General features: G+C 39.8%; 1 protein-coding gene across 4 annotated transcripts; it reads right to left on the bottom strand.

Moving 5' to 3' along the window:
* Window positions 1-18,997: 18,997 nt before the first annotated feature.
* LOC120308288 (arylsulfatase D-like) lies at window positions 18,998-74,313 on the bottom strand. Of its 4 annotated transcripts, none has more exons than XM_039344154.1 (11): window positions 73,950-74,313; window positions 72,078-72,152; window positions 64,337-64,486; window positions 63,475-63,596; window positions 56,262-56,384; window positions 53,776-54,199; window positions 51,924-52,060; window positions 35,962-36,096; window positions 33,574-33,736; window positions 32,269-32,390; window positions 18,998-19,372 (listed from the first exon to the last, which is right to left on the bottom strand). In XM_039344154.1, the coding sequence occupies exons 2-11, from the start codon at window positions 72,098-72,100 to the stop codon at window positions 19,017-19,019; spliced, it is 1,755 nt and encodes a 584-aa protein (XP_039200088.1). In that variant the 5' UTR covers window positions 72,101-72,152; window positions 73,950-74,313; the 3' UTR covers window positions 18,998-19,016. The 4 variants fall into 4 exon arrangements, with proteins under 4 accessions (XP_039200088.1, XP_039200089.1, XP_039200090.1 ...); XM_039344155.1 differs by lacking the exon at window positions 73,950-74,313 and adding an exon at window positions 72,230-73,052; XM_039344157.1 differs by lacking the exon at window positions 18,998-19,372 and adding an exon at window positions 31,688-31,904.
* Between the last annotated feature and the right edge of the window lie 61,927 nt (window positions 74,314-136,240).

Genomic DNA, 136,240 nt, shown 5'->3' with positions numbered 1-136,240 from the left:
GGGGTCGCCAAATAAGGCTGTCCGCCATTTTTCCCCCCTTTTCTTTGGCCATGCCCCTGGCACCCAGTGATGTATAAGTGGTTGGGGGGTCACCACAACATGGGGAACTGTATTATGGGGTCGCGGCATTAGAAAGGTTGAGAACCACTGTATTAGATGAATGCAAAATTTTTGGTGCAGTATTTGGCATGGATATTTGGAAAAAATATGGATTGAAATATTAAATTTACTCTGTGCATTACATTGAGAGAAAATATTTAATAGAATTTTGACATGTGAAACTGTCAAAAATATATAAAAATATTTTATAAAAGTTCTCTCTTAAATTTTGGGCTTGCGTAAATTTAACGTTCCTCACCCAAATAATTTCCCAGGTATCTAATAGTACCGGTTCACCAAAGTTTTGTGCCCATTTAATCATACATTCTTTGACTAACTCTGCTTCTGAGTTCAATTCTACTAAGACCCCATAAATTCTCTTAATGTGAGTTTGCCTTTGATCTTTTATATGTTTAAACAGATTCTCATCTTCTCTAAGCAAACCCACATTCCGATCTATCTTCCACCTATCCATTATTTGTCTGTAGTGAAACCATGAATATATAATATTTTCCTGTGCTAAATCTTCCATAGATTTTAACTGCCAATTTTTACCATCCCACCTGAGTAATTGTGCATAAGAAACGCTATCCATCCTGACCCCTCTTCTTATCCCTTCAATCGCATGCCATGGAATAGCCCATAGTGGAATTTTAAAATCATTTCTATAATATTTCCTCCAAACCCGAAGTAAGGAGGTCCTCATAATATGAGATTTGAAAGCCCTATCAACCTTTTTATTAAAAATTAGATAGGCATGCCATCCAAAAATTAAATCCCAACCCTCCAAGAGGAGTATTTCCACATTTGTTAAATTAACCCAATCACTTATTAATGTTAAAACCACTGCATCATAATACAACTTCAAATTCGGTACCTTGAGTCCACCTCTCTCACGAATATCTTGCATAATTTTAAGTTTTACTCTAGGTTTTCTCCCTACCCAGATAAATTTATTAATACCTTTCTGCCATTCATCTAAGTTAACCTCATTCTTTAAAATGGGTATCATTTGAAATAAAAAAAGAAACTTTGGCAACACATTCATTTTAATCGCCGCAATTCTTCCCAAAAGAGATAATTGCAGCTTTTCCCAATTTTTCATATCTCTTTGTATATTAACCCACAGCCTTTCATAATTATTTTTATACAGTTTTGCATTGGAAACAGATAAAGTGACCCCCAAGTATTTTACCTTATTGACAGCCTCAAAATCTGTCAAATTAACCAACACCTGCTTATCCAAATTAGTCATATTTTTAGGCAATATTTTAGTCTTATTATTATTAATTTTAAAACCCGAGACTCGTCCATATTGATATATCAATTGTAATAACTCTATTACAGAATGAGTAGGTTGAGATAAGGTAACCACCAGATCATCTGCAAAAGCTCTTAGTTTATATTCTTTCTTATTAACTTCTATTCCTTTTATTTGCTGTGAATCTCGAATTTTAATCAACAATATTTCTAAAGTTAAAACAAACAGCAACGGTGACAATGGGCAACCCTGTCTAGTCCCCTTCTCTATTGTAAACACCTCTGACAAACCCCCATTAACTATAAGTTGTGCCGTTTGTTTTTGGTAAATAAGACCAAGAGCTTGTAAAATTTTTTCTCCAAAATTCATTTTGTCAACTAATCTTAACATAAATTGCCAATTCAATTGATCAAAGGCTTTTTCAGCATCTAAAAATATCAATCCTGCAGGAATTTGATTATTTTTGTCTAAATATTCTAATAAATTAATAATTTGCCTAACATTATTCTTCATATACCTTCCAGTTATAAAACCTGTTTGATCTGTATGTATAACATGATGCAAAACCCTCATAAGCCTATTAGCTAAAATTTTTGCAAAAATCTTATAATCTACATTTAAAAGAGATATAGGTCTGTAATTCTTTGGTAAGGTAAGATCTTGATCTTCTTTTGGAATTAGAGATATAAATGCTCTGCCCCATGACGGGGGAATCTGAGAACCCTGTAATATGTTATTAAAAAGCTCAGTTAAAGGTTGAATCATTTCTTGTACCAGAGTTTTATAAAAAGTAGATGTCAAACTATCCGTACCCAGTGCTTTACCTAATTTTAATTCTTTAATCACCTTCTCAATTTCCGCGCTAGTAATCAAACCATTAATTTCTTGTTTTTGAAATTCTGTTAATTTAGGGAAGTTGGCTCCATTTAAGTAGTTATCTATATCTAAAATCTGCACTTTGGTACTCTTGTATAATTTTTGATAATATTCTAAAAAAGATTTCTTAATCAAATCCTTCTGGTAAACCAATTTACCATTATAGTTTATTTTATCTATAGTTCTCTGTCTCTGTTTCTTTCTCAGTTGATAAGCCAGCCATCTCCCTGGTTTATTAGCATTACAAAATGTATTTTGTTTCATATATAATAAATTAGTTGCAGTTTGATCAGCCATCAACATATTAAATTGTGATTTAAGCAATTTTATAGATTCTTTAAACTTCTCATCTGTGGGATTTGAAATCAAAATTTTTTCTTTTAATTTAATCTCGTCTTCCAGTTCATTACGTTTCTGAGTCTGCTTCTGTCTATTAATATTATTCATTTGTATCAAAATCCCTCGCATGAAAGCTTTACCTGCGTCCCATACCATTGACATTGAAGTTTCCTTATGCATATTTAAAACAAAATAATCCTTTAAGTGCTCTTTTAACTTTTGAACATTCTTTTCTTGTCTAAATAAATTTTCATTCATCCTCCATGATCTCCTCTCCTCTTTTTCATCGACCAGTTCCATCCAAACTGGACTATGATCCGTCAATGTCCTGGGAAAAATCTTAACATTCTTTACCCTGAAGTATAAATCAGTTGTAATTAAAAAAAAATCAATTCTTGAAAAAGATTTGTGTCTATCTGAAAAAAAGGTAAAGTCTCTCTCCTCCTGATTATGTTCACGCCAATAATCTCGTAGCTCCCAGTCTTCCTTCAAATCAAAGAAGGCTTTAGGTAGTTTAGCCTGTTTAAAGGAAATAGAAGATCCTTTTTTATCCCTTTGTGTATCTAAAACACCATTCCAGTCTCCCATTAAAATAACAGATCTATAATCCAACAAAGTCAATTTTTGATGTAACAATCTATAGAATTGTCCCTGTTGTTGGTTTGGTGCATAAAGTCCCACTATAAGTACTTTCTTTCCATACAAACCAACTTCAATCATAACGAATCTCCCTTGGGAATCAGCTTCCACCAAACTGGCTACTAAATTTTGCTTAACATAAATAACTACTCCCCCTTTTTTCCCAGGAGCTGAAGATACAAAATGAGATCCCAAACGAGGATTAACTAAAAATTTTTGATCTTTGGGTATAATGTGTGTTTCCTGCAAACAAATAATATCATTATTATGTTGCTTTAAATAATGGAAAATTTTCTTTCTTTTTTGGGGAGAATTGAGACCATTAGCATTCCATGTCAGGAGCTTTACCATCTCCCTTGACCAAAAGCCTGGAGAAGACTGCTTGAAGGTCTGCCATTGAAGAATGTACTGCAGAACTCTTAGGTCTTGCTCCTCCCACCGGCAACGAAGCAATTTCTTGAAGAGATTCTTTGTCTTCTTTCCATTGTTCCTTTTCCTTGCGTCTATGTGCTGCACGAGTCATTCTTTGATCTTTGATCTCTGTTTGTTGTAACCACTGCGGCTGTAGCTTTCCAACAGCCATCACTCCTGCTCCTTCAGACTGCTGTTCCACCTCTTTGCCATCCAAAACTTTCTGCATCATGAATGATGGTGAGCCTGCTCCCAGGACCGAACTATAAAATTCTTTTGCTTTAGAAACTGTATTAAATCTATAACGAGTCCCCGCATGGCTCACAACAATACCCATCGGAATTTCCCATCTAAATGGAATCAATCTTTTTTTAAGCTCATTAGCTAAAAAGGCAAACTCTTTTCTCTTTCTTAAAATTTTAGATGGGATCTCCTTTAAGATAATGACATCTTGGGCAGCAATCTGGAACCTTTTATTATAAAAGGCTTGTATAATTTCATTACGCAGAGATCTCTTTGCAAAGTATATCACCACATCTCTTGGTAAATTTTTTTGTTTAGCAATCCAGGAGTTAACTCTGTAAATTTTTTCAATTTCTCTAAATATTTCCTCTTTCTCTCTATTCAAAATAACAGCAAAGTCATTTACAAGAATCTCAGTCAGATCTTGCTTATCATCTTTCAGGCCTTTGATTCTTAGTGCATGTTCCATCTCATGGTACTGGGACATAAGAATATCCTCTTGTGACATTTCCATCTTTCTCTCCATACCTTCAAACTTTTCTTCCAACATATCCGCCTTCTCTGCCACTTCTTCAACTCTAGAGTCTAATTTCTCAACCACAGAGGCAAGTCCTGTTAAGGCCGTGACTATATCCTGCCTCAAAATAGTGTTATTCTGTTCTAAAAGATTCTTCATTTCTCCTCTGATTTGAATTTTGTTCTGATCTAAGAGCTCCTTCATTTCCCCTCTGATTTCAGTTTTGTTCTGATCTAAAATCCCCTTCACTTCCTCTCTAATTTGAGATACAGCATTTCCCATTATATCTTTCATATCTTGTACCGTTACTACTGGCAGAGGTGGAGAAGGTGGTGGTGTAGCTTTAGGTTGTTGTACCGGTAAGATTGCTGGAGAAGAAGCCACCTTAGAAACTGTAGCAGCTGCTTGCCTCTTTGAAGCCATTTTCAAAAGGGAAAAAAAAGTCTTATTTCTTCTTTCTTCCTTCTTAAAAATAAAAGTAATCCTCAAAAAAAGAAAAGAGAGTTTAAAAGAAAAGAAAACACCAAGACAAATCCACCTTCAAAAGGAAAAAAAAAATTTTTTTAAAAAGAAAGGTGTTTAATCCATAACGTTACAGTGACTTTCACTTTCTTCTGGAAAAAAAAAAACTTCAAATCGCCATTTTACTTTCACTCTCCAGACAAAGAAAAAAAGCAAAAGAAGAGAAATAAAAGGATCACATTTCAAACTAAAGTCCAAATAAAGTCCAATAAATCAAATCCTTTATCCAGCTCTGTCCGCTTTTAAAATAACTCACCAGTCTCCTTTAAGCACGGAGGTGGCCGCAGCGTTTTGCTTTGATCCCGAGGGATCAAAGGCAGCTGGGAGGCGGAGGCACCCAAACTCCGAGGGAACTCTCTTTTTATCCCCCCCCAAAACCTGGGGGGGGGGTTAAGAGGTTCAACCTCTATTCAGGTGATACTCCTCTCCCTCCCTTCGCCCAGGAGGGAGATTTTAAACTGCGGAGCAGCTGATGTATGCTGTTCTCCGCAGTTTTCACACTTCTCCCAGAAGGACGGCTACAAAGTAGCCGCCATCACCGGCGCGAAGATGGCATCTTGATCCACAAAAAATGTCTCGTATGTATCCTGATCTACAGCCTAAATGTTGGAGATGTGGAAGTTTGGATGCTACATATTATCATATTTGGTGGACGTGTAAAAATATAAAAGCTTTTTGGATTAAGATATGGTGGAATATTCAAAGAATTTTTAGAAGGAGGGTAAAGTTTACCCCACAATTGTTTTTATTAGGTATTGTTACAGATTGTGATACTAAAGATATCATATTGATGTTAAATTTAATCACAGCTGCAAGGTTGTTAGTAGAACAATGTTGGAAGAAGGAATCTCTGCCTACCTTGCAAGAGTGGCTTTTTAAAGTTTCTTATCTGGCGGAAATGGCAAAGATTTCGGCTTTCCTGAAGGATCAATCTCAAGAGAAGTATGTTGTGGTATGGAGGAAATGGATAGATTTTATACAACACAAGATGGATATTAAAAAATATTATTTAGCTTTTTAATAATTTATATTGAAAAGCCAATTTTCTTGAAAAGCCAAACTTTTTTTCCTTTTTTTTCTTTCTTTTTATTATTATTATTTTCTTCTTTCCTCTTTTCTATTTTTCTTTTTTTATATACATATATTACCTTTAATTATTTTACAACTTGTTTAATATATATTTCAAGTAAATGTTAGAAATGTAGAAAAGAGGATTATTACCATATGTGGTAGACTTGTGAAGTGTGCCCAAAAATTTTGATCGGTGATCTACAAGACATTGGTGGAAATGATAGCAAAACCCTTTCAGATGAAACCAGAATTGTACTTTTAAGAACTGAGTAAAAAGTATGGTGTCTTTGTTGTTATTGTTGTACATCAGGGATCTTCAAACTTGGCTCTTTTATGACTTGTGGACTTCAACTCCCAGAATTCCTCAGTCAGCGTCCCTGTGGCAAGATTATATGCCCAGAAATGGAAAAATAAACTGCAAATGTTGAAGATTAGCTATTTATGGCTATAGCCTTGACAAAGATGGAAAAACCAAGATGACTAATGAGAAAGAAATTTACAGGCTTTTCTCAAAGAATAGAGTCTATTTATGGATTAAAGAAGGGAAAATAGTGGGATGATACAGGGTTTTTATAGATTATTGTAGATTAAATAAGGGGAGATAATGGAAAATTCAAATAGTGTTTACAATGGTTAATAGATCTGTGAGGAAAGAGAAAGATGGAAGTACATTATATTTTCTTAAGTTATTGCATTTTGAATTTGCAGGTTTGTTTCTATATATGTTTATGTATTGCATTTTTATGTTTATATGTAGAATTTCAATGAAATTTAAATAAAAACAAGAAAAATATGTTTCAAAATTCAGCTTTATGGTATTATTATCATTTTATGTTTAAAAAAGATTGTGAAGATGAGCACACTAAGAAATGCAACATGTGTGATTTGAGTTAAAAAGGATAGCTATAGACTTTTATCTAAATAAAACAAAGCAGTGCTTATCATACATTGGTTCTATATGAGGTATCCCAGCATAGAGAGATTAGGAGGTAATACCTGGACTTATTTATTTGGTGTCTTATTTGTCCCCAGCCCAAATTAACCAGAGTATATAAAAAAGGATCAGGCAGGGGGTGGCAAAAGCTGAAATGTTGCTGCTAGCAGGAAGTTGAAAGGCTATGGTAAGGAGAAACAGGTTTTGGAGTTGAGTAAGCAGAGGAAGATCTGATAGGAAGATCAGGACTTAACAGGAAGACCAGGAAGTGATGTACGTTCTCATCTGGTGGATGATTACAGCCAACTGAATATAATGGATGTCTAGGCACAGAAAAAGATTGATAGAGATGGTACTAAAATAGTAACTTGAGCGGTTGCTAAATCCTATCTATGCCCATTCCTCTTGAAGAAGTAATGCAAACTTGCCGAGTTCTATCAAGAGCTCTCTATCCATTTTCTCCCTATAGAAAGGTTCTTTTTTTTTTAATTGAAAATTTTTTAAATTTTACAAAACAAATCCCCTCCCCGAAACCCCCCCACCCTCCCATACCCTCCCCCTCCCCCAACCTTCCCAGAGTTGAGTATAGGCTTAGTTAAAATTTTTCAAAAAAAAGAAAAGAAGAACTTAAAACACATATAAATCCTAAACAAATCTAAATACCTTAAATTAAATACTCTAAACATTTTCTAACATCATACTTATAATATTATTCATCATTCTGTATAAACTCCCTCCAAGACACAAATTTAAACATTACTTTCTTTGAACATCTATACATCTATATAAATCTAATCTCTCCCTCTTTCTTTATCATAAAACAAAAAAAATAAACATATAAACCTTCATTATACCATTGAAACAAAACACTCTTTGAATACTTAAGCTAAATACTTAATAACAATAATAATTAAAAAAATCCAATCATTAAACACGTTATAATATACTCTAAACCTTTTCATGTCATACTTATATTCCATCATTCTTTATAAACTCCCTCCAAGACACAAATCTGAACATTACTTAAAACTTAAAATTTAAAACATTAAGATCCCCTTATACACATTTAAATCTTTACCAATAACAAATACTATCTTAAACACAATGTAATATACATCTTTACCAATAACAAATTGCATCTTAAAAATAATAATAATAATAATAATTAAAAAAAACCCAAACATTTAAGACATTATAATATACTCCAAACCTATTACTTAAACTTAAACTTCTTATCTAAAATTTTCATTCAGTCTCCATAATCTTCTGTCCAATAACCGGTTATGTCCACTATAAACACAATCCTTATCAGTCTCTCTTGCCCATAAGCATCGAAAAAAATACGTTAAAATCTGCCCTTGAAGATCGCTCGAAAAATTTTGTAAGTCCTGGTTCTCCCACAAACTCAGGAACCAATACCTGTGAAGCTTCCTCAACCTCCTTCTTCTGTTGGTCTTTCTCTTTACGTTTATATGTTACTTTTTCTTTACATTTATACGTTACACAGGTCTCAGGAACCAATACCTGTGAAGCTTCCTCAACCTCCTTTTCTTTACGTTTATATATTGGACAAATTGTCTTCTGGTCTTTCATCTCTTGTGGAACTTCCTTGATCTTCTTCTGTTGATCCTTTTCTTTACAGTTATATATTACATAGGTTATCTTCTGCTCGTCCATCTCTACTTGTTGAGGCCTCCCATTTTTAATTAATATAGACTCTTCAGACTGCAATTCTGGCATTAAAGGTTGCTCCAAAGAATTTATAAATCCTACTTCTCCCTCAGATTCAGAAACCAATACTTGTGGAACTTCCTTAAACTTCTTCTGTTGATCCTTTTCTTTACAATTATATGTTGCACAGGTTGTCTTCTGCTCCTCCATCTCTACTTGTTGGGGCCCCTCAAACTGCAATTCTGCCTTTTTTTCTTCCAAAGCTTTAAGCGTAGTAGGTGACGATGAGCATACCCCCAGGACCGAAGTATAAAAATCTTTTGCTTTAGAAACAGTATTAAGACTATAACGTATCCCCAGGTAGCTCACCACCATTCCAGTCGGAACATCCCATCTAAACAAAATTTGTCTCTTTTTAAGTTCGTCTGCTAAAAAAGCAAACTCCTTTCTTCTTCTTAAAATTTTTGATGGGATCTCCTTTAAAATTATAGCATCTTGTGAAGCAATTTGAAACCTCTTCTTATAAAAGGCTTGTATAATTTCATTGCGCAGGGATCTTTTCCCAAAGTAAATTACCACATCTCTTGGCAAATTCTTTTGCTCTGCCACCACAGAGTTAACTCTAAATGTCTGATCAATTCCACTAAGTATTTCCTCTTCTTCTCTATTCAGAATCACAGCAAAGTCCTTTGCCACCATCTCTCTCAAATCTCCTTGCACAGACTCATGTAAACCTCTGATTCTTAAGGCATATTCCATTTGTTTATATTGAAGCATAAGAATCTCATCTTGAAAGTTTTTCATCTCTTTTTCCATACTTTCAAATTTTTCCTCCATCAATTCCAATTTTTCCACTACCTCTTCTACACGAGAATTCAACTTTTCAAGAACAGAGGCAACTCCTTTTAAAGTCAAAACTATCTCTTGCTTCAAAGTCTTATTATTTTCCTCTAAAATCTCTTTCATTTCTCCCCTAATTTGAAGTATAACATCTCCCATCATATCTTGCAAGTCCTTCACCATTGCTGACTGTGGCAAGGAAGAAGGTGCAACTATTAATTTAGATTGTTGCCCTGATGATAACACCGAAGAAGAAGTCACCTTGGAAGCTGTAGAGATTACTGGACGCTTTGGAGCCATCTTAAAAAAAAAACTTTACTCCTTCTTAAAAATTGCAAGAATTAAGCAAGAAAAATAAGAAATTAGCTCCATAAATTCAAAAAAAAATCCTTCAAGAGGGAATCGTTATGATAAAATAAAAATAAATAAAAAAGGAGTGTAAAAAAGAAAAAGAAAAAGGAGAAGAAAAAAAATAATAATTAAATAAAAAAAATCCATTCCATTTTTTAAAAGTACCAAAAAGTACAAAATATAAAACACAAAAATTAAACAAAAATAATAATACTAACACTCCATTCCTATCATAAAAAAAACAAAAAAGAAAAAAGGAAAGAGAAAAAAAGAAACACCAAAAATGCTTAAAAAAATAGAAAAAACGCCGGAAAGTCTGCCGATCGCCATTTTACTTTCCCTTTCAGCAAAAAGTAAAAAATAAAAAGAGGGAATATAAACATAAAAATAAATCTTTAAACAAAATCCATATAAAGTCAAAAAAAGCAAAAGTTAAATCCTATAGTCAACTCTGTCCGCTTCTAAAAAAACTCACCAGATCTCTTTAAACGCGGAGGTGGTTGCAACGGCTTGTTTTGTCCCTAGGGACAAAAGCAGCTGGGAAGCGGAGACAGTCTGAACTCCGTGGGAGCACTCCTTTCACACCCCCCAAAAAAATATTGGGGGTGCGTAAGTGGCTCTACCACTATTCAGACAACCCTCTTCCCCCCCCCTTTGCCCGGGAGGGGGATTTTGAACCGCTGAACAGCTGATGTCCGCTGTTCATAGCGATTCATTATACTTACCCAGGAGGACGGCTACAAAGTAGCCGCCATCGCCCGCGCAGATCCACCGGAAGTTCCTATAGAAAGGTTCTTCATCTCCATTGACTATTGGCAATTGAGGCAGACCGACTTGGTGATATGCAAAGCCTATCTCTATTTTTCTTGTATCTAAACCTACAGTACAAATGTTTCTATTGCATATTTTATTAATGTGTTATAATTAATTTAGCAATTCGATTCAATCTTATATGTGCATTTCTATATAGAATGCACTACGTTATTTAAAGAATAAGCTATACTAGATACCTGATACTGTAAGCCCATATACTCTACTAAGACCTTATTCAAGACCTACCCACTCTAAATGCATAGATAATAGTCAATAAAATGATTTCCCCTTTCTCCAAGTAGAATAAGCTTTAGAGTAAACAAATTCTACAGAGTCTAAGAAATCACAAGGCAGAATGACAGACAGAATGTAATGTTTATAAAACTCATTCACATCAATGCCACTCAACCTTATCTTAGTTATGTGCCACCCAGCTTGTACAGAGACCATTGTCCACATATGTTGTCAACCTGTAGCATTCTACTGCAACCCTGGTACTGCCACTACCATTTAACATCTTTTAATCCGTGAAGTACTTTGAAAGTTTTCACCACCACTTAATCTAATGCATTGCTTAGGAACAGGTCCCATCTTTGATATATGAATCTGTTTTATTGCAGTGATTCAGTGGAAGATTCACAGATAATTTATTTAAAACCAAATGTTGATGACCATTTGATTGATGTAGGCCATGAAAATCTACACCAGTAAATTCTGTTGAAATTCTGCACACTCAAGTGATCCGGAGTGTAGAACCATTCCGGAGAATTTCAAAGAAGAAAAGAAAAGAAGGGAAGCCCCAGAGCAAAAGGGGTAAAACTACCTTCCCTGTGAGATAGTGGTGATAAAGAGCCCGGGGGAAAAGAAGCTTTACCTTAAAGCAACAGACTTATAAGCTATAAAGGATTAACGAATAAGGGTGGTTTCTCTTTTTGGCCCTTTCAACAAAACTAAGAAGAAAGTTAAAAACCTGAAAAGCGAAAGTGTTGACTGAGCAGAGAGAGCAGACATTTTGAATAAGAACTGAGGACTGGTAGTATTAAATGAGGGAAGAGAGACATTTACAAGTTAAGAAGAAAACTATGCACAGAAATAAAGTAAAAAAATTTCTCTAAAATCACTGTAAAAAATAAAAAGGACAAGCTGTAGCTGAACTGAGGGTTCAGGCAAATAAGAATTAATTGAATATAACCTATTACATGATTGAACTGGAAGAGACTAACTAGGAACAAAAGGTTGAAAATTTAAATAAGGTGAGAAAAATCATTTACTTGTCTACCTTGCTGAACACTTCAATACCTATAACTGTCAAGAGACTAATTGTAAAACTTGGACTGTATTGCCAATGAATTGAACATTCGTTATAATACTTAGGCAACCCAACTGTTACATTATTATTATATACTGTTACTTAGACAAATTAGAATTGCAGTGGAATATGAACACTCAAAATTGATAAATACATTAGTCTATTAATTGCTGTATATTAGAAGTGCCAGTGTTAGAGGCCTTATATTGTGTTAGTAATAGAACATAATATTGTTAAGATATAAGGTATCAGTGATTATAATATTAGAAGAATAATAAATCTTTCAGGTATGGTGGAGAAAAAGACAAAGACTGTACATAAGTGGGAGGGCTGGTTGACATCACTCCGAAAGATGACAAGCATCCCCAACCTAACAAGAGTTGGGACTGGAAGAAGGCAGATAACTCAAGCAACATTGGCAGAACTAAGCCCAGTAGGGCAAAGATCGATAGAAGAGATGATGCCCCGGGAAAGAAAAGGCTCACTCAAAGACTGTCAGAATCCAATTATATTTCATCTTTAGTTATCAAATATAGAAAACCCCAATTCTGCCTTCTCTGGATTCTGCCATAAGAGGGAGAGAAGGGGGAGAACAAAGGGGCTTTATGGCCCTCACTTCCTTCAGTATGCTTCTAAGGAACTGAATGTGTTTATTGCAACCTCAAAGAGTTTGAATGTTAGCACCAAAAGACCTTATCATAACAAAGGAGGCTATTTACCTTTCATGTAGTTTATCTGAAGTCTCCATCCAGACAGAAGGAAAAAAGGGGTGGGATTGTGATGCCTGAAACTATCACTGGAAGGGGGTGTGTGATTGGGTGGGACTACTGGGGAACCCCTTAAAACCTCGAATGGGAGAGCTTGAACCCCAAGTCCTGTCTAGCACGCCTGCAACCACTTTTTCTTAATAAAGGATTTCTGTTGGAAGAATTATTCCAAGAGTTCTGTCTTCTTAAGATGCAAAGTGGGGTGGGTCCTTACAAAGACCTACAATCGAAGTTACAATCCATGTAAGAGGTTATGTTGAGAAACCATGAAGACTTGAAAAAAGAAACTGGCAAAAAAAGGAACGGAGAACTCAAAGAGAAGATGGGACAATGAATGGGAAATTTGAATGCTTCCAACAACAAATACTGAAAAATGAACAGAAACTATTAGAAATGGAAGATAGAATGAATAAGGAAGAAAGAAGAGTAGATGAAATGAACAAAAAACTCTCACAAGCAAACAAAGAATTGGAAAAAACTGTTATCTTGCTAGAGACAGAGAAAGCAGATCATTACCTACGTTTTCAGAACGTGAAAGAAGGGGGAAGATCTCCCAGAAATGATGGACATGTTAGCGAGAGTTTTAGGAAGGGGGAAAGAAGGGATGGCAAATGAGATGGATGAAATATATAGAATATACACAAATTATGCGAGAAGAAACAACTTACCTAAGGAAGTGCATATTAGTTTTGTCAAGAAGTCAATCAGGGATGAAATCTTGCACAGAACCAGAGATAACCCAGTAGAACACAGAGGAAAACAACTAACAGTTCTTAAACAAGTCTCCAGAAGGGTAAGAGATCATTGAAACTAATAAGACAAAACATCAATTTTAGGTGGCTAATGCCAGAAGGGATCCTGGTGACTTGGCAAGGGAAAAGATACAGGCTGGACACGATAAACAAAGCAAAAGAGTTTTTTCAGCAATATCTAGGTAGCAAAGATGAATTAGAAGAAAGAGAACTAAGATAAGAAGACATTACAGAGGGACACAACAGAAAGGCATGAGAAGCACAAAGCAAAGAACGGGAAATTGAGAGAAGGGAAAAAATGAACTATGGCAATGATGATGATAGCAGACATAAAGAATTTAAAGAAGACAGATCGACAAGAGTGACAAGATCAAAATATAGGCAGTAATGTGGAAGAACTAACAGCACTATCACTAAATGTAAACGGTTTAAACTCCCTGGCCAAGAGAAATAAAATTTTGAATAAGCTTAGTAAGAAAAACTTAGACATAATAATCTTACAAGAAACACATATAAAGAATTAGCACCAAGATCTATTAAACTACCCTAAGTTAGGAACTAAATTTTTATCACTCTCACAGCAGAAAAAAGGAATAGTGATATATGTCAAGGAAAGAATCCCAGCGAAACAAATTTATCAAGACGAAGAAGGTAGAATACGGATAATTGAAATTTCCCTGAATAAAAAAAAAAGTCGCCCTGGTAGGAATCTACGCTCCCAATGAGAAACAATTTTACAAGAAATTACATAAGATTATCGATGATATTGAAAATGAGAATATTTGTTTAGTTGGCGACTTCAATGCAATTGTAGATAGAGAATTAGACTATAAAACTGAGAATGCAAGGAAAGTAATTAGAAGAATACTGCCTGGTACTTTTTTTAAAATGACGGAGGAACTTAACATCCAGGATAGTTGGAGGGAGAGAAATTTGAATGTAAAACAATTCACATATTATTCAGGGCATCACCAATCGTGGTCTAGAATTGATATGATCTGGACAACGAAAGAATTAAATTCAGATGTAGAGGATGTAACAATAGATATTAATACATGGGCAGACCATAATTCTATTATAATCAAATGGAAAAGACAGAAGACAACAAGTAAGTGGACCTTAAAAAAGGCAATCTTAAATCAAAAAGAATTCAAATATAAGATGGAAGAACAAATGTGGATATTCTTCCAGACAAACAAGAAAGAGGAGACTAATACCCAAAATCTATGGGATACAGCCAAGGCAGTCATGAGAGGAACTGCAATTGCATACATGGCCAATGAAAATAAAAAGAAAAGGCATTGCCAAAAAAGTCTAGAGGAAGAACACAAAAAAATGGAAACAGAACTACCAAAAAAAAAAAAAACACAACGTAGGGATTTCAAACGACAACTAGGTCTAAATAAACATACATTGAACATTATAGAAAAAGAAGAATTGGAACAAAAAATAAAAAGTATCAGACCAATTTTTTTTTGAAAAGGCAAATAAACCCAGGAGATGGTTGGCCTATAAACTGAAAAAACAAAAAGATAAAAGATGGATTAGTAAACTATGCAATGAAGCGGGGGAGATGGTACACCAGACTGAAGAAAAAAAAATGTGATGTACGAATTCTACAAAAACCTCTATAAGGTGATGAAAAGATTAGTGAGGGAAGAATACTACAATACCTTATGAATGCTGATCTGCCGAAGGTCCTGGAATAATTCCAAAATATATTAAACAAGGACATAACACTTCAGCAAATTATAGAAGCAATTAAAAAACAAAAAAGTAATAAAACACCCGGCCCTGATGAATTACCGTCTGAAATATACAAAAATCTTCAAGAACTTGTGGGCCCAACTTTAATGAAGTATTAAAAATAGCAAAGATCCCAAATTTATGGAAAGAAGCAATCATTACATTAATTCCTAAAGAAAACTCTGATTTAACTCTCATCAAAAACTATAGACCTATCTCTTTATTAAATACGGACTACAAGATCTTTATGACAATAATGGCAGAAAGATTAAAAAGATACTTAGTTGAATTTATCCATACTGATCAAAACAGTTTCTTGCCTAAAAGGCAAATAACGATATAATATTAGGATCACATTAGATACGCTAGAATATTACGAATCACATAATGAAAAGCAAATGGCATTGATCGGAAAGCATTTGACAACGTCAGATGGGATTTTATGTTGACCCAACTTAAATATATGGAATTTGGGGAAAGATTCATAAACATGTTCAAAGCAATTTATTCTAAACAAGAAGCAAAAGTAATTATGGAGAATTAACAAAAAGTTTCCAAATACAAAAAGGTACGAGACAAGCTTGCCCCCTTTCAGCATATTATTTGTACTCTCTTTAGAAGTTTTAACAAAAATAATTCGAGAAGATAAATTGATTAAAGGCTTAGAAACTAAGAAAGAGAGATTTAAATTACAGGCCTATGCAGATGATGTAGTCTTTATTTTGGAAGAGCCCCTAGAGTCTGGCACAAGACTATCACAGGTTATGGAAAACAGGGGAGGAGGATTATCTAGAGTGCTGTGTGCTACATACATCCTGTTGCTCAAATATGGGAGAGAGAAATATTTTGCCTTGTATCAGCTCAAACTAGAACCATCGACTGCTGCCTGTGGATGGCTCTAGTTTGAGCTGATATAAGGCAAAAGATAGCACACAGCACTCTAGATAATTCTCCTCCCGTTTCTTCCTTCCCTAACACAGCTGGCAAAAGTGGTCTAGAGGTTAACACAGCTGCTTAACTTATAGACAGCCCAGGTTCGAATCTCAGAAGAGTATGTCTGGTTGAAAAGAACTGAAAAGTTTGAAATAGCTATCCCAGTTCTCTCTTAATTCTTTGCTAGCAATCCAAATTTTAGAAATATATATGGTGTCGCAGTTGCCACTGCTGCCTGTGGATGGCTCTAATTTGAGCTGATACAAGGCAAAGATTTCTCTCTCTCATATTTGGGCAACAGGGTGTAGCACACAGCACTCTAGATATATATATATATGAAGATGACGAATGGGACTTCGTGGAAACGTCGCCAAGACACTTCCAATTTTACGCGAGAGAAAACCCAAATAACCAAAGACCTACATACATACATACATACATACATACATACATACATACTTAAGAATGCTAAAAACAAAAAGGTGATTCCTGGGTAGACTTATGTTTAACTAGCAAAAATGCACGAACACCAAAATGCATCAAACTATAAAAAGTTTTAATAAGATAAAATACCAAGCTTTCGCTGGCAGCTACCAGCATCGTCAGGGTAATTTCCAGTCGATGGGGGAAGCTATTTATGGATGTGGTGTTCTTTGCGCACGGCTCCTAGACCTTGTTACAGGTCTCAGACAATCCACCTGCACTTTGATCGTAGTTTCCGTGTTGCTGGCCGTTGTTTCCTTGCTTTCCTTGCTTGTATCTATATCCCCACCCTTTCTCCCCTCCTCATGTGATCATGAGCTGAGGGAGCCTGCATGTTTTCGCTGTTTGTTCTCCTCATCTTCCTTCCTACACTCCTCCTCCCGTTCTCCTCCCACCCTCACTCTTTCCATAGTCCTTCTTCACAGCTACAACCTCATTGTTTTCTCCTACGTCACGGAGTTTTATTGTGGTTGTCTCATCGTGATTCTCATTCTCCAATGCTGCCCCACTAGCTTTTCTTTTCATTTTCTTATCAATGGGAGCGGTTTTAATGGCGTTGCTAAAGTCCGTAACACCTTTAGGTTGACTGCTGCCCTCCCCTCCACATAGAGCCCTCGGTATAGGGGTCGCCCCCTCTCCGCTGCCCATATGCTTCTCTGTTCTTTGGGGATGCGTGATCGTCTTCAAGGGGAGGGAAGGGGGTCCTTTGGTTCCCAGTTTCCACCTCCTTGCATGTTTCCGGGGGGGGTCACTCCTCTTAGGTGTTCCCGGGAGCGTGCAGAGGCTATAGAGTTGTAAACAATCACCTCATCCTCCCATAGTTCACTCGCATCCCCGAGGCGAGAGCACACTGTTGAGGTATTATCGTGGGTGGGGTTAATCACGGAGTCGCTGATGGGGGTGAGGGCGATGTTACGACCCTTCCATTCACGATCACTCCGCATCCGTGTGTTGGAATGGGATTGTGTTATTACCCAATCCCTCACGAGGCATGGAGAGACGTCAGCAGTTGGTTCTCTGCTATCAATACGTTTTTCCACCCGTTGGGGGTGAGCACACGCCTCAGCATTCGGAAGGTTGCTCAGTTGCAGATTACTCCCTATCTGGGCACTTTCGGGGCTCTTCTTCTCCACCGACCCTCTTCCCAGAAGGCACGTTATGGTATTGAGTCGTTTCCCTCTGGGGGATCAATCCCCCTTGGACCATGCTCTTAACGTTATGTGAGCAGGACATAAGTCTACATGCCGGTTGATGGACTCGTTTGAGAGCCAAGCTTCCTTAAGGAGCCGGCCCCCCTTCGTGTTGTTATTAGCCATCACCTGGACGTTGTTAAAGTCAAACCTATGACCAAACTCCACCATATGTGCCCCGATCTGGGAGTATTGTTCACCTCTCCTTACAGCCAACTTATGCTCGTGGATCCTTGTTTTAATGTGTTTGGACGTCTCTCCCACGTAATTAGCGGGGCAATCTTTACAATTAATCTTATAAACGACACCTGACTTCTCTGTAATGGGGAGGGGATCCTTTGGTCTCATCACCCTAGATCGTAATGTCTGATTCGGGTTATGTGCCACCCTCACATTGTAGGGTGCCAATAACCTAGCCATGGCCTCTGAGATGTTACTAATATGAGGGTAACCTGGACCGTCTGTGGTGTTGGCTCCTCCATTTGAGACCTAACAGGGGGTCTAAGTGGTAGACTATGGCGCCTAATAAATTTCATAGGATAGCCATTGTGTCTGCACACCTTAAGAAGGTTCTTTCTCTCATCCATCCTAGCTCTAGCCGTGGTGCAGTGGGAGTCTACCCTCTTGAAGAGGGTTCTAATACAGCTGGCCTTGTGGGACACCAGATGATTACTATCATGATGTAAAATTCTGGCAATGTGTGTGGGTTTGTGGTAGACCTGGGTCTCAGGGTTCCATCTGGTTGGCGATAAACCAGAACATCAAGAAATGCCAACTTACCCTGGTGTTCTTCTTCTGTATGTGTATGTATGTATGTATGTATGTATAATGGAAAACCAAGTTTTGGAAATGACAGTTGTAAATATACCAGGGTGCTGGGTGATGTAATGTCATTATGTTTACTTTATAAAATCCTAATTAAAAATAGAGGGCTCTGAGACTCTCACGAGCTCCAGTGTAGAGTGCTGTACTAAAGCAGAACTCAAGAAGAGTAATCTAGGTCTCCCTTACTGAATGGAAATTAAGAAATTGCAATAAAATCTATTTCTATTATTTCTGTCATTAATCCTGGAAACACAGATACCCACACCAAAACACCCCCCCCAAGCTGAGATGAAATCTTTCTTTGCAACACAACACATTTTAAACTCTCTTTCTTTCATCCAGTGAATGCTATGCTGTTTAGAGGTTTTTTTTTCTAGACTTGATAAAACATGAAAGACAAACAACTTCAAAAATGATGACTATATTACATATTGTTTTCTTTGTCACAATAACAAAATGGAAATGACCTACAGCATGGCTGGAGCCATGGTTTCCAGATGATGTTGTAGAAAGACAGCTGTTGTGGGACAGGAGTGAGAGTTTTGAGATGCTCTTCTCTGGCTTTGTTTATTCTCTCCAGAATTGTGTAAAATTGTGGTTCACTGTCTGCTGACAGAGGCATGGCTTCTTTAGGGTCTCTTGAGAGATGATACAGTAGAGGAGGATCATGATGGGTGACTCCTTCTCCAGAACATGGACAGTACTTAATGGGATAACAGGCTCCAGATCCTTCAGGTTGGAAAATTGGGGTCACATAATGGGCTTTCCACACATTTCCACCTGATGGGAAAGAATCTGATTCATTAAAATGGAAGCAAACTATGAACAAGTTTTAAACAGTCAAGTTTTCTGTGGAGGAAATTGCACGCGCAGCAAACTGCCATGCTTCCCCCCCCCCACAAACCTCATAACCTTTTGATACCCTTTGCCCTAATGAAGCAGCCAGAAGTTCATACCCTTTTGACTTAATGCCTTACCTATCTAAACAGATAATATGCTTAGTTCCTTCTCCTATCTCTGCCTGTCTTTGTTAGTTCCTTCTCCTGTTTGCTCTTTACCTGATCTCTGAACATGTAATGTGTTACTAGAAATAGTTGCTTACATGAAGACATTTTCCAGTGAAGAAACCTTTGTCAGCATTAAATGGTAAAGCCTATGTATGTAACAAGTATATAAGAAGCAATAAATTCAGTTTGTCAAGCTGTGTCCTGCAGCTTCAAACCTCTGTGTCAGAATCCAATTATATTTCATCTTTAATTATCAAATATAGAAACTCCCAATTCTGCCTTCTCTGGATTCTGCCATAAGAGGGAGAGAAGGGGGAGAACAAAGGGGCTTTATGGCCCTCACTTCCTTCAGTAGACTTCTAAGAAACTGAATGTGTTTATTGCACATCAAAGAAAGAATTTGAATGTAACTAGCATCAAAGAACCTTACCCTGACAAAGGGAGCTAATTACCTTTCATGTAGTTTATCTGAAGTCTCTATACAGACGGAAGAAAGAAGCAAAGGGGTGGAATTGTGATGCCTGAAACTATCACTGGAAGGGGGGGTGATTGGATGGGACTGCTGGGGAACCCCTTAAAACCTTGAATGGGAGAGCTTGGACCCCAAGTCCTGTCTAGCATGCCTGCAGCCACTTCTTCTTAATAAAGGATTCCTGTTGGAAGAATTATTCCAAGAGTTCTGTCTTCTTAAGATGCAAAGTGGGGTGGGTCCTTACACTCTGCTCAAGACATGCCTGCGTCTTTTTCTTAGTGTCCTACATCTGGCACCTGAAAACAGGGACAGCCCCCCCATGGAGCAACTGGGACAGCCCCCCCCCTTCCGAGGGAGCAACAGCCAACTTACTTACCAGCATCTGGAATAGACTCTAAGTGCACTTTCGTCCTACGGGACCCCTCAGTGGTAAGTAAGGGTTGCAATCTATCTCAGCACTAGCAAAGGAACTCAGATTCCTGTTACACAAATCAGACGTGAAAACGCCTGATACGGACAAAAGGAAGTTGGTGGGTGAGGTAGGGAAACATTCCCCTTGATATCCTAAGCGCTGGACACTTAGGTTACGAGATTGGGAAAAAATAGGGCATACTTTACATCTTGAATCTTGGGCTCCAGTACAGGTATTACATCAATGGCATCAATGCCATCAAGCAGTGGAAAAATTTGGTTCAGATGCTTCAGCATGGCAACAATTAACTACAAGCCCCACACCTGATTAGGATCAAAGTAAAAACTGTGCCTCCGAAAGCATCTTTAATTGGATTTTCAGCTCCTTCTGAAGAGGCTAATTCTTTTGCCTCCTTACAGCCACCATACACCCCCGTAAGGAAAATATTAGAGGAACAATCTTGAAGTAGAAAATATATATATGGGGAATCATCAGAGGAATTTAAAGAAACAAATTAAAATGTACTCCTCTGCAATGTGTTTTGAACAATTGGGATGTTTTGAAACTTCAAGTAGCTGTTAAGTTTAACCCTGTCAGACAATGTCTGATGGTGCTTTGTGTTGATGTGTAGAAGTATAAATAATCTTTAACAAGACAACATTGAAAAACTTTGTAATCCTCTGGTTGGCTAGTTTACCTGATAACAATTAAAGCCACAGAAGAAAAAGAAAAGAAAATTCAAAGAACTGAAAGCAAGTTTTTTCTTCTCTTTTCCCCCTTTTAATCTGGCTCTAATCAATTCCCTTTTGTCAAGGGGTGAGGAGAGGAGGCTGCTACTTTTCCCTCACCCTTCACACCTTCAATATTCCTTTTAGTCTTTCCCCAATGTCTTTTGAAGTTGCTGGGATAAGTTGGAAGTAACCATAAATGCTCTCCTCCTTTTTAATTAAAAGGGGAGGCCTGTTTTAGCATCAAACCCCAAACTGATGTGTGTTTTGTTTATGTATATGTGTGTATATGTGTGTATGGCCACCCAGAACATTATGCTTGGGCTTGGAATGGTGAGAAAAATAGGAGATGATTAAAAGGGCCCTATAAAAAAAACCACGTTTGGTTAGAATCATCTCATGATTTTTCTTGCTTCTTGCAGGACAAGCCATATGTCTAAATCAATGTTGTTTTATTAGTATTTGTGTATATATGTTTGTCTGTGTTGTTCTGTGTTATTTCCAAGACTTGGAAGAGGGTCAAACCCTCTCTGATAACAACAATACAAAAAGGCCTTATTTAAAAATAACTAGTTTGCCTGGAGAAAGTATGAAATGAAATATTTGTATGTGGAATTGTTTATACAAGCAGCTAGAATGAAAATGAATGAATTAATTTGTTGATACCTAAGTGTGTGTGTTAGCCCTCAAACCCCACCCCCCACCCAGGCTGTAAAAGAAATAAAAAACTGCAGATTTTATTGTTGTAATTGAAAAGTAATAGTAAGTGTTTGCATGAGAAAAGTCCCATGGAGAATGTGTGAGAGAATTTATGGAAAATGCATGCCAAGGAGAGAAAACTAATTTTTAGTGGTGAGAAGTTTGTAACAAAAACTTTTCCTGTCTCTTTTGTTTTTCAACTGGCTGTGTTGCTTTAAGAGCAAGAGAGACAGAAAGTAGAAGGGGGGAACTGTTCATTTAAAACTTTTTTTCCTCTCTGCTTAGAATTCCAGTTTGCGAATGGAGATGAAATTTAATGACCACTCTTGCAGTTTCAGATTACAAAGTTTTACTCGAAAGAAGAGACAGTAATTGTTGGACAATTTTTTGGGAAAAAAATTGTTGAGTTTAAATTGTTTAGTTAGACCTATATATCTATCAACCTAAAGAAATGACTCTGAATTGTTTTACTTAAGTTTTGTAAATGTTTAACCTACTTAATAGAAATTTGTTTCCATCTGAATGGTATTTGATTAACTTGGAATTTGACTTATTGACCAAAGGAAAACAACCTGGAAAGTGTCTTACACTGCAGTGCATTCCTCATCACAATGCTCAGGATTATCTGCTGCTATTTTAGCTTTCCACACCTTTTCTCAATAGACTTTTAACTTAATCTCTGACTCTCATTATGTGTGCCAATTTATTTTTAATTTTCCAGGTGCTTACATCATGCCCAGGATCGACCCCAATCTTATGGCTTTGTTTTTAACTTTACAGCAGCTATCCTTTGTTTCTCACATATGCATCGGTCTTTTAAGGACTGCCTTCACAAACAAATAAAAAAGGAGGGATCAAGGGTACCTAATTTGGCATGGATAACTCATCAAGTCAATAAAGTCCTAATAACTTTAAATCAGCTAAATATTTCCTTTCAAAAAACTATTGCCCACCAGCATCACTTTCAGCAGAAAGCTGTGCTCCCTCATTGGGCAACCAGCCAAAGAAGTCATGGCATCAAGTCCAGAACCCAATACTGGAAATGAAGCAGGTGACTCTTCAGACAGCACAACGTCCCTTTCGCTCTCGCCATCGCAGTTGACCAACAACCTGGGATGATGTGAAAAACCTAACATCCAAAGCACAGATGGTTCTGTAGCAACAGGGAAAAGAACTTACACCAGAGAATTTATGCGCTGCCATATTTGTGGTTTTGACTGCAAATTCCTTAGTCATTCTTTGCCTCTCTTTCCTTCTTAATTGCTGTGTGGGGGCTCAAGCTCTCCCACTCATCCTTTAGAATCACGGATGAAATATAATATTTGGGTGCAATTAGCTAATATCACACAAATGACAGACCTTTGTATTTCTGAATCATATGATATGGAAAATCTATTATCTACCTGTCTTATACCTTTGTGTGTTCCCGCTTCAGTTTTAAAAAAATTATATTGGTTAAGCAATTTTCTATCAGACAATGAATATTATTATGCAACTATGTCAAACTGGGGTCCTATCTCTTATATCTTACCCCTTGATGCTATTGTTTTACATACACCAATTGTAGCTGTTCCTACAAATCTTACTTGTGCAAAAATTGTCAATTGTACTACTTCATCTAAAAAACTTCATTGTATACATGTCAGTCAAGGAATTTTAAATTGTACCTCCTTTCAAGAGGTATCCTTTAATTATTCACATATATGGTTATTCAATGTCTTTTTTTCTCTACTTTCAATTTTCCACACTAAACTACCATTAACTTACCTCAGGAACAAGTTATGTTTTGTATAAACAAATGCAAAGTTATATGTCCCCTGACTAATACCCACTAACTACTCCAGCTTAGGATAATGTCTTCACTAATAAAATAGAGAAGAGTGAGATGTGGAGGAAATTGCACGCGCAGCAAACTGCCATGCTTCCCCCCCCACAAACCTCATAACCTTTTGATACCCTTTGTCCTAATGAAGCAGCCAGAAGTTCATACCCTTTTGACTTAATGCCTTACCTATCTAAACAGATAATATGCTTAGTTCCTTCTCCTATCTCTTCCTCTTTGTTAGTTCCTTCTCCTGTTTGCTCTTTACCTGATCTCTGAACATGTAATGTGTTACTAGAAAATAGTTGCTTACATGAAGACATTTTCCAGTGAAGAAACCTTTGTCAGCATTAAATGGTAAAGCCTATGTATGTAACAAGTATATAAGAATCAATAAACTCAAGAGTTTGTCAAGCTGTGTCCTGCAGCTTCAAACCTCTGCTCAAGACATGCCTGTGTCTTTTTCTTAGCGTCCTACAGTTTTCACCAATATAACTGTTTCAATTCTAGTTTGGCAATTGAGACAAGCAATCTTGTTATGTTGCCTGTATTCTCTTTTAGGAAAGAAATATGCTACTGTTCCACTCCTTTATTTCTTTTTAATACAGAAAAGAGGCAATGCATTTGCTTGTAATATAGCTTCACTTCTCTTTATTGTTTCGCTACCCATGTTGTTTGAAGATTTTTTTCTCTGTGAGTTCTGTATTTCTTTATGATATAAGTGTACTACAATGAAATTCTATGTTAATGTCATGTTAATTCTTACAGAGTAATACAAATTTCTGAATTAGGCCCACAACATTTTATATCAATTATTCTGACATCAAAATTAATCTTGCTAATTAGCCTTTTGAGATTAATTATGCTTGGTATTACTATTTTTGGTGCAGGTGGCAGTATCAAGAAAACATCTGAGAATCTTTAATGTTAAGTTTTAAATTAGTCAGTCTGCCTTATTTTTTCCTGAGGAATTTCTTCTGCATTATAAAGTGTTACATAAAATTCTTTAATTATTTTTTATTACATTGTTTTGACATTGTAAATTGCCTCTCACATCTTGTAATTTATCAATTTCTTCTCTCTTTCTTTTTTCAATTGATAAGCCAACCATCTCCCCGGCTTATTGGCATTTTCAAAAAAGTTTTGTTTTGCTCTTTAGATTTGTTGAGCCAGTTCTTCAGCTTCTATTAGATTTAATTTGTGTTTTATTATCTCCATTCGTTCTTTAAGAGTTTTCTTTTGTAGGTATCTTTGTAGTTCTAATTCTAATTTTGTAAGTTCTTTTTTGAGCTTAGTTTGTTGTTATTTTTTGTCTTTAATCTTTTTCACCATATAGGTTATGGCTACTCTAAAATATGCTTCGTTGGGATCCCTGATATTGTTTGTCCCACGTTCTCAATGTCTGATGTGCCAGGCAGAGTTCTATGTGCCGGTTTATTGAGTTTTTATCAGAGAGCCAAGCCTCCTTAAGTAAGCGGCTTCCTTTAGTAGTGTCGCTGGATAGTGTACGTACATCGGTGAGGTCAAACTGGTGGCCAAAATCAGCCATATGTGTCCAAAAGATTGAGCACAAGCTGGCCATTAAAAGGTGCGAACAGCACTCACAGGTATGGACACATATGGCTGATTTTGGCCACCTGCTCAGGGGAGAGGGGGTGGTAAAGGCCCTAATAGATTCAGACCCGATGCCTAATCAGCCTGCCAATGGTACAGAAACTAGGGTTGCAAGTGAGGAAGCTAAGGCAGCCCATGAAATTTGAGCAGGTTGATGGTTCCCTAGTGGGGGAACTAGCTACCTCCTACTTGACTGAACCGGGGCACCTGAGGCTAGGGGACCACCAAGAGACTATTAGGTTTGTGGTCACCCCAAAAATATCCTAGCTAGCTAAGTGGAGCCCCAAGGTCCATTGGGAGAAAACTGTGAAGTGAATAGTAATGAAAAGGAGGAGCCCTGACCTCCCAGGGTAAAGAAGGGCAGGTCCATACCAGAGAGAAAGGTAAAAGGAAACCCCGAATGCAGCAAGGCCATGTCAGATCAGGAGGAGGAGCAGAGAATACCGAGATGGAGTGTAGCCCCACAGACTGTGCCATTGAGATTTTGCTTGGACTGAAACTCTCAAAGCCAAATATATACTCCATGATTCCAAGGGAGCTGAGGGAGCTGAGAGACTACATCAATAAGAATTTGGCAAGGGGATTTATCCAAGCAGCAAAATCCCGAGTAGCAGTCCCTGTGCTATTCAAAAGCAGAAAGATGGGTCACTGAGATTGTGCATTGATTTTCGTGGAATTAACAGAGTGTGCATGGAAAACATGTACCCAATCCTCCTTATGACAGACATATTGGAACACTTATCCAAGGGGAAGGTTTTCACAAAATTGGACCTGAGGGAGGCATACTATTGAGTGAAAATGAAGGAAGGCAACAAGTGGAAAACTTTCAACTGCCTTCTAGGAAGCTACCAATTTAAGGTGATGCCATTTGGCCTACAAGGGGACCTAGTCGTATTTATGCAGCTCATAAATGAGGTGTGCATGAAAACCTCTACAAGGAAGTTTTGGTTTATCTGGATGACATCCTCATCTACTCTGAGAAAATGGATGAGCATGTAAAACTTGTGCGGCAGGTGCCAAAAAAACTTTTGGACACTAAGCTGATGCCAAATTGTCAAAATGCGAGTTTCGCAAAACCAGCCTACCTAGGTTACAGAGTGTTGTGTGAGGTGGTGGAGATGGGCGCAGGGAAAGTGAGATCCATCTTGGAATGGCAAGCTCCTCAGACCCGCAAGCAGCTATAGAGCTTCTTGTGGTTCACAAACTTTTACAGCCAATTCATCCCTTCCTTCACCAAGACTGTCCTGCCCATCACAGGACTATTGAAAATGGCAGGAGGGGGAGAGAAGCCCTGCCCAACCCAGCCCTTGAACTGGATGATAGAATGTCAAGCGGCATTTAAAAATTTGAAAGGGCTGTTCGCGGCTGAGCCAGTTTTAAAACATCCAAACCCAGAGGAGCTATTTGTAATTCAGGCAGATGCCAGGGATGTGGCCATAGGAATGGTCCTTCTCCAGCGAAACCAGGAGGGGAAGATGCAACTGTGCGCAAACACGTCCTGAAAACTGAAGCAGATCGAGAGTGCACCGTGTGGGGAAAAAGGAGACTTTGCAGTGTGGTGGGTGCTTGTAACCTGGAGGCAATTCCTGGAAGGGAGTAAAATCCCATTCAAGATGTGGACTGACCATAAAAACTTGAAAACCCCACACACACTTTCCCCCAAGCATGTCCGGTAGGCTCAGTATTTCAACTGGTTTGACTTTGACTTGAAGTACATCGGGGGGGGGGATTTCCTGGTGGATGCCTTGTCCTGCATGCCTCAGTATACGAGTAATTGAGAGGAGGTGGTGAACTCCATCATCCCTATGAGGCAGCAAGCAGCGCAAGCACCACCAGGTGGCAAAAGAAGAAAAGGAGCTCACTTCCTACTGATATTTTTGCCCAGTAACTAAAACAGGAGATACAAACTGGCGCATAGTTTGGGGCTTATTAAAGACAGCTAACCCTGAGGGAGGGGTTGGTATGGAAGGGGGACAAGCTATACATCCCAGATAGCTTGTGACTACAAATTTTAAAGTGTAGCTACAATGCCAAGCAAGCTGGCTTCTTTGAATTTCTAAAGACTCACATCTAGCTAACCGTCAGTTTTGATGGCCAAAGATGAAAAAGGATATTGAAAGCTATGCGAAAAGCTGTGCTGTGTGTGCAGCAAGAGAATTCCTGGAAAGAGCCCGGGGTTGCTGCAGCAGGTTGCCAACCTACCAGACCCTAGGAGGAGATAGCCATGGACTTCATTGTGGAACTACCCAAAGGTGGGGGGAACATTGTGATTTGGACTGTCATGGACCTGTCCTCCAAGCAAGTCCATTTCACCGTGTGCCATGGACTCCCCTTTGCCCAGAAGCTAGCAAAGATGTTTCTGCAGCACATTTATCATCTGCATGGGGAGAGCCCAAGCACATCATTTCAGACCAAGGGGTCCAGTTCACTGCTAGGTTCTGGAGGGAGTTTATAAGGATTGGGAGGCTTCCGAGGCCTCTATGGAAGGCTGGGAGACTTGCTCTCTCCCGTTCAGTTTTGCATCGCTGGGGGGCCCTGAAAAGGGCTGAAAGTTGCCCCGAAGAGGTGACCAGCAAGGAGGGGCTTTCGCTGGATTGCGGAAGAGCAGCAATTCTCCCGTCAGAGCAGGCGATCCCTCCAAACCGGTGGACGAAAGGACCAGCCATAGAAATATGGCTCGTCCCTAGGCTGCTAACAGCCAAAGTCACATTACCATCTGGCAACTTCAAAGCAGCGTGGACAGGACTGGGTGAGGTTTGCTTCTCTTACATCCTAATTATTTAATTACCTGCATAAGCTGCTAAAGTACTTTCCCCCCTGTGGTGAGGGAAGGGGGATTCTAGCCCTCCCTCCAGAAACAGCAGCAATTAACCACTTGGGAGTTTAAAACGTTGGAAAAATACTGGGATTCTAATTGGAATTCTATTTCCTAAAATTGGTGGATTATAAAATTTGTAACTTTCTACTCTCTATTTTTTTTCTCTGATTTTCACTCTAATTACTATTGAAGATTTGAGGTTTTTTTCCTCTTAAAATAGAGGGGGGGGGCTAAAAAGATCCAACTAACTCTGAGATGTAACCTGCTATTCTTCAAGAGACTTGTTGACAGCTTTGAAAATAGATAAGATATAAAGCAACCTTGAAACACCATCTGCAAAAAACTCAGCTCAGCTCCCCATTTGGTGGACTTTCTGACTTTTTGAGTTTAATATACTAAATATACTACAATGGAAGAACAGGAATGGATTCCTTTTACAGAGGAAGTACAGGAATAAATTCTTTGTATGTTAAAAGCGATGATCCAAACTTTGCATATAAGTCTGGATATGCAAACTCAAACTATGAGTTCAACCAAAGAATTATCTATACAGAATTCTATAGAGAAAGTGAAACAACTAAATGTTATGACAGAAGACTTAGATACTCGACAAATACAGACAATGGAAAACACAAAAAAGAAACTGATAATAGAGAACAAGGAAAGGACTTTCTTATAAACCAGAAGGAATTTGAAGATAAAAAAGAAAAACAGATGAAATAGAAGATAAATACTTTGGGACAATTGCATCGAACTGGAAAAACAAAGAGACTACCAGCTAAATCAACTAGTCCTCTTAAGAAAACATCAACTAGATGCTTTTATGAACATCAAACAATAGCCACAACAATAGGAGATTTGTTTGATGATTTAAAGGCAAAGATACGAAAAATGACCTGGCAGAGAAAAAAAGCTAGAATAAGATTGAAAAAAATTGGGGTTTTGATCTATACATGAGATCTAAAATAGAATATATCTAAATGGATAGAATATGTATTCTGAACACAAGATATTGTAATGATTTGAAATAAAGAAAATGTTGGTCACATAAAATCTAGAAATATATTGAAATAAGAATATTATACTATCTTATTAGATTGGTAAGATAGATGGTAGAATTTATATACAAGGTGTGTATTTTAAATATTAGAATGTATGAGGAATTGTGATAAAGGAATTGTGTTTAATTAAAAATTGGAAAAAATAAATATTAAATGTTAAATTAAAATATTAAGGGAAAATTAACCATCAGGTTACTGATTGGCTAAAAGTTTGAATGTTTACGAATAACTAAGATTTGAATTTAAGATATTGTTATGAGTTGAAACAAAGGTTAAATAAAACTTAGAAGTATACATCTAATAATTAAATTTGTATATGGTTTTGTGGTACAAATGTTAGTGGTTTATTTTTATTTTTTATTTATTTTTTTCTCTTTCTGGAAAGGAAGAAAGAAAGGAAGTAGAAGAAAAGAAAAAAAATTATTAGCCCCAAATGTGAGATATGACACTTAGAAATTGGGATCATTTAAAATCTGGAAATGATAAAGATTAAATGTTAAACTTAAATATCAGTGAGAAATTAAAGTTAAGAAAAACTTACTAGGTTATTGTCTAAAAAGTGGAATGTCAAATTAATTAAGATACATATAGACTGAAGATTATTGATGAATATTAGAAAGGTACTTTTTGTTTGATTGATAGAATAAGAATTGTATTGGTTCGAATATGACAGTAGATATTATGGAGGAAAGAGGGAATTAGTTGTTGTAATACTTTGAGATTTGTACTGATGATATTCAAATATAATGGAATTACTGTGCTTAGCCGCCATGCTACTTTTCAAATATGTAAATGTAATATTGTAAAATTAATAAAAAACCTGGGGGGAAAAGGATGATTGGGTCCTCTTGGGGGCTTAGTTCAGCTTTTCATCTGAGTACAAATGGGGCCACAGAATGGTGGAACAGTACCTGCATTGTTATGTAAATTACTAGCAGTCTAACTGGGCAGGACTCCTGCCATTCGCTGAGATGGCATATAATAACATGATACACAGTAGCACAGGTTTCACTCCTTTTAAGATAGCCACAGGGCTAGAATTCACATCTATGCCAGAATGCCCTCAGGAGCCTCCCTCCTTGGGCACTTTAGCCAAGTGGGTAGACTCATTCCAGAGTGTCTGGAGCAATGTAAAAAAAGCTTTAAACAAAGCAACAGAAAGCCAGAAGAAACAGGCAGATAAAAAGCAAGCTCCTCTTCCATGTGGGAGATAAAATGTATTTGTGTAGAAAATATCTAAAGTTGAAGCAAACTTGCAAAAAGCTAGGTCTGAAGTACATAGGACCATTTACCATCGTAAAAGTCATCAATATGATTACTAGAGTTAAGGCTGCCCAGAATACTGGGTAAAGTACAACCAGTGTTTCACTGCAGCCTGCTGAAACCGTTTCAGGGTTCTAGGATGAGACCAGTTGAGAAAGAGGGCCCTGGTCCGATAATAGTGTGTGTGTATGTGGGGGAGACACATTATGAAGTTAAAAGCATCCTACACTCTAGAATCCACAAGGGGAAGTTGTAGTACCTAATCCAGTGGAAGGGTTACCCTATGTCGGAGGCTACATAGACAAAAGTCCATAATGTTAAGGCGGATCGCTTAATAGAGAAATTCCATAATACATGTCCCCGGAAACTGGGACCCTCATGTAATGTGTGCTTATTGTTTTTTAGGTTCCTTCCAGTTTCTAGGGGGCCAGCCTGTCAAGCTTCAAAGAAACTTATTCTGTTTCAGCCATTGTTGTTTCTTAGCTTGCCAACAGACCCAGGCAGGAGGGGGGATGATTGGAATGCTCATCACAGGTGTGAGCGGTCCATCATGAGAATCAAGGTCATCAGAGAAGGTCTTGGCTGGGAACTGAAGATTTTCTCATAACAAATGTCTGACACTTAACTGGGGAATGTGATCTGCACTATCAGAGGAGAAGGGAGGTTATACACTTTTAATTTACTATTCTGGCACCATTTTAATTAGAGCTGGTTTTCTATTCATTGGTGCCGTTATCTTCTTCTTGTGCCATATCCGTTACTGGACGTTGGCGATCATGTTTTTATCAACAGCCGCACGAAAAAGTGCTGCTGAGTTTTGTCCAAACCAGTCCCTTAGATTTTGAAGCCACGATGTTCTTCTTCTGCCTGGACCTCGTTTGCCTTCAATTTTTCCCTGGAGGATTAAATGGAGTATGCCGTATTTTTCTGGGTGTCGCATCACATGTCCGAAATATTCTAATTTTCATTTTTTAATTGTTTTGATGATTTCCCTTGGTTTTCCCAGGCGGCTTATTACCTCATTTCTGATCTTGTCAACCCAGCTTATACGTAACAACTGCCTGTAAATCCACATTTCAAATGCTTCTAGTCTCTTCAGGTGGCCTTCTGTCAGAGACCAACTCTCTACTCCATAGAGCAGGATAGAAAAAATATAGCATCTGACAAGCCTGATTTTCAGTCTTAGGTTTATGTCGTGACTGCAGAAGACCTTTTTTCATTTTGAAGAATGCTGTTCGAGCTTTTTCTATCCTTGTCTTTACTTCAATTGTCATGTCCCAGCTTTCATGTAAATTGGAACCAAGGTGTGTGATCGATATGTGCTGATATGCTGTGCTCCATAAAGTTTTGCATTAAAGATTGGAATGTCTCATCTGTGCTTGCTTCATTGGGATCATCAATTGGAACCTTGACATCCTAGGTCAAAGTGACAGTTTTTGATTGAACTGTAAAGCAGAGATACAACTGTTCTTTATACAAACTAAAAGAAACAGATACTGAAATACTGATCCATTAATTCTTCAAAATATTGACATTCCATCATCTTTCAAGAAGTACAGAGTACTGTATCTATTTTTGTATGCAGGGTTTTTAAAAATAATTTATTTTGACATCCCTACATTTGGAAAGGGGTAAAAGTGGAAGGATACATTTTGTTCCAATTGAGAAAAATCAAATCAAAATGCAAAGCATATCAGTTTTGAAGTCATTTCAACACATAACCCTGCAAGCTAAAACACAGGCAAATTAGGATTTCTTCGGAGGAACCCTTGACACTTACTCTCCTTCTCGTACCACCGCACTGCATGTAAGTATATTCCACAGTAATGAAACATAAATTCATGCTCTGAATGCTGAACAAGTCCATGCAGCAAAGGCATCAAATTCCGGCCATCAATTACCCTAAAAGGACAACAAGCACAGATTTTCAATAGATGTACTTGAAGTACTTCAGAGCCTTGCATTAATAGTCCAACAACCAAACATTTGTTAATACACTGAATGAATGTAACTGGACATCTATATATACAGTCAAAATCACTTGAAATTCCAAATTCTTGTACATGTGAATTTTCTGGAGTATATGCAAAATTCTTCGGCCAGAAATAATTCTCTATTTACTTCTGCAATTTCTAAAAAATATTGTGATTTTGAAGCCTTCATTAAAGTGAACTGGAATTTCTGGTTGGGATGATGTCCTGAGAAGAAAATACTAATCTCATTGAAAATAAATGAACAGACTTTGTATGCTATCTTAATTGATTAGTTCTTATAAGAGGAGTGGGAAAGACAGTGGCAGAATAACATCATTTTCTAAATTCTCCTATGTTACATTAAACAAGGCAGAAGATAGAACAGTTCTTCTATGCACTACTGCACTTATTATTATTTTTTGCTTACTTTAAACAAACGGAAAAAGGAATAATCATATCAACTAAAAGGCTATTTTTGGATTGTTTTCTTTCTTAGATGGTAACTGTGAGCTAAACTGTTTTTTTAATAGAATTCCAATAAGACTGCCAATAAGATTCCATAGACATGTTCATGAAATCATGAAGAGTCAACCTTACTTTTAAAGATATCTTACTTTTATATGGAAATAAGAATACTCAGTTTTGTCTCAACCACCTCCAAAATATTATTTTTTTCTATTATATTGCTACAGGCAAGTCTATGTTGGTAAAACTTTCTACCAGTGTACTGGGGTTATTTGGACGCTGTAAGTGCTATTCCATGGAAAGAATAGCAATTCAACAATATCAAACTACTTCCCATCCATTCACCCAGCCATCTAGACTTGTGTTCCTAAATGTAGAACAAACATTCTGCTTATATTACTTTTGATCACGCAACTGCCTTACCTCATTTCTGAAAATTTATGAAAAATGCATTTACTTCTTTAATTTGAAACCTCCCAAGTTTTCTCATTGCTTCATTCACCTTTTAAAATAAAATCTGCATAGTTGCAGAATGGAAGGAATAGTTTGAAATATTCTGAAAGTCAATAAATCAGAATCGTAGCAGGTCTGTACTGTTAAGTACTTTTCAGTAGTTTTGGGGATATTACGTTCTGTAGCATCCATACCTGTCTTGTGGCACTGTTTCTCCAGCCAAATGAACTAATGTGGAAAAGATGTCCATTAAGCTTGTTGGTACAGCAATCTCTTTGCCCTCTGGCAGCACTCCTGTCCATCTAACTAATCCTGGAACCCGGATTCCTCCTTCCCAACCTCCCATGGCTTTTCCACCTGGAAATAACATACAAAACCATTTCATGATTATGTGTGTGTGTGTGTGTGTGTTTATATAAATTTGATAAATGAATGATAAAGGAGTGAAGAGTACACTTCTGGAACAGTTGACAAACCAGATTTTAAGAAGAAAATGTATGTGGTTGCTAAGAATTGTCAACAACTTGAGTCTTCTTCTTCTTCTTCTTCTTCTTCTTCTTCTTCTTCTTCTTCTTCTTCTTCTTCTTCTTCTTCTTCTTCTTCTTCTTCTTCTTCTTCTTCTTCTTCTTCTTCTTCTTCTTCTTCTTCTTCTTCTTCTTCTTCTTCTTCTTCTTCTTCTTCTTCTTCTTCTTCTTCTTCTTCTTCCTTCCTCTTCTTCCTTCCTCTTCTCCTTCTTCCAGAATAACAGAGTTGGAAGAGACTTTGGAGGTCTTCCAGTCCCCCTGCTGAGGCAGGAAACCCTATACATTTCAGACAAATGGTTGCAACCTTTTAGAGGCCGAGTGCCCAAACTGCAACCCAAAACCCACTTATGTATTGTTGGGTGCCGGGTGGGCATGGCCCATTGGATGGGTATGGCCCATTGGGTGGGTGTGGCCACAGTGGTAATAGCAGACTGGGTGGGACTAAAAAGTTCAATCAATCAATTCCAACTTTGCGAGATCTTTTTTTCCTGTGGGAAGTTGAAATTGATTGATTGATTGAATCTTTTTTTTTTTTTTGCACATAGTGGCGTAGGCCTAAAGCGAAAAGGTTTTATAAAACCCAGCTGAAGGCCTAGGACTGGGGCGATGGCGATGGCGTGCGTGCCCACAGAGAGGGCTCTGCATGCCACCTGTGGTACACGTGCCATAGGTTCGCCACCACAGCTCTAGTCCATTAATTTTGTCACCTTGTCAAAGAATGCAAAAAGATTTTTGTGGCATGATCTGTTTTTGACAAAGCTATGTTGGCTTTTGATTATGACTTTGTTTGCCTCTACTGTTCACTGATTCGTTGCTTGATTATCTTTTCCAGAATTTCCCAGGTCTTGAGATCAGGCTGATAAGTCTGTAGTTTCCTGGGTCTGTTTTTTTTTTTTTTCCTTTTTTGAAGATGGGAACTACATCAGCTCTTTTCCAGTCCTCTAGAAGTTCTCTGGTGCTCCAGGATCTTTGAAAGATATAGTTCAGTTGTTCTGAGATCCTTCAGAACCTTGGGGTATCATCATCATCATATTAACAGCCCCTTCATCTTCTCCCCTCTTGCCAGCCTCTTGCAATTGCTGCTGATTTCTTGGTAAGTCTGTCTTTGGGAAAGGTTTTGCAAACACAGAGAACTTTCAGCCAGAACCCAGTGCTTCTAACACTTCACTTTTATCTTAGCTAGGTTGTAGAGTTGTAGGGTGTTGTAAACAACAGAACCTTTTAGGACATCAGATTCCTAGAGCAAGAACCCACGAACAATTAAAGGGAATTAAGCAGAAAATTAAACTAAATTATTTATTTACTTAAAAGATTTATATGGCTATCTCAAAACAACTCTGGGCAGCTCACAATCATAGAGCCAATAAATAAAACAATGCAAACAATAAGCAAGTATTATGAGTGATAATTATCTCCCTTGGGATGCCCCATAGCAGGCTCAGCGACTCCATATTGTTTTCATTGTACTCATACAATCTCAGCATCTTGGTAAAAATCTAGGTCTTAAAGGGCTTACAAAAGGCTAGAAAGGAGGAGATCTGTTGAATTGCTGGTGAGATCTGGAGCATGCCCATCCTATCTGATCTAGTGGGATAGGTGGATATTCTTAGGGAGAAGCAGTCCCACAAATGGTCAGTAAGTCAAGCAGATGGTCAGGGTGGTACTCATAAGCACATTAATGTCTACATATAACAATGCTTATCTATGCTTTGTTTTTGCAAAGGGAGACTTATAATCATTAGGTCTTGCAAAATAAATCTTTCTAGGAGATTAAAAGCAACACTGTTAACTCGGATGGATCTGTGTGGGACTTCATAGAGTTACTATTACAAGTCTTTCTTTCAAAGATAATCTTTCATTCTAGCGAAGTTGATTATTTGCAGGAATTAAACTCCTATTTTGCATCTTCTGATTGCACATGCACGCTTCATTGGTCTACTAGATTTTGCTTAAACCAAATTTCAATGTTCCATATCTTAAACTATGTTTAAAGTAGCATATCATGGCTTTTAAAATGCAAAACAAAATTTTAAGGAAACATAAGAGGGTTACTCTCACCTTTGTATATGCCATTCCAACCACCTTGTTGAATATTTTCTTCCCAAGCCTCTAAGTGTCCACCATGGTCAGAAGTAAAATATGTCAGAGTACTGTTTTTCAAGTTTTCCTTATCAAGAGTATCCAAAATTTGTCCTGTAAAGCAAAATCACTTATGTATCACTAACTTTTAAGTCAGGCAAAATTCTATTATACCATCTATTTTTGGTGATCTTGATTAGTTTGTGCATGACACTAATATTGTTAGATTATTTTATTAAATTAAAAACCAACTTTTCATAACATAATCCCAAGAATTGTGCAGATAAGAGAGCCTAAGAACATATTTTTATTGCTATATCCTTTAAAACACCTAAAGTTCAGATTATGAATTCCGATTCTTTCCAACGATCAGTTTTTCCCATACTATTTATCCATATTTATTTTATCAATACCTTTATTTGTAATTTTAATATGGAAAAACAAATTGAGGACAGCATAACCTCTGGTGATGTCTATTTAGGTACTCATATCAGCAGACATAACCCTGATTGATATTTCAATCAAATTGCTTTATTAATATTTTTAGTTTTAACCCTGGCATGTTGCAATGAGTTGCAAGTTGAAATTTTGAAAGAAGATGCCAGAAAATCCCATAAAATGAACACCTTAGTTACTGCAAATCAGGAGCTACTGAAACAAAAGCTCATGTACATCTTTATTGTCAATCATACTATGAACTATGATAGAAACTTAGTACACTTTTCTTAGTTTATGTTTCAACTTGTGTTGATTGTTTTTACTTTACTTAATATCATAATGGATCAGAATATTATAATTTCTTATAGTACCACTAAATGCTGTTTAAGAGCTGGCAGTATTTTTAATGTTTCAGGACCTTGCCAGTAACATTTTGATTAGATTATATTTTTATTTACCTTTATGACCTTATTTTACTTTTAATTCTATTTTATCTCATTAATTTTTTTCATTTTATTTCATTTTTATCTGCTTTGTGACTCTAGTTTTAGCTCAATAACTGAGAAAAAGTACTTTGATTCTGCGTCATTCTTGTAATTTTAAACTATTTTTTAAACACTTTACGCTCTGATATATTTACTTATTTATATAATGCAGAGCCTGCCAATAAACATAGTCAGATTTATTTAAGATATTTTTCATAAGATTGCACCCTTCCTACACTGGACAAATGATTTCTTGAAATGAACTGAGATTGCATGATGCTAAACTCATCAAAAAGACATCATTTATTTGCAATACTGCAGTAAGTAAAAAAAAATACTTTTTAAATCTTTATTTCAGAAAGCTCACCAAAATCTAAATGAAAGGTGTCTTTTGACAATTGCTTGATAAGAATAACAAGAATGTGGATATGCAGTAACCATGCTGTAAGAATCCAATTATATTTCACCGTTAATTATCAAATATAGAAACTCCTAATTCTGCCTTCTCTGGATTCTGCCATAAGAGGGAGAGAAGGGGGAGAACAAAGGGGCTTCATGGCCCTCACTTCCTTCAGTATACTTCTAAGGAGCTAAATGCTGAATGTGTGTTTATTGTAACCTCAAAGCGTTAGCACCAAAGAACCTTACCATAACAAAGAAGGTTATTTGCCTTTCATGTAGTTTATCTGAAGTCTCCCTCCAGACGGAAGAAAGAAAAAAGGGGGTGGAATTGTGATGCCTGAAACTATCACTGGAAGGGAGGTTGATTGGGTGGGACTACTGGGGAACCCCTTAAAACCTTGAATGGGAGGGCTTGGACCCCAAGTCCTTTCTAGCACACCTGCAACCACTTCTTCTTAATAAAGGATTCCTGTTGGAAGAATTATTCCAAGAGTTCTGTCTTCTTAAGATGCAAAGTGGGGTGGGTCCTTACATTAGACAGGACTTGCAAAATTAATCCACTTGGAAGGGAGACCCTTGCCGGGGGATTTTGCAAAAAATTTACCATGTCAGACAATGGAGCAAGAAAGGGGGAAAACTCCCTGGAAAGAGAGCCGCTGACCCAGTTGAAACCTTGCCAGATGTTGGGAGCCGAGAGGTCAGATTCCTCAGGGGAAGAAGTGGTGGAGACACGGGACCACAAGCCTCGCTGGTCAATGGGTGTTGGAAAGAAAAGTGAGTGGGGAAAGGAATCAAGAAAGGTGACCCTGAGACGGGGGACCAAGCAACCAGAATGGAAGCAGGAGATGGAGAAATCCATGCACGCAAGTGAAGAGGGAGGAAGCTGGGCACCGTACTCAGACTGGATCCTAGAGAAAGCTATTGACCTGATGAAGAGAACTCTCAGCTCCCTAGGAGAGGAGAATCCTGAGCCCTACGGCCGCCCCAGCTCCTGGAGCCGCAAAGGGAGAGACTCCGAGGGGGACGTGGAACCTGCAACCCCAGGGACATCTACTGATCCAGTAGCCCCCACCCCCTACCGGACCACAGATGGCAATCTGGACGGAAGACACTACCACCAACAACGGAGGCACCGATCCATTCCAAGACGTCCACCGTTGGAGGTGAAATTCAAAGGGGAGCCAACACGCTTGGGGTTTTTCCTAACCCAAATCCTCAGCTACATGGAGGAATACGGGCAGGACATTCCCAGCGACAAAGCCCGCATCCGGATCGTGCAATCTGCCCTGGATGGACCGGCTGCAGATTGGGTGGTGAACTTGCATGACTCCAATGCCCCAGAACTCAGTAACTTCAACCGTTTCATGTCCTCTTTGAGAAGACGATTTGAAGACCCCCCTGGCTGATCGCAAAGCCCGTGAAAGGATAAAAACGATGAGGCAAGGCAAACGCCCGGTGGCTGAATATACACAAGAAATCCGGGCCATTGCCAGCAAACTGAATTGGCCAGAAGACATCCTCCTTAGCCATTTCAAAGACGGACTAAACTATGATCTATATGATGCTTGCCTGCCCCGAGGGGACCCACATCGACTTGAGGAATGGTACGTCTTGGCAGAGGAAGCAGAGATCAACATATTGAAGAGGCACCGCCGAGGAAAACAATGGAGCCGCCCCCCGCCTGAGCTGACGCACAAACCGGTGAAATCATCGGCTACAGCCAAGAAGCAAATGGGGTGTTTCAAGTGCGGAAGAGAAGGGCATTGAGCTGTAGAATGCCACTCAAAGGCCCCCCAGCACAACCCAGACAGATCCCCAATCAACAAATCTGGAAAGTCTTCAGCTAAGCCAAAAGAAACTGCCATGAGAATGATGGAAATTGCAGAACCCCCCACTCTGCTCACCAAGGGGAAAGAACTCCAGCCTACACCACAGGGCCGGTGGATGCCTCAGATGACAGCTCGGAGGGCGAACCCCTGGTAAGTGGATGCATCACACCCATCTTCAAAACAGTGACTATATTAATCCCCCCCATGCCCGAAGCTGTGAAGGTGAAAGCCTTAATAGACTCTGGCTGCACCCGCTGCCTCATTAGCCCAACACTAGTGGGGAATCTGGGCATCCCATCGAGGAGACTGGAACAACCAATCTCATTTGGCCAGTTAGATGGATCCATAGCAGGGGGGGTGCCAGCTACCCTAGCCACTCTACCAATACACCTCTCCCTGGGCAACATGAAGAGGACATAACGTTTGTGGTGACCCCAGGTATGGAATGCCCAATGATTCTAGGGATGGAATGGTTGAAAAAATGGAACCCCTGGGTAAATTGGAGGACGACAGAAATCAAATTCCCAAAGGGGGACCCTATGGACTTAAAACCCCAAGGGAGGCTACCAGAATCAAGAATAGAAAAAGCATCCATAGGAGAGGAAAAAGGATTAACAGAAATACCAGAGGAATATAGAGACCTTGCTGAAGTCTTCAGTGAGGAAAGGGCGAATGAGCTCCCCCCCCACCGACCCACAGACTGTACCATTGAATTCAAGCCTGGGGCAAAACTCCCGAAGCCCAGATTATACTCCATGAGCCCAAAGGAGAAGGAGGAAATGGAAAGATTTATAAAAAAAAAACCTAGAGAGAGGTTTCATTGAGCCAGCCAAGCCTAAAGTGGCTGCCCCGGTCCTTTTTAGAGAGAAGAAGGATGGCTCTTTACGCTTATGCGTGGATTATAGGGCCCTGAATACAATCAGTGAAAGCAACCTATACCCGCTGCCCCTCATGAAAGACATGCTGTCACACCTATCGAAAGGGAAAATTTTTTCTAAACTAGACCTAAGGGAAGCTTACTATCGCGTGAGAATTAAGGAAGGGGACGAATGGAAGACTGCATTTAACTGCCCCATGGGGTGCTATCAATTCCAAGTCTTGCCATTTGGATTACAAGGGGGCCCTGCAGTCTTTATGCAATTAATCAATGACGTTCTAAGGGAGCACCTGTTTAAGGGGGTCCTTGTTTACTTGGACGACATTCTTATCTTTACTGAAACAAAAGAGGAACACGTCAACCTTGTCAGAGCGGTTTTAAAGAAGCTGCGAGCCGCCCACCTATATGCCAAACTCTCAAAATGCGAATTCCACCAGGAAAGGATAGACTACCTAGGTTATCGCATATCCCCCCAGGGCATTGAAATGGACCCAGAGAAAGTCAAAGCAGTATTAGAATTGGGCACCACCCCACACAAGAAAGCAACTACAAAGTTTCCTGGGCTTTGCAAACTTTTACCGCCAATTCATCCCCTCATTTGCCCAGATAGCCTTGCCCCTCACTAACTTACTAAAAACGAAGGGAACATCCTCAGTAAAACCTAGCCAGCCACTAACATGGACAATGGAGTGCCAAGCAGTGTTTGAGAGACTAAAGAGACTTTTTTCTGCCGAACCAGTACTAAGGCACCCAGATATGGACAAGCCCTTCATAATACAGGCAGATGCAAGTGATGTGGCAGTGGGGGCTGTGCTATTACAAGAAAATGATGATGCAGTATTGCAACCCTGTGCATATACATCCAAGAAACTCACGGAAACAGAACAGCGCTGGCCCGTATGGGAGAAGGAGGCTTATGGGATACGTTGGGCATTACTCACGTGGCGACAGTTCCTGGAAGGCAACAAAATCCCCTTCCAGGTGTGGACCGATCACAAAAATTTAGAAGCCCTGAAAACGTCCAGGAAACTCAATCCCAAACAAGCCCACTGGTCTCAGCATTTTCACCAGTTCCAGTTTAAGCTCAAACATTTACCAGGGAGAAAGAACTTCTTGGCAGATGCTCTATCTCGCATGCCTCAATATAACAGCGCACGAACCACAGACTCTAGACCAATAATGGCAGAGTCACAACTGGCAGCACCAGTAACCACAAGAACCGAAGCCAAATTAAAACCACAACTGGACAGCCAAACTGGAATTGAATTCAGAAAAAGTTTGGAAACAGATGAATGGTTCCAGAAAAACAAAAATGTGTGCACAATGAAAGACGGGTTGCCTTGGGTAGGGGAAAATTATATATACCAACAACTCAAAGAGTCACTTTCATGCAGCTTTGCCATGACACAAAATCAGCAGGGCATTTTGGATTTGTAAAAACTTTACATTTAATTAAACGGCAATTTTGGTGGCCATCCATGAAAAAGGACATAGAAAGTTATATAGCCAGTTGTCCAAAATGTGCCACGGCAAAGAGGTTGCAAGGGAAATTGCCAGGACTATTGCAAACAGTGGCAAGTCCCTCAGCCCCCTGGAGAGAAATAGCCATGGATTTTATAGTGGAATTGCCAGAAAGCAATGGGAATACTGTGGTCTGGACGGTCACGGACTTGTTTTCCAAACAGGTGCACTTTATCCCTTGCCAAAAGATTCCCACTGCAAAAGCCTTAGCAAAACTTTTCATCCAGCACATTTACAGATTGCATGGGGCACCCCAACGCATCATCTCTGACAGAGGGGTGCAATTTACGTCTGCATTTTGGAAGGAATTTTTGTCCCTCTTAGGAACCACTCTGGGACTGACATCTAGCCACCATCCACAAGGAAATGGGGGGGCTGAAAAAATGAACTCCGTACTTAAGCAATATTTAAGATGTTTTCTTAGTTTCCAGCAAACCGAGTGGGCAGACTTACTCCCTTTTGCAGAAGTTGCCTACAATAATGCAGTCCACTCCAGCACAGGTTACACTCCTTTTCAATAGCCACCGGTCAAAGTTTCAACCCCATGCCAGAGTTAACCCCAAACGAACCAACGATCCCTTCACTGAAAGAATGGATGAAAAAATTACAAAACACCTGGCCAATAGTTAGAAAAGCACTAGATGAAGCTAGGCAGGCATACAAAGCACAAGCCGATAAAAAAAGGGTTGAGCCTACACCATTCATTATAGGAGAAATGGTGTACTTATCTACAAAATACCTAAAGTCCCTACAGCCCTGTAAAAAACTTGGACCAAAATATATAGGACCTTTTCCAATTAAAAGAATCATAAATCCAGTAACAGTAGAATTAGAATTACCCAAAAATCTCAGGCAAATACACCCAATTTTTCATTGCAGCTTGCTGAAAAGAGAGCATCAGTCACCTCTACGGCCAAAAATCCCCCCCCACCACCTCCAATCATGGTGGAGGGTGAACAACACTTCGAAATAAAGGAAATCCTTGACTCTAGGAGATATCATGGAGCGACTCAGTACCTAGTTGCCTGGAAACACCTCCCTCCCTCACAAAACGAGTGGGTCCATAAATGTCATGTCAGAGCCCCGAAGCTATTGAAGAAGTTTCACACAGAGTATCCTAATAAGCCTGACTAACTTTTATACCTGTTTTGTTTCTTCCAAGTGGATCTCTCTTATTTTTGAGGGGGCCGGATGTCAGAATCCAATTATATTTCATCTTTAGTTATCAAATATAGAAAACCCCAATTCTGCCTTCTCTGGATTCTGCCATAAGAGGGAGAGAAGGGGGAGAACAAAGGGGCTTTATGGCCCTCACTTCCTTCAGTATACTTCTAAGGAGCTGAATGCTGAATGTGTGTTTATTGTAACCTCAAAGCGTTAGCACCAAAGAACCTTACCATAACAAAGAAGGTTATTTGCCTTTCATGTAGTTTATCTGAAGTCTCCATCCAGACAGAAGAAAGAAAAAAGGGGGTGGAATTGTGATGCCTGAAACTATCACTGGAAGGGGGATTGATTGGGTGGGACTATTGGGGAACCCCTTAAAACCTTGAATGGGAGGGCTTGGACCCCAAGTCCTGTCTAGCACGCCTGCAACCACTTCTTCTTAATAAAGGATTCCTGTTGGAAGAATTATTCCAAGAGTTCTGTCTTCTTAAGATGCAAAGTGGGGTGGGTCCTTACACATGCAAAAGAAACTATCTATACACTGACATTTTAAATTAACATCTACATAGGTGTGTCTGCCTAAGAGTTTATTCCATTGTTATCAGAAGGGCATATTTCAAAGTACAGGTAGTCCTCAACATCAGTTCCTTTATTGACCATTCAAAGTTACAGCATCACTTTTTTCACATGATCATTGCAACATCCCCATGGTCACCTGATCAAAATTCAGACACTTGGCAACTAATTCATATTTATGACTACTGCAGTGTTGTGGAGTCATGTAAATCACCTTTTGCAACCTTCTGACAAGCAAAGTCAATGGGGAAGCCAGATTCACTTAACAACTGTAGCGATTCTTTAACAGCTATGGCAAGAAAGGTCGTAAAATGGGGCAAAATTCACAACAAATGTTTCAGCAACAGAAATTTTGGGCTCAGCAGAAATTTTATTGCAGCCTTCCCCAGATCTGTCTCTTGCAATAATCCTGTCTCTGAGCTCTGCAGACAGTTCCTTTGACCTCATGGCTTTTGTTCTGCTACAGTATGCATTGTCAGCTGTAAGACCTTCTATAGAGAGGTGTGTGCTTTTCCAAATCATGTCCAATCAATTTAATTTACCACAGGTGGGCTCCAATATGTCAGCAATGATCAAGAGTAATGGGAGGCACCAGAGCTAAATTTCAAGTGTTGTTGCAAAGGGTCTGAATACTTATGCCAATGTGATATTTCAGTTTTTTCTTTTTAATACATTTACAGATATTTCTAAACTTCTGTTTTCACTTTCTCATCTTGGGGTACTGAGTGTAGATTAATGAGAAAAAATGAATTTCAGACTTCCGCTTCTGGTTCACGGCAGGCTCAGCCCCACGAAGAGCTGTCGCTCTTCGTTGGCTGTTTTCTCTCCACCAGTAGACCATTATGCAGGTTTTAAATCGCCCTGGAGGGGCGACTACCATCAAGGAGGCTTTTGCTCGGCTGCAGTGGAGCGGTGGCTCCCCCTACAGTCCGAGCTAACTCCGTAGAGCTGACAGAGAAGAAGATCAGCCAGTAAAATGGCTGATGACTTCGCTGTGCCAGCTGAAGTCAGAAAATCATCTAAGCATAAAGAACCACTGTGGTGAATCTGGGTGAGACCTTTCCTCCCTCTCTCCGTCCTGTCTATTTGCTTGTTTCCTGCAAAGAGCTTGCTTTTGGGATGACTTCCCTGTTCTAAGAAAGCGGCATCTGTCTGTTTGGGGAAAAAAAATTACTTTAAACAAAATTACAGAATAGCACATTATATTTTGAACTTTTTGGATATTGGGCATCCCTGGAAAGATTTGTAATATAGAGCATTATTTTACTTACTATACTGAAGATATTTGTTTTTTTCTGTCTCTTTCTTTGTCATTCTTAATGAGATAAAGGCTTTTAACATGCAAAGAAAAAACTTTCTATGGCTTACTGAGGACATCATGTGGCGAAAATATTTACTGCAATTCTAATGTCTTTGCTTTGGTGTTTGGAGATGGTTTTGACCTTCAGGAATTAAGAAGAAGAAAAGATAAAGGCTTGGAAACAGCTGTGGGTTGTGTTTGTGATTTAAAAATTGTGGAGGTGGATGTATATGGACTGTTAATAAATATAGTTTCCACAAAAAGATTAAAAGACTCTTTTACTATGGAAATAGAAGACTTTTACCCACAGCTTGACTATGAGCTGATATTGGAAAAAAATATTGGAAATGACAGAGGAGATGAGGTTATGGAGAAAAACTAAAAATTATTTTGCAGAACCACAAGCTGAGCCTCAAACTTTAAAAGACCAACCTATAGGCCAAGAAGAAGCCTATATGCAACAGTATACACAATCTGAAATGGAAGAAGAATTTACTGATCAACTGAATTCTGGACTGGATTATGAGCTGATATTGGAAAAAATATTGGAAATGACAGAGGAGATGAAGTCATGGAGAAAAACTAAAGACCATCTTCTAGAATCACAAGCTGAGCCCCCAATTTTAAAAGACCAATCTATAGGCCATGAAGAAGCTTATATGCAACAGTGTACACAATTTGAGATGGAAGAACTCACTGATCAATTGAACTTTAGAAGAGTTCTGGACCCAAAATCCCAGATTGAGACTTTAAATGACTACTCTATAAATCAACTAATTACTACAGAGGAGGATATTTCACAAGTCTATGTACAAATGGTAGAGAATTTTGAAGATCAAAAAATGACTATAAGTGAAGTATTCCCATTGCTAATATTAACAGGAATTGACAGCCAGATGCGATTGATTGAAAGTTATGACAACCTGGATAATCAAGCTGAAATTATAATATGGAATAAAATGGACTATATTGCTTACATGATACTGGAAGAAGGGGAAGAGAATTTTGATCAGATCGATTTGTTGATAAACATTGTACTCAAATACTGAGATTTGATGACATAGATGCAACATTATGGAAACTAGCTTGGTATAGAAAAAAAGCCAGAGTTAGATTTAAAAATGTGATTTAAAAAATTATTGGGTCAAAAAGGCTTTAGAGACCTGGACTGATTTGACAATCTAATTGAGTAAATGAAAGCAGTAAGATAATAATGGGTGTAATAATATGTTTGTCTTAGATATGATAGTTAATTTGGTTGAGAGTTAAATTTTACTTAACAGGTCAAAATGATTCTTTTTTTGTTTTTTTACTCTGTTTATACAGAAAACTATTTTGTAATAGCAGAAGAATTAGAGAGATCTATGATAAGAGAAGAAAGGGTACTAATTAATGATGTATTAAGAGATGGAATATATGTGAAAATATTAGAATATTATTCTTGGAATATTATGTGTGTTGTAGAAGGGATACCCAAAGTTTTATTAATATGTTTGTTTAAGATTAATTGGAATATCTTAATTGAAATTAGAGGAGCTTAAAAGCAGGCCTGTCAGCACAAGAGATTAAAGGTATAATGGGAGATGCTGTATCCCAAATCAGAGATGAAATGAAGCAACTTGTTACACAGATTAAATCTGAAATTAAAGAAGAGTTAAGTGGGATGAAGGTCTCATTAGAAGACAATAATACCATCTTGTGGCAAGATATAGTTGCAGCTGTATCAGGCTTGGCTACGGTGGTGGTGAAGCTGGACTCGAGAGTGGAGGAAGTGGCAGACAAAGTTGACTCTTTTGAGGATAAATTCCAAGATATGGAAAGGAAGATGGAGATTTCACAAGAAGATATCCTTATGTCTCAGTACAGAGAAATGGAGTATGCCCTGAGGATCAGGGGTCTTAAGGAAGACATGAATCAAGACCTGATGGAGATGGTGCTTACTGATTTAGCTGTTGCTATGAATATGGATAAAGGAGAATTACGCAGAGAAGTTGAAAAAATTTACAGAGTTAACTCCTGGATTGCGAAGCAGAAGAATTTGCCTAGAGATGTTGTGATTTATTTTACAAAGAAGTCTCTGCGCAACGAAATTATACAAGCTTTTTATAATAAGAGATTCCAGATTGCTGCCCAAGATATCATCATTTTAAAGGAAATCCCATTAAAAAATTTAAGAAACAGGAAAGATTTTGCTTTCCTAGTTAATGAGCTTAAAGCCAGATTGATGCCATTTAGATGGGAGATCCTGACGGGTATTGTTCTGAGCCATGCGGGGATGCGTTACAGGCTGAATACGGTTGATAAAGCTAAAGAGTTCTACAATACGGTCCTGGGTGCAGGCTCAGCTTCATCTGTTCAGAAACCATTGAGTGGCAAAGAGTTGGAACAGCAATCTGAAGCATTAGGTCTGGTCTCTGCTGGGATGCTGCAAGCTGAATGGCAACGTCAAACAGAGGTTAAAGAGCAGAGGATGACCCGTGCAGCATACAGACGTAAGGAGAAGGAGCAACGCAAGAGAGAGACTAAAGAATCTTCTTCCGAAAGTGTTTCATTGCCGGTGGGAGGAGTAAGACCCAAGAGTTCTGCAACACATGCAGCAATGGCAGATCTCCAGGCTCCTGGCTAAGGGAGATGGCAAAGTTCCTGACCTGGAATGTTAACGGTTTGAATTCCCCACAGAAAAGAAGGAAATTTTTTTACTATTTAAAGCAACATAACAATGATGTTATTTGCTTACAGGAAACTCATATTTTACTTAAAGATCAGAAGTATTTAGTTAACGCCCGTCTGGGATCTCATTTTGTATCTTCTGCTCCTGGGAAAAAGGGGGGAGTGGTTATCTATGTGAAGCAAAATTTACCAGCTTGTCTGGTAGAATCAGATCCCCAAGGAAGATATGTGATGATTGAACTTGGTTTATATGGTAAGAAAATACTTATAGTGGGACTATATGCACCAAATCAGCAACAGGAACAATTTTATAGATTGTTACATCAAAAAATAACTTTGCTGGACTATAGATCCGTGGTACTAATGGGTGATTGGAATGGTGTCTTAGATGTACAAAGGGATAAGAAAGGTTCTTCTCCTCTTTTTAAACAGGCAAAATTACCTAAAGCTTTTTTTGACATGAAGGAGGATTGGGAATTAAGGGATTACTGGCGGGAATGTAATCAAGAGGAGAGAGACTTTACCTTTTTTTCAGATAGACACCAATCCTTTTCAAGAATTGACTTCTTTTTGATTACAACGGACTTATACAATAGAGTAAAGAATGTAAAGATTTTTCCTAGATCGTTGACGGATCATAGTCCAGTTTGGATGGAGCTGATTCAAGAAAAAGAGGAGAGAAGATCCTGGAGGGTGAATGAAAACTTATTCAGACAAGAAAAGAATGTTCAAAAGTTAAAGGAGTGTTTAAAGGATTATTTTGCTTTAAATATGTATAAGGGGACTTCAATGTCAATGGTATGGGATGCAGGTAAAGCATTTATGCGTGGGATCTTGATAAAAATGAATAACTTTCATAAGCAAAAGCAGACTCAGAAACGTAAAGAATTGGAAGATGAAATTAAATTAAAAGAAAAGTCTTTGATTTTAAATCCTTCAGATGAAAGCATTAAAGAATCTATAAAGTTGTTAAGAACACAATTTAATATGTTGCTGGCGGATCAAGCTGCAACTAACTTATTGTTTATGAAACAAAATACATTTTGTAATGCCAATAAACCAGGGAGATGGTTGGCCTATCAATTAAGAAAGAAACAGAGACAGAGAATAATAGATAAAATAAATTATAAGGGTAAATTAGTTTTTCAGAAGGAATTGATCAAGAAATCCTTTTTAGACTATTATCAAAAACTATACAAATCTACTAATGTGCAAATCTTAGATATAAACAAATACTTAAGTGAGGCTAGTTTTCCCAAATTGACAGAGGATCAGAAACATGAAATTAATGGCTTAATTACTAAAGAGGAAATTGTGATAGCAATTAAACAATTGAAATCAGGGAAAGCACCGGGTACGGATGGGCTGACAGCTGTTTATTATAAAGCTTTAATGGAGGAGATGATCCAACCATTAGGTGATCTTTTTAATGATATCTTACAGGGCTCAGAGATTCCTCCTTCATGGCGTAGTGCTTTCATATCTTTGATTCCAAAGGAGGATCAAGATCTTACTTTACCAAAGAATTATAGACCTATATCTCTTTTAAATGTTGACTATAAGATATTTGTTAAAATCCTAGCAAATAGGCTTATGAGGGTTGTGCATCATCTTGTGCATAAAGACCAATCTGGGTTTATAACTGGTAGGTACATGAAAAACAATGTTAGACAAATCATTAATTTATTAGAATATTTAGACAAGAACAACCAAGTCCCCGCAGGGCTGATATTTTTAGATGCTGAAAAAGCCTTTGATCAACTGAATTGGCATTTTATGTTAAGAGTAATTGAAGAGATGAACTTTGGTGAAAAGATATTACAAGCTCTTACGGTAATATATCAAAAACAAACGGCACAACTTATTGTCAATGGAGGTTTGTCAGAGGTTTTTATAATAGAGAAAGGTACTAGGCAGGGATGTCCATTATCACCGTTGTTGTTTGTTCTAATACTGGAAATACTGTTGATCAAAATTCGAGAGTTGCAGGAAATTAAAGGAATAGAAGTTAACAAAAAAGAATACAAGTTAAGAGCTTTTGCGGACGACTTGGTGGTTACTTTGTCGCAACCTACCCATTCTGCAGTAAAGCTATTACAGTTGATCCATTATTATGGTTTGGTTTCGGGTTTTAAGATTAATGTTAATAAGACTAAAATCCTACCTAAAAATATGACTATTCAGGAGAAGCAGATTCTGGTTAACTTGACGGGTTTTGAAATTGTTAATAAGGTAAAATACTTGGGGGTGATGTTATCTGTTTCTAATGTAAAATTATTTAAAAATAACTATGAAAGGTTGTGGGCTAGTGTACAGAAGGACTTGAAGAATTGGGAGAAGTTGCAATTATCTCTCATGGGAAGAATTGCAGTGATAAAAATGAATATTCTACCCAAGTTTCTTTTTTTGTTCCAAATGTTACCGATTTTGAAGAATGAGATTAATTTATGTGAATGGCAGAAAGGCGTTAATAAATTCATTTGGGCAGGGAAAAAGCCAAGGGTTAAGTTTAAAATCATGCAAGACTTCCGTGAGAGAGGTGGACTCAAGGTACCGAATTTGAAATTATACTATGATGCGGTGGTTTTAACACTAATTAGTGACTGGGTAAATTTGACAAATCTTGAGATACTCCATCTAGAGGGATGGGATTTACTTTTTGGGTGGCATGCCTATTTAATATTCAATAAAAAAGTGGATTGGGCTTTTAAATCTCACATTATAAGAATTTCCTTACTTAGGATTTGGAGAAAATATTATAAAGGTGATTTTAAAGTACCAGTATGGGCTATACCTTGGCATGCGATAGAAGGAATAAAAAGAGGTGTTAAAATGGACATGGTGTCTTACAGACAGCTACTCAGATGGGATGGACAAAATTGGCAGTTAAAATCACGGGAAGAGTTAGCACAAGAAAATATTATTTATTCTTGGTTTCAATACAGGCAATTAGTAGACAGATGGAAGGTGGATTGTAAGGTGGGTTTTCTTAGAGAAGATGAAAATTTTATTAAGCAAGTGAAGGATCAAAGACAAACTCATATTAAGAGAATTTATGGGGTTCTAGTTGAATTGGACTCAGAAACGGAATTAATTAAAGATTGTATGATTAGATGGGCGCAGAACTTTAGTGAACCAGTTCCATTGGATACCTGGGAAACCATTTGGGTGAGAAATGTCAAATTTACACAAGCACAGAATTTAAGGGAGAATTTTTATAAAATGTTTTATAGATGGCACCTTGATCCACAAAAAATGTCTTTCATGTACCCTGACTTACAGCCTAAATGTTGGAGATGTGGTTGTTTGGATGCTACCTATTATCACATTTGGTGGTCGTGCAGAGAGATAAAAGCCTTCTGGATTAAGATATGGTGGAATATTCAGAGAATTTTTAGAAGGAGGGTAAAATTTACTCCACAATTATTTTTGCTAGGCATAGTTACTGATTGTGATACAAAGGAGGTTATATTGATGTTAAATTTGATTACAGCCGCAAGGCTGTTAGTAGGACAATACTGGAAGAAGGAATCTTTGCCTACAATGCAGGAATGGTTCCTTAAAGTGTCTTATTTGGCGGAAATGGCAAAGATTTCAGCTTTTTTAAAGGAACAAACGCAAGAGAAATTTCTTGCTGTTTGGGATAAATGGATAAAATTTATACAATTTAAATTGGATATAAAAAATATCACATAGCTTTTTCATAACTTTTATTTTTATATATATATACATATATCTCAGTGTTATATTTTCTTTTTATATATATATATATATATATATATAACTTTTTAAATTCTTTTTTAATTAAGCCTATATTCTGCTCTGGGAAGCTCAGGGGGGGGGGAAGGGGGGGTGTTTTGGGGGGGGTCGGGGAAGGGGAATTTTGTTATGTCATGTTTAGCTTTTTTGTATATGTTGTTTTTCGTTTTTGTATTGTTATTTTGTTTTTTTGTAAAAATTTATAAAAATTTTCAATAAAAAAAAAAAGCAGGAGTGATTTATGTAGATGTAATAGTAGGGATGATTCTGTGGATTGATTGAATTTTAAGAAGAAATAGATTAAACTAAATTTATTATATCATGTGAGGGAAATAGAGGGAGGAATTTTTAAGGTATTAATTTTAGTTTTATATATATATATGACTTGTTTTGCTATGATTGATTACCCTTTCACCACAGTGTTTTCCTGAGCACTTTGATGTTAAAATTAAAAAAAAACCCAATGTGTATTTAAAAAAGAAGAAAAAATTAATTTCAACAACTGTAGAATCAGGATCCAGCATAACAAAATTAACAAAAGTATGCTTTTACATAAATATTACATAATTCTTACTCTTAGTATAACATTTGAATGAGTTAATTGCTTTATTAATTGTAGTTACACATATAGATACACAATTTTGAGGTACTGTATATTTTGATATACTGTATATTCCGGCGTATAAGGCGACCCGGCGTAGACGACCCCCGTTTTCGGCGCCGAGTCACATGCCTAGAAAGTCGTCTTATACGCCAGAAACTACCATAATTTCCGGCGTATAAGACGACTCGGCGTATAAGATGACCCCCGGCTTCAGCGCCGATTTTAATGCTTGCAAAAGTCATCTTATACACCGGAAAGTACGGTATATGACAGCCTAGAAATAAAATCAATAATATAACTAAGATGTACCTACCCACCATCCAATCCATCTCTTCTACATTGTCACCATATAATCCATGATTGCTCTTGCCAATGAAATTTTCTGTAGTAACCAGAGGTGTATGAACATGCAAGAAAGAAACTAGGAGGAGAAATGGACCTTGTTTCTTTCTAAAAAATAAGGAAATGTTGCCTTTAATAATTATTCAATGAAATTATTTGGGGGAGGGGCAATTAATATTTCGCAAAACAATTGTACTATTAATACTTGATGCTTTGAACCAAACCACCAATAATCCTATGTTCTCATTTATGAAAATTCAATATGCTTCCTTGTTTCTGTAGTATTTCAAGTTTACTTGCTTTGTAAGGGATATATTGTATTTCCCAGAAAATAAGATCCGATTTTATATATTTTTTGGCACCAAAAGATGCATTAGGACTTATTTTTAGGGAATGTCTTATTTTTTTGGGTGGAGCTGCCCCACATGCCCGCATCTGCACACTTCAGGGCCCCCCGCAGCCAGGCCACACCCTGCTCTGTGACCTCCCCTACCCGTTCAATGACCCAGCTGCCTGCCTGGCTCTTCCCTTTCACTCCCCTCCTGAGCCAGACTGCCATGCTATGGAGGATGGGTGGGGGAGGCTCAGTCACCTTACCTGGTCCCCCTCTGCCGTTTCGGTGCAAGGAGAGTGATGGCAAAAGGTTCCATTGCTGCTGCATCTGCTGCTGGAGGGGCTTTCTTTGGTCTCCGCCACCCACTTCTCCCCACTGATCACCTGCCTGGTGGCAGCTGCCTCCTTTTCCTCCACCAACTCTCCCGTAGCTTAAGCTGTGACTGGGTGACACAAGGTGCCACCTCCCTCCACCAGCCCTGGTATCCTTCTGCCAGCCCTCCGTCGCCGCCACTCGAGAGAATGGAGAACGGGGAGGGGGGCAGCTTTTGCTGTGATGCTGACCAAAGTTTTTACGCCAGACAAATGTGTCTCCAGGGGTTAGGATAGAGCCCAAAGAGTGACTTTAGGACATGTAAAGGTACGGGGGGGGGGAGTTAGCTGTCTGAGGGAGATGCAGAGGTGGAAAACTGCTGCAGGGTGGTCAATTTCACCCACCACCACCCAGGAACAAAACTACTCAAGTGGCCCTGGGGAGCCTCGGTCACACCCACTTGCATGAAGCAGCAGCCCATGTGGGCTGCTTTCATCCCAGTTGGGAAAGGGAGAAAAGTGACTTACGTTAGCTTTCTTCGCCTTCCCAGGTGTCCTTAAGTCTTCCTTCCTTCCTTCCTTCCTTCCTTCCTTCCTTCCTTCCTTCCTTCCCATAGCAATCATTGGTCTACACTCGCTGCCCTGCATCGCCCCGTCTCCCTTTTCCATTCTGGAAATGGCAGCCCCATTTGCGGCCACTTCTCCTCCCAGCGTTGTATTCCTTTGTATGGAAGGATGGTAAGCTTCAAGGAGGATGCTAAGCCAGCTGGAGCTGGGTGAGATAGGCCAGAATCCCCTTCCCCAATGATTCTGCAAAGCTCTTAAGATTTTGCATGGAGGAGTGGATCACTTCCTGCAGGGTTGACCTCAGCACCCGCTTCAGATGGCAAAGAGAAGAGCTTTGCTCTTTTTCTCCAGGGCCTTATTGATACTGTTGCATAAAATCTTTTTTCTTTTCTTTCTTTCTTTCTTTCTTTCTTTCTTTCTTTCTTTCTTTCTTTCTTTCTTTCTTTCTTTCTTTCTTTCTTTCCATTCATCCTTCCAATCTGTATCTGTATAAGGTCTACATAGTGTCCACATGTAGCAGATAAATAATTTTAATGCCTTTCTTTATTATTATTTCTTCTTGTTCTGAATTATTAAATAAAATAAAGTTTTCCCAGCACAAAAAAATATACCTTTTAATAAAGGAAATGGCCTCTTTTAGCATAAGAAGTGCAGCTCTTTCTACTTTCATTGGCTGCTCTATAATGTCATAGTTTCTCATTATAATACATTCCCAATATCTCACAAAACCAAATCTTGAGTACCAGGAAACAAAGAAGAAGAAGTGAAACAAAGCCAAAGAGAAGATGGCTTTCCAACTGAGAGAAACAAGATGATTTAGTTTTGCTGCTACACAGGTCAGAAGAGCAAGGGTAATTATCTGAGTATAAAGCCAGAGTTTCTTCTGCTGTGGCAGATCCAACTCAGAGAGATGCGAGATTTGACAGTCATTCATTAGTGAAAATGGCATCCCATAAAAATAATCAAATCCATGATTTAATGGATGATGGCAGTAGTCGTTACGGTATTCACAATTCATGCCTTGATGCCACTTTCCTGAAATATATAATAAAAAAGACATAACAAAAAACAAGCAAAGCAGATATGAATATCAATATCAGTAACAAAGACAGGCTTAGTTTAACCACAACTTTTTATATTTCCTTATTCATTTCAAACATATCCTATTTTTGCAGAATCAGGAGAGAAAATTGGCTACAATTTTATTGTATATATATACAATCACACATTTGTATGTATGTTCATTATTGTTATATGTTATGTACTCTTAAAAAGTACCAACTGCTTTTCAGTAATCCAAAATAATGTATAACTATTAATTAAAACATAATAACCAAACTGGCCTCCAAGACGAAAAATAGAAAAAAAGGCATGGCAAGGCAAACATCTGGCTGACTCTGTGACCAATCATCATCATCTAGGAATAATTAAAAATATGGTACAAAGGATCTTTCACAGATATAAATGTCTAATGACTTCTAACCATCTTTAATCTTTCAATTAAAATAAAGTAATTTTAATCAAAATATTAAAGCATTATTAGAAGTCTTGTTTAATCTTAACCATTTTGATCTTCAGAAGAAGGAAGATGCTAGACAAGACCTTATTTTCTTGGAAACCTAACATGTATATATCAATCATAGTATAGATATGATGGGATTAAATATTTTTAATTTGTATGAATCATTATTCCTAAAATTTTTATTATTTTCTATTGATAATCCTTCCCAAAGAGGTAGCCCACTTGTTTCTAACAAACTATGGGATTCTTCATTTACGTACCAATTATATCCATACTACAGTAGGTTTTGCTTTATTTTTATAAAGATGGTTTACTTAACATTCTTTAGATCCAAGATTCTTCAAAATTGCTCCCTCCCTTCTTACACTTTCATACAATTTCAGTGTTACTGATTTTATGTAAAAGATAAAGGTAAAGAGTTTCCCTTTCAGTCATGTCTGACTCTAGGGCGCAGTGTCTCTGTTTCTTATCTCTGTTTCTTAGCAGAGAAAGCCAGTGTTGTCCAAAGATATTTCTGTGGTCATATGGCCAGCCTGACTATATGCCAAAGTACATGGAATGTTGTTACCTTTCCACCGAAGTGGACCTATTAATCTACTCTCATTTGCCCACTTTCAAACTGCTAGGTGGACAGGAGCTGGGGCAGGAACAAGAGCTCACCCCATAGTGCAGTGCTTGGATCTTGAATCTGGGCTGTCAGCTTCCAGCTGACAAACTCAGTGTCTTTAACCACTGAGACATCATGCCCCGTTACTTTTTGTATAACTTTAAAACAATTATTATTGGTTTTGTAAAGGAAGCATATATTTCTCTATAAAATTAACATTTGAAAATTAAACTTTGTAATGTTACTCTTGTAGAGGAAAGATATGCATCCTCTCTAAAAATATGTTTCCCCTACAATCTAATGCCCTTAACATCTTCCCGAGCAGTCCAGAATCACAATGATAGTTGTCAGGATGGAAATCACTTGGTATCATGGTTGTTAAAAAAAAAACTTCAATGTTTCTAAATTTTAGATGAACTTTCAAGATTTTTTGAAAACTTTATTAAGCGATTTGTTTTATTCATTTTGTGGTGGCTCTTAAAATCATACTTACGGTACTGTAGTCAGTAACATGTGATTATTAATTTATTAATTTTTTGAATTTTGTTTGTAAGTATGTCATTTGTCAGATATTTTAAAACTTGGGTTGAAAATGTATAAAATATTCTGTGACCGCTAAATTATAATGAATGTATTTTCTCTTGTGAGATAACATAATAATAATCCCAGTTTCTAACTTCCATTTAATCCTTATAGAATAATTTCAGCACAGTTTATCAATTGAAACAAATTAATTTTATAGTGTTTAGTTAATCGTAAATTGAATGGAATATTTTCTCAAATTAAAAATTAGCATATGCTTCTTACCAAACAAGCTTGAATTAAATCTTCTGTTATACTTGTAAACGTCACATAAAGGTATTAGTGGAAAGGACAGTTCTGATCAAAATTATCCAAAGTGAAAGCCATATAATATGTTGCTTTTTCTTTTACCCAAACATTTGCAGGCAAATATGTAATATCCTTACCTATTAAACCTGTGCTGTAGCCTTGTCTCTGCAATATCTTTGCAAATGTGGTCTCATTTGGAGGAAGACCACCAGAACTAGCAAGTGACTGAAGAACACGATAACCAATGGTTTCCTCCATACCTAAATTTAAAACATAAATTAAAAAAACAACAACCAGTCCATAACTCTGAACTGCAATTGGTCAACCATCTATGCAGCTAATGACAATTTTTTTTGTATTAATCAGTAGGCTGTCAACACTATAACAATGGATGTTCCTGCTCTGACAACTGATGGAAATTGCAGCTATTTTTAGCGTTTTTTCTTTTGTTTAGAAATCAGGTGTTGAAAGGGTGATGGGGAGAATGCTTGAGCTCAGCTAGCCATAATAATAATAATGCAGCTCCGTGGAAACTCAAGAACACAAACAGATAGCGTTTTGGCGGGCTGAGGAGCTGGGGAGAGAGCCTGTGCTCCAGGCTAATTGGAGAATGTGATTTATGACTGCTTTGTGGGGGTGGAACTTACAACTTGTTACTTTGTATCTGGGGGGGGAAGGAATCTAGTTTTGGGTTCAACAATGTAGTGCCGATACTTTGTTTCCTGAATAAAATGTTTTCTAAGGAAGAATTCTTGCCTTAAAGTTCTTTAATGGGTTTCATCTACCGGAACCATGACATTAACCCAAAACTACTTTCTATCTTGACCACCTTCAGGTCCTGAGCTGTCACCTTTCCTACGTTGAGGGATAGGCTGATAAAGACTCGGGGAAGATCTCAGGATAAAAAAGGAAGAAGCGCCTGTAACTAGCACCCCAGCCAAAGCTGCTGCCTCGGTGAAGGGAGCGCAAGCCATCGCACCAGCAGAGAAAGAAAGTTTGGAAATGGGGGCAAGACCAAAGATGTGAGAACTGATCTGGTCTAGGGAATGGACCTTGCCCAGCAGAGACTCCAAGCATCTTGAGGCAACCCTGCTGAAGATGAGCTCTTTGAAAATTCCTCAAGCCGGCTTGCAGGCAGGAACCTCTCGAGAATCATGCTTCCTGGACCAACTGGAAGCCAAGAGATTGGCAGCCATTGAGGACTCTGGAGAATGGAAGTACCTATCTGCAGTCCACAGCCAATTGGTGGAGAAGTTAGTGGAGAGATTCGAGGGGCTAGAGATGAGAAGCGGGGAACAACTCTCCCATCCTTGCCTGCAAGTGAACACAATGACCTGATGCCAATCTGTGCCTAAGAGAAGCCCCAGCCCCACCGACGGAGAGCGAGCAGCTTCCCTGCATTCAAAGCCACCAGCAGTAACCTCCAGCCCAGTAAAAAAGGAGAGTCTCGGCTGCAACTCGGGACACAACAGTCCGGATCGTCACCGCTCCTCTAGAACTCCAGAGCGCTGCTCGTGACACAAGAGCCCCAGCCACCAGAGAAGTCTGGTCAGCGTTGATCATCACGATCTCCCGACAGTTGCCGCCATCGCAATAGTTCCAGATGGCAGGACTACGATGACAGCCCCAACAGACACCCTCGCTACCGAAGCCCGAGCCACCACCAGTACAGTCGAAGCCGGGATTGTCACAGGTATCGAGGGAGCCCTGATCATCATTACTATTGGTCACACAGCCCTGAGCATCATCATCAATGCCGCCCAAGCCCGAGGCCTGCACAGGAAGAAGATCCAAATGTGGGCATTCAATGAGATTTGATTCAACAGCTGCGTGACCTGTTGGAAAGACAGCAACAGGTTGGGGCGCCATAGCCACTGGGAGGCCTGCAGCAATTGGGGATGCCGCTGGTGCCGCTGGGAGGTCAACAACCATTGGGAGTGCAGCAGCAATGGAGGTGGCAGCAGCCCCTGAATGTACAGCAGCCACTGGGGGGGCCTGCAGCAATTGGGAATGCCACAGCTACCATTGGGAGGTCAACAGCCATTGGGAGTGCAACAGCAATGGGGGGACAGCAGCCCATGATGGCACCACCCCTTAAAGCAATTTTTGATGGTTATCCAGAGAAGCTGATTTTCTTCCTTAATCAAGTACGTTCCCACATGAATCACAATGCCAATTTTTACCCAGATCCAGTTGCTATGGTTGACATTCTCGTGGCTAATCTGGAAGAGGAAACATCTTGAGTGACTAAACAATCTGTACAACTAGCAAGCACCTGAACTGAAAAATCTCCATCTCTTCCTCCTTGGATTGAGGGCCAGGTTCGAGGACCAATCCATAGCCCTCAAAGAAGAGAAGCAAATTCACAACATAAAGCAAGATGGTAGACCTGCGTTGGAGTATGTACGAGAGTTTTGCAAAATAGCAGGTCGGATTGAAAGGTGGCCTGAGCAATCCCTAGTGCAGGGGTCAGCAACCTTAAACACTCAAAGAGCCACTTGGACCCGTTTCTCAGAGAAAACACTATGAGCCGTAAAACCTGCGCACATGCGAGGGAGGGGGATCTTGATTGAAGAGTTTAATTAAAAAGAAATAGAAGCTGCTAGGCATGAGTTCTCTCTCTCTCCCTCTCCCTCTCTTTGTCTCCCTCCCTCTCTCCCCCCCTCCCTCTTTCCGATCTTCTGCTCACCTGGCAAGCTGGCTTCATGTTGTTCTCCGACAAGCTGACACACATTCTTATTGGGCTGGCTCTCTCCTGCCCTTGGTCAGCCAGTCCTCTTCCCCCACTCAGTGTGTGTGTGTGTGTGAGGGAGAGAGCTGCTGCTTGCTGCTTCCTGCTGAGACGCAGCACAGGAGTCCTGCCCAATAAGCTTGTCAGCTTGTCCGAGAAGAGCAGACACACACACAGAGAGAGAGAGAGAGAGAGAGAGAGAAGGGAAGTGCAAGTGCCTCTCTGTGTCTCTGTCTCTCTCTCTGCAAATGAAATTGGACATCGAGCTTGCTCATTACAAGAAACTGTCCCTTCCAGAAGCCAAGCTGAAACCAGAGTAGACCAGGCAGCCACCTCCACAAAGACTCCCAGCCATCACAGCCAAGGAAACCCCCAAGCCACCTGCCAGTCCACCAATCAAATGCTTCAGTTGTGGACAACAGGGGCACCAAGCGGCTAATTGTCTGATCCAGTACCCCCATTAGGGAAGTAGATTGGGGCCACCGGTAAGGAAGAAACCAGCCCAGCAGCCTGCAAAAGAAAAATCAAGCTGTTACCCGTTACCCAGGTCACGTCGCCCACACAGGAGAACTCTGAGGCCCAAGCTGATCCTACCACCACTCTGCCCTCCTATGACAGTGACGACGAAGGGTAGAATGACCGAATGGTGAGTCGACCCGTTCCACCTTTTTCTCTTGCTGCTAAGCTCATAGCCCCTAAGACAGGGGTACAAATGGATCTGAAAGTGCTAGTGGACTCAGGATGTTGCCCTCAAGATGGGTATATGAGCAAGATTGCTCTCCAGGCCCATGAGGCTCCAACAGGCAGATGGGTCCTTAATGGGAGGGACTTTAGTTACCCATGTGACAGAATCTATATGCTTAGAAATAGGTGAACATTGGGAGTTCATCCGTTTCATGGTGGCCCCAAAGATGACTAAGGCTGTGATTTTAGGCCCAGCCTGGTTAGACAAGTGGAAACCTTTATCTGATGGGAAAAGGGGATGAGGACTGTGAGATTGCCCATAGGGCCCAAGCCCCCTCTTGAATCTGCCGATGTTATAGGAGGGTCTAAGCCATTTACCAAATCAGCAAAGATAGCTGCCATTCCCTGACTGAGCGACCACTCATTCCCAGCAAATACCGAGATTTAACGGAGGGGTTTAGTGAGAAAGAGTGCAACATCCTACCACCCCATCAGCCAAATGAACTATTAGCAGGTGCTAAACTCCCAAAGCCGAGAATGTACACTATGACCTCCCTCGAAATGGATGAACTACAGCAATATGTGAACAAAAACCTAGCAAGAGGCTTCATTGAGCTGGCCAAATCCCAGGTGGGGGCTTCAGTGTTATTTAAAGAGAAAAAAAGACAGGTTGCTTCATCTCTGCGTGGATTATAAAGAGTTAAATGCTGTGAGTATAGAAAACAAATATTCCCTCCCCCTCCTGAAGGACCTACTAACCCATCTTGCAAAAGGGAGCATCTTCACTAAATTGGACCTAAGAGAAGCATACTAGTGAGTGAGAATAAGAAAAGGAGATGAATGGAAGACCGCTTTTAACTGTCCTATGGGCAGCTACCAGTTCAAAGTTATGCCATTTGGACTACAGAGTGCTCCAGCTGTCTTCATGCAGCTGATCAACCAGGTGCTACATGATCATTTATACAAGGGGGTTTGCTTATCCTGATATAAAGCAATAATATAGCTGACCATGTAAAGCTAGTGCGAGAGGTGTTAAAGAAATTATTGAATGCCAAACTATATGTTAAATTGTCGAAGTGTGAATTCCATCAGACCAGATTGGATTATTTGGGCTACAGAATTTCCAGTGAGGGTATTGAAATGGATCCTGGGAAAGTGAGAACTGTAATCAAATGCAACCCCCAAAGACTCACAAACAGCTTCAAAGCTTTCTGGGGTTTGCCAATTTTTACCGACAATTCATCCCTTCATTTGCCGAAATTGCTTTACCTCTCATGGATTTGTTAAAAACCGGCAAAGATGGGGGAAAGCCGTGACTGAGCCAGCCGCTAACATGAACTATGAACTGTCAAACTGCTTTTGAGAATCTGAAAAGACTATTTGCGGTTGAGCCAGTCCTAAAGCATCCCTGCTCAGGGAAGCCCTTTGTGATGCAAGCTGATGCCAGCTACATGGCCGTCGGAGCTTTACTGTTGCAAAAGAACCACGAGGGGTCCTGCAGCCCTGTCCTACACCTCAAAAAAGTTCACTGACTGTGAGAGAAGGTGGGCAGTGTGGGAGAAAGAAGCCTTTGCAATTCTTTGGGCTCTGTTAAACTGGCGGCACTACCTAGAAAGGCAAGGTGCCTTTCGAAGTATGGACTGATCACAAAAACTTAGAGGCACTGAAAACTCTTTGCAAGCTTTCCCCGATACAAGTATGGTGGCCGCAGTATTTTAACCAGTTTAACTTCACCCTGAAGTACATACCAGGAGGGAGAAACTTTTTAGTTGATGCTCTATCCAGATTGCCTCAATACAAGAGTCAGCGTGAAGAGATTAATGAATCAATCATACCCACACTGCAAGCTGCGTCTCAATTAACGCCAAGAGCCCCATCTTTGACAGCCCGAAACCCCGGCAATCCTGGGACAAGAAAACTAAAATAGGAACGCCTCAATGATCAAGGACAATCAAGCCACCCTGACGTGTAGGGACGGATTAACCTACAAAGGGGAGAAGTGGTATTTGCCCGAAGCCCTCTGCCTCAATGCTCTCCAGCATGATCACGAAGTGAAGCAAGCTGGACACTTCGGCTATTTAAAAAAACTGCATTTTGTTTGTTGGCAATTTTGGTGGCCAGGTTTGAAACGGGATGTAGAGAACTACGTCAAAAGCTGTGCAGTATGTGCCACCATGAAGAGGATTCCAGGAAAGCCCCTGGATTATTACAACTGGTCACGGACCCTTCCCAGCCATGGGAAGAAATTGCTATGGATTTTATAGTTCAGTTACCTGAGTAGAGGAAATATGGTGATTTGGACTGTGATTGATCTTTTTTCGAAGCAGGCTCATTTCATTGCCTGCAAAGGACTCCTGTCGGCCCAGAAACTAGCTATTTCTTAAGCACATTTACAGGCTGCACGGGGTGCCAAAGCAAATAATCTCTGACAGGAGAATGCAATTTATAGCCAAATTCTGGAGGGGTTTTCTCAAACTAAATTGGCTCATCGCAGGGACTGTCGTCGGCTTTTCACCCATCTACGAATGGGGCGGCTGGAATAGCAAACTCAATGATGGAGCAGTCCCTCAGATGCTATGTGGATTATTAGCAAATGAACTGGACTGACCTCCTCCCTTTCGCAGAGGTGGCTTATAATAACACTGTTCACAGCAGCACCAGTTTTACACCTTTTAAGATTGTCACGGGAAAAGAATTCAACCCAATACCTGAGTATCCTCAGGGACCCTCTGCTTCCCAAACTCTTGACCAATGGGTGAAGAGGTGGGGAGAGGTTTGGGACAAAATGAAACTCACTCTGAAAAAGGCTTCTGAGACATATAAAAAACAAGCGGATAAAAAGAAGGCTCCCCAAAGGTCGTTCCAGGTTGGGCAAAAAGTTTACTTATCCACAAAATATTTACAACTCAAGTTGCCTAGTAAGAAATTGGGGCCAAAATACCTCAGTCCCTTGTTCATCGTAAGGATCATAAATCCAGTTACGGTGGAGTTAAAGCTTCCCAGACTCTTAGGGAAAGTCCACCCTGTGTTCCATTGTAGCCTATTGAAACCTTTTCGGGGTTCTACTCTTCTCCCTAAGAAGGCACCTGGCCTGCTGGTGGTAGCCGGACAGACCCATTATGAAGTGAAACGTATTCTTGATTCTAGACTTTACAAGGGAGGGTTGCAGTATTTAGTACAGTGGAAACGATACTCATTATCCGAACCACTTGGGTAAAATCTAGTGATGTAAAAGCCGACAGGCTCATTCGTAAATTCTATAATAAGCACCCTAATAAACCGAGAGGCAACCCCTAACCTATGGTTTTGTTTGAATTGCAGAATTTATCCTTTTTGTAAAGGGGGGCCGGATGTCAACGCTGTAACAATGGATGTTCCTGCTCTGACAACTGATGGAAATTGCAGCCATTTTTACTTCGCTTTTAAAGTTCTTTTTCTTCTGTTTAGAAATCAGGTATTGAAGGGGAGATGGGGAGAATGCTTGAGCTCAGCTAGCCATAATAATAATGCAGCTCTGTGGGAACTCAAGGACACAAACCGATAACATTTTGGTGGACTGAGGACTTGGGGAAAGAGCCTGCGCTCCTGGCTAATTGGAGAATGTGATTTATGACTGCTTCGTGGGGGTGGAACTTGCAACTTGTTACTTTGTATCTGAGGGAAGGGAATCTAGTTTTGGGTTCAACTATGTAGTTGAACTATGTAGGCAGTTAATGTTGAAAACTTTGGTGGAAAATGAGAAAAACGGTAAATTTAATTAATCTTCAACAGCCTTCCAGATAGGCTGGGTTACATATTTTGGAATAGTAATCTAAAACATTGGGAGGGTACTAATTTGGCGAAAGCTGTTCTACTCTTGGAATATATGGTGTAGCTCAACCAATTATTTAGCCCAACCTTTACTTAGCAAAAGACATTAATATTCCATAACAAACCTGATCGGATTGCATATCTTCCAGTTAAGAAAGCAGTTCTGCTTGGTGTGCAAAGGGGTGCTGCAGCAACATGCTGAGTAAGTTTTATTCCTTCTTTTGCTAACTGATCAATATTAGGAGTCCTAAGAAAAGATGTCAACACATGTTTCAATTGAATAGTTGGGGGGGGGAAATAGAAACCAATTAGCCCATTGTAAAAACAGCATTCTTGCATGTGTCAAAATTTACTTAAATCTAGAAACATACAAGTATGCACATGAACATTCTTGTTAGACCTTCTAGCAATGGGACAACTTGGGTACTGGAGGTAAAACAGAGATAGAAATTCTGTACAATAGAAAAAGCTAATAATAAGATTATACTCCTTTGGAAGCAGTGGCTAATATTTGGTGATCTTTGGATGTGAAGGCAGTATAGGCAGATGCCATGTAAAAAGCCCCTGCAGCAGGGGATTTCAAACGTGGCCCTTTTATGACTTGTGAACTTCAACTCCCAGAATTCCTCATCCAGCGTGCCTGGCTGAGGAATTCTGGGAGTTGAGGGCCACAAGTCATAAAAGGGCCAAGTTTGAAGACCTGCCCTGCAGGATCTGAAACATTGCACAGCTGTTTCAACAGCTGTTTCTATTACCATTATGGGATAAAAGCTGATCGATCAGTCCAATTAATTTAATTTACAATTAAAATTTAGAGGGAAAACCCATATTTTTTTATCCAGTAAATACATATAATAGTCTTATAATTATATTTATATTACAATTATATGTTATGTCCCCATAAACTTCCCAAATATTTCATGCACTTGGATCAATCAAATAAACAAACGAATAAATAAAATACAGCATTGGTATGAAAGATTTTACCTCATTGTAGTATTTCCGTAGCAGCCTAGATCCCCAATGCCTAGATCATCAGCCAATAAGATTACAATATTGGGCTTGTAGCTGATCAAAGCATGAGATTCACTTGGCTTCAGTACCAAGTAGAAAATTAAAACTAAAATTGGGTATCTCCTAAAAAGATGACAGAACAGTTAGACATTTTAGCAAGATCTCAAGGAAGGCTGTTCTTCATACATAATAAAATTTATAGATGGCTATAAAACTGCAGAAGCCAACAATGGACTAAATTGTATCAAAGGAATATGCTATTTTTCAGTCTCAGGGACATTAATGTAAATAGAGAGACCTGTTTTGTTTTTTTTTTTTTTTTTTGATTCCTGAAGGTAATCATAAAGTATTGTCTCACATTTTCTTATTGAAATCAGAATGCATCAGACTAGAAAGCAGTGAAGCCACATCAGGTAGAAAAAAACCATCTGAACTTAAGGATTTAAAGAATAATGTGTGTGATGAGTCTCAGCTGTGGATTGCTAAAACACAGATGTCTTAGAAGTTCACTACTAGCATGGAACAGTGCAGTTCTACAAGCACGTTTTTCTCTTCACTTTTGCCCAAGATAGTTTTTGAAGTTTTCAATCAAGTGATGTTTTATATTTCCATAAAGAATTCTTTTCCCTAATACATTTTTTAAAAACATTATAGGCTGCATTGCAACATTCAGTAAACTATAAGTTTTGAATCTCAAGTATGGATTTAATTAATTTCTTTGCCACCCATAGTGAACATCAGAAAACAGAAGAGGCAAAGTCAGAATCGATAATTTGTTATTCTACTTGGTTTAAAGTAGACATTTAAAAAGATGACTGAACAGGCTGTATTTATTATCATACATACATACATACATACATATATATGTTTTCTGAGGTTTTTGCGGTTGTTTGTATGTAACTCTTTGGTTATTCGGGTTTTCTCCCATGTAAAATTGGAAGTGTCTTGGTGACGTTTCAATGAAGTCCCATTCGTCATCTTCAGGCTGGTGTTTTCAGCTTCGTGCTTCGAGGAGCACGAAGCTGAAAACACCAGCCTGAAGATGACGAATGGATCTTTGTCGAAACGTCGCCAAGACACTTCCAATTTTACGCGGGAGAAAACCCGAACAACCAAAGACCAATACATATACATATACGTATACACACATACACACATACACACATACATACATACATACATGTAATGTCAGTAAAAATATGACTCCTGCGTACGTCCATATCACAAAATAAATCAATTACAATCACCAGGAAAATCCAAATAGGAGAAATTTTAATAAAAACCAAGCTTTCATCGGAAATTTCTGACATCGTCAGGGTTAAAGCCAATCAATGGGAAAAACTTATATAAGACCACCAAGTGCCTGCATCCGGCTTCTGGACCGTGTCATCGGTTCCAGCTGATTAGATTGCACTCTAAATGTATCCATGACACCAGTACCCAGGCCTTTCCTGTTCCTAAGTGTATGAAGTAAGTTTCTGATGAAAGCTTGGTTTTTATTAAAATTTCTCTTATTTGGATTTTCCTGGCGATCGTAATTGATTTATTTTGTGATATGTGTGTGTGTGTGTGTCTTTTAAAATACTAAAAATGCGAATCCTGGGCATTATGTTAACAAATAAAAGAAAAAACAAAAACCAGAATATAATAAACCAGCTTGTTTAATATAAACAGGCCTGTGGTTAAGAAAAGTCACTAAGCTTTCGTCCGGCCAAAAACTGCCAGCGTCATCAGAGTTAGAATAGAAGGAGATCAGGAAGTCCCATTCATCATCTTCAGGCTGGTGTTTTTAGCTTCGTGCTTCTAGGAGCAATGTGTGATCGTAGCTGTTTCTTCCTTTTTAACTGCCAGTGAGGGTATGAACTGATTGGCTGTGTTCTGATTGGGTGGAGGTGTGTTCTGATTGGTTAGGGGCTTGGCTGTGCTCTGATTGGATAGGGGGCTTGGCTGTGCTCTGATTGGCTGGGGGAGTGTTCTGTTTGGGTGGGGGCTTTGTTGTGCTCAGGTTAGTCTGAGTTGCAGGAGGGTTTGAGATGGTGAGCTGCATTGCTGTTGTTTGGCTTCGCGTTCGTGGTCGTGCCTCATCTTCATGGTGGATGTCAGTTTGCTTCATGTATGGATTGGAGGGGTTTAAAGTGGCTAATGATGCAGCTGTGGTCTGGCTTCTGGTTTGTGATCATGCCTCATCATCGGTGTGGGTTTGGGTTTGCTTTTTGTGTGGATGTGTGGTGGTGACATCCTCTGTGGTTTTTGTGAGTGTGGGTCTGGGGTCATTCTTTGTGTTAGGGACTCGTTTGTCAATAAGGGCGGGTTTCCAAATGGCTGGTAGGCAGGAGGTATCATCTCGTTTGTTCATACTGTGTGGGTGTTTTTCTATCTCGGTGGCTTCTCTGATTATTCTGTTATTAAAGTGTTCAGTTTTGGCAATAGTTCTGGTCTTTTTAAAGTCAATTTTATGTCCTGTGGCTTTAAGGTGTTGGAACAGGGAAGAAGTTGGTTCCTCTTTTTTGACTGAGTTTTTGTATTCTTCAGTGCGTGCACTTATTCTTCTGTTGGTTTGTCCGATGTATGTGGTGGGGCAAGCGGTGCATGGGATTTCATATAATCCTTGATTTTCTAACTCAATTTTGTCTTTGGGGTTTCTTAGGATGGTGGATATTTTTCTGTTTGTGCAGAATGCTGTCTCGATGTTGTGTTTGTGAAGGATCTTGCTGATTCTGTCTGTGGTGCCTTTTATGTATGGGAGGAGGGCTTTGCCATTTTCTTGTTCTCTGTCTTGGATTTTAGTGGGGGTCTCTTTTTGGATTAGATTGGTAATCTTATTTCTTTGGAATCCGTTGGATGTTAGTACATTAGTGAGAGTGTGTAGTTCAGTTTTTAGCTGTTGTTCGTCAGCTAAGCGTTTTGTTCTGGAGATGAGTGTCTTGGCTACGGAGTTGATCTGTGCTGGGTGGTGGTGTGAGTGCATGCAGATAGCGGTTTGTGTGTGTTTTCTTCTGGTAGATGGTGTGTTCTAGGGCACCATTGGATTTCTTGTAGACTAAGACATCCAGGAAGGGAAGTTGGTTATTAGCTTCTGTTTCCATGTATTTTGGGGTGTAGGCTGTTGAGGTGTGTGAGGAAGTTGTTCAGTTTTTCTTTCCCATGTGACCAGATTATGAAGGTGTCGTCTACGTATCTCAGCCAGAGTTTGGGTTTGTGATCAGATTTTTCTAGAACTTGGGTTTCAAAGTGGTCCATGTAGAGGTTGGCAATGACAGGTGAGAGGGGTGATCCCATGGGTGCTCCTGCTATTTGTTTGTATTTTTGTCCGTTATAGATGAAATATGTGTTGGATAGGCAGTGGTTGGTCAGACCTAGGATGTGTTGGGGGGGGGGGGTTATATTTGTTTTGGATAATTTTCAAGGCTTCTTTGATTGGCACTTGGGTGAAGAGGGATATGACATCGAAGCTCATGAGTAGGTCGCTGGGCTGTAAGTTTTGTTTCTTTATGATCTCTATGAACCGGAATGAGTTTTTTATGTAGTTGTTTTCTGCAACTACATTAGTTGCAGAAAACTGTAGTTGTTTGGTGAGAAATTTGGCTAGGTTTTGTAGAGGTGAGCCTAAGGAGCTAACTATGGGTCTAAGTGGGATTCCTTCTTTGTGTTTCTTGGGGAGACCATAGAGCTTAGGGCATCTGGATGATTTCTCTCTGGGAATGATTCTTTGCTGGATCTCTTCGCTAATGGGGGAGGCTTTTATTTTGGATCTGGTGGTTTTTTCCAGGTAGGTGGTGGGATCTGTGTTTAGCAGTTTGTATGTAGAGTCTTGGATTAGGTTGGAGTAACCACCATGGTGTTGCCCTTGTCTGCTGGTAGAATTATTATGCTGGTGTCTTCTTTCAGATTAAGTAGTGCTGTCTGTTCCTCTTTGTGTAAGTTACTTTTGGGTGGCTTGCTGGTGCAGAGGATGTTGGTGATTTTGAGTCTGATTCTGTTACCATCGTCGGGGTTGATTTTGGTCAGGCTGGTTTCAACTCCGCATATAATGGTTTCAATGGGGATGTGTTTGGGAGCGACTACAAAGTTGAATCCTTTAGAAAGGACATTGGTTTCGGCTTTGGTGAGGATCCTATCTGAGATGTTATGCACTGTTTGTTTCATGTGTGGCTGTGAGGGAGCAGGGAACAGACATATACGTATACAGCTCAGCGACCTACTCATGAGCTTCGATGTCATATCCCTCTTCACCCAAGTGCCAATCAAAGAAGCCTTGAAAATTATCCAAAAAAATATAACCCCCCCAAACACATCCTAGGTCTGACAAACCACTGCCTATCCAACACATACTTCATCTATAACGGACAAAAATACAAACAAATAGCAGGAGCACCCATGGGATCACCCCTCTCACCTGTCATTGCAAACCTCTACATGGACCACTTTGAAACCCAAGTTCTAGAAAAATCTGATCACAAACCCAAACTCTGGCTGAGATACGTAGACGACACCTTCATAATCTGGCCACATGGGAAAGAAAAACTGGACAACTTCCTCACACACCTCAACAGCCTACACCCCAAAATACATGGAAACAGAAGCTAATAACCAACTTCCCTTCCTGGATGTCTTAGTCTACAAGAAATCCAATGGTGCCCTAGAACACACCATCTATCAGAAGAAAACACACACAAACCACTATCTGCATGCACTCACACCACCACCCAGCACAGATCAACTCCGTAGCCAAGACACTAATCTCCAGAACAAAACGCTTAGCTGACGAACAACAGCTAAAAACCGAACTACACACTCTCACTAATGTACTAACATCCAACGGATTCCAAAGAAATAAGATTACCAATCTAATCCAAAAAGAAACCCCCACTAAAATCCAAGACAGAGAACAAGAAAACGGCAAAGCCCTCCTCCCATACATAAAAGGCACCACAGACAGAATCAGCAAGATCCTTCACAAACACAACATCAAGACAGCATTCTGCACAAACAGAAAAATATCCACCTTCCTAAGAAACCCCAAAGACAAAATTGAGTTAGAAAATCAAGGAGTATATGAAATCCCATGCACCGCTTGCCCCACCACATACATCGGACAAACCAACAGAAGAATAAGTGCATGCACTGAAGAATACAAAAACTCAGTCAAAAAAGAGGAACCAACTTCTTCCCTGTTCCAACACCTTAAAGCCACAGGACATAAAATTGACTTTAAAAAGACCAGAACTATTGCCAAAACTGAACACTTTAATAACAGAATAATCAGAGAAGCCACCGAGATAGAAAAACACCCACACAGTATGAACAAACGAGATGATACCTCCTGCCTACCAGCCATTTGGAAACCCGCCCTTATTGACAAACGAGTCCCTAACACACAGAATGACCCCAGACCCACACTCACAAAAACCACAGAGGATGTCACCACCACACATCCACACAAAAAGCAAACCCAAACCCACACCGATGATGAGGCATGACCACAAACCAGAAGCCAGACCACAGCTGCATCATTAGCCACTTTAAACCCCTCCAATCCATACATGAAGCAAACTGACATCCACCATGAAGATGAGGCACGACCACGAACGCGAAGCCAAACAACAGCAATGCAGCTCACCATCTCAAACCCTCCTGCAACTCAGACTAACCTGAGCACAACAAAGCCCCCACCCAAACAGAACACTCCCCCAGCCAATCAGAGCACAGCCAACCCCCCAGCCAATCAGAGCACAGCCAACCCCCCCAGCCAATCAGAGCCCAGCCAAGCCCCTAACCAATCAGAACACACTTCCACCCAATCAGAACACAGCCAAGCTCCCACCCAATCAGTTCATACCCCCACTGGCAGTCAAAAGGAAGAAACAGCTAAGACAACACATTGCTCCTTGAAGCACGAAGCCAAAAGCACCAGCCTGAAGATGACGAATGGGACTTCGTCAAAACATCGTCAAGACACTTCCAATTTTACACGGGAGAAAACCCGAATAACCAAAGATCTACATACAAACACCCACGAAAACCTCAGAAAACACACACACACACACACACACACACACACACACACCCCACACACACATATATATCCCTGACACCACCTTCTTTCTAATGTACACAACAGTTTAAAAACTTGTAAATTAAGAGCTGGAATAAAAACAAATATACAGGGTATATTTTAACATATTACTTCACGCAGCTCTTGCTAAAATGGTCAAAATTAAAGGTGTATTATAATGTTATTCCAAATATCATTAAATCAACATCCCATGAACTGTAGCAGTAATCTCTATTTCAGCATGAGATAAGTGATGCAATTTTTAATGATCTCATTGTGAATGTTAGAATTACTAATAAACTATGAAAACATGGTTCTGCTAAAATGTCTGGTTGAGATTACGAAAATACAAGTGATAGTTAAAACTTGATTACATCCAGAATGCAGCAGACTATAATACAGTATTTTATAATTGTGTAAAATCAATGATAAAAAAAAATATTATAAAATATAATGTAATAAAAAATAGCTAAAATAAAATTTTAAAAATTGTCAGTACAATCTACAAATAAATCTATAATTAATTGAATACTGAAATGATGAAAATTATATGATAGTGTTATATAAAAACATTTGATATATCAAAAGCAGATTTGATGGTGGCTTCAGGTCTTCTGATCTCAGAAAGTGTTATGGAAGGAGTCAATACATTTTCTTGTTTTCTAGCCATCAATTGTGGTCGTACATCAAGGACTACTGGTAAGCATCTTATTTTTAGATAAAGGACTTTGTGCAGTAATAATCTCTGATAATTAGGCATGAAGGCATCAAATAACTCTTTCAGAAGCTCCACTTTTTTCTCTATTGCAGTTAAATATTCAAAGGTTCAAATTACAGTCTGGGCTGTCAGGAAAGTTTGCCTGGATACGAAGACTTTAATACTGTCATTTTTAAGGATCTCTTCCTAGCAGCCTTCTGAAGTGGTTGCAACAGTTGAACAAATGGCAATTGCCTTGAGAAGTTATTGAATTTAGGCAGCTCAGGGGCTATATCTCTAATTCCTTATAGCACGGGTATCAAACTCGATTGCATCACATGACATATTGTGACTATTGCGACGTTTTTTGCCTTTGCAGAGCTGGCATGGCCTGTGCAAGACGCAAATGGCCTGCAGGCCACCAGTTTGATACTCCCGCCTATAGTAAATGATAGAGAATTCTGCTGCTAGTTACTAAGCCTCACTCTCACTCCCACTCCAGAGGCTTGCTTTTCTGCAAACACTGTTATTTCTTACATCATCATTCTTAAGTCCTGTGAGATCACTTTTTGTTGCTTCAATGGTTTATACTAGAGTTTATTTTCTCTTGTTTCTTTCTTATCAGTGTATTATCATTTTTTTTAAAGCAGATGCAGATAAATTACTCAGTATATATAATTAGGTTCTGTGAAATAAAACAAAATGACTAATCAAACAAGGATCCCAGATATGTAGCCTTTCACTTACTGTCACTATGGCCAGCTTTCTTTGAATTATATGTATTGTTCTTTAAAGGAGTTAATGGTGAATAATGGGCCCTCTTTGCTGATTTCCATATTGTACTGGATTGTAATAAATTGAAAAGTATTAAACCTAATGTTCATAAGAATGCAATTGTGCCAGATTACACATTTTTACTGAGACATTAGTAAATTAACAAAGAAAATGTTTGTTTCATTTACCAGAAATGTGCACAACACTCCATGATCTCTTCCAGGAAAGTCAAGTTATAGATACTGAGAATGAGAAATTTGAGACTAGAGAAAAACATGACAATATTAGAAAAAATCCAGATAATTGGAAATTGTATTGACATGCTATAAATATTAAATACCTTCAAAGTTTATTCAGAGATGATCTCAGTCTATGAAATCTGTTGAAAACTAAATTTTTTCTCTTTTTTTCTTCCTCAGTTTTTTTATGGATATCTTTTAATGGTGAAAGAGGGATTAATTTCTTTACCATGCTTCTGCCCAGATAAAACAAATTACTTCGTATTTCCTCATATAGGAATGTTTTTCAATTTATTCAGACTTTTAGAGCAGGGGTGTCAAACTCGCCACATCACGTGATGTGTCATGACGTATTGCAACTTTTTCCTCATTGCCGGAGCTGGGGTGGGCGTGGTTTTGGCATGACACATCTGGTCCGTGGGCTGGCAGTTTGACACCCCTGCTTTTAGAGTGTTGCTCCTTTTGCAGATTGATCACTTCCCACTGTGTTTAACAATAAAACCTATCATTCCTCATGCTGCCTGGAATTGCTAAAAGTAGAGTCTAAAAGATTGCTAGGCATTGCACCGAAATGTGCTGCTAATTGTAAAACTCCTTGTTTTCCAAATCTCTATTCATAAATGTTACTAAGTTTTTAGAAGATAAATGTCAATGTAGGCATAATACATGCACACCATAGGCATTTCCATGTCATATTCTTTGAATACATAGCCTGTCAGACACAATCCACAGAGAGGTACCTTCTCACAATAAAAGTGATCAAGACAAAAAAAAAAAAAATCCAGTGCCCTCTCATTTATTGATGGCTATCTTTGCATGTCACTAAAATCTCCTGGAAAAGTTACAGGTACACATTATAGAAGTTCCACAGATATTTCAACAGATGGATGCAGCATATTCTCTCTCTCTCTCTCTCTGTCTCTGTCTCTCTCTCTCTCTCTCTCTCTCTCTCACACACACACACACACACACACACAGAGAGAGAGAGAGAGAGAGAGAGAGAGAGAGAGAGAGAGAGAGTTTATGAAATTATATGTTTTGAAATGTATATAAAATTATGAATACATGAATAAGAGAGGGATGTTGTAATGGTATGTGGGAATGAGCTTGGGAGACAAGTGGAAAAGCCATAAACTAGATAAGAAACCAGAGGCAGCTGAGCCCACAGATGAAATGGGGGTATGGCAAATGTCTCAGAAGGGACCCTCACTAGTGTCATTGACTGCAAAGGTCAATGAGAAATGTACTTTCAACATACATAACCATACAATAAAGTTAGAGCTTTTGCTTCTGGATGTGCTTCTTGTCTGGACTACCTTTCAAGGCTGACAAGAGAAGATCCTGCAGGTGAATCATTGAACAAGTGACACAGGGATGATTTGCCTCAATCAGCCCAGTCCGGTTAACAGCACTCCTGCACATATGCAATGCATGCACAGAATCTCTTTGACGAAGTAAAAAAGATCTTCCTCCTATTCGCATCAATCTAAGCATATTGCATGAATACGATTCAATTTTCTTTTAGATAACATGGCCTCTCAGAAGCACATTAGTCAGAAAAAAAGAAAAAGGTAACTTCCATTTTTTTAGAATTGAATTAGCAATTAAAACAGCAGCTTTAAAAAAAGTATTTCTTGCATGCTTATCATTCATGTCCAAAGAAGTATTTTTTAAAATAAGCATTTGGTGCAGAAAAACCTGTAATAAATGTTATCAAACCAATCTATTTTAAACTCTATCACAAGTTTATCTTTCAGTGCCACTAGTATATTTTTCAAATTACTTCTATATTTAATCTGAGAAAATGAGTTAATATAGTACCTGGAGAAATCTCATCAGTTCTCAAGAGATAAAGCAGCAGCAGCCACAATAGCAACTAGACAGCTTGGGTGGAGGGCACACTTTATTCCTACTTTTTCAAGAACGCTGAACTTCACTCTGCTGGACGCTAATAACGAATTCTTCGCATTAATCCTATCTGCTCATGCGTACTTGTAAGCCTACGGGGGGGAGGGGAGCAGTTTAACATAAACAATATGGATAACTCTACACGCGTATTTCTGCTTCCCTTCTCAACCCTGAGCTTCTCGCTGATTACATCAGTTGACATTCGGTTGCCCATATGGGACTGATCAGTGAATAGAGAGGTTTTTCACAGGGATCAGTTTCACACGGCATAATGGCTACTCCCTAGTCTCCAAAAAAAGGGACGTCACATCCTTTAACTGAAGTCTTTCCAAAACAGTCATGAGCACAATGAGCTATTTTCAAAGCTTTTCATTCATTTCAAATCAAAACAACTGCTATAGGAAAAACGGCAAGCTTTGTTGCATTTCAGCAAGGGGGATTTGTTAAAACAGATTAGTTTTTAAAAAGAACCTTTTCACAATAATTGTAATTCGGCATATAATTTCATGATCCCTTCGTTTCTGTTTCTTATACTCTGATGTGGCATTATGCCTGTACTAAGTTTAATTATACTTCATGATGTGAGGTACACAAGAAATGTATATGTTGTAATTTTCCATTTCTGTTAAAGGAATAGGCATATAGAGGCACTTAGCTAAGGTATTTTTAGGAAAGGAGATGTAATAAGCTGGAGGAATAGAGAGAAACTATATACACTGACTTAAAGGATATTTTTAGAATAGTGCACACTATTGAAGAATAGCATATAGCTTATGAATAACATATTATTCAATTTATATAAGGCTTATTCTTTATAAAAACTGCTTAGAGTTAATATTTTAAAATATAACTATGAACCAAAGTGCAGTCATGTTTAACCAAAGCATGAACTCTGCTATACACATAGCTTCTAGATGCAAAGCAGGCATTCTTAAAAAAAAAAGGGAAGACATAAATCCTTTATAATTGCAATTATTCAGTATGGGTGACAATTCACCTTGTAGATAAGGTTATACCCCAGAGTTAGCAGGATGTTACAAATCATGTCACAGAAAAGGGAGTGAAGATAAGACAGGAACAAAAGGGGCATTTGATCTAATAATTGGAAGGTCTGATAATTGTAATGGTTGCTAGGTGGTCGGAAAGCATGTGACTAGTGGGCCTATCAAATGGGCTCACTTTGGAAGGATGTGGCGTGATGCACAGGACAGGATATAAAAAGCTATGCAAAAATTGATTTAAGTGTGGACTCTGGGATTTGCCATTACCAAGAGTTCCACAGCCTTTGCAAAAGCTTTAATAAAACTTGTTTTGTTTTCCAACACCCTTGGAGTTGAATTTTTATTCCTCACAATAATAACCAAGATTCTTCATAAGTGTTTGCAAACTTTTGGAACTGCAGTGTTTGTATAATTTAGATAATTTCTTCTAAAAATTATTCAATGTTTATTTTGTAATTCAAAGGACAGGAATAATGAGATTGTCATGTAGTGGATGCCAGCTTCCCTACCACCATTCATAGCATAACAGTATAGTAAAATCAAACATGCCTTGAATTTTGTAAATAAATTTCAAATGCATCTCACAAATGAGATAAAGAAGAGCCTCTTTTTAGATGAAGAAAATGGTCAAAGAATAGAGGACAGTTCAGCACAGTATTACTTTAAAACCTAGTTAATTCTAGTTAATACCAACTCAGGTACATTATTATACCATGGCTTAATCAAACAAATTAAAATGGATAAAAATAAAATATGGAAGTATGAGGTACACAATAAATGTACATGTTACAATTTTTCATTTCTGCTAAAGGAATAGGCATATAGAGGCACTTAACTAAGGTATTTTTTAGGAAAGAAGAGGTAGTAAGCTGGAGAAATAGAGGGAAACTATATACACTGACTTAAAGCATATTTTTACAATAGTGCACACTATTTTAAAATAGCATATTCAATTTATATAAGGTTTATTCTTTATAAAAACTGTCTAGAGTTAGTATTTTAAAGTATAACTATGAACCAAAGTGCAGCCATGTTTAACCGAAGTGTTATGTCCTGGGCCTGTGATTGACAGAGCAGGTGCAGGAAGCTGCAGGGAGACTCGGGCAGACCATGTGGCTGCCCAGGCCAGACAGGCTGTCTCCAGCCTATTGTGCACGCGCGAAGCAGGAAAATACGTTGCAATTATTGGTTGACGCTGTTCCCTGCAAAAGGATATAAAAGGGATCCGTGCCATTCTGTGTTGTTCTGTTGAAGACTGAATAAAGAAGCAACTGTTGTTACTCCTGCCTCGTCTCAAATCCCTTACCAACTAACAGAACACGAAGCATGAACTTTATTATACACATAGCTTCTAGATGAAAAGCAGGAACTCTTGTAGATAAACAACGGAAGACATAAATCCTTTACATTTGCAATTATCCAGTTTGGGTAACAGTTCACCTTGTAAATAAGCTATACCCTTAGTTAGCAGGATGTTACAAATCATGCCACAGAAAAGGGAGGGTAGATAAGACAGGAACAAAAGGGGCTTTTGATCTAATAATTGGAGGGCTTGGTAATTGTAATGGTTGCTGGGCAGTCGGAAAAGCATGTGACCAATTGAAACCTATCAACTGGGTTTCAGTTGGATGTGGCATGATGCATGGGACAGGGGAAAGGCAAATGCCCAGTGGCTGAATATACAGAAGAATTCCGGGCCATTGCCAGCAAACTGAATTGGCCAGAAGACATCCTCCTTAGCCATTTCAAAGATGGACTAAATTATGATCTATATGACGCTTGCCTGCCCCGAGGGGACCCACACCAAATTGAGGAATGGTACATCTTGGCAGAGGAAGCAGAGATCGACATATTGAAGAGACACCGCCGAGGAAAACAATGGAGCCGCCCCCCACCTGAGCTGACACACGAACCGGTGAAATCATCGGCTACAGCCAAGAAGCAAATGGGGTGTTTCAAGTGCAGAAGAGAAGGGCATCGAGCTGTAGAATGCCGCTCCAAAGCCCCCCAGCACAACCCAGACAGATCCCCAACCAACAAATCCGGAAAGTCTTCAAAGAAAGTCAGCCTAAAGAAAATGCCATGAGAATGATGGAAATTGTGGAACCCCCCACTTCTACTCACCAAGGGGAAAAAACTCCAGCCTACATCACAGGGCCGGTGGATGCCTCAGATGACAGCTCGGAGGGCGAACCCTTGGTAAGTGGATGCATCATACCCATCTTCAAAACAGTGACTATATTAATCCCCCCATGCCCGAAGCTGTGAAGGTGAAAGCCTTAATAGACTCTGGCTGCACCCGCTGCCTCATTAGCCCAACACTAGTGGGGAATCTGGGCATCCCATCGAGGAGACTGGAACAACCAATCTCATTTGGCCAGTTAGATGGATCCATAGCAGGGGGGGTGCCAGCTACCCTAGCCACTCTACCAATACACCTCTCCCTGGGCAAACATGAAGAGGACATAACGTTTGTGGTGACCCCAGGTATGGAATGCCCAATGATTCTAGGGATGGAATGGTTGAAAAAATGGAACCCCTGGGTAAATTGGAGGATGACAGAAATCAAATTCCCGAAGGGGGACCCTATGGACTTAAAACCCCAAGGGAGGCTACCAGAATCAAGAATAGAAAAAGCATCCATAGGAGAGGAAAAAAGATTAACAGAAATACCAGAGGAATATAGAGACCTTGCTGAAGTTTTCAGTGAGGAGAGGGCAAATGAGCTCCCCCCCCACCGACCCACAGACTGCACCATTGAATTCAAGCCTGGGGCAAAACTCCCGAAGCCCAGATTATACTCCATGAGCCCAAAGGAGAAGGAGGAAATGGAAAGATTCATTAAAAAAAACCTAGAGAGAGGTTTCATTGAGCCAGCCAAGCCTAAAGTGGCTGCCCGGGTCCTTTTTAGAGAGAAGAAGGATGGCTCTTTACGTTTATGCGTGGATTATAGGGCCCTGAATACAATCAGTGAAAGCAACCTATACCCTCTACCCCTCATGAAAGACATGCTTTCACACCTATCGAAAGGGAAAACTTTTTCTAAACTAGACCTAAGGGAAGCTTACTATCGCGTGAGAATTAAGGAAGGGGACGAATGGAAGACTGCATTTAACTGCCCCATGTGGTGCTATCAATTCAAAGTCTTGCCATTTGGATTACAAGGGGGCCCTGCAGTCTTTATGCAATTAATCAACGACGTTCTAAGGGAGCACCTGTTTAAGGGGGTCCTTGTTTACTTGGACGACATTCTTATCTTCACTGAAACAAAAGAGGAACACGTCAACCTTGTCACAGCAGTTTTAAAGAAGCTGCGAGCCACCCACCTATATGCCAAACTCTCAAAATGCGAATTCCACCAGGAAAGGATAGACTACCTAGGTTATCGCATATCCCCCAGGGCATTGAAATGGATCCAGAGAAGGTCAGAGCAGTATTAGATTGGGCACCACCCCGCACAAGAAAGCAACTACAAAGTTTCCTGGGTTTTGCAAACTTTTACCGCCAATTCATCCCCTCATTTGCCCAGATAGCCTTGCCCCTCACTAACTTACTAAAAACGAAGGGAGCATCCTCAGTAAAACCTAGCCAGCCACTAACATGGACAATGGAGTGCCAAGCAGCGTTTGAGAGACTAAAGAGACTTTTTTCTGCCGAACCAGTACTAAGGCACCCAGACATGGACAAGCCCTTCGTAATACAGGCAGATGCAAGTGATGTGGCAGTGGGGGCTGTTCTATTACAAGAAAATGATGAGGAGTATTGCAACCCTGTGCATATACATCCAAGAAACTCACGGAAACAGAACAGCGCTGGCCCGTATGGGAGAAGGAGGCTTATGGGATACGTTGGGCATTACTCACGTGGCGACAGTTCCTGGAAGGCAACAAAATCCCCTTCCAGGTGTGGACTGATCACAAAAATTTGGAAGCCCTGAAAACTTCCAGGAAACTCAATCCCAAACAAGCCCGCTGGTCCCAGCATTTTCACCAGTTCCAATTTAAGCTCAAACATTTACCAGGAAGAAAGAACTTCCTGGCAGATACACTATCTCACATGCCTCAATATAACAGCGCACGAACCACAGACTCTAGACCAATAATGGCAGAGTCACAACTGGCAGCACCAGTAACCAAAAGAACCCAAGCCAAATTAAAACCACAACTGGACAGCCAAACTGGAATTGAATTCAGAAAAAGTTTGGAAACAGATGAATGGTTCCAGAAAAACAAAAATGTGTGCACAATGAGAGACGGGTTGCCTTGGGTAGGGGAAAAGTTATATATACCAACAACTGAAAGAGTCACTTTCATGCACCTTTGCCATGACACAAAATCAGCAGGGCATTTTGGATTTGTAAAAACTTTACATTTAATTAAACGGCAATTTTGGTGGCCATCCATGAAAAAGGACATAGAAGGTTATATTGCCAGCTGCCCAACATGTGCATCTGCAAAGAGGTTGCAAGGGAAATCGCCAGGGCTATTACAACCAGTGGTAAATCCCTCAGCCATGGATTTTATAGTGGAATTGCCAGAAAGCAATGGGAATACTGTTATCTGGACAGTCACGGACTTGTTTTCCAAACAGGTGCACTTTATCCCTTGCCAAAAGATTCCCACTGGAAAGGCCTTAGCAAAACTTTTCATCCAGCACATTTACAGATTGCACGGGGCACCCAACGCATCATCTCTGATAGGGGAGTGCAATTTACGTCTGCATTTTGGAAGGAATTTTTATCCCTCTTAGGGACCACTCAGAGACTGACATCTAGCCATCACCTCAGACAGATGGACAAACGGAACGTTGTCATTCAGTACTTGAGCAATATTTGAGATGTTTTTTAAATTTCCAACAGAGTGATTGGACGGACTTACTCCCTTTTGCAGAAGTTGCCTACAATAATGCAGTCCACTCCAGCACAGGCTACACTCCTTTTCAAATAGCCAACGGTCAAAGTTTCAACCCCATGCCAGAATTAACCCCAAACGAACCAATGATCCCATCACTGAAAGAATGGATACAAAACACCTGGCCAATAGTTAGAAAAGCACTAGATGAAGCTATGCAGGCATACAAAGCACAAGCCGATAAAAAAAGGATTGAGCCCACACCATTCATTATAGGTGAAATGGTGTACCTATCTACAAAATACCTAAAGTCTCTACAACCCTGTAAAAAACTTGGACCAAAATATATAGGGCCTTTTCCAATTAAAAGAATCATAAACCCAGTAACAGTAGAATTAGAATTACCAAAAAATCTCAGGCAAATAGACCCAATTTTTCATTGCAGCTTGCTGAAAAGAGAGCATCAGTCAGTGTTACGGCCAAAAATCCCCCCACCACCATCTCCAATCATTGTAGAGGGCGAACAACACTTCGAAATAAAGGAAATCCTTGATTCTAGGAGACATCATGGAGCAACTCAGTACCTAGTTGCCTGGAAACACCTCCCTGCCTCACAAAACGAGTGGGTCCATAAACGTCATGTCAGAGCCCCGAAGCTATTGAAGAAGTTTCACACAGAGTACCCTAACAAGCCTGACTAACTTTTATACCTGTTTTGTTTCTTCCAGGTGGATCTCTCTTATTTTTGAGGGGGCCGGATGTCAGAATCCAATTATATTTCATCTTTAGTTATCAAATATAGAAAGCCCCAATTATGCCTTCTCTGGATTCTGCCATAAGAGGGAGAGAAGGGGGAGAACAAAGGGGCTTTATGGCCCTCACTTCCTTCAGTATACTTCTAAGGAACTGAATGTGTGTATTGCAAAAGAACTAACCATAAGAATGGGGCCGTTTTCCTTTCATGTAGTTTCTTTGAAGTCTCCATCCAGCCGGGCAATAATGAGAAGAGGGTGGAAGTGTAATGCCTGAGACTGTCACTTGATTGGGTGGGGCTACTGGGGAAACCCTTAAAACCTTGAATTGGAGAGCTTGGACCCCAAGTCCTGTCTAGAACGCCTGCAACCATTTTCTCTTAATAAAGGATTCCTGTTGGAAGAATTATTCCAAGAGTTCTGTCTTCTTAAGATGCAAAGTGGGGTGGGTCCTTACAGTTAGAGAATTTTAAATTTCTCTATTGGCGAAAAATAAATCAGAAGCTCTCACAGTTGACTGCATTTAGCTGATTCAAATAACTTTATAGTTATATAAAAATATTTACAATACCATTCTTCTTTACAGCAACATAGCTTAATGAAGACTTCTTACAGAGACAGACCAGAGACAAAACTGAGACTGGAAATCCAGCTCCTAACTCAATACTCTTTTTGCACAGACTCAGTAGCACTTTCTTCACATTGGCTGACTGAGTTACCACATGACTCTTCCTGTTCATGAATATTACAATAAAAGGGATCAGTGCCATTTTGTGTTGTCCTGTTAAAGCTGAAATAAAGAAGCATCTGTTGTTACTTTTGCCTCATTTCAATGCCTTACCAACACACAGAACAGAACATTGGCGATGAGGATGGGATTGTGCTGCAAGGAAGAAAAGAGAGAATACTAGGCTGACTCACCACGGAAGGCCCGAAGTGTTTGGAAGTTCAGCATTCCAACTTGTGCAACTCTGCCTGCCAGTACAAAGACACTGGAGGAGAGCTCGGCAAGATTCGTCCTGGAACCCCTTCGCAAGTCTGAGCAGCATGATGCATTGGAAGAGGCCACCAAGAAGAAACCATGGCTAAGATTGGACATCTGTCTGAATTTGACATAATGTACCCTGAACATTGGAGCTCCTACGTTGCCAGGGTGGAGAACTACTTTAGAGTAAACCAGGTTTGGGAGGATGGGCTCAAAGCCACAATGTTACTTTGTTTCTGTGGGCAAGAGACTTTTGACATTGCTGAAAACTTGGTTGCCCCAGCACCTTTGGAATCTATCGCTTACGCAGAGCTGAAGAAAATGTTAAAGGAACATTTTGAATCAAAGCTATCGGTGATTGCATGGCGTCATGCATTTGAACAGCGGAACCAACATCCCAGAGAGTCTGCTGCAGACTTTATTGCTGCTCTGCGTCAAGCTGCAAGGCCCTGTGAGTTCAAAGACTTGGAAGAACAACTACGAAAACAGCTAGTTTGTCATTTGAGGAGCCAAGAACTGCAGCAAAAGATTTTTGCAAAAGAAGCCGTTTCCTTCTAAAATGCGCTAAGGGAGATCATGGCTGAAGAAGTAGCGGGAGGAGCTGTTAAGGCCTTGCGGCTTTCCAAGAACCCTATGTGTTCAGGCTCAGTCCATCAAGAGGTTGCTAGAGAGATATCCAAACTGGATTCTGAAAATGAGGTCGATTGTCTGCAGCAGCCATCGGAGAGAAGGCCCCAAGAACAAGCTGACAAGGGGTCTGACAAGGCAGTTCCATTCCCTCCGTGTTTCGGATGTGGAGGCCGCCACAAGCATTCCAATTACCGTTTTCGCTCTGCTACTTGTTGGGCATGTGGCTGGCAAGGCCACATAGCCATCATCTGTTTGGGTTGCAAGGAAGACCGTCCATCGGAAGAATTGCCTCAGAAAGTTATCAGGGTCCCCAGCCAGAATAGGGTGGGTTTTTGCATGTCCCAAAGAAACGTATTGAGAACAGGCCCACCGGCCATTGAAGAAGAAGCTGCGTATTGATGGCAAATTGCAGGGGGTCCCCTTAACGATGGAGTTGGACATGGGTTCAGCTCTGTCAATCATTTCCCAGAACACCCTCAAGCAGATCTGCTGTTGAAGTGGCCAGAGAGATAAACTCAGGCCATCGAATCTTATCCTAACAGACTTCCAGAATTCTCGAGTCAGTGTGAAAGGGGAGGCCATGCTCAGAGTACAGCGTAGGAATTTTAAAGGGTTTTTAGATGTTGTTGTGGTTGAGGGTGACCGCACGAGTCTAATCGGACTCGATTGGTTCGAGGCACTTGGAATTCAGATGACTGGGCTACACAGTTTGCAAACCGCAGGTCCTGCGGAAGTTTGCAAGGAATTTGCTGACATGTTCAGCCCAGAATTAGGATCGTACAAGGGGCCTCCAATTGCTTTACGGTTAGACCCCTCCATTGCACTGATTAGGATTAAGCCTCGTCGGGTGCCTTTTGCACTTAAGCAAAAGATTAATGCTGAGCTGAATAAACTGCTACAGCAAGGGATTTTGGAACCTGTGGATAGCAGTCCATGGGAAACACCCATAGTCACGCCACTCAAGGCCAACGAGGAAGTCCGCATTTGTGCTGACTATAAATGCACGCTAAACAAAGCGTTACAATAGCACTCTTATCCGGTGCCTGTGGTGATCCACATTTTGGCCTCACTTAAAAGAGGCTGAGTTTTCGCCAAACTCGATTTGGTCCAGTCCTATTAACAGCTACCGGTTGATGATGCAACGGCAGAGGCCCAGACGATCGTAATGCACCGGGGAGCTTTCAAAGTCAGAAGACTGCAGTTTGGAGTTAATGTAGCTCCTGGCATTTTCCAAAGCATGATGAAGCGAACACTCCATAACTTTCTGGGAGTTTGCCCATATTTCGATGATGCCCTCATCGCAGGGGAATCAATTGAAAACCTGTCTGAAAGGCTTCGGTCTGTTTTGCTGCACTTCCGCGAAGCAGGGCTGAAGCTTAAGCAGGAAAAATGCAATATTGGAGTAATGTTCACTGAATTCCAGGGGTTTCATGTAGATGCCGAAGGCATCCATCCTGCTGAGTCCAAGCTCAAAGTGATTCAGCAGGCTCCAAGTCCCAAGTCGAAGAGCGAGCTTCAAGCCTTCCTTCGACTTATAAACTTTTACCATTCCTTCCTTCCCCACAAGGCTGCAGTGGCAGAGCCGTTACACCGGCTCTTGGATAAACAGGCTCCATAGAAGTGGACAAAACTCCATGAAAGGAGTTTTGCTGAAGTCAAAGCATTGTTGTCTTCAAATGCTGTTTTAGCTCATTTGAATGAGCAGCTGCCAGTTTGTATAGCTTGCAATGCACCCCCTTATGGGATCGGGGCTGTCTTAAGCAACCCCAAGGCTGATGGGACACAAGTTCCTGTAGCCTACTATTCAAGGACTCTGTCTTCTGCTGAGTGTAATTACGCACAGATGGACAGAGAAGCCTTGGCCATTGTGGCTGGCATAAAAATGTTCCATGACTTTTTGTATGGCCGCCATTTCATGGTCTTTACAGACCACAAGCCACTGCTGGGGTTGTTCACAACGAACAAGCAAACTCCACACATAATTTCTCCTAGAATGTTGAGATGGTCAATCTTCCTCTCTGCCTATGACTATTCCCTGGTTCACAAACCAGGTAAAGAAATGGGCCATGCTGATGGCCTTAGTAGGTTGCCACTACAGCTCTTAGAATCAGATCCTGCTCCAGCTAACCACATCCTGGCTATCCAGAATTTGCCTGAGTCTCCCCTCAATGCAGGGGATGTGACTGCAGAAACAGCCACTATAACACGCTAACACATATGTTGAACTGGGTGCTGTCAAGATGGCCTGGAAAAGGAAGCATGAGCTATCCACCTTTAAGGGTTGTGTCCTATGAGGTAGCAGAGTAGCAATCCCAACCTCATTGAGGATTAGAGTATTGCAGTCTCTGCATAAGGGACATCTGGGAATTGTCCGGATGAAGGCACTTACGCACAGCTATCTCTGGTGGCCTGGGCTTGATAAAGAGATTGAGACCCAGGTACATGGGTGCCACATTTGCCAACAGGCCAGGCCTGAAATGCCACAGGCTCCCGTGCACAGATGGGAGGACAGATGCTCCTTGGTCGGGGGTTCATATCGACTACGCTGACCCCTTTCAGGGGCAATTCTTCCTCATTGTTGTGGACAGTTACTCTAAATGGCTAGAGATTGTTCCAGTGTCCACCACGACTACTGCCAGGACCATCCAGGTGCTGAGGGGAATCTTCGCCTCTCATGGGCTCCCAGAAGTTCTTGTCTCTGACAACAGACCTCAATTCATCTCTTTGGAGTTCCAGTCCTTTCTGAAAGCCAACATGATTCGTCATGCTACTTTGGCACCCTTTCATCCGGCTTCCAATGGCCAAGCTGAGCACATGGTGCGCACCACCAAAGATGCCTTGAAGAGCTTCACTCATGGGAGCTGGCACCACAGGTTAGCTGATTTTCTCCTTTGCCACCGCACCACACCTTGCACAGCTACAGGCAAGAGCCCAGCTGAACTCCACTGGGGTCGCCGTCTTATTACCAAATTAGACAGATTGCACTCAGACCGGGTGGTTTCACAGGTGTCACAGTCGCAGGCACTGAGGGTTCCAATTTCTTAACCACATTAGCTCCAAAAGTAGTGGCCATTCCATTCCAGGGGCCACAATAAAAGGTAGATTTTCTGTGTGGCTCCCTAGTTCGATGTGTAAGGGACTAGTGGCAAAGCTGGCAGGCATCCCTCCTGTGACCGAACCATCCAATTGGCGAAATGTGATTGAAGTCTTTATTCGCCTAAGGGGCATGCCCATTTTCCTAACTAGTTTTGGGACAATCATGCACCAAATGCAGACTGAGTCTAGTAAGGCGACTAGTTTCACGGTCCTTCCCGTACCCAGGATAGACAATTCTATGGGCACCGTTATTGGATTGATTGGCCCACTCACCAATGAGTCATCCACTTCCTCATCTTCCACAGATCCAGGATCCTTGACATGCGGGGCCATAGCTCGACATCGGTTACAGCCCCAAGGGACCTCAGTGGCTTTGGTGGTCCTCATGGTGGTCTCTTTAGGGTGTGGCGGGGTTCATGAAGGTCTATCAGCCAACAGACAATCTCCCCTCCTTGTAGGTATCTTTGCCTGACACTCTGTGGCCCAATGCCCTTCTTTCCCACATTTACAGCAGGCAGTGTTGCGGGGTGAGATAGACGGTGCTCGTGTGGGTTCCCTTTGGTTTTGTGAGTGTGGGGTGAAATTTAACTTCACCAGATGGTGTAAATGCTTATGTTGATCAATTTCTACCTCTTCCGCCAGCAGGCACCAGTCATATAACTGTCCTGCCCCCCCCAGCTATACAGGCATTATATAAATCCTCTGTCAATGCTGTTAATATAGGATATTATTGCTTTGACAAGATATACAGAACTGTCTGGTATTTTTAGAGTTAATTCAGATGACAGAGTGAGGGAGGAGATTCATAAGGAAAGCCCAGGAAAAAGGAACGGAAGTGAATCTTTGCCCTCTGGGCTAATTGGAAGATGTGACTTATGACTGTAAAATAAGGGAGGGATTTAGAAAGAAAAGTTAGATGCAAGCAAGAGAAATTCAGATTCTGGCATACCTCCATGATGTGCTGTCGATTTGTTACACTGTTAATAAAGACTTAGGATAAACATGCCTGGAAGTTCTTTGAAGTGTTTCATTAGTCGGAACCATGACATCATGCCAGAATCTGCAAATTTTTCAAACCAATTAAGGGGTTCCGAACTCCAATCACTATTCCTAAACTAAGGGGTAGACTGATAAAGATTTGGGGAAGATCTCATTATGGAAGGAGAAAGATGGCTTGAGGCCAGCCCTTCAACAGCAGCAGCTTCCCCAGGGAGTGGAGCGGCAGCCAGCCAGCCAAGGGAGAAAGAATTCTGGCAGATCTCCCAGCTGAGAGCAAAGACTTCAAAAGCAGAATGCAGAGATAATGAAGTTTTGGGTGAGTTGCTGGAAAGATTTCAAAACCCAGAGGTGAAATGCAGAAATCAATTCCTGGAGAGAGGAGCCTATATGCATCCCATGGCCCAGCAGAAAGCCGGTCAGATCCTGTCTCCCCCTGCCAGGGACCCCAACCCTGAAGAGAGAGGGAATTCCAGTCTGAGACATCTGCAGCAATGGGTAGATGGGGTTCCCCAGCAGATGGATGGTCAGCAATTTCTGAGCGTGCCACAACTAATAGAGGCCTTGCAACAGCTTGGGGTGGTGCAGAAACCAGAAGATCAGTAGCTGGTGGGAGACCAACCACAGCAGAGAGATTGGCCACAGCCCCTGAACGTGTAACCCCTGGGCATAAATCTGCAGCCAGGATGGGGCCAGTAGCAACAGCCTGTATTTGCACCACCCTTCAGAGCAACCTTTGATGGGGACCCAGAGAAGCTGGGTTTTTTTCTCAACCAAGTGCATTCTCACTTGAATCACTGGGCCTATCTCTACCCAGAACCAGGTGCCATGGTCGATGTCATTGCGTCCAACCTAGAGGGAGAAGCATCTGAATGGCTGAATAATCTATATAGTGAGCAAGCCCCCGAACTGGGAGATCCCCACCTTTTCCTCCTAGGACTGAGAGAAAGATTTGAGGACCCATCCATAGGCCTCAAAGCAGCAGAACAGATCCACAAAATAAAACAAGCCAGCAGGCCTGCCCTGGAGTACGTGCAAGAGTTCCGCAAGATAACAGGTCGAATAGAGGGGTGGCTTGAGCAATCCCTGATCCATCACTTCATAGAAGAATTAGATGATCACCTCTCTCAGACCTGCATCGTTCAGGCAGTACCTGATCAGTTACGAGAGTGGTACCAAGCAGCAGTGAAGCTAGACGTTCAGCTCACCCGCTATAAGAAGCCTCCCCCATCTGAATCCGAGCAGCCGCCAGAGCAATCCAGACAGCAATCACCCCCACGAAAACCTCCAACTACTGTGATGGCAGAGAGACCCAGGCCACCTGCAGACCCATCAAATAAGTGTTTTCGGTGTGGACAAGAGGGACATCGAGTGGCAACCTGTCCAGTCCCCTACCCCCGACTGCAGAGCAGACCGGAACCAGCAATGAGAAAGGAACCTGCTCAGCGGCTAACAAGAGAAAAATCCAACCAGCTCACGCAAGAACCTGCTGCCCAGATTACACCTCCCACACAGGAGGATGCCAGGACTTTGGGTGGACCCGCCCCTGTTCTACCCTCCTTTGACACTGACGATGAAGGAGAGAACGACCCAATGGTGAGTTGACAAATCCCACCTTTTTCACTGGCCTCCAAGTTTATAATCCCTACGTTTGGGGCACAAACATGCTAATTTATTCTGGATGCACTCGCTGCATTATTAGTCTGGCGTTTGCCATGAAAATGGGCATACGGGCAAAATAGCTTTCCAAACCTGTGAGGTTTGAGCAAGCCGATGGCTCCCTGATGGGAGGCACTCTTGTCACACAAGTAACTGAGCCCTTATGCCTAGAAATAGGTGCTTCCTAGTGGCTCCAAAAATGACTGAGACTGTGATCCTAGGGCTAGGCTGGTTGGACAAATGGAAGCTGTTTATCTGGTGGGAGAAAGGAATGAGGACTGTGAGACTACCTATAGGGCCTAAACCTCCCACTGCTTCAACTGATGTTGCAGGACACCTTAGGCCACCCAATGAGTGAGCTCACATGGCTGCCTCACCGCCGCCAGGCGAACCACTCATCCCCAATGAATACTGGGATCTGGCGGAGGCATTTAGTGAAAAAGAATGTGATGCCCTACTCCCTCACAGTCCCAATGACTGTTCCATCGAACTGGTGCCAGGAGCCAAACTCCCACGGCCGAGAATGTATGCTATGTCTCCCCTCGAAATGGAGGAGATGCAGCAATACGTGAATAAAAACCTAGCAAGGGGGTTTATTGAACAGGCCAAATCTACAGTGGGAGCCCCTGTGTTGTTCAAAAAGAAAAAAGATGGATCTCTTCGTTTCTGTGTAGACTATAAGGGTCTCAATGCTGTGAGTGTGGAAAATAAATACTCCCTCCCCCTCCTGAAGGACTTATTAACCCATCTGGCTAAATTAGACCTGCGAGAGATATTACCGAGTGAGAATAAAAGAGGGAGACGAGTGGAAAACTGCCTTCAACTGTCCTATGGGAAGCTATCAGTTCAAAGTCATGCCATTTGGACTACAGGGGGCCCCAGCTGTATTTATGCAGTTGATTAATGAGGTCCTACATGATCACTTGTACAAAGGGGTTTTGGTGTATCTTAATGATATCCTGATATACAGCACGAATATGACTGATCACATAAAGCTGGTGAGAGAAGTGTTAAAGAAACTATTGAACGCCAAGCTTTATGCCAAATTGTCGAAATGTGAATCTCACCAGACCCGATTAGATTATCTTGGCTACAGAATTTCCAACGAGGGTATTGAATGGATCAAGCCAAGGTGAAAGCTATAATCGAATGGCAGCCCCCAAAGACTCGCAAACAGCTCCAGAGCTTTCTGGGGTTTGCCAACTTTTATCATCAATTCATCCCCTCTTTTGCCGAGATTGCCCTACCCCTTACAGAACTACTCAAAACAGGCAAAGGAGGAGGGAAGTCATGACCGGGCCAATCACTAGCATGGACGATGGGCTGTCAACCCGCTTTTGAGAATTTAAAGAGACTATTTGCTGCTGAACCAGTCCTAAAGCACCCCTGCCCAGGGGAGCCCTTTGTAATTCAAGCAGATGCCAGCAATGTGGCAATTGGAGCTGCCTTACTACAAAAGAACAAAAGTGGAGTCCTGCAACCCTGCGCCTACACCTCTAAGAAATTTACTGAAAGCGAGTGGAGATGGGCAATCTGGGAGAAAGAGGCCTTTGCGATTAGGTGGGCGCTATTAAACTGGTGACACTATCTAGAAGGGAGCAAGGTGCCATTTGAAGTCTGGACAAATCACAAAAATCTAGAAGCACTGAAAACTCTCTGTAAATTGTCCCCAAAGCAAGTGCGGTGGGCACAGTACTTTAATTGCTTCAACTTCACTCTAAAGTAAATACTAGGAGGAAAAAACTTCCTAGCTGATGCGCTATCCCGGCTACCCCAATACAAAAGCAAACGGGAGGAGATTAACGAGGCAATTATCCCCAATCCACAAACTGCCGCTCAACTCACACCTCGCAGGGTCCCCAATCCTGATGACCCTGGAGTAAAGAAAATAAAACGAGAGCTCCTCACCGATCAATGGTTCAAAGATAATCAGCCCTCCCTAACGTGCAGGGATGGCTTGTCTTACAAAGGAGGGAAACTATATTTGCCAAAAGCCCTCTGTCTTTTTTTTTAATTGAAAATTTTTACAGTTTTACAATAAAATAATCCCCCTCTTCCACCTCCCCTTCCCCCCATCACCCTCCCCCCTCCTTCCCAGAGCTGAATACAGGGTTAATAAAAACTAGAAAAAACCTTACATCTTAAATAAACATCAAACAATTATAAATACATTCAAAGAACAAAATTTTTAAATACTTTAACTCCAATATATAAAAACAAAACAAAACAACAGTTCTAATCATTACCTTAAACATAAATTATTCAAAAACTAAATAATACTTTTTAATCTCATATTTGTGCTGTATAAAATTCACCCATCTTTTCCACACCAAAGAATATTTCTCTTGCGATTGATCTTTCAAATAAGCCGAAATTTTTGCCATTTCAGATAAATAAGAAACTTTAAGAAACCATTCCTCTAAAGTAGGCAAAAACTCCTTCTTCCAATATTGCCCTATCAGCAGCCTTGCTGCTGTAATTAAATTCAACATTAAAATAATTTCTTTATCATCACAATCAACAATAATGCCTAACAAAAATAATTGTGGTGTGAATTTTATCCTTCTGTTAATTTTTTTTTTGAATTTTCCACCAAATCTTAATCCAAAAAGCCTTTATATTTTTACATGACCACCAAATATGATAATACATTGCATCCAAACAACCACATCTCCAACATTTAGGCTGCAGATTTGGATACATACGAGACATCTTTTGTGGATCAAGGTGCCACCTATAAAACATTTTATAAAAATTTTCTCGTAAATTTTGAGCTTGCGTAAATTTAACATTCCTCATCCAAATTATCTCCCATGTATCTAATAAAATCGGCTCTTCAAAATTTTGAGCCCATTTAACTATACAATCTTTAACTAATTCTATTTCTGAATCCAATTCCACTAAAACACCATAAATTCTTTTTATATGAATTCGACTTTGATCTTTAATTTGTTTCAACAGATTCACATCCTCCCTAACCAAACCCACTTTTTGATCTATCCTCCACCTTTCTAATAATTGTCTATACTGAAACCAAGAATAATTAATATTTTCTTGTAATAATTCATCCATAGATTTTAATTGCCAATTTTTCCCATCCCAATTAAGTAATTGTTTATAAGAAATGCTGTCCATCTTCACTCTTTTTCTTATTCCTTCTATTGCGTGCCCTGGACTTGCCCACAATGGAATTCTGGAATCTATTCTGTAATATTTCTTCCAAACTCGCAATAAAAAAATTCTTAAAATATGAGACTTAAAAACCCTATCCACCTTTTTATTATATATTAAATAGGCATGCCATCCATATAATAAATCCCATCCCTCCAAAAGGAGTATATTTACATTTGTTAGATTAATCCAATCACTAATCAGTGTTAAAACCACCGCATCATAATACAGTTTCAAATTCGGTACCTTGAGTCCACCTCTCTCTCGAACATCTTGTATAATTTTAAGTTTTACTCTTGGTTTTTTCCCTGCCCAGATAAATTTATTAATACCTTCCAAAAGCCCTCTGTCTTAATGCTCTCAAACACAGCCGTGATGTTAAACAGGCTGGACATTTTGGATATTTGAAAACCCTACACCTTACCCGTCGGCAATTTTGGTGGCCGGGGCTGAAAAAGGATGTGGAAAACTATGTAAAAAGTTGTACTGTATGTGCCACAATGAAAAGAATTCCAGGGAAAAACCCTGGGTTACTACAGCCCATGGCAGACCCTTCTCAACCATGGGAAGAAATAACTATGGACTTTATAGTAGACCTACTTGAAAGTAGAGGAAATACTGTCATCTGGACTGTGATAGACCTGTTCTCGAAACAGGCTCATTTCATCGCCTGCAAAGGACTCCCATCTGCCCAACGACTGACCAAATTGTTCCTGAAACATATCTACCGGCTTCATGGTGCCCCTAAGTGAATAATCTCACATAGGAGGGTGCAGTTCACAGCAAAGTTTTGGAAGAGGTTTCTTAAATTAATTGGATCATCTCAAGGTTTATCATCTGCTTTTCATTCGGCCATCAATGGGGCTGCAGAATCCGCTAACAAAATGGTGGAGCAATATCTTAGATGCTACGTTTCTTACCAGCAGATGAACTGGATTGACCTCCTCCCTTTTGCCGAGGTGGTGTACAATAATTCTGTGCACAGCAGCACCGGCTACACACCTTTCAGAGTGGCCACAGGAAAAGACTTCAACCTATACCTAAATACCCTCAGGTGCCTTCCGCTTCCCAGACACTTGACCAATGGGTGAGGGGATGGGAAGAAGTTTGGAGAACACAAAAACTGCTTTAAAAAGGACTTTTGAAACCTATAAAAAGCAGGCTTATAGAAAGGGCTCCCCAAAGAACATTCCAAGTTGGGGAAAGGGTTTATTTGTCAACTAAATATTTACACCTCAAATTGCCCAGCAAGAAATTGGGACTAAAATTCTTGGGGCCTTTCCCCATAGTAAGGATCATCAATCCGGTCACCATAGAACTAAAACTCCCTAGACATTTAGGGAGAATTCACCCCGTCTTCCATTGCAGCTTGTTGAAACCTTATCAGGGCTCCACTTTACGACCTCCCCCGAAGAAGGCCCCTAGGCCCCTCGTAGTTGCGGGACAAACCCACTATGAAGTGAAATGTATTCTTGACTCTAGAATTTTTAAAGAGAAATTGCAGTACCTAGTACAATGGAAGGGATACCCGTTGTCTGAAGCCACCTGGGTGAAATCCAGTGAGGTGAAAGCTGACAGGCTCGTCAAAAGATTTCATGTGAAATACCCCAACAAACCAAAAACTAGTCATTTTGTTTACATTACAGAATCTGTCCTTTTTGTAAGGGGGGCCAGATGTCAACGCTGTTAATATAGGATATTATTGCTTTGACAAGATATACAGAACTGTCTGGTATTTTTAGAGTTAATTCAGATGACAGAGTGAGGGAGGAGATTCATAAGGAAAACCCAGGAAGTGAATCTTTGCCCTCCGGGCTAATTGGAAAATGTGACTTATGACTGCAAAATAAGGGAGGGATTTAGAAAGAAAAGTTAGATGCAAGCAAGAGAAATTCAGATTCTGGCATACCTCCATGATGTGCACTGTTAATAAAGACTTTAGGATAAACATGCCTAGAAGTTCTTTGAAGTGTTTCATTAGTCGGAACCATGACAACCTCATTAAGTCCATCCTGGAAGCAGCTTACCAGGATGACCTCTGGCCAATTGAGGTGGCTAGCTAACTCTCTAAACTCCTCCATATACTCTGCTACTGGTCGTCTGCCCTGTTTTTATACGTTCCCAGGATTTTTTATCAGCTAGTCAGTCTTCAAAGTGTCTGCGAAGTGCAGTCATGAACTGATTAAAATTCTGCAGTTCAGGTGCATTACAGTTATAGAGGGTGCCCATACAGTCAGCAGCTGCCCCTTCCAGGGCTAATGTGACCACCCAGACTTTCTCCACATCAGTAGATAACATTCTCCCATAAATCTGCATATACGTGAACACCTGTGCAAGGAAGAACCCCAGCCATTTTGGGTCCCTGTCAAATTTCACCCCAATAGGGACCAGTTTTGCTTCTGCTGGCTGAAGCAGTTACCCTCTAGTTGCCTGAGTTTGACACCCTGAGTACTGGGCTGTGGTCTGGGCTGCCATGGCCCCTGCCTCTCTGGTCGCCAATTCCTCAACTTCCAACTCTTCTCCCCCCGATTCTGCCTTGGATTTCCAGCCCTCCTCCAGTTGTAATTTAAATTCATCTAAGGCTTTCCTTACGTATTCCATTACTGCCTCCATAATTTCCAATTTTGGTTCCTCCTTCCCCTCCCTTCTGTCCTGGGGGGCAGGGCTTCTTCTTCTTTCTCCTTCCCCTTCAGTTCAGGGTAACATTGGAGTCTCTCTCCTCCCAACCTTTGGATTTATTGACTCCAAGGGACAATCTGGCTTGGTCCCCTTCATCAGATAGCCCAGCCGCTTCCATCTCCCTGGAGAGACTTTCTTCACCCTTTGATTGTTGGAGGTCTCTGGACCATTTCTCTGATGGGAACTCTTCCATACATGCAATAGTTGCAGCTCCCCCAGTAGCGCAGTTGTGTCTCCAGGTTGAGCATCATGCAGACCTCGCCTTCTGTAATGACCCACTTCAGCTGTCCTCCCAAGAATTTGAACTCTTGAGACAATCACCACTTCAAAACAGGATTCTTTTATTTGGGGATCAGTAACAGTGGGGGATCAAGGCAAGGTCTGAGGTAAAAGCTCGTTAACATCATATAGTCATCCGAACCATAAAACCCCTCCCACCAAAACTGCTCAAGGATTTGAATTGTATCCAATCAGCTGGCATCTCAGGGCGATCAGCCATTGATTTTGGTGCATGACTTACTGGCTTTGCTCACATTCGGCTCATCGCGATCATCTTCGGAGAGCTACCATATCCCTCCCCATGCAGGAAAAGGAAACAGAACTGGTGAACAAATACACCAACATGCAAGTAATGCTGGGCTCCCCCCTCCCACAACAGAATGGCAGGTTCGAAAGATGGAAGGACAGAAGGAAGGTAAGTGAAATAGGGATCCATTTGGGACCTGACAAAGGGGAAGTGAGGGAATAGATAATAGAAGGAAGAAGCAAGAAAGTTGCTTTTAAGTTGGTTTGCACAGACTTGTGAATTGCATGCATTAAATCAAGTTTTAAAGCAGGGAAACTGCCATTAACGTGGTCAGCTCAAACGTGTGAATTGTATGCCTTGAAACAAGCACTTAAAATGTTGAAGGAACAAGAAGGTACTGTGGAAAGAAAGAAAAATGGAAAGTAGAAGAAAATGGGAAGTGGATTTTGCCAGATGGGAGACCGATGTTGAAAGCAATAGCTAGGACACAGAAGCAGTCACTGAAGGGTGTGTGTGTCACAAGGGATGGTTGATACTTCTCTAAAACAGGATGGTTGTATTTATACTTCAGTTAAACCAATCTGTGATAAATATATGATATATAAAAAAGTAAATAAAAAGCTCTATGCCATCTAGTGGTAAGGCTATTTCAATGCATTCAAGTTGATTTTAAATTACCTCAAGTGGGGGAAATTCCACAACATGACTTGTTTATAAAGAATTAGATACCGGGGCTGTTCTTTGCTTTGTCTTTTCTCAGGAAGCAAGGATTGCTAGCCTAGACATTGGAGTTTGTTGTCCACAGTTATTAGATCAAAAGCCCCCTTTGTTCCTGTCTTATCTTATATCCCCTCCCTTTTCTGTGGCATGATTTGTAGCATTCTGCTAACTAAGGGTGTAGCTTATCTACAAGGTGAACCCGAATGCAATCCCAATTTAACCTAATCCTGGAGAAGACCCACTATGAATAAAAATTACAAAAAACTGATGTGGTCATTGTGGGATGAAGAAATAATAGCCTGGGTTTTGTTTGTGATTTTTCTCATTGCAGGAGTAGCAGCTTTCTGGCTTTTTTGATCTGAGTAGTGGCCTGTGTTATTCCATCCAAGGATTCCAGAAGAAGCTGTGGACCTCCGCATTCTACAAACTTGTACATAATGTGTTGGTTCTGTGATTGCAATTGTATCACTGAATGCTGTTGTTGTTATCACTGTTTTGATTGTAGACCAATCTGTCCCTGTGAAGAAACTTGTGATATAGTAATAGTTGAGGATTGGTTATAATGTGTAGAGGTCTCACACCAAAAGAGACTCTTTATCCCACATACCCTATTATAGGAGAAATTGAAACTGAGACAGCGGAAACACAACCTGACCTAAATTCAGTTATATTGGGAGCTAGTGATATTCAAATTCCACCAGATACAAAATGGATAGATTTAATGTGTATGCTGAATATATGAAAATAATTTATTTTATTTTATCCCTTTTAAATACAAGACAGGCTAATCAAACATATACTGGGATAATTATGGCAAGGGATGAGGTTTTGTACCAGGTTACATTTAGTACTGCTGATATTATATTTCAGACTGATGCTAATGCTGATAAATATATTAGCACATTGACGCAAAAGCATCAAGACCCTTGGGTTTCAAAAATGGAAACATGTACCCATGATGGAGTAATATATGATGGATAATAAATAGTTGGTATTCTCATTGGACCCAAGATAAAAAAAAGAGAGAAAATATTTAGAAAAAATTGACAAAGGAGGGAAGGGTGATTAATAAAACCATACATGGAATGAAAGAATCAATTGCTATAAAACATCAAGTAGTTAAAAAACATTGGGAGGGTTTTTGGAGTCCCTTTAATTTTTTTTAAATAATCTATTTTCAGACCTTAGGGATTGGGCTAAAATAGGGATTGCATTTGGGTTCATCTTGTAGATAAGCTACACCCTTAGTCAGCAGGATGCTACAAATCATGCCACAGAAAAGGAAGGGGAGATAGGACAGGAACAAAGGGGGCTTTTGATCTAATAATTGGTTTGGTAACTGTAATGGTTGCTAGGTGGTCAGAAAATCATGTGACCAATTGAAACTTATCAATTGGGTTTCACTTGGAAGAATGTGGCGTGATGCATGGGACAGGGTATAAAAACCTATACAGAAATTCATTCAGTGTGCCCTTTATTTGCATATAGAAGGGTACACCAGCTTTTGCAAAAGCTTTAATAAAACTTGTTTTGTTTTCCAACACCTTTGGAGTTGAATTTTTATTCCTCACAGAAGCATCTGTATATGATTACTCTTTTAATAAGTTGGTATATTTAATCGTATTACTGATTTCAAATTATCAAGATTTGGCCAGAAAAACAAATAAAGAGAACACATAATTCATGCTCTCTCAGAAATATTTGAACTTATTTCCAATATGGGGAAAATAACTACTTCTCGGAAGTATTACAACTAGATTACCTATACAAGTTATGTTATATTCTTGAAAAAACTTGTCAAAAGTTTAAACTCATTAGTTTCAGTATGCCTTTTTTGTAATTTAATATTAGGAGGAAATTCCACTTTGGAAATACAAAATCAAGTGTTCTGAGGTCACCCTGTTAGTTTCAGTATCTCAGCAGTTGAGTACTCATTTATTTTTATATTTCATCAATTGATTTTATCAAAATGCAGGACAATGCCAATATACACAAATGTAACATAAATTCTTATCTGCGAAGAATCCAGAGAAAGAAATATTTTGGGAAATATTAAAAAGGCAGAATATATTTCTCCAAAGGAATATGGAGAAGATCTTTAAAAGGCAGAATCTTCTCCCTCCCTCCCAGCCAGAAAACTCAACAGAAACCAGCTTTTAGAAATGCAGATGTAAGAATCCATTCAGGAAAGTTGGGGCCAGGAAGTTAGAAGCTATGAGATTAGGAAGACAAAGACCTCTAAAATCTACATACCCCATCCAAACTCTAAAAGACATGACCGTTGAGGACGTAATGGGATTAACCCACCAATACCAAAAGATTCAGGCCAAAGAACATGACACAGGAAATATAAAGCCTCAAACAGGAACAGGAAATAACCTCAAGAACCCCAGAAGGTATAAAAACCCACAACCCCCAGCACCATGTGGTCAGCTTTCCTAGAGCCATGCTTCTGTTTGGTTTTGCTCTTCAATAAACTCCAACCTTTCTAAAGCAGTCTCCATTTTGTTTATTCCCAGCTTGGACTGGACCCTGATGAAGATTTTTCTTTCTACAATACAATAATATCAAATGAAATACAAATAACTTATCTTTGCATATTACACTAGTATGTTGTTTAAAACAGATTCCCTGTTGAGTGGCATTGAAGCATATCAGCCTAGCAGAACATCTGCAATATCTTCTGTGTCTGAATCTCCACATGTACCTTTTTTCACATTATGGTACTCGATAAAATCTCTCATTTTCCCCCATTGACGATTATATTTCAAATCTCACTGTTCCTTGCTATTGTGTTTTATACATATACTCAGGTATTTTCTTATTTCAAAATATTTTCTTAGGCAACCATGTCAAAGATTTAATTTAATTTGCAAGAAATTGGATATCAGTCTGGGCACTAATATCCAAGATTCTCTGTTTGAAAGTTTTCTTTGCCTGATACCTGAGATAAGATATTGAACTGATACGGAAACTTTGATAAATTAATTTACCCATACAGTAGGTTGGTTTGCAATGTACTGTAGAGGATAAGGAAGGTAACCTTCATAGAAAATATGCAAGAATTGTTATATAAGCATTGAGGGCTAAAAGGAAGTCCAAAGGAATAAGATAAATGGCTTAGGCAGGCATACCTTAATTCACTGGAATATAAAAAAGGAAAAGTACAGCACATGTTTGCAAAATTCCCAGTTTTAATAAAAGTAGTTTTTACCTTCCTGCTCTCCTAAGGTATTAAACTCTGAGAGGAATATCAATAGGCTTTTATCTGACTTTTTCCCATCTGTCTACAGGTACTCCTTGTTTAGCTGTTGTCATTTAGCAATTGTTTGCTGCTACATTGGTGATGAAAAAGCAACTTTATGATCATTCTTCACATTTACAACCTTTGCAGTTCTGTAAAGGAAAGGAAAACTGAAGTTAGATCATAAGCACAGTCATGATTTCACTTAGTGACTGCTTTCCTTAACATCCAAGTTGCGAGTCCCAGTTATACTTGCTAAAGAAAGCTACTTGTATGTTCCAAGTTAATAACTGAATAAAACTCTTTTGATTATTTACCAGGAAAAATAGTCAGAAAGTATTAGAATTTTGACTGAGAAGGTCAAATTTGTTCAGACATTCAGCTGGTGAAATGCAGTATAATGTACCTTAATTATCTAGTAAACATAGCTAAACATTTCCTGACTGGGAATTAACCTGGCTGTCAGAATCCAATTATATTTCATCTTTAAATTATCAAATATAGAAACTCCCAATTCTGCCTTCTCTGGATTCTGCCATAAGAGGGAGAGAAGGGGGAGAGCAAAGGGGCTTTATGGCCCTCACTTCCTTCTTTACACTTCAAAGAGCTGAATGTGTGTTTATTGTAACCTCTAAGCGTTAACATATCAAAGAAGGGTAATTGCCTTTCATGTAGTATCTGAAGTCTCCATCCAGACGGAAGAAAGAAGAAAGGAGGTGGAATTGTGATACTTGAAACTATCACTGGAAGGGGGGTTGATTGGGTGGGACTACTGGGGAACCCCTTAAAACCTTGAATGGGAGAGCTTGGACCCCAAGTCCTGTCTAGCATGCCTGCAACCATTTTCTCTTAATAAAGGATTCCTGTTGGAAGAACTATTCCAAGAGTTCTGTCTTCTTAAGATGCAAAGTGGGGTGGGTCCTTACATTAGACAGGACTTGCAAAATTAATCCACCTGGAAGGTAGACCCTTGCCGGGGGATTTTGCAAAAATTTACCATGTCAGACAACGAAGCAAGAGAGGGAGAAAACTCCCTGGAAAGAGAGCCGCTGACCCAGTTGGAACCTTGCCAGATGTTGGGATCCGAGAGGCCAGATTTCTCAGAAGAAGAAGTGGTGGAGACACAGGACCACAAGCCTCGCTGGTCGATGGGCGTTGGAAAGAAAAGCGAGTGGGGAAAGGAATCAAGAAAAGTGACCCTGAGACGGGGGACCAAGCAACCAGAATGGAAGCAGGAGATGGAGAAATCCCTGCACGCAAGTGAAGAGGGAGGAAGCTGTATGCCGTACTCAGACTGGATCCTAGAGAGAGCTATTGACCTGATGAAGAGAACTCTCAGCTCCCTAGGAGAGGAGATTCCTGAGCCCTACGCCCGCCCCAGTTCCTGGAGCCACAAAGGGAGAGACACCGAGGGGGACGTGGAACCTGCAACCCCAGGGACATTTACTGATCCAGGAGCTCCCACCCCCTACCGGACCACAGATGGAAATCTGGACGGAAGACACTACCACCCACAATGGAGGCACCGATCCATTCCAAGACGTCCACCGTTGGAGGTGAAATTCAAAGGGGAGCCAACACGCTTGGGGTTTTTCCTAACCCAAGTCCTCAGCTACATGGAGGAATATGGGCAGGACATCCCCAGCGACAAAGCCCGCATCCGGATCGTGCAATCTGCCCTGGATGGACCAGCTGCAGATTGGGTGGTGAACCTGCATGACTCCAATGCCCCAGAACTCAGTAACTTCAACCGTTTCATGTCCTCGTTGAGAAGACGATTTGAAGACCCCCTGGCTGATCGCAAAGCCCGTGAAAGAATAACAACGATGAGGCAGGGCAAACGCCCAGTGGCTGAGTATACACAAGAATTCCGAGCCATTGCCAGCAAACTGAATTGGCCAGAAGACATCCTCCTTGGCCGTTTCAAAGACGGACTAAACTATGATCTATATGATGCTTGCCTGCCCCGAGGAGACCCACATCGACTTGAGGAATGGTACGTCTTGGCAGAGGAAGCAGAGATCGACATATTGAAGAGGCATCGCCGAGGAAAACAATGGAGCCGCCCCCCGCCTGAGCTGACACACCAACCGGTGAAATCATCGGATACAGCCAAGAAGCAGATGGGGTGTTTCAAGTGCGGAAGAGAAGGGCATCGAGCTGTAGAATGCCGCTCAAAGGCCCCCCAGCACAACCCAGACAGATCCCCAATCAACAAACCCAGAGGGTATTCAGCTAAGCCAAAAGAAACAGCCATGAAAATGATGGAAATTGCAGAAACCCCCACCTCTGCTCACCAAGGGGAAAGAACTCCAGCCTACACCACAGGGACGGTGGATGCCTCAGATGACAGCTCGGAAGGGCGAACCCCTGGTAAGTGGATGCATCACACCCATCTTCAAAACAGTGACTATATTAATCCCCCCCATGCCCGAAGCTGTGAAGGTGAAAGCCTTAATAGACTCTGGCTGCACCCGCTGCCTCATTAGCCCAACACTAGTGGGGAATCTGGGCATCCCATCCAGGAGACTGGAACAACCAATCTCATTTGGCCAGCTAGATGGATCCATAGCAGGGGGGGTGCCAGCTACCCTAGCCACTCTGCCAATACACCTCTCCCTGGGCAACCATGAAGAGGACTTAACGTTTGTGGTGACCCCAGGTATGGAATGCCCAATGATTCTAGGGATGGAATGGTTGAAAAAATGGAACCCCTGGGTAAATTGGAGGACGACAGAAATCAAATTCCCGAAGGGGGACCCTATGGACTTAAAACCCCAAGAGAGGCTACCAGAATCAAGAATAGAAAAAGCATCCATAGGAGAGGAAAAAAGATTAACAGAAATACCAGAGGAATATAGGGACCTTGCTGAAGTCTTCAGTGAGGAGAGGGCGAATGAGCTTCCCCCCCACCGACCCACAGACTGTACCATTGAATTCAAGCCTGGGGCAAAACTCCCGAAGCCCAGATTATACTCCATGAGCCCAAAGGAGAAGGAGGAAATGGAAAGATTTATAAAAAAAAACCTGGAGAGAGGTTCATTGAGCCAGCCAAGCCTAAAGTGGCTGCCCCGGTCCTTTTTAGAGAGAAGAAGGATGGCTCTTTACGTTTATGCGTGGATTATAGGGCCCTGAATACAATCAGTGAAAGCAACCTATACCCGCTGCCCCTCATGAAAGACATGCTGTCACACCTATCGAAAGGGAAAATTTTTTCTAAACTAGACTTAAGGGAAGCTTACTATCGAGTGAGAATCAAGGAAGGGGACGAATGGAAGACTGCATTTAACTGCCCCATGGGGTGCTATCAATTCAAAGTCTTGCCATTTGGATTACAAGGGGGCCCTGCAGTCTTTATGCAATTAATCAATGACGTTCTAAGGGAGCACCTGTTTAAGGGGGTCCTTGTTTACTTGGACGACATTCTTATCTTTACCGAAACAAAAGAAGAACACGTCAAACTTGTCAGAGCGGTTTTAAAGAAGCTGCGAGCCGCTCACCTATATGCCAAACTCTCAAAATGCGAATTCCACCAGGAAAGGATAGACTACCTAGGCTATCGCATATCCCCACAGGGCATTGAAATGGACCCAGAGAAGGTCAGAGCAGTATTAGAATGGGCACCACCCCGCACAAGAAAGCAACTACAAAGTTTCCTGGGCTTTGCAAATTTTTACCGCCAATTCATCCCCTCATTTGCACAGATAGCCTTGCCCCTCACTAACTTACTAAAAACGAAGGGAACATCCTCAGTAAAACCTAGCCAGCCACTAACATGGACAATGGAGTGCCAAGCAGCGTTTGAGAGACTAAAGAGACTTTTTTCTGCCGAACCAGTACTAAGGCACCCAGACATGGACAACCCTTCATAATACAGGCAGATGCAAGTGATGTGGCAGTGGGGGCTGTGCTATTACAAGAAAATGATGATGCAGTATTGCAACCCTGTGCATATACATCCAAGAAACTCACGGAAACAGAACAGCGCTGGCCCGTATGGGAGAAGGAGGCTTATGGGATACGTTGGGCATTACTCACATGGCGACAGTTCCTGGAAGGCAACAAAATCCCCTTCCAGGTGTGGACTGATCACAAAAATTTGGAAGCCCTGAAAACTTCCAGGAAACTCAATCCCAAACAAGCCCGCTGGTCCCAGCATTTTCACCAATTCCAATTTAAGCTCAAACATTTACCAGGAAGAAAGAACTTCCTGGCAGATGCACTATCTCGCATGCCCCAATATAACAGCGCACGAACCACAGACTCTAGACCAATAATGGCAGAGTCACAACTGGCAGCACCAGTAACCACAAGAACCCAAGCCAAATTAAAACCACAACTGGACAGCCAAACTGGAATTGAATTCAGAAAAAGTTTGGAAACAGATGATTGGTTCCAGAAAAACAAAAATGTGTGCACAATGAAAGACGGGTTGCCTTGGATAGGGGAAAAGTTATATATACCAACAACTCAAAGAGTAACTTTCATGCACCTTTGCCATGACACAAAATCAGCAGGGCATTTTGGATTTGTAAAAACTTTACATTTAATTAAACGGCAATTTTGGTGGCCATCCATGAAAAAGGACATTGAAAGTTATATAGCCAGTTGTCCAAAATGTGCCACGGCAAAGAGGTTGCAAGGGAAAGTGCCAGGACTATTGCAAACAGTGGCAAGTCCCTCAGCCCCCTGGAGAGAAATAGCCATGGATTTTATAGTGGAATTGCCAGAAAGCAATGGGAATACTGTGGTCTGGACGGTCACGGACTTGTTTTCCAAACAGGTGCACTTTATCCCTTGCCAAAAGATTCCCACTGCAAAAGCCTTAGCAAAACTTTTCATCCAACACATTTACAGATTGCATGGGGCACCCCAACGCATCATCTCTGACAGGGGGGTGCAATTTACGTCTGCATTTTGGAAGGAATTTTTATCCCTCTTAGGAACCACTCAGGGACTGACATCAAGCCACCACCCTCAAGGAAATGGGGGGGCTGAAAAAATGAACTCAGTACTTAAGCAATATTTAAGATGTTTTCTTAGTTTCCAGCAGACCGAGTGGGCGGACTTACTCCCCTTTGCAGAAGTTGCCTACAATAATGCAGTCCACTCCAGCACAGGTTACACTCCTTTTCAAATAGCCACCGGTCAAAGTTTCAACCCCATGCCAGAATTAACCCCAAACGAACCAACGATCCCCTCGCTGAAAGAATGGATGGAAAAATTACAAAACACCTGGCCAATAGTCAGAAAAGCACTAGATGAAGCTAGGCAGGCTTACAAAACACAAGCCGATAAAAAAAGGGTTGAGCCTACACCATTCATTATAGGAGAGATGGTGTACTTATCTACAAAATACCTAAAGTCCCTACAGCCCTGTAAAAAACTTGGACCAAAATACATAGGACCTTTTCCAATTAAAAGAATCATAAATCCAGTAACAGTAGAATTAGAGTTACCCAAAAATCTCAGGCAAATACACCCAATTTTTCATTGCAGCTTGCTGAAAAGAGAGCATCAGTCACCTCTACGGCCAAAAATCCCCCCCCCACCACCTCCAATCATGGTGGAGGGTGAACAACACTTCGAAATAAAGGAAGTCCTTGACTCTAGGAGATATCATGGAGCAACTCAGTACCTAGTTGCCTGGAAACACCTCCCTCCCTCACAAAATGAGTGGGTCCATAAACGTCATGTCAGAGCCCCGAAGCTATTGAAGAAGTTTCACACAGAGTATCCTAACAAGCCTAACTAAAATTTTTACTTGCGTTTTCTTTCAGGTGGATCTCTCTTATTGTTAAGAGGGGCCGGATGTCAGAATCCAATTATATTTCATCTTTAAATTATCAAATATAGAAACTCCCAATTCTGCCTTCTCTGGATTCTGCCATAAGAGGGAGAGAAGGGGGAGAGCAAAGGGGCTTTATGGCCCTCACTTCCTTCTTTACACTTCAAAGAGCTGAATGTGTGTTTATTGTAACCTCTAAGCGTTAACATATCAAAGAAGGGTAATTGCCTTTCATGTAGTATCTGAAGTCTCCATCCAGACGGAAGAAAGAAGAAAGGAGGTGGAATTGTGATACTTGAAACTATCACTGGAAGGGGGGTTGATTGGGTGGGACTACTGGGGAACCCCTTAAAACCTTGAATGGGAGAGCTTGGACCCCAAGTCCTGTCTAGCATGCCTGCAACCATTTTCTCTTAATAAAGGATTCCTGTTGGAAGAACTATTCCAAGAGTTCTGTCTTCTTAAGATGCAAAGTGGGGTGGGTCCTTACACTGGCTATGCTTTTCTCTCTATATACTGTATGTTGTGTCCTGAGCTTGCAAAAGCAGGCTCGGGACGTTACAAGGTCCTGGGAAATTGCAAAAGCTGCCCGGGACCAGACTGAGTGATGCCGGCCTTGTGCGCATGCGCAAGGCGCGAAAGCACTCGGTAATTGTTGCCATTATGTTTGGGTCTCTGAGTTGTTAAGATTGGAAATCTCGTAGATTGCCAGATTGGAAAAAGCTGTTACTAATAAAGACTGCTGTGTTCAAGATGAGCCTCCTCACTCTTCATTACTCTCAGGACATAACACTGGCGATGAGGATGGGATTCTGCAAAGACTCACCTTGAAGTCCTGAAGACGGGGAAGTTGGCATTGGAATCAGCATCTCAAGCCTGCCAGTACAGTCGCTGGAGGGTGAGCTCAGCTGAAAGACCCTTCTCCCCCCCCCCCAATAGGAAGGTAGAGGAGTAAGAGGGAAGTCTGTAACAGCAGAATGGTGAAGATTGGGTGTATTTCTGAGTTTGACATTGCCCATCCAGAAAAATGGGACTCCTATGTTGCCAGAGTGGAAAATTATTTTAGAGTAAACCAGATAAAGGAAGATGGATCAAAGACCGCAACACTGTTGTGTGTCTGTGGTCAGGAGGCATTTGAAATAGCTGAGAACCTCATGGCCCCTGTACCTCTAGAGTCAGTTACGTTCACTGACTTGAAGAAATTGTTAAAGGAACATTTCCAGCCCAAATTGTCTGTGATTGCATGGAGGCACACATTTGAGCAAAGAGACCACAGGGCAGGTGAATCTACTAAAAACTTTATTGCAGCCTTAAGGAGAGCAGCCAAGCCTTATGAGTTCAAGGATCTGGAAGAGAGGCTGCGAGATCACTTCGTTTGCGGTTTAAGAAACAGAGATTTGCAGCAGAGACTTTTTGCCAGAGAAGATATCTCATTCCAAGATGCACTAAGAGAGGTAACGGCTGAAGAAGCAGCTGGAGGAGCTGTAAAGTCTCTATGGCCAACCAGGAGGTTCCTGAGATGGAAACTGTCCATCAGGAAGACATCAAAGATAAGTCAGACACAGATCCTGAAGACGAGGTGAATAGACTTTACCTGCCATTGGGAAAGAAGCAGAAGAGGCATCTGGACAAGGCCACTACAGCCATCAAATGTTTCAGATGCGGTGGAAGCCACAAAAGAGCTGAGTGCAGATTCCAGTCCGCCATATTCAGAGGGTGTGGGAAGTGAGGCCACATTGCAGCCGTATGTTTGAGTCAACAGAAGGCACAACCTCAGGAAGAATTGTGTCTGAAAGGTACCAGGGTCCCCAGCCAAAAGAGGGTGGGTTTCTGCGCATCGTGCAGGAGCATTTTGAGGACAGGAACACATAAACCCTGAAAGAAAAAACTGTCTTTAAAAGTAAGGTTGAAAGGGGTTCCTATAGCTATGGAGTTGGACACAGGATCTGCTCTCTCTATTATTTCTAACAATACATTTAGAAAGATCTGCAACAGTAGTGGCATTAAGGCCAAATTAAGACGATCCAACGTAATTCTCACAGACTTTCAGAATTCTAAAGTGTGTGTTAAGGGGGAGGCCACCCTTAATGTGCAGTATAAGGATTTTGAAGGTCCTCTAGACATGTTGGTAGAAGGGGGGGAATGCACGAGCTTTATTGGACTCGATTGGTTCGAGGCTCTGGGCATCCAAATCACTGGGCTGCACAATTTGCAAACGTCAAGCCTGGCAGAAGTCTGCAAGGAGTTTGCAGATGTGTTTAGTTCAGAGCTTGGATCCTTCAAGGGGCCTCCAGTCTCATTAAGGTTAGACCCAAAAATTACCCCCATCAGGATTAAGCCAAGGAGGGTACCTTTTGCCCTCAAGGCCAGGATTGATGATGAACTGGACAAATTGCTACAGCAAGGTATTTTAGAACCTGTAGATTCAAGTCCATGGGAAAACCCTATAGTAATGCCTCTAAAGGCTAATGGGGAGATACGTATTTGTGCAGATTACAAATGTACTCTAAATAAGGCTTTACAACAGCATGCTTATCCAGTTCCAGTGGTAAGTCACATTCTGGCAACCCCTAAAGGGGGCCACATCTTTGCAAAGCTTGACCTGGCACAGGCCTACCAACAGTTGCCTGTAGATGAGGCAGCTGCAGAAGCACAAACTATAGCCACTCATAGAGGGGCATTTAAAGTCAAGAGACTGCAATTTGGGGTTAGTGTAGCCCTTGGCATACTCCAAAGCGTCATGGAAAGCACGCTGTGTGGAATTCCAGGAGTCTGCCCCTACTTTGATGATGTCCTCATTGCTGGAGAGTCATCTCAAATGCTAGCTGAGAGATTAAGGGCTGTCTTGCTTCGTTTCAGAAAAGCAGGCTTTAAACTTAAAAAGGAAAAATGCAAAATTGGAGTCAATTCCACTGAATTCTTGGGATTTAGAATAGATGCCCAGGGTATCCACCCTGCTGAAGGCAAGCTGCGAGATATACAAGAGGCCCCTAGCCCTAAATCCAAGGGTGAATTGCAAGCCTTCCAGGGCCTTTTAAATTTTTATCATGCCTTCCTACCTCACAAGGTAGCTGTGGCGGAGCCATTACATAGGCTCTTGGACAAACAGGCTCCTTGGCAGTGGACTAAGGTCCATGAAAAGAGTTTCAATGAGGTTAAGGTCTTGCTGACTTCAATACTGTCTTAGCTCATTTCAACGAGCAGCTGCCTGTGTGCATCACCTGCGATGCATCTCCTTACGGGGTAGGAGCAGTAATCAGCCATCTGAAGGCTGATGGGACTCAGGTCCCTGTAGCCTATTATTCCAGGATCCTGTCTTCTGCTGAGCGTAGTTATGCTCAGATTGACAGAGAGGCTTTGGCCATAGTGGTCAGCATTAAGAAATTTCATGATTTCTTATATGGCCGCAAATTTACAGTCTTTACTGACCATAAGCCTCTCTTGGGGTTGTTTACCATGAACAAACAGATCCCACATATCATTTCTCCTCGTATGCTGAGATGGTCCATTTTTCTGTCAGCACACGACTTTAATTCACAAACCAGGAAAGGATATGGGTCATGCTGATGGCCTGAGTAGATTGTCTTTGCAGCAATTGGAGCCTGATCCGGCTCCAGCTGTTCATATTCTGTCAATTCAGGAATTATCAGAGTGTCCCCTCAATGCCAGGGATGTGGCTGCAGAAACTGCCACTGATCACATGCTCACATGCATGTTGTCATGGGTATTGTCAGGGTGGCCTAACAAATGTCCCGATACGGAGTTTCAGAGCTTCTGGAAAAAGAAGCATGAGTTTTCCACTTTCAAAGGTTGCCTATTATGGGGTAGCAGGGTTGTGATCCCTACCTCATTGAGGTCTAGAATCTTGTCCTCTCTGCATGAGAGGCTTCACAGGTGTCACAACCGCGGGCACCTAGGAGTCTCCAAGTGGGTGATCCGGTCTGGGCACGTAACTATGGGCCTGGTCATCTCTGGGTGACAGCTGTAGTCTGCGAGGCCTCGGGACCATTGTCGTACGAAGTGACATTGGGTGACGGCCGTGTCATTTGCAGACACATAGATCAGCTGCGTTGGAGATTGGACTCTCACTCTTCCACTCCTGGCTCTGCTCTGGGGGGGGGATGATAATATGCAGTATGAAGATTCAAGGGATAGGGGGTTTCCCCACTTATCCACAACTACTCCAGACAGGGAGACATACCGGGGGTGTCCACATTACTCACCTTCAACAGATAATACTCCAGACAGGGAGTTTGACAGGGGGTATCCTCATATTTCACAAGGAAACAGTGACCAGGAATTCCAGCAAGGGCAAGGGTACGTCCCGGCAACTACCTCACAAAGGAGGTCCACAGGAAAAGGGGTGGCCAGGGAGGTGACTCCTGACTCTGGCACGTCAGGCACAGGTGGGAAAGCTCCAGAGCACTGGGATAACTCCGATACCCAGCACCCAGAATTGGCTGGCCTTGGGTCCGAGGGACAGTGCTCCCAAGGAAGGTCCATTGTGGACCTGAGGATTACCACCCCTCCAAGGTGTGCTGGCTTGGACGTAGAGGTCCGGCCAGCCAGCTGATGGGCAGGTCGACTGGGTACGTGGGGCAACAAAGTCTTGGCCTGCGGGGCCTGGTAGGCAAGCTCCAGGGACATCTATGGTTGAAGGGCAGCAATGTACGGGCTCACCTGGCCTGGCAGGCGAACAGGTGGGCCCAGCACCCTCGCCAGGTCCAAGAAGGTGGCAACAGACCAAACCCCCACCCAAATACCTGAGGGAATATGTTAACCTGTAGTCCAGTTCCAGGGGGACTGCGTAGGGAGGCCCAAAAATAACTGGGCAGTATTGTATTTTGGGGGGGGGGGTTCTGATTCATGTATTCCCAAAATGATGGGGCGTTGCCCAATTCAACATCGGGTATTCCACATTCAATGCATTTGATTAATGGAGTGCATAACACTCTCACTAGAAACATCGTGGGAGATTGGATAGGCATGTTCCTTCCAGGAGGGAGGGGTGTTGTGTCCTGAGCCTGCAAAAGCAGGCTCGGGATGTTACAAGGTCCTGGGCAATTGCAAAAGCTGCCCGGGACCAGACTGAGTGACGCCGGCCTTGTGCGCATGCACAAGGCACGAAAGCACTCGGTAATTGTTGCCATTATGTTCGGGTCTCTGAGTTGTTAAGAGAGGCTCATAGATTGCCAGATTGGAAAAAGCTGTTACTAATAAAGACTGCTGTGTTCAAGATGAGCCTCCTCACTCTTCATTACTCTCAGGACATAACACTGTATATATTCTATTTCATGATAAACCACAAGTTTTATGATGTTCACATAGGATGTTTGTCTTAACTTGGCTGATAATCTTCTAAATTTTTCATGGGTTGACCTTAGCATCCTCCTTTTATTTACTAGGCCAAAGATTTCGCTGGCTATCTGAAGTCTATATAATTTTTTTAACATATAAGAGTTTACCTCATTGTCATGATATATCCAGTACGTATGACAGGTTATGGATCCCAGAGCCGAAGGCTGTCTGAAATTTCTTTTTAGCTGTAAATAGTGCCTATGTCAAGGCTGACTCTTAATGCACTGCTATTGGCACCTTGACAACAGAGGCTAGGGGAGGGGAAGGGGGGAATGATTGGAATGTATGGGGAGCTGGGAAGGAGCTAAGGAATATATGTGAGCTGTTTGCAGCCTAAGAAATTCCTAGGAAATTACTAGGAACTGCTTCCATCCTGTGACGATATCTGTAATACCATCAAACATTCACATCTGCCTATCCCAGGTTCTGGGTAAGGACTCGATAGGTAGACAAAATGCCAAATCCAGTCTGAACATCTGGCTGACTGTGCGATGATGATGATGATGATGATGATCATCATCATAATCATAATAATGGACTTCTGGTGGCGCTGCGCTGGTGATGGCGGCTACTTTGTAGCCGTCCTCCTGAGAAAGTGTTAGAACTGCTGAGAACAGCAAGCATCAGCTGTTCTGCGGTTTAAAACCTCCTTCCTGGGCAAAGGGAGGGAGAGGAGTATCACCCTGAATAGTGGTAGAGCCTCTGAAATCCCCCAAAGAATCTTTTTTGGGGGGTGAAAAGAGTGCTCCCACGGAGTTCAGGGTGTCTCCGCTTCTCAGCTGTCTTTGTCTCTCGCTGTTGGGGACAAAGCAAGACGCCGCTCCCACCTCCGCGATTAAAGAGAACTGGTGAGTTATTTTAAAAGCGGACAGAGCTGAACAGAGGATTTTACTTTTTGATTTTATTTGGACTTAAATTTTTGGATTTATTTTTATGCTTTTTTTTCTTTTGTGGAGAGGGAAAGTAAAATGGCGATTGGCAGTTTTATTTTTTTTTAAGGGATTGGAACGGAACGGACTTTACTTAATTACTTCTTTTTTATAATGATTTTTTTTTTGAAGGAGGATTTGGATTTTAGGAGGATTATTTTCCCTCTTTGTTAAATTTTTTTTTTACTTTTCTAAGGGATTTTGTTTTTGTATTTTTTAAGAAGGAGGAAAGAAGAAATATATTTTTTTAAAAAAGAAAAGATGGCTTCAAAGCGCCAAGCAACTTCTACAGTACCTAAGGTGGCTTCTTCTCCTGCGATATTATCAGTACAACAACCTAAAGCCACACCACCATCTTCTCCTCCTTTGCAACCAATAACGGTAAAAGACTTGCAAGATATAATGGGAAATGTGATATCTCAAATTAGAGGTGAAGTGAAGGAGCTTTTAGTGGAGAATAACAGTATTTTGAGGCAAGATATAGTTTTGGCTTTAAAAGGTCTTGCTTCTGTGGTTGAAAAATTGGATTCTCGTGTTGAAGAAGTTGCAGATAAAGTGGAGGTGCTGGAGGAAAAATTTGAAGGAATGAAAAAAAAGGTGGAAATTTCACAAGATGAAATTATTATGTCTCAATATAGAGAGATGGAATTCGCTTTAAGAATTAGGGGCCTGAGAGAGGATATGCAACAAGATTTGAGAGAGATGGTAGTAAATGATTTTGCTGTGATTCTGGGCAGAGAAAAAGAGGAAATATCCAGAGAAATTGAAAAAATATTCACAGTCAACTCTTGGATTGCAAAGCAAAGAAATCTGCCAAGAGATGTGGTAATTTACTTTAGGAAAAGATCTCTGCGTAATGAAATCATACAAGCTTTTTATAATAAGAGGTTTCAGATTGCTGCACAAGATGTTATAATTTTAAAGGAGATCCCATCTAAAATTTTAAGAAGAAGAAAAGTGTTTGCTTTCTTAGCAGATGAACTTAAAAAGAGGCAGATGCCATTTAGATAGGACATTCCGATTGGAATAGTGGTGAGCCATGCGGGGACACGTTATAGACTTAATACTGTTTCTAAAGCAAAGGAGTTTTATACTTCGGTCCTGGGAGCACGCTCATCACCACCTATAATGTTTAAAGCTTTGGATGGGAAGGAGGTAAAACAGCAGTCTGAAGAAGCTGTATTGATGAAAGCCGGAGAACCACAGGCTGCGTGGTTTCAACAAGCTGAGATGAAAGAGCAGAGAATGACTCGAGCTGCGCACAGACGTAAGGAAAAGGAACAACAGAAGAAAGAGGTTAAAGAAGTCTCACAAGAATTTGTTTCTGAGCCTGTGGGAGGAACAAGACCTAAGAGATCTTCGGTGCAATCCTCAATGGTAGATCTTCAAGCAGTCTTCTCCAGGCTATTGGATGAGGGAGATGGTAAAGCTCCTGACATGGAATGTTAATGGCCTTAATTCCCCTCAAAAGAGAAAGAAAATATTTCATTATTTAAAGCAACATAATAATGACATCATTTGTTTGCAGGAAATGCATATTATTTCTAAGGATCAAAAATATTTAGCTAATGCTCGACTGGGATCTCATTTTGTATCCTTTGCTCCTGGGAAAAAAGGGGGTGTAGTTATTTATGTTAAGCAAAATCTATCAGTTGGTTTAGTAGATTCTGATCCTCAAGGGAGATATGTAATGATTGAAGTGGGATTGTATGGTAAGAAAATACTTATAGTAGGCTTGTATGCACCAAATCAACAACAGGAACAATTTTATAGGTTGTTACATCAAAATTTGACTTTATTGGATTATAGATCTGTCATTTTAATGGGAGATTGGAATGGAGTTTTAAATACATATAGAGATAAAAAAGGATTTTCTACTTCTTTTAAACAGGCTAAATTACCTAAGGCCTTTTTTGATTTGAAAGAGGACTGGGAGTTGCGAGACTATTGGCGAGAACATAATATGGAAGAGAGAGACTTCACCTTTTTTTCGGATAGACATCAATCTTTTTCAAGAATTGATTTTTTTTTATTACAACGGACTTATATTTTAGGGTAAAGAATGCAAAGATATTTCCAAGGACATTGACAGATCACAGCCCAGTGTGGATAAAACTGGCTACTGAAAAAGAGGAGAGGAGATCTTGGAGGTTGAATGAAAATTTATTTAGACAAGAAATGAATGTTCAGAAACTTAAAGAGTATTTAAAGGAATATTTTGTATTGAATATGCATAAGGGAACTTCAATGGCAATAGTATGGGATGCAAATAAAGCTTATATGCATGGGGTTTTAATACAAATGAATAAGGCTTATAGACAGAAACAGGTGCAAAAACGTAAGGAGTTGGAAGATGAGATTAAATTAAAAGAAAAAGTCTTAATTTCGAATCCTACAGATGAGAAGGTTAAGGAATCCATAAAATTGCTTAAATCGCAATTTAATATGTTAATGGCGGATCAGACTGCAACCAATTTACTTTATATGAAACATAATACATTTTGTAACGCTGATAAGCCAGGGAGATGGCTGGCTTATCAATTGCGAAAGAAACAGAAGTTGAGAATTATAGATAAAATAAATCATAATGGTAAATTGGTATATCAGAAGGAATTGATTAAGAAATCTTTTTTAGATTACTATACAAAATTATATATGGGTAGGAAAGTACAGGCTTTAGATATAGATAAATATTTACAAGACACTCATTTTCCTAAGTTAACAGAAGATCAGAAACAAGAAATTAATGGATTGGTTACTATAGAGGAAATTGTCACAGTAATTAAATAATTAAAAGCAGGTAAAGCACTGGGTACTGATGGATTGACATCAATTTATTATAAGACTTTGATAGAGGAGATGATAGAACCTTTAAGGGAACTTTTTAATAATGTATTACAGGGATTAGAGACCCCCCGGTCTTGGGGCAGAGCTTTTATATCCTTGATTCCAAAAGAGGATCAAGATATTACTTTACCCAAAAATTATAGACCTATATCTCTTTTGAATGTAGATTATAAGATTTTTTCAAAAATTTTAGCTAATAGACTTATGACTGTGTTAAATCAGTTGATACATACGGATCAAACTGGTTTTATAACTGGAAGATATATGAAAAATAATGTTAGACAAATTATTAATTTAATAGAATATTTGGATAGGAACAACCAGATTTCTGCAGGATTGATGTTTTTAGATGCTGAAAAAGCTTTTGATCAGTTAAATTGGCAATTTATGTTAAGATTGGTTGAGGAAATGAATTTTGGAGATAAAATTTTACAGGCTCTTCGATCCATTTATCAAAAACAAACGGCGCAACTTATAGTTAATGGAGGTTTATCAGAGGTGTTTCCAATCGAAAAGGGGACTAGACAGGGATGTCCATTGTCGCCTTTGCTGTTTGTTTTAACCTTGGAAATTTTGCTGATCAAAATTCGTGAATCACCTAATATAAAAGGAATACAAATCAATAAAAATGATTATAAATTAAGGGTCTTTGCAGATGATTTGGTTGTTACTTTGTCTCAACCAACTTATTCTGTATCGGAGCTGTTACAATTGATAAATCAGTTTGGATAAGTTTCAGGTTTCAAGATCAATAATAATAAGACTAAAATATTGTCAAAAAACATGACCAACTTGGATAAGGAGATTTTAGTTAGACTGACAGGTTTCGAGGTTGTTAATAAGGTAAAATATTTGGGGGTTATCTTATCTGCTTCCAATGCAAAACTGTATAAAAATAATTATGAAAGGCTGTGGTTTAAAATACAAAAGGATTTAGAGAATTGGAAAAAGCTGCAATTGTTTCTATTGGGGAGAATAGCAGCGATTAAAATGAATGTCTTGCCAAAGTTTCTTTTCCTATTTCAAATGATACCCATTTTAAAGAAAGAAGCAAACCTAGATGAATGGCAGAAAGGTATCAATAAATTTGTTTGGGCAGGGAAAAAACCAAGAGTAAAACTTAAAATTATACAAGATATACGAGAGAGAGGTGGACTCAAGGTACCGAATTTGAAATTGTATTATGATGCTGTGGTTTTAACGTTAATTAGTGATTGGGTTAATTTAACAATGTAGATATACTCCTTTTGGAGGGGTGGGATTTACTATATGGATGGCATGCCTATTTAATTTATAATAAAAAAATTGACAGGGTTTTTAAGTATCATATTTTAAGAATTTCTTTACTTCGGGTTTGGAAGAAATATTATAGAATTGATTCAAGAATTCCATTATGGGCTATTCCATGGCATACAATAGAAGGAATAAGGAAAGGCGTTAAGATGGATAATATTTCTTATATACAATTACTTAAGTGAGATGGTAAAAATTGGCAATTAAAATCCATAGATGAATTAGCACAAGAAAATATTAATTATTCATGGTTTCAGTACAGACAACTATTGGAAAGGTGGAAGATAATTTATAAAGTGGGTTTGCTTAGAGAGGATGAGAACTTGTTAAAACAAATTAGAGATCAAAGCCGAACCCACATAAAAAGAATTTATGGTGTGTTAGTGGAATTGGATTCAGAAGCAGAATTAGTTAAAGATTGTATGGTTAAATGGACTCAAAATTTTGATGAACTGATTTTATTAGATACATGGGAGACTATTTGGGTGAGGAATGTTAAATTTACACAAACACAAAATTTACAGGAAAATTTTTATAAAATGTTTTACAGATGGCACCTTGATCCACAAAAAATGTCTCGTATGTATTCAAATTTGCAGCCTAAATGTTGGAGATGTGGCTGCTTGGATGCAACGTATTATCATATCTGGTGATCATGTAAAAGCATAAAAGCCTTTTGGATTAAGATATGGTGGAATATTCAAAGAATTTTCAAAAGAAGGATAAAATTTACTCCACAATTGTTTTTGTTGGGTATTATTTCTGATTGTGATGACAAAGAGATTATTTTAATGTTAAATTTAATTACAGCGGAAAGGTTGTTAATAGGGCAATATTGGAAGAAGGAATCTTTGCCTACTTTGCAAGAATGGTTTTTTAAAGTTTCTTACTTAGCTGAAATGGCAAAGATTTCGGCTTTCTTGAAAGATCAATCGCAAGAGAAGTACTTCTTGGTGTGGAAAAGATGGATAAATTTTATACAATATAAGTATGATATAAGAAAATATCATTTAGCTTTTGAATAATTTATATTTAGTTTAAGATATTATTTAGAAGTGTAGAATAGTTTTGTTTTTTGTTTTTTTTAATTATTACTATCATTTTTTATTTTTTTATTTTCTTCTTTTTCTCTTTCTGTTTTTTATATATAATGGAGTTAAAGTATTTAATTATTTGTTTACTGAATATAATTATATTTGTTTAAGGTTTATTTGGGTTTAAAGGTTTTTTTCTTTAAGTTCTAGTTAACCCTGTATTCAGCTCTGGGAAGAATGGGGGAGGGTTTTGGGTGGGTTGGGAGGGATTGGGGAAGGGGTTTTATTGTAAAATTGTAAAAATTCATAAATAATAATAATAATCCCCCAGGATTATTATTATTATTTATGTACTCTGAGGAAGATGAGAGCTATGCCACAGGTTCATAAGTCTCATAAATAAATAAATAAATAAATACTGGACCGGTCTCATCAGAGGAGTCAGACAAAGAGTGTCTCTCCCATAAAAAATACGGTGAGACGTAAATTGCAGAATGCCATACCGGCTCGGATGTCACCCGGGTTAACAAGGTCCACGCTAGATATCGGAGTTCCTGGATATCTGGTGAAAAATGGATTACAGGACTCAGGACTGTTGGCTGAGCAACCAGGGCCAGCAGCTGCAGGACTACTGAAAGAAAAGATGTTTACCCGTCGCAGATACACAGTGATTGAAAACAAAGAAATAATTATCTGTTACTACAGATCAAGTCCAACAAGAAGAGGATATCTAAAACGAATGCACCAGTTCTGGAAAGAACAACATCCAGAATCAGAAATAACAGAACAGAGACTAGCAGATCAACGCCGATTTATAACACGAAATAAAGTATTCACAGAAACAGAATTGGACGAACTGCAAAGGTTTACCCAGGGCAAAGAAATCAAAGCCTTACCAGAAGTAATTCAGAATGTAGAGGCAAACCAGGGGGAGTTGGCAGTGAAGGAATCCAGCAGAGATATACAACTGTTCTCATTTGGAAACCAGGCACCTCTTCCTCAGGAAGAACAAAACCCTCTAACTAAAGAAATAAAAGAATTGAAACAAAGAATAACTGAGCATCTAGAACAGCACAAAAACAACAGAATAAGGCTACCTGCATTGAAGCTTGTTCCAAAGAAACAGCTAGCACAAGCATTAAAAGATGCAAATACTGCAATATCAAGTATAAGCACCAATTCACTGCAAGAAACAAACCAACTAATGTACAGCACAGCTGCAGTTATAACAGAATACCTGGGATGCAAAATCAACAAAGAAGAAAAACAAACAAACAGTGCACCAGAAAAATGGAAGGTTAGACTAGAAAATAAGATCAGCAAGTTAAGATCACATGCAAGCAAGCTAGAACAGATGAAAGAAAAGAAGCTGAAGAACAAGAAGACCAAAGAATACCTAATCAAGAAATACCACTTAGAAACAAGGAAGATCAAGGAAGCACTGGAAATAATAAAGCAACAAATAACAGCTATAGCCAGGAAAATCAGTAGATATGAAGCTCGAATTGCAAACTATAGGCAGAACCTCCAATTTCAATCCAATCAGAAACGTTTCTACCAATCCATCAATGGAGAAACTGCAAGGAATCAGTCAGTACCTGACAAGGAAGAAACAGTGCAGTTCTGGAAGCAGATATGGGATAACCCAAAGAAATACAACAAGGATGCGGCTTGGTTAAAAGAGGTGGATGCAAATAAAACAGAAGTTGAAATGAAAGAACTAGTAATAACAACAAAAATGGTAGAAAAAAGAGCAAAGAAAATCAAAAATTGGTCAGCACCAGGTGAAGATGAACTGCATGGGTTTTGGTTGAAACATCTAACTGTTATACACCCACTCATTGCCAAACAGTTCAACAATATACTACAAGGAGGAGAAATTGAAAAGTGGCTAACAACTGGGAAAACCTACCTAATAATGAAAAATCCAGCAAAAGGGGCAACACCAGGTAACTACAGGCCAATTACCTGCTTACCAACAACTTTCAAATTACTAACTGGTGTAGTAGCTGATGCAGTGCAACAGCATCTAGTTGAAAACAATCTCTTTCCACCTGAGCAGAAAGGAAACCGCCCCAATAGCAGAGGAACAAAAGATCAACTCCTAATAGACAAAATGATCTTGGAAAACTGCAAGAGAAGGAAGACCAACCTGAATGTGGCATGGATTGACTACAAAAAGGCATTTGACTCTCTGCCACATGATTGGATAATAAAGTGCCTAGAAATAACAGGAGTCAGTAGAAACATCAGAAAATTTGTGCAAAGATCGATGGCACAATGGAAGACACAGTTGCAGATCAATGGTGAGAGGCTGGGAGAGGTTAATATCAAGAGAGGAATATTTCAAGGAGATTCATTATCACCATTACTATTTGTTATTGCACTGTTTCCTCTGTCAACAATACTGAATAACTCAGGACATGGCTATCAAACATCAAAAACATCTGCCAGACTATCCCACCTCCTTTATATGGATGATCTGAAGCTGTATGGAAAAACATCATCTGAAATAGAATCGCTGCTCAACACTGTCCGTATATATAGCCAAGATATTGTAATGGAGTTTGGCTTGGACAAATGTGCCACACTTACTATCAAACAAGGAAAAATAATGAAAACTGAAGGAATCAAGATGCCCCACGAAAATAACATTAAGAGTCTGGATGAGGAAGAGTACTACAAATACTTGGGTATCCTTCAAGCTGACAACATCAAGCACACTGAAGTCAAGAAAAAGATTACAGGTGAATACATCAAGAGAGTGAAGAAGATCTTAAAGTCCAAACTCAATGGAGGAAATACCATAAAGGCAATCAACACCTGGGCAATCCCAGTCATTAGGTACACAGCTGGAATAGTGGACTGGACTCAAGCAGAACTAAAAGCAATGGATAGGAAGACCAGAAAAATAATGACAATGAATCATGCCCTTCATCCATGCAGTGACATTGAAAGACTTTATCTACCAAGGCAAATAGGTGGGCGTGGAATGCTACAAGTACATCAGATGGTTGAAGAAGAAAAAATGGCTTTGGAAGAATATCTGAAGAACAATGATGAAGATGCACTGAAATTAGTATATCAGGAAGGCTTACTAACTACTGGAGAGACCAAACTGGCCTACAAGAAAGACCAAATGAAGAACAGAATAGAGGCATGGGAAGACAAAGCACTACATGGCCAATACATGAAAAAAATAGCTGGGAAAGCAGATAATAATAAAACCTGGCAATGGCTAAGAGCAGGAAAATTGAAGAAAGAGACCGAGGGACTAATTCTGGCTGCACAAGACCAAGCCTTAAGGACAAATGCATACAAAGTCAAAATTGAGAAGACAGCAACAGACAGTAAGTGCCGCCTATGCAAAGAAGCTGAAGAAACAGTGGACCACTTGGTAAGCTGTTGCAAGAAGATTGCACAGACTGATTACAAGCAGCGGCATGACAAAGTAGCAACAATGGTGCATTGGAAGATCTGCAAAAAATATCATTTGCCTGTAAGCAAAAACTGGTGGGATCATAAAATAGAGAAAGTCATAGAAAATGATAAAATTAAACTGCTCTGGGACTTCAGAATTCAAACAGACAAGCACCTGCAACATAACACCCCAGACTTAACAATTGTCGATAAGAAAGACAAAAAAGTCTGGATAGTGGACGTGGCAGTGCCTGGAGATAGCAGAATAGAAGAGAAAGAACTAGAGAAGATAACAAAATACAAAGACCTACAAATAGAAATAGAAAGACTGTGGCAAAAGCAAGCAAGGGTAGTGGCAGAATCCAATTATATTTCATCTTTAATTATCAAATATAGAAACTCCCAATTCTGCCTTCTCTGGATTCTGTCATAAGAGGGAGAGAAGGGGGAGAACAAAGGGGCTTTATGGCCCTCACTTCCTTCAGTATACTTCTAAGGAGCTGAATGCTGAATGTGTGTTTATTGTGACCTCCAAGCGTTAGCATACCAAAGAAGGGTATTTGCCTTTCATGTAGTTATCTGAAGTCTCCATCCAGACGGAAGAAAGAAGAAAGGGGGTGGAATTGTGATACTTGAAACTATCACTGGAAGGGGGGTTGATTGGGTGGGACTACTGGGGAACCCCTTAAAACCTTGAATGGGAGAGCTTGGACCCCAAGTCCTGTCTAGCATGCCTGCAACCATTTTCTCTTAATAAAGGATTCCTGTTGGAAGAATTATTCCAAGAGTTCTGTCTTCTTAAGATGCAAAGTGGGGTGGGTCCTTACAGGTAGTACCAATAGTCATAGGCTCCTTGGGTGCAATCCCAAAACAACTGGAGCACCACTTGAACACCATTGGCATTGACAAATTCGCTATTAGTCAATTGCAAAAGGCGGCCTTATTAGGAACTGCTTCCATCCTGCGACGATATCTGTAATACCATCAAACATCCACATCTGCCTATCCCAGGTCCTGGGTAAGGACTCGATAGGTAGACAAAATGCCAAATCCAGTCTGAACATCTGGCTGACTGTGCATGATCATAATAATAATAATAATAATAATAATCCCCCAGTGAGGCACTACCTTGACGTGGTTGTGGGGCTTGTGTACTCTGAGGAAGATGAGAGCTATGCCAGAGGTTCAACCATACTGGACAGGTCTCATCAGAGGAGTCAGACAAAGAGTGTCTCTCCCATAAAAAATATGGTGAGACGTAAATTGCAGAATGCCATACCGGCTCGGACGTCGCCCGGGTTAACAAGGTCCGCGCTAGATATTGGAGTTCCTGGATATCTGGTGAAAAATGGGTTACAGGACTCAGGACTGTTGGCTGAGCAACCAGGGCCAGCAGCTGCAGAACTACTGGAAGAAAAGGTGTTTACCCGTCGCAGATACACAGTGATGGAAAACAAAGAAATAATGATCTGTTACTACAGATCAAGTCCAACAAGACGAGGATATCTAAAACGAATGCACCAATTCTGGAAAGAACAACATCCAGAATCAGAAATAACAGAACAGAGACTAGCAGATCAACGCCGATTTATAACACGAAATAAAGTATTTACAGAAACAGAATTGGACGAACTGCAAAGGTTTACCCAGGGCAAAGAAATCAAAGCCTTACAAGAAGTAATTCAGAATGTAGAGGCAAACCAGGAGGAGTTGGCAGTGAAGGAATCCAGCAGAGATATACAACTGTTCTCATTTGGAAACCAGGCACCTCTTCCTCAGGAAGAACAAAACCCTCTAACTAAAGAAATAAAAGAATTGAAACAAAGAATAACTGAGCATCTAGAACAGCACAAAAACAACAGAATAAGGCTGCCTGCATTGAAGCTTGTTCCAAAGAAACAGCTAGCACAAGCATTAAAAGATGCAAATACTGCAATAGCAAGTATAAGCACCAATTCACTGCAAGAAACAAACCAACTAATGTACAGCACAGCTGCAGTTATAACAGAATACCTGGGATGCAAAATCAACAAAAAAGAAAAACAAACAAACAGTGCACCACAAAAATGGAAGGTTAGACTAGAAAATAAGATCAGCAAGTTAAGATCACATGCAAGCAAGCTAGAACAGATGAAAGAAAAGAAGCTGAAGAACAAGAAGACCAAAGAATACCTAATCAAGAAATACCACTTAGAAACAAGGAAGATCAAGGAAGCACTGGAAATAATAAAGCAACAAATAACAGCTATAGCCAGGAAAATCAGTAGATATGAAGCTCGAATTGCAAACTATAGGCAGAACCTCCAATTTCAATCCAATCAGAAACGTTTCTACCAATCCATCAATGGAGAAACTGCAAGGAATCAGTCAGTACCTGACAAGGAAGAAACAGTGCAATTCTGGAAGCAGATATGGGATAACCCAAAGAAATACAACAAGGATGCGGCTTGGTTAAAAGAGGTGGATGCAAATAAAACAGAAGTTGAAATGAAAGAACTAGTAATAACAACAAAAATGGTAGAAAAAAGAGCAAAGAAAATCAAAAATTGGTCAGCACCAGGTGAAGATGAACTGCATGGGTTTTGGTTGAAACATCTAACTGTTATACACCCACTCATTGCCAAGCAGTTCAACAATATACTACAAGGAGGAGAAATTGAAAAGTGGCTAACAACTGGGAAAACCTACCTAATAATGAAAAATCCAGCAAAAGGGGCAACACCAGGTAACTACAGGCCAATTACCTGCTTACCAACAACTTTCAAATTACTAACTGGTGTGGTAGCTGATGCAGTACAACAGCATCTAGTTGAAAACAATCTCTTTCCACCTGAGCAGAAAGGAAACCGCCCCAATAGCAGAGGAACAAAAGATCAACTCCTAATAGACAAAATGATCTTGGAAAACTGCAAGAGAAGGAAGACCAACCTGAATGTGGCATGGATTGACTACAAAAAGGCATTTGACTCTCTGCCACATGATTGGATAATCAAGTGCCTAGAAATAACAGGAGTCAGTAGAAACATCAGAAAATTTGTGCAAAGATCGATGGCACAATGGAAGACACAGTTGCAGATCAATGGTGAGAAGCTGGGAGAGGTTAATATCAAGAGAGGAATATTTCAAGGAGATTCATTATCACCATTACTATTTGTTATTGCACTGTTTCCTCTGTCAACAATACTGAATAACTCAGGACATGGCTATCAAACATCAAAAACATCTGCCAGACTATCCCACCTCCTTTACATGGATGATCTGAAGCTGTATGGAAAAACATCATCTGAAATAGAATCGCTGCTCAACACTGTCTGTATATATAGCCAAGATATTGTAATGGAGTTTGGCTTGGACAAATGTGCCACACTTACTATCAAACAAGGAAAAATAGTGAAAACTGAAGGAATCAAGATGCCCCACGAAAATAACATTAAGAGTCTGGATGAGGAAGAGTACTACAAATACTTGGGTATCCTTCAAGCTGACAACATCAAGCACACTGAAGTCAAGAAAAAGATTAGAGGTGAATACATCAAGAGAGTGAAGAAGATCTTAAAATCCAAACTCAATGGAGGAAATACCATAAAGGCAATCAACACCTGGGCAATCCCAGTCATTAGGTACACAGCTGGAATATTGAAGAAAGAGACCGAGGGACTAATTCTGGCTGCACAAGACCAAGCCTTAAGGACAAATGCATACAAAGTCAAAATTGAGAAGACAGCAACAGACAGTAAGTGCTGCCTATGCAAAGAAACTGAAGAAACAGTGGATCACTTGGTAAGCTGTTGCAAGAAGATTGCACAGACTGATTACAAGCAGCGGCATGACAAAGTAGCAACAATGGTGCATTGGAAAATCTGCAAAAAATATCATTTGCCTGTAAGCAAAAACTGGTGGTATCATAAAATAGAGAAAGTCATAGAAAATGATAAAATGAAACTGCTCTGGGACTTCAGAATTCAAACAGACAAGCACCTGCAACATAACACCCCAGACTTAACAATTGTCGATAAGAAAGACAAAAAAGTCTGGATAGTGGACGTGGCAGTGCCTGGAGATAGCAGAATAGAAGAGAAAGAACTGGAGAAGATAACAAAATACAAAGACCTACAAATAGAAATAGAAAGACTGTGGCAAAAGCAAGCAAGGGTAGTACCAATAGTAATAGGCTCCTTGGGTGCAATCCCAAAACAACTGGAGCACCACTTGAACACCATTGGCATTGACAAATTTTCTATTAGTCAATTGCAAAAGGCGGCCTTATTAGGAACTGCTTCCATCCTGCGACGATATCTGTAATACCATCAAACATCCACATCTGCCTATCCCAGGTCCTGGGTAAGGACTCGATAGGTAGACAAAATGCCAAATCCAGTCTGAACATCTGGCTGACTGTGCGATGATTGATAATAATAATAATAATAATAGTAAAGTTGGAAGGGACCTTGGAGGTCATCGAGTCCAATCCCCTGCTCAGGCAGGAACCCTATATCATTTCAGACAAATGGCTGTCCATTCTCTTGTTTAAAACTTCCAGTGTTGGAGGCAGGTTGTTCCATTGGTTAATTGTTCTAACTGTCAGGAAGTTTCTCCTTAGTTCTAAGTTGCTTCTCTCCTTGATCAGTTTCCATCCATTACTTCTCGTCCTGCCTTCAGGCGCCTTGGAGAATAGCTTGACTCCCTCTTCTTTGTGGCAGCCCCTGAGATATTGGAACACTTCTATCATGTCCCCCCTCATCCTTTTCTTCATTAAACTAGACATACCCAATTTCAGCAACCATTCCTTATATGTTTTAGCCTCCAGTCCCCTAATCATCTTTGTTGCTCTTCTCTGTACTCTTTCTAGAGTCTCAGCATCTTTTTTACATCGTGGTGACCAAAATTGGATGCAGTATTCCAAGTGTGGCCTTACCAAGGCATTGTAAAGTGGTATTAATACTTCATGTGATCTTGATTCTATCCCTCTGTTAATGCAGGTTAATACTGATAGATATGGATCTATCAGTAAATTATACTCTTGGTAAAATAATGTCCCAGGAGTTTCTTTTGCTGCATATGCCAGCAGCAGGACAGTTGACAGCCCAGATTAAGAAAATCGTTATATATGTTCTCCAAATCTATAGAATATCCAAAATTCTTTGCCCATACTATCATTGTTTCTTTCACTTGTTTTTCTTCCATCTTCCAGTTTAAAAGAAATTTATAGAGTTTCTGAATCAAATTCTCATCTGTTTTTAACAAAATTTTATCTAATGGAGTCTGTTCTTTATAAAATCCTGTTGATTTTATATCTTTTTCGTATCTTGTTTGAATTTGCAAATAGGACCACCATGTCAAGTCAATACTTTGTTGTTGAAGAAGTTGCCTGTCCTTAAGCTTTCCCTCTTTGTCCAAAATATCTTTATAACTAACCAGTTTATCATAGTTAAATCAGGTTTGGATAAGCAAATGCTTCCATTGTTGAAAGCCACTCAGGTATTTTCATATAAATTTTATGTTTGATTTTCTCCCATTCTGAAAGTAGTACATTGGTATAAAAATATTAAGCTTACAAAAGCGGTAGCATATAAAGAAAACTTATATAAGATGTTTTACAGATGGCATATGACACCAGTTTGCTTAGCGAAAATGTTTAAAAATGTTTCAGATACTTGCTGGAAATGTAAACAACAGCCAGGCACTTATTACCATGCCTGGTGGATATGCCCTAATGCTAAGAAATACTGGCCTAAGATTCATAGATGGTTGGAAAAGATGATAAAAATACAGATAGAATTTAAACCGGAATTGTTTTTGTTAGGAATATTAAAACCTAATTATGGTAAAGAGAATGATTATTTGATACTGCATGTTTTAACAGCCACGAGGATAGTATTTGCCCAATTTTGGAAAAATGAGAATCTACCATCTGACCAGGCTATAATTACTAAAATCTTAGAGTGTGCAGAAATGGATAGATTAACATTGGAGATGAAAGAAAAAGATGGCTCAGTTTATTTTATAACTTGGGAAATTTTTTATCGATGGTTAGAGACACGTTAGAATCTGAAAAGGACTTAATATTTTAGAATAGATGATTGATTTTTAACCGAGTTATAATTAATAGGTTGATAACATCTTTATTTTTAGTGATTTAGTGATTTTTATCTGTTAATGTTGTTAGTCATGACTTTTTGAGATTTTATTATTCATGTTTATTTAAATAGATGAATTTATTTGTTTATTAATTGTTTGTAATATGGCTATAGTTAATCTTATTTTAAAAATATTATGATCCAGACAGTAGCTTGTTTGTTAAAATATGTGATTGTACCTATCCTTATTTTATCCTAAATCCCCTATTCCCTTCCCCCCATCCCCTTCCCTTACCATACCCGTATTGTTCCTATTTTTTCCTTATGTATATAAACTCAATAAAATATTGTTTTAAAAAAAGGAAAATCGTTATATATGTTATTTATCTAAGCAACAGCTGATACCAATGTAGCTATATTTTTCTGCTGGTTGATTGGATTTCTGTAAACACTAGATTGCTTATTGGGATGACAATGACAATAAGGATTTTTCTTTTGCAATTAGACTTCTCCATGTGATTGTGACATTTTTGCAGGACCAGAACGCAAGCAAGGCTGCTGTGATAATGGTGTCTCATTTGCATTCAAAAGGATAGATGTGGCTATTTTGGTCTTTCTCTTTAGCCTTGCCTGGAAGATCAGAGACATTTACGCTGGAGTTAAACAATTTACCTTCGGGATAATTAAACCTATCTGAGACTAGAGATATTCTTTTAAAAGACTGGAAAGCTTGTTTGGCTTCTATTTGAAAAGTAGAAAGAAAAACGTTTTCAGATGACTAGGGGAGAAAAAGTAATTTTGAACTGAAATAAAATCCTTTCTATGTGTCTTGAATTAAATAGTTGGTAAGAGATCCTAGACTGATATAACAACATTCACTTTACAGGAACTTAGAGAGCAAAGCATGTTTCAGGAATGCTGCCAACACCCTGTTAATCCCATTTAAAGTGCTAAGCAAACAATTTGTTTTATAGCAAGATATAAACCATTGTTACAATGGAAGGAACAGATAAAATAGGCCATTTAGTTGTATATTAAGGTATTTATTCATCATTTTTCTCCCCTTATAATGAGTGGTTATAGCGGTACCAGTGGTGAGATTCAGCCAGTTCGCACCAGTTTGGCAGAACTGGTAGCTAACTTTTTATTGCCCAGGCCCAAAATGGACTTCTGGAAATGGCATCCACACAGAGAACCAGTTGTTCACATATTTGAATCCCACCACTGAGCGGTACCCCTGACATCCTTCTGGTTGCAATGGATTGTAAGCTTGCTTTGTAAAATATAGCAATTCTGAAATTTACCACAGTAATACAAGAACAGTTTGAACTGTCCTTGCTATTGTTTGTTAAAGTATTGAATCCTCAGTTAAAGTAAACTTACTATTTTTTATATGTGTATATATATAAAATTCCTTGGATTGATGCTAACAGGCTAGGAGAGAGAATGGTAACTTGTAAACCAGTTGTATCTATTTCAATACTTCCTCAATTATCTGAAGAAATCTCTGGTTTATAGTTGTCTTCAACCACAAAGGCAGCAAATCTAACAGAAGAAATAGTTTAATACATAGAACACATCATTTAAATTATTTTTGTTTGCACAAAAGCTGCTATAATAGAGGCTGGGACACTTATATTCTGAGACTTTGGAGAAAATCATAATCATCCCTTCCATCAATGGTAGCCCATTAATGTTAGCACCCTGAGAATTGGTGAGGATTACTTATTCTCTATTTCAGCCCCATTTTTACTTCCTTTCCCATAAGTGTCTGTCGGGATGGTCATAAAAAATACCAAAAAGAAAGAAAGAAAGAAAGAAAAAAAGAAAGAAAGAAAGAAAGAAAGAAAGAAAGACAAAGATGTAGTATCTAGAGAAACTATGCTTCTGTGGAGCCTCTCCAAGACTTTGGCTCTATTTTGGTAGCAGGGACAGAAGGTTAACACTAAGTTCTCAATACAGTTCACATGGATAGGAAGAGATAGTTTAGCATCAGATAATCCTAGAACTAATTTAAAATAAAATTGACCCATCTGTGTTAATTTGTTAGTTGGGTTATAGTACTGGTACAACTTCTTAATCATCCTCTTATTCAGTTAAGCATGTTATGCAAGCTATGAAACTTCCTTTAGGTGGACTTCCGGTGTGATCAAGCAGCTACGATGGCTGCTTTTCACAAAGCAGCCCATTCCTGGGTTGTGTAAAAACCGCAGGACTTTTACAATCAGCTATCCTGCGGCTTGAATCTCTTCCCTGGGAGAAAGGGAAGAGAAGAGCTGCTCAGGTAGAGATAAGAGCTCCCCTGGATCCCCATAATTTCAGGGATCGGAGGGTAGAGCTCCCTCGGAGCCTGAGCCAACTCCGCACTCCAGATCATCTTTGTCCCGAAATTCTGGGATGAAGCAAGGCGCCGCTCCCACATCTGCTTTTTTTTGGGGGAGGCTTGTGAGTATTCAAATGCAGACGGAGCAGACCAGGAGAAAGTGGATTTAAGATTGATTGTGACTTTAACTCCTGCAAGCATCTTCTCCCCACTTTCTTCTCTTTGTTTACTTTCCCTTTTGAAGAAAGGGAAAGTGAAAGGCAAAATGGTGACTGTCTTTCTTGTTTGACTTTGCAACAAAGTTAAAAGTTTATGTTTTAAATATAGAGGCAAGAATTTTGTTCCTCTTTCTCTTTTTTCCCCCTTTTTTCTTTCTTTTTATTATTATTTAAAGAACTGTGATATTATAGAGGCAAGAATTTTGCTCCTTTGAACTTAACAGAATGGCTTCAAAATGTTTGGTCTCTGTCCCTAAAGCTTCTATTTCCTCCCCAATGACTCAGCCTGTTTCTCAGTCTAAACCAAAATGACCCCCACTCTCTCCTCCTCCTGCAATCTCTCTCAAAGACTTACAAGAGGCTTTAAAAATGACTGCTTTGGATATTAAAGAGGAAGTAAAAGGTCTTATAATTGCAGAGAGGGCTATTACAGAAGAATTATTGGAGAAAAAGAACAAGCAGGTCAGAGAAGACATATTATTTGCGTTTTCTGGTCTTGACCTGCATATTGAAAGGATTGACAATAAAATGGAAGAGATTACTGAAAATGCAGCAAAATTGGAATTTAGAATGGTGGAAGTGGAGAATAAGATAGAAGTTACACAGGATGAACAAACTATTTCACAATACAGAGAAATGGAGTTCGCATTGCGTATCCAGGGTTTGAAAGAAAATTCCCAGGAAGATTTGAAGATGCTTCTTTTCTTGTTTCAGATGATACCTATTTTTTAAAAAAGATATAAATTTGGAGGAATGACAGAAGGGTATCAATAAATTCATTTGGGCTGGAAAAAAACCAAGGGTTAAGTTTAAGATTTTGCAAGATGCCCGAGAAAGAGGAGGACTTAAAGCATCTAACTTGAAATTATATTATGATGCAGCCACCTTAACTTGGATAAGTGATTGGCTTAATTTAACAAATAAGGATATTCTTGTTCTTGAAGGGTGGGATTTAATGTATGGTTGGCATGCATATTTAATTTTTAATAAGAAAGTGGACCGGACTTTCAAATCACATATTTTGTGGAGTGCCTTACTTTGAGTTTGGAAAAAGTATTATAGGTTAAACTATAAAATACTTATCTGGGGGATTCCTAGACATGCAATTGGGGGATTTCTAAGGGGATGAATTTTGCTAAAATTTCGTATAAAGAATTATTAACTTGGTCAGGTTCGGATTGGCATTTAAAATCTCTAGATGTATTAAGGCAAGAAAATATTCTACAGTCATGGTTTCAATATTTACAAATAGTGGACAGGTGGACTGTAAATAAAAAAGAAGGAATAACACTAGAAGATGGAAATCTGATTATTCAGATTAAAGATCAGAGTCAGGCCCATATAAAAATAATTTACAATGCTTTAGTAGAATTAGACTCTGAAACAGAATTGGTTAAAGACTGTATGATTAAATGGGCTCAGAATATCCAGGATCCGATCCCATTGGACTTATGGGAGACAATTTGGATTAGAAATGTTAGATTTACACAAGCTCAAAATTTGAGGGAAAATTTTTATAAAATGTTTTACAGATGGCATTTAGATCCTAAAAAATTATCTTGTATGTATCCAAATTTACAACCCAAATGTTGGAGATGTGGTAATATGGATGCGACATATTTTCATGTTTGGTGGAATTGTAAAAAGGTAAAGGCTTTTTGGATTATGATTTGGTGGAACATTCAAAAGATTTTTAAAAGGAAGATAAAGTTCACCCCTCAATTATTCTTATTGGGTATCTTTGTGGATTTAAATGACAAAGAAACTACTTTAATGTTGAATTTATTAACTGCAGCAAGGTTATTAGTAGGCTTGTATTGGAAGAAGGACTCGTTGCCTACTTTAGAAGAATGGATATTTAAAATTTCTAACTTTGCAGAAATGGCAAAAATTTCTGCTTATTTGAAGGATCATACACAAGAAAGATATATTATTGTATGGAGAAGATGGATAGATTATATTCAGAAAAAATATGGGACTATAAAGTTTCATTTATTTTATGAGTAAATTTTATAGTAACTGTTGTAGAGATTTGTTTATATGACTTAATTTAAGGGGAGTTAAAGGTTAAGTATGATGTTTTTTTTCTTTTTTTTTCTTTTTTCTTTCTTCTTTTCCTTTTTTTATTGTTAACTTTCTTATTAATAACCCTGTACTCTGCTCTGGGAAGCGAGGGGGAGGGTTGAGGGTGGGTGGGTGAGTGAGTGGGTGGGTAATGATAATATAGACATGGTAAACGCTTGGGCATTTCCCCTATGCTGCGTTCATGTGTGTGAGAGGGATGAGAGGGGAGAAAGGAGTAGGGAGGAAGTAGGATGGTTAGAGGAGAAGGGGAGGGGAAGAGAATAGGAGGGGAGGAGAGAAAGAGGAGAGAAGTGGGGAAGGATTAGAGAGGGTGGACGCAGCCTGGGGGGAATGGGCAGGCAGTACCAATGGTTAGGAATTTAATTGTATTTTGTATGAATAAATAGAAAATAAAAACTTTTTTAATAAAAAAAAAGAAACTTCCTTTAGGTAACTGCACATGGCGACCTTTTTAATGGCTGATCATTTTCCAAAACTCTGCAATTTCTGTATCACTTCTGAAATTTGCCTTAATTTCATAATCAGGGTCAGTCTAGGTCAGACATGTCAAACTCGCAATGTCACGTGACGTCGCGCAATGTATCGGGATTGTTTTGCCATTGCTGGCAATGGGATGGACACGACTTCCACAAGACATATCCGGCCCATGGGCTGGCAGTTTCACACCCCTGGTCTAGGTGTTTCTCTCCACAATGAAGTAACCAATGAACCCTTTACACTGAATATGCAAAGTATATTAAAATGAACAAATTATTTTGGTATAAGAGTCAGAAAATACTGTAGACATTCCCCCTATCCCTCATATTAAAAATAAAAAAATAAGTTCTAAAAATTGTGGATCCTTTCTGACAACCAGAATCTGCTGTCTGCAATATATGTCTAAATTTGATTCCTTGGTAAAAACATTCTGATTAAAAGTTGGTCTCTTGTCTAGCAGTAAATATGAAATGAATTCATTGGATTTACTTTAGAATATCACTGTTGAGCTGCATTTATAAGATAAATGTAATGCTTCTATACCTTATTTGTCAGAGCACGCACAGTCTTATTGTGCTGAGGTAACCCAGGAGAAAATACAGTAAACAGTGGTTTGTATTAAATGGTGGTTTATATTACAATATCTACAAATATACACAAGGAATAAAATACATACATGTGGTGATAATTCAGCAAACTCCAACACACAGCAATTACAGCAGGAAACGGCAAGAGAGAAAGACTCCATCAAGGTCTTCCCTTTTATACTCAGGCTCTTAAAGCATGGGTGTCAAACTCACGATGTCACGTGACATGTTGCAACATATCGTGACTTTTCTTCCCATTGCCAGTAATGGGGTGGGCGCAGTTTTGGCATGATGCATCTGGCCCATAGGCCGGCAGTTTGACATCCCTGCAAAGGGATACAGATTCTTGCTGAGTCCTTCTTAATATTGCATCTTCATCTCACATTATACAAGCTTCTAAATCGTTATCTTGACACTCATCTCATTTAAAGCTAAACAGCTGTTAACCCAAATGCTTTTACATTTACATTTGCCTGCATTTAAAACTTAGTCAACATATTAGCTGGAACAATTGAACAATTTTCCTCTGTGTACATTCCTGCCTTACACTGCAGTTCATTATTGAGTCCTTCCATTTATCCTTTCCTACTTGAGGTAATGAAAACATCTCTTGATAATCATTGGGTTCATACCTTACACTATATGCTCTAACCCCACTTGCTGTGAATTGATCAGGAGGTACATCTTTATTACTATGTTCAGACCTCCTCGGGATCATGTATTTCTTTTATTTCTATTTTTATTTCAGGTCTATCCTCATCTATCTCTGTTATCTCTGACCTGCTATCTTGTTCTTCCTTCATTGGGCTTTGTGTAGCCTCTCCTTCCTGAGAACCAATGCTGCTTGTTGATATGAACACCTCAGTGTTAGCATGCACCCTGTTCCAATTATTCTGTTCTGCAAAACTAGCAGATCTTGAAATCATAACCTTCTTAGTTCCATTTGAAAATCTATAACCTTTGGAACCAAGCTCATATCTCACAAATCTAAATTCCCTGGCCTTTTTCTGTCCTTTCCTTCTGATGCCTTTGGGGATATGCACCCAGGCATAACTGCCAAATGTCCTTAGGTAAGCTAATGAAAGTTTCCTTTCATACAACATTAATATGGAGTTTTATTGATAGCAACACTCCATACCCTGTTCACTAAATAGTTGGCTGTTTTTATGGCTTCTCCCCAGTATGTGTTACTCATTCCTGCATCTGCAAGCAGTGAGTCCTTCATGGTCTGCAATATACCATTTCTCCTTTCAGCCACCCCATTTTCTGTTGGGGTGTAAGGGTTGTGCATCTATGCCTTATGTCTAAATTTCTCAGCCACCTTTGGAAATTAGCAGACATGAACTCTGTTCCCTGTCTGTTCGCAGCTGGCATACTTTATGACCATATCTTCTCTCTACAAAGTTCACCCATTGCTTAAACTGTAGTAGAACTTCAGTTTTGTTCTTTAATAAGTAGCAGAACCCAAATCTAGACAGCATTCTAAAAAGCAGAGACATCACCCTGCCAACAAAAGTACGTATAGTCCAGGCCATGGTTTTCCCAGTTGCAATGTATGGCTGTGAAAGTTGGACCATAAGAAAGGCTGAGCGCAAAGAATTGAGGCCTTTGAACTCTGGTGCTGGAGAAGACTCCTGCGAGTCCCTTGGACTGCAAGGCGTTCAAACCGGTCAGTCCTAGAAGAGATCAACCCCGACTGCTCTTTAGAAGGCCAGATCCTGAAGTTGAAACTCAAGTACTTTGGCCACCTAATGAGAAGGAAGGATTCACTGGAGAAGAGCCTAATGCTGGGAAAGATTGAGGGCAATAGAAGAAGGGGACGACAGAGAATGAGATGGCTGGATGGAGTCACTGAAGCAGTAGGTGTGAATTTAAATGGACTCCAGAAGATGGTAGAGGACAGGAAGACCTGGAGGAATGTTGTCCATGGGGTCGCGATGGGTCGGACACGACTTCGCAATTAACAACAACAACAACAAGAAGAACCCAAACCTGGTATAATCATCTACTAAGACTAGTATGTACCTAGCTCACAGGTCGGCAACCTGCGGCTCCGGAGCCGCATGCGGCTCTTTGAGCCTTCCCCTGTGGCTCCCAGCCTCCTCTGCCTTTACAGAGAGAGACAGAGACAGAGAGAGGCAATTGCACTTCCCTGCTTCTCTCTCTCTCTCTCTCTCTCTCTCTCTCTGTGTGTGTGTGTGTGTGTCTGGGTGTGTGTGTGTGTGTATGTGTAAAAGAGAGTGCACTCACAGTGTTCTCCGAGGAGCTGAAAAGCTTTCTGGGCGGAGCTCCTCCATTTGCTGTGTCTCTGAAGGAAGCAGGAAGCAGGAAGGGCAGGAGAGAGCTAGCTAGCCCAGCTAGGCTGACTCAGGAATTCTGGGAGTTGAAGTCCATGAGTCATAAAAGAGACGAGGTTGCCTACCCCGGAGGTTGTTGGACAACAGCTTGAAGCTTGCCAGGTGAGCAGCAGATAGGAGGGGGGGAGAAAGAGAGAGAGAGAAAGAGAGAGAGAGGGAGAGAGAGAGAGTGGGGGAAGAGGAGTGGCAGACCAAGGGCAGATAGAGAGGGAGGGAGAGAGAGACCCTTTTGACATCTAAAATGAAGATAACACTGCATATATCCTTTTTTTACCTTTGTGTGTATGTAATTTTATTCTCTTAAAGCATTCTCTTGGTGATCATTGTTTTAATAGTATGGATATTCCCAAGAGTCATATTTTTACTTTTATTTTTAATGTGTATATGTGTGTGTGTGTGTGTGTGTGTGTGTGTGTGTGTGTGTATATATATATATATATATATATATATATATATATATATATATATATACACACACATATACACATACACATACACACACATACACATACACACACCTATAATAAAGGTAAAAAAGGATATATGCAGTGTTATCTTCATTTTAGATATCAAAAGAGTTTTGCGGCTCCCAGTGTTTTGTTTTTGGTGGGAAACGGGTCCAAGTGACTCTTTGAGTGTTTTGGGTTGCCTACCCCTGACCTAGCTCCTCCAAGAGAGGGTGTCATAGGACCAATTAAATCAATGTGCACTAACTACAAAACTGTTAGTTTGCCTTGTACTTTTCTTACTTACAGGATACCCACTACATTTTGACTCCTTGCAAATAGCACAATCTAAATATGTATTGCATTTTTAATTCTTAGTCCCTCAGCTAGATCTGACATCGTTTGCAGCACTTTAAAATTTGTATGTCCTAATCTTCTGTGTAATAAATGTACACAGTTATCATACTTAGGAGTGTTTGTGCACAACTTTCCTGCTGCTTTCTTAGTATATACAATTTATCCTGTTTAACATCTTGTGCACAAATCCTCCAACCTTTCCTTTTTTATATATAAATGTTTTATTATTTTCTATTTTCTTTTTTGTAAGTATATTTTATTAATTTTTTTACATAATCACTTTAATATTCAGTAGACAGTGTGTTGTCTGGGTTTACATTTATCAAACATTCACTAACAATTAAATTCAATAATCTATAACCCACACAATAACTTTATCTGATTTCCTCTTTTCTCTTAGTGTTCTCTTTTATCAACCTTAAGTAAATGCAATTCTTATTGTTTTAATAAATGATAATTATAAAAGTTTTCTAATATTTCTACAAATAATCACATCAATATAATCCTTTTCTATCTAGTTATTCTGGTTGTCTCATCATATATCCTGTTTACAGTTCTTGTTTACGTTTGTCTTTCCCACAATGTTCTAAACATTTTTACTGGTTAAGCTCTTCTCAGAATTAATTACATTTAATATATTTAAATCTGTTTTTCTCATGTAAACCAACACAATACTTTTACCTTTCTTAAGGAATAAATAAGACTAAAAAGAGAAGAAGAAGAAGAAGAAGAAGAAGAAGAAGAAGAAGAAGAAGAAGAAGAAGAAGAAGAAGAAGAAGAAGAAGAAGAAAAATAAAATAAAAAGATAGTATGCTACTTAAAATCCCTATTTCCTATAAGTTAATACATATTTATTTCCAAAAATTTTTGGTTCTTTTTTACCATAATTGAAAATGTATTTAATCTTGAAATATTCCATTTAATAAATCTAATCCTCTAGTCTTTAGCTCTTAGTCAAAACATTTTTAATCCATTTATAATTTTCTTAAAGTCAATCACTTTTAGATATCTAAAACATTTCCTTTATATAAGCCATTCCAATTCTTTTATATTACTCATATACAAAAATAAAATAAAAAGGAGAAAGAAAAAGAAAGTGTGTATCCTGTAAGTTACTTGAGGAGCTCTTCCCTCTTAAAGTCAAATTTACGTCCAAAATTTTTCTGTTTCTTTAACCATTCTCAAATAGGTTAAAGATAAGCCCCACCATTTATTTTCTTAATTTTCACTTTGGCCTTTTTCTTTTGCCCAATGTCTTTCTGCTGAGTCAAAGAATCTTTCCATATTCTTATAGGTGCTACTGTAGATATAAAAGGTAAGTCAAGTACAGTATCTTTGTTAGAGGCATTTGCCCACTCATTTTTGTTGAAAATCTTTTTCCTTCTTTTTCTCTCTGCTTCTCTTGTCATTTTTTGTCTCTCTCCAGTTCTAGAGTTTTCCCTGGCATCTCTGCACTCTGCATTTCATTTTATCCAGTCTTTTTTCTTATCCTCAAGTTTATTTTGTAGTGTTGAAATATAGGTTGTCTTTTCCAAAGTTTTTGTCCACTTGGATTAAATCATACTTCTTCGTTGTGTAAGATTCCGTCTTTAAGTCTCTTATCCTCAAGTTTGTATTCAGTTATCTGCTTTATCTGTTCCTTCTCTGTTGTATTTTCCTGGAACTTTTTTTGTTGTAAAGTTGAATTGGAGATGAGTTGGTTTATATTTTCAAAGTAATTTTGGATTTCTTTGTGGTTTGAAATCATTGTTATTTGAATTAGTTGCAACATATCATATGTCTCCTCTTGAAAAGAATTTATTTTTTCGTAATGTGGGTTTACTTAGAGAAGATGAAAATTTTCTTAAACAAGTAAAAGACCAAAGACGAACTCATATTAAGAGAATTTATGGGGTGCTAGTAGAATTGGATTCAGAGGCAGAATTAATTAAAGAATGTATGATTAAATGGGCACAAAATTTTGGTGAACCAGTTCTACTAGATACCTGGGAAATTATTTGGGTGAGGAATGTCAAATTTACACAAGCCCAGAAGTTAAGGGAGAATTTTTATAAAATGTTTTACAGATGGCACCTTGATCCACAAAAAATGTCTCGTATGTATCCTGACTTACAGCCTAAATGTTGGAGATGTGGTTGTTTGGATGCTACTTACTATCATATTTGGTGGTTGTGTAAAAATATAAAAGCCTTTTGGATAAGATATGGTGGAATATTCAAAGAATTTTTAGAAGGAGGGTAAAATTTACCCCACAATTGTTTTTGTTAGGTATTGTTACTGATTGTGATACTAAAGAGAC

The sequence above is a fragment of the Crotalus tigris genome, unplaced genomic scaffold (genome assembly GCF_016545835.1).
Source record: "Crotalus tigris isolate CLP2741 ecotype Arizona unplaced genomic scaffold, ASM1654583v1 scf7180000017893.383635, whole genome shotgun sequence".
In the NCBI taxonomy this organism is placed as follows: domain Eukaryota; kingdom Metazoa; phylum Chordata; class Lepidosauria; order Squamata; family Viperidae; genus Crotalus; species Crotalus tigris.
This window is presented reverse-complemented; position numbering and strand designations above follow the sequence as displayed.

Coding starts and splice junctions, on each gene's coding strand:
- LOC120308288 (XM_039344154.1), bottom strand. CDS start 72,100: ATGGAGTGTTGTGCACATTTCTG. Junction 64,487..72,077: donor GAGTGTTGTGCACATTTCTG/GTAAATGAAACA, acceptor TCATCTTTTTAG/GAGATACCCAATTTTAGTTT. Junction 52,061..53,775: donor GCCATTTCCTTTATTAAAAG/GTATATTTTTTT, acceptor CTTATTTTTTAG/AAAGAAACAAGGTCCATTTC.